At 42.9% G+C, this 128,648-nt stretch overlaps 1 protein-coding gene across 3 annotated transcripts; it reads left to right on the top strand.

The window, feature by feature from the left end:
* The first annotated feature begins 13,155 nt into the window (after positions 1 to 13,155).
* Positions 13,156 to 98,410, top strand: MTDH (metadherin). 3 transcript variants are annotated; one of them, XM_030937559.1, is made up of 13 exons: positions 13,156 to 13,896; positions 30,087 to 30,188; positions 53,402 to 53,486; positions 54,203 to 54,379; positions 55,794 to 55,859; positions 57,716 to 57,952; positions 62,884 to 62,973; positions 67,092 to 67,190; positions 74,933 to 75,057; positions 81,341 to 81,448; positions 86,611 to 86,751; positions 91,603 to 91,759; positions 92,709 to 98,410. In XM_030937559.1, exons 1-13 carry the CDS (start codon positions 13,516 to 13,518, stop codon positions 92,777 to 92,779), a joined length of 1,839 nt encoding a protein of 612 aa, XP_030793419.1. In that variant the 5' UTR covers positions 13,156 to 13,515; the 3' UTR covers positions 92,780 to 98,410. The 3 variants fall into 3 exon arrangements, with proteins under 3 accessions (XP_030793419.1, XP_010383930.1, XP_010383933.1); XM_010385628.2 differs by lacking the exon at positions 62,884 to 62,973; XM_010385631.2 differs by lacking the exons at positions 62,884 to 62,973; positions 67,092 to 67,190.
* The last annotated feature ends 30,238 nt before the right edge of the window (positions 98,411 to 128,648 follow it).

The following is a 128,648-nucleotide window of genomic DNA, read 5'->3' on the forward strand; positions in this document are numbered from 1 at the left end:
TTGAAATAAAGAGCAGTAGTACTTAGAAGTTTTATGTCATTGTGATGCCCAACATGACCATAATTTCTTTTTCTTTTTCTTTTTTTCTTTTTTTAACAGAGTCTTGCTCTGTCACCCAGGTTGGAGTGCAATGGTGCAATCTCGGCTCACTGCAACTTCACCTTCTGGGTTCAAACAATTCTTTTTTTTTTTTTTTTTTTTTTTTTTTTTTTTTTTTTTTTTTGATACAGAGTCTTACTCTGTCGCCCAGGTTGGAGTGCAGTGGTGCAATCTCGGCTCACTGCAACTTCACCTTCTGGGTTCAAACAGTTCTTCTGCCTTAGCCTCCTGAGTAGCTGGGACAACAGGTGCCCACCACCATGTCCGGCTAAACTTTTGTATTTTTAGTAGAGACAGGGTTTCACCACGTTGGTCAGACTGGTCTCAAACTCCTGACCTCAAGTGATCTGCCCGCCTTGGCCTCCCTAAGTGCTGAGATTACAGGCGTGAGCCACCATGCCAATGACCATAATTTCTATTTCTACTATAGCTACCACAAATAAAAGAAGTAGTATTATTAAGAGAGGCGGGCACAGTGGTTCACGCCTGTAATCTCACCACTTTGGGAGGCTGAGGTGGGAGGATTGGTTGAACTCAGGAGTTTGAGACCAGCCTGGAAAACATAGGGAGACCCTGTCTCTACAAAAATAAAACAATTAGTCGGGTGTCGTGCCACGCACCTGTGGTCCCAGCTATGTGGGAGGCTGAGACAGGAGGATCACTTGGACCTGGGAGGTCGAGGCTGCTGTGAGCCATGATTGCACCACTGCACTCCAGCCTGGGTGACAGAGGGAGGCCCTCTCTCAAAACAAAATAAAATAATAAAAAAGAAAAATAAAAAACAAGAAATACGTATTTCCAGCCCTTATAATTTTCTTTGTTGCTGTTGCTTTGAGATAGGATTTCACTCTATCGCTCTATCAGGCTGAAGTGCAGTGGTGCCATCACAGCTCACTGTAGCCTCAACCTCCACAGGCTCAAGTGATCCTCCCATATCAGCCTCCCACGTAGCAGGGACTACAGGCATGCACCACCTTATCCAGTAAATTTTTTTGTATTTTGTAGAGACAGGGTTTCGCCCTATTGTCCAGGCTGGTCTTGAACTCCTGAGCTCAAGCCATCTGCCCACCTCAGCTTCCCAAAGTGCTGGGATCACAGGTGTGAGCCACCTTGCCTGGCCTAGTGCTTATAATTCTCTTTGGGCTACCAAAGTAGGGTAAGAGTGGTAAGAATACAAGGTCCCTGAATGTTGCTGGAGGGGAGAGAAATCACGTCTTAGAGAACATTCAGGGAACATCTGGGAGAAGCTATGAGAACATTCAGCTTTACCAATCATGAATAAGTCCTAAATTAATGACAGTAATCTCATTTCAAAGTGAGGATCAGTAGCAATGAACTAACTTTTCTCAGTTTCTCTATTTTCACTAATGGGACAGTGATCACCAGGTCACTTAGTCACAGAGCATTACACACCCATGATTCTTCCCTCCCCTTTATCCCACTTCTTACTGTCACTACTTATTGCCATTCATTGTCAGCCTTTCTCTTCATTACCACCAGCACTGCATGAATTTAGGTACTTGGGGTACCTCACATCTTAGACCACTGAGATAGCCTTCTTTGCACCCACTTTCCAATGCCACATTCACTGATTCTTTCATTCAATACATATTTACATGAATAGGCACTGCAGTAAGTGCTATGAGTACCATGTTATACAAGTCAGACACCCTTCCTGCCCCAGTGGAGCATATGATCTAGCAAGGGATGCTGGCAAACTAGTTTTATTACACACTTGTGCTCAAAGACTATAGAATAGTCCTGAATCTTATCCTATGTTATTAACTGAAGTGTATCCTCCCATCCACAAATTCATACTTTGAAGTCCTAACCCCACAATGTGACCGTATTTAGAGATACAGAGTCTTTAAGCTTAAATGAGTTCATAAGGGTGGGTCACTAATCTGACACCACTGATGTCCTCACAGGAAGAGGAAGAGACCCCAGGGACCTCTCTGTCTCTCTTTCTCTCCAACTACACACAGGGGAAAGGCCATGTGAGGACACAGCAAGAAGGCAGCCATCTGCAAGCCAAGGAGACAGGCTAGGAGAAACTAATCCTGGAGGCATCTTGATCTTGGACTTCCAGCCTCCAGAACTGTGAGAAAATCAGTGTCTGCTGTTTAAGCCACCCAATCTGTGGTATTGCAGGTTATGGCAGCCCAAGTTAATACATCCTGTTACTCTTGTTCACACCAGACTTAGGCACTATTCTCTATTACCATCCCTCAGCTTCTGTTAAGTAAAATTCTCCAAAGGCTTTTTCTTTTTCTTTCTTCTTCCCCTTCTCCTCCTTCTCCTCCTTCTTCCTCTTCTTCTTCTTTTTTTTTTTTTTTTTTTTTGAGACATGGTCTGGCTCTGTCACCCAGGCCGGAGTGCAGTGGCACAATCTTGGCTCACTGTTGCCTTGACCTCCCAGACTAAAGCAATTCTACCACCTAAGCTTCTCAAGTAAGCTGGGACCACAGGTGCATGCCACTACCATGCCCAACTAAATTTTTTATTTGTTGTAGAGGCGGGGTTTTGCGCATGTTGCCTAGGCTGGTCTTGAACTCCTGGGCTCAAGTGATCCTCCCACCTCAGCCTCCCAAATGTTCTGGGATTCCAGGCATGAGCCACTGTATCAACTTTTTTTTTTTTTTTTTTTTTTTTAGACAAGGCCTCACTCCACAGCCTAGGCTGGAGTGCAGTGGTGCGATCTCGGCTCACTGTAGCCTTGATTTCCCAGGGGCTCAGGTGATCCTCCCACCTCTACCTCCCCAGTAGCTAGGACTACAGGTGCACACCACCACGCCTGGCTAATTTCTTGTATTTTTTGTAAAGACAGAGTCTCCCTATGTTGCCCAGGCTGGTCTCGAACTCCTGGGTTCAAGTGATCTGCCCTCCTTGGCCTCCCAAAGTGTTGGGATTACAGGTGTGAGCCACCGCATCCAGTCAAGAGGCAGTGTTCTCATTTTAGTTGTAGACAAAGTACACACTCCCTGCACTTTGGGAAGCTGAGGAAGGAGAATTGCTGGAGGCCAGGTGTTTGAGACCAGCCTGGGAAACATAGCAAGACTTCGTTTCTACAAAAAAATGTTAAAAACTAGCCAATCGTCGTGGTGCACACCTATAGTCCCAGCTACTCAGGAGGCTACACCAGAAGGATCACTGGAGCCCAGGAGGTCAAGACTGCAGTGAGGTGTGATGGGCACCATTGCACTCCAGCCTAGGTAAGACCCAGAGTGAGATCCTGTCTCTAAAAAAATAGAAAAAGGTGGGAAATGTGAGGTATAAAGGCCGTGGTCCACAGCAATTCTGAAATGCAACACAGCAAATATTGGAAGTTCTTTGATTAGATTTCGATGTGTGGAAATAATTTGCTGTGGATCTTGGCTCCACCCTCTATGCTCCTGGTTCTGCCTTCTAAGTTTCCCTTCCTTTTTCATAAAAGGTGAAAAGTTTGATGCTCAGTGGTTTTCTTATGCTGCTTCCTGCTAATAGAATTGTGGAAGTCCAATGACTTCATCTGCTACTCTTTCTGTCCCCTTCAGTCCAAACTGGCAGTGTTTTTGGTGATACAATTTTCTTAAAAATTCTGTAGTCCTTCTATGAATTTCACTGGCGTTCACTCCATTGGATAAAAGCCACATCCAAAAATCTCACCTAGGTAAGATCTTTTTCAACCTTGGGCTCCTGTTGATTTTGCTGAGGGACAATGTCCTTAAACTTCCTAGAAGACCTATGGTTTCACTGAAAAGTTCCTTGAGTAACACTCTTAGTCTCTTTCAAGGGCCTTTTACGTAACTGAATACTGATTCGTTCAGTTTTCTGAGATTTTAACAAAAGGCTACATAGTCACACCTCCAACATTTCCTCTGCCGTTTATTTTTCTTTTTTTTTTTCCTTTTTTTTTTTTTCAGGGTCTCGCTCTGTTGCCCAGGCTGGAGAGCAGTGGTGAAATCATAGCTCATCATAGTAATCTCAAACTCCTGAGACTGAAATCAAGAGATCCTCCTGCCTTAGCCTCTCAAGTAACTGGTATTACAGATGCTCACTACCACACCCAGCTAATTTTTATTTTTTGTAGAGATGGAGTCTTGCTGTGTTGCCCAGGTTAGTCTAAAAACTTCTGGGCTCAAGCAATCCTCCCACCTCAGTCTCCCAAATTGCTGGGATTACAGGCATGAGTCACCACGCCCAGCCTCTCTGCCATTTTTCTTAACAGTGCTTGGAAGCCAATTCTTGTTCCAGCATATTCTTCCCTCTGAAGAGACTGAGAATTTTCAAAATCATCAAGTCCTAACTCCTTTTGTTTCATAGTTCTCTCCATTTATTTCTCTCCTCTCACATTTTACTATAAATATTAAGAAGAAATACAGTGGGGCCTTCAACACTTTGCTTTGAAATATCCATTCCTACATAACCAAACCCATGACTTACACGTTCTGCATTCCACATAATTGCAGGAAACATTAGACTACATTTTCCACCATTATATAACGAAGATATATCCCTTCCTCCAGTTTCTAAAAACGTGCTCCTCATTTCCTCTTGAACTTGGGAGTATTTTTAAAGTCCATAAAGTCCTTTAGAGTCTTTTTTTTTTTTTTTTTTTTTTTTTTTTTGAGATGGAGTCTCGCTCTATGCCCAGGCTGGAGTGCAGTGGCACGATCTCGGCTCACTGCAAGCTCTGCCTCCCGGGTTCACGCCATTCTCCTGCCTCAGCCTCCCAAGTAGCTGGGACTACAAGCGGCCCTTTAAAGTCTTTAAAGTTTCTACTAACAGTATATTCAAGCAATTTGGATTTTACCATGCTCCTCAAAATTATTCCAGCTTCTTACTATTCCTTGGTTTCAAAGCTACTTCCACGTATTTTGGTATTTTTTATAGCAGCATGGCACTCCCAGGTACCACAATACCAAAATTGGTTCTCTCTCACTAGGTAACAATGTTATCACAAATTTAGCAGCTTAAAACAAATACACATTTACTATCTCATAGTTTTTGTGGGTCAGGAATATGGGAACAGCTGTGCCTGCTCCTTTGTTTTCAGGTCTCTCAAAACGAGTTAGCCAGGACTGGGGAGTCATTTGATGACCAACCAGGGAGTGATCTGTTTCCAGACGCATGAGGTTGCCAGCGGGGTTCAGTTCTTTCTGGGTCAGTAGGCTGAGGGTCTTGCTTCCTTGCTGGCTGCTGGTAGGAGGTCACCCTCAGTTCTTGCTACATGGGCCTCTTCTGATGGATATTTACTTCACCAAAGCCAGCAAGGGAAAGAAAATAGTCTACTAACAAGATAGGAGCACCAATTTTATGTAACATAATGATGCAAGTGACATCCCATCTCATTTTGCTATATTTTATTGGTTATAGCAAACCACAGGTTCCTCCCATATGCATGGGGACAAGATTACACAAAGATATAAATACTAGGAGGTAGAGGTAACTGGCAGAAATTCAAGAGTCTTTCTGCCACAAAATACTAACTGATGGTCGGGCGTGGTGGCTCACCCCTGTAATCCCAGCATTTTGGGAGGCTGAGGTGGGCAGATCACCTGAGGTCAGCAGTTCACGACCAGCCTGACCAACATGGTGAAACCCCATCTCTACTAAACATACAAAATTAACCGGCCATGGTGGCACATGCCTGTAATCCCAGCTACTCGGGAGGCTGAGGCAGGAGAATCACTTGAACCCAGGAGGCGGAGGTTACAGTGAGCTGAGATCACACCATTGCACTCCAGCCTGGGCAACAAGAGCTAAACTCCATCTCAAAAAAAAAAAAAAAAAAAAACTAATCGACGCATTCAATTAGAGAAACAGCCTTGCGCCATGTGTAAATAGCTATTAGTCTTTTTTATTCATGTTAACATTAATCATTAATATAAACTATTCTTTCAAATATATTTTGAGCACCTACCAGGTGCTAGGCATTACGCTAAGTATAGGATATGGTAAGAAGGTGAGCAAAAACAGACACAGTTCCTGTTCTCATGAAAATTCTAGTCAGAAGGAGAGAGAAAATAATTACATGAATAAATGTGAAATTATGATTTTGACAAATACTATGAAAGTTTATGGTACTATGAAAATCTGTAAGATGAGGAAATGACCTGATGTAGTGGTTGGGCACAGCTTCTGGGAGAAAGTGACATTTCATTTGAGATATAAAAAAAATGAGCGAGAACTAACTAGAAAACGCAAGGAAATAAATACCATGCATTCAGAAAATCATGTAGGTACTGCAAGGGGCAGTACCTATAGAGAGTATCAAATTATTGAGGGATTGAAAGCTAGAGCAAGGAAACCAAGAGGTACCCCCAACTCTGATCACCACTTTGGGGTCTGCACCCATATATCCATCTGCTTATTTGTACTTCTCAAAATCAATGTGTAGAAAACCAATCTTGGCTTGAAAAGTTAGTTCTTTCCCAACATTCCCTACTTCAGTGAATGGCACCACCATTTGCAAAACTGGAAGTGAGAAACCTAGGAGTCATTCTTGAGAGTTCCGTCTTCTTCACTCCCTCACCAAATACTATGCGCTTTACTACTAGTTACGCGACAGGTCTCTCATAATCCAGACATACCATGTTCTCTCCTGTCCCCAGGCCTTTGCTTTTGCTGGTCCCGTGCTTGGAAATTCCTCTCCATCTTCACCCCCTTCTCTTCTTAGCAATATCCTAATTCATCCTTCAAGACGTAACCCAAACAAATTGCATTTAGTGTTCTACTACATCTATGCGTAAATAATAACCTCTCTCCTCGGTGATATAAAACACTTTTCAAATACCTCATCACCCCTGTTATAGGTTGGTTGTCTGGGAAGCAGACTTTCAGGCAGATCAGCAAGCAGGAAAACATTAGGAAGTGCTTCTGGAAACAATGCCAGTGGAAGGAGAAGGAAGTAGGATTGGGCAGAGGGAGAGCTGAGTTGAGATGTACCAAGAGTCCTCAGCCAAACAGTGCTCTGGGCTGGAATGGTCCTTGGGATCTTTCCAAATTGAGTCAAGAAGGCCAGGACTTTAAATCCTCCTTCCCAGGATGATCAGTCCATTGGATGTGGGTTATCCCTGGAAGGAGGCATGACTTTGGCTGAAGAAGTTTTCTTCAGTAATCTCCCCAAAAGTATGACAGCTTAGGGATGGCTTCTAGATGTTTCCTAGAGTTGGAGAATAAGTCCTTCATTCCCGAAAAGGGATCCAGGAGATGCACTGCAGCATCCACTACAATCCCCAGGCTCAAATCAATTTACTAGAAACACACTCCCTTGTATTAAGGAAGGCTCCATTGTCCTCACTAGGTATTTTTTTCGGGGTGTGTGTGTTTTTTTCTTTTGTTTTGTTGTTTTTTTGTTTTTCTGTTTTTGAGACTAGCTCTCGCTGTGTTGCCTGGGCTATTCACAGCGGCTATTCATAGGTGCGATCATAGCACACTATGACCTTGAACTCTTGGACTCAACCATTCCTCCTGCCTCAACTTCCCAAAGAAGCCTAATTAGTTTTTGAGATTTTTGCTTCCTTAAAGCAAAGAGTTGGGATTTAATAGAAATCTGGTAAAGGAATTACAGAATAAATGACCCAAGGAGACTGATTAACTAAAAACACAGGACCTTATTTGAAAAAAAAAACAGAGTAAACCTGGCACAGGGGCTCACACCCGTAATCCCAGTACTTTGGGAGGCCAAGGCAGGTGGATCTCTTGAGACCAGGAGTTGGAGACCAGCCTAGCCAACATGGTGAAACCCTGTCTCCACTAAAAATACAAAAATTAGCCAGGTGTGGTGGCTCATGCCTGTAATCCCAGCTACTAAGGAGGCTGAAGCAGGAGAATTGCTTGAACCCAGAAATGGAGGCTGCAGTGAACTGAGATTGTGCCATTGCACTCCAGGCTGGGCAAGAGTGAGACTCCATCGAGAGGGGGAGAGAGAGAGAGAGAGAGAGAGGGGGGGGGGGGAGGGAGGGAGGGAGGGAGAGAGAGGAGAGAGAGAGAGAGAGAGAGAGAGAGGAAGGAAAAAGAAAAGAAAGAAAGAAAGAAAAGAAAGAAGAAAGAAAGAAAGAAAGAAGAAGAAGAAAGAAAGAAAGAAAGAAAGAAAGAGAAAGAAAAAGAAAGAAAGAAAGAGAAAGAAAGAAAGAAAGAAAAGAAAGAAAGAAAGAAAGAAGAAAGAAAGAAAGAAAGAAAGAAAGAAAGAAAGAAAGAAAAAACAGTACAAAACAGAGTGCAAATATCCTTTTTTTTTTTTTTTCTCCCCAGACCAGGTCTCACTCTGTCTCCCAGGCTGGAGTGCAGTGGCAAGATCTCAGCTCACTGCACCCTCAACTTCCCTGGGCTCAGGTGATCCTCCCACCTCAGCCTCTCAAGTAGCTGGGACAACAGGAGTGTGCCACCATGCCCAGCTAATTTTTCTATTTTTTATAGAGACGGAGTTTTGCCATGTTCAGGCTGGTCTTGAACTCCTCTGCTCAAGCAATCTGCCTGCCTCAGCCTCCCAAAGTGCTGGGATTACAGGCTTGAGCCACCACACCCAGTTGTCATTTAATTTTTGTCACTTAAATTTAATTACAAAGTATTTTAGGCATACAAAAGTATTTTGTCATGGCAGCCCTAGCAAACTAACATGCACACTAATCCCAATAATTGACTGCACAGTATACTGAAAAAGAAGAGTGATCAAGCGTCAAGAGCAGTGGGAGGTCTGAGCTCCTGTTTGGGCTCTGTCACTCAGTACTCAGACTCCAGGGCATAACACTTGACCCTTTGAAGCTCCCTTTTCCTCATCTATAAAATGAAGGGCATTAGGTAGCACTTCATGTCCCTTAAAATTTTCAAACTGAAAGTATTTAATTCACAAATTGTGAGCTATGGCTCAGGCAATTATAGCACCACTACTCCATATCAGGAAGTAATCATGGATATTCACCGAGATTTAGTTACAAACATATTCATGACAGAACTGCAATTAATGGCAAAAAACAAAAAATCCTGTCAATAACCTAACTATACAATAAAGTATGTTAAATCAGAGACAGACAATATCTTGCCATTATAAATGATACTTTAAGTGAACATTGTACAAACCCATTAAAAAATGTTTTTGTGGCCGGGCACAGTGGCTCACGCCTGTAATCCCAGCACTCTGGGAGGCCCAGGCGGGCAGATCACCTGAAGTCAGAAGTTCAAGACCAGCCTGGTCATGGTGAAACCCCGTCTCTACTAAAAATACAAAAAAATCAGCCGGGTATGGTGGTGCGCATCTGTAATCCCAGCTACTCGGGAGGCTGAGGCAGGAGACTCGCTTGAACCTGGGAGGCGGAGGTTGCAGTGAGCCAAGATTGTGCCATTGTGCTCCAGCCTGGGCAACAAGAGCGAAACTCCATTTCAAAAAAAAAAGTTTTTGTTAATGACCATCAAGGATATAGTGTTGAGAAACCTTGTTCTTTAAAATCATAGTTTGGCAAAAACTTTGAAATCTCAGCAGTGAAAATGGAACATCTCACTCTTGTAGGATCTGAGCTCTATGAGTCATTTTATGTTTTAATTTTTGGGGGTACATAGTAGACGTATATATTATAGGGTACATGAGACATTTTGATACAGGCATACAATTCACAATAGTCACATCAAGGTAAACGGAGTATCCATCACTTCAGCATTTATCCTTTGTGTTACAACCCAGTTATATTTTTATTTTTAAATGTACAATAAATTATTGCTGACTATAGACACGCTGCTGTGCTATCAAATACTAAATCTTCACTCTAACTATATGTGACTTTTTAAAATCTTTTTTGAACTGCTTTATTCAAGTATAATAGACACGAATTAAACAATACTTTATATATTTGATAAATTTTGAAATATATACCTGTAAAACCATTACCACAATCAAAATAACGCATATATCCATCACACCCAATGGTTTCCTGGTACCCCTTGGTAATCCCTCCCTCTCTCCCATTTCTCCTTCTTCCCACCACCCTCCACTCCCATACCCAAGAAATCACTGATTTGCTTTGTCACTACAGATTAGTTTGCATTTTCAAGTTTTATGCCAATGGAATCATACACCATGTACTCTTTTTTATCTGGCTTCTTTCACTCAGCATAATCCATGTTGTTACATGTATTCATAGTTCATTCCTTTTTATTTCTGAGTGGTATTCCACTGTATGGGTCACTCCCAGAAAAAGCAGTCCTTATTTCCAACCAGGTGCAGAGCTTCAGGTAAAGGGTTTCAGACACAACAGCTTAACTTTGTCATTTGCAAGGAATTAGAATTCTCACTCTATTTAGGCCAGACTTGATATTAACTTCTTTACATACTGCACCACTTTGATTTGAGGGGTTTTGTTTTGTTTTGTTTCTGAGACAGAATCTCCTTCTGTCGCCCAGGCTAGAGTGCAGTGGCACAATCTCAGCTCACTGCAGCCCCCGCCTTTCGGGTTCAAGTGATTTTCATGCCTCAGCCATCTGAGTAGCTGGGATTACAGGCGTGTGCCACCACCCCCAGCATTTTTCGCATTTTTACAAGAGACAGAGTTTTGCCATGTTGCCCAGACTGGTCTCGAACTCCTGGCCTCAGGTGATCCACCTACCTTGGCCTTCCAAAGTGCTGGGATTACAGGTGTGAGCCACTGTGCTTGGCCTGCTTTGAGTCTTTCAAGGCATTGCTTCATTTAAATTTTACCTAAACTCCAACCTATTGCAAATGAATAAACCTAACATTTTGGGACTACAGGTATGTTCCTGGTGGGCTTTATCACTTCCAATAAATACTCATGGCTACCTTAAGCGCAAAAAAGTGTAAGTATATGACCTTATTTTTCCTTTTAAAATATATATTTTTGTTTGTTTTCTATTGTTAAGATTAAAGGACAGAAAAAAAGGTGATTGATTTTACTGAATCAATACTTGGTAGGCTGCCAAAGGGACTGGCGAACCCCACTACTATTATTGTTTTATATTTATTTATACACACACACACACGCACATATATATATATATATATATATATATTTTTTTTTTTTTTGGAGACAGATTCTCCCTGTCACCCAGGCTGGAGTGCAGTGGCGCGATCTTGGCTCACTGCAACCTCCACCTCCCAGGTTCAAGCGATTCTCCTGCCTCAGCCTCCCAAGTAGCTGGGATTACAGGCAGGTGTGACCACGCCTGCCTAATTTTTGTATTTTTTTATAGGGACAGGGTTTTGCTATGTTGGCCAGGCTGGTCTCAAACTCTGAGCTCAAGCAATCCACCGCACCTGCCATTATTGTAATAGTCTAATTCGAAAATTCACAGGTGGACCGGGAGTGGTCGCTCAAGCCTGTAATCCCAGCATTTTGGGAGGCCGACGCGCGCGGATCACAAGGTCAGGGCGACTGCAGCCTGGGCGACAGAGCGAGACTCCGTCTCAAAAAAAAAAAAAAAAAAAAAAAATTCACAGATGTTCATCTAGAATGGGCAGAATTGTCAGTGGAACTTCCTAGGAACATCATGACCCTTCACATCTCTAGAACCAAAACACATGTAGAATTATAAATCTTATTTCACAAATATAAATGGAATTTGGAAACTTTTACAGTTAAAGCAGATCCCAGTAACATTTTCTAAGTTTTTGGCCTCCTAATTTAATTTAGTCTTTAATTATAAGTCTTGGCAGGTGTAGTATACTTTTATTATTTATTATTTACAAAACTCCCACACATGAATCACAATATGCATTACAACACTGTTGCAAAATAGGTCAAAACACATTTTTGGTATTTGGTGGTTATTAATACTACCCGTTGTACTCCTTGAGAAAGCCTGTACTTAGTTCACTTAAGACAGTTGCTTACACGCTAATTATCATTTACCGATGAAATACAGAGTTTCCTTATAGCAAAATACAATCTTAAAACTCTAAGGCAGCCTTCAAACATTCTCCTCATAATTAAAATCTGAAAGCCGGGCATGTTGGCTCACGCCTGTAATCCCAGCATTTTGGGAGGCCGAGGAGGGCAGATCACCAGGTCAGGAGATCGACACCATCCTGGCTAACACGGTGGAACCCCGTCGCTACTAAAAATACAAAAAATTAGCCTGGCGTGGTGGTGGGCGCCTGTAGTCCCAGCTACTCGGGAGGCTGAGGCAGGAGGATGGCGTGAACCGGGGAGGCGGACCTTGCAGTAAGCGAACTTAGTGCCATTGCACTCCAGCCTGGGCGACAAAGCGAGACTCCGTCTCAAAACAAAAAAAGGCAGTTCGTTTCCTTCCATAGCTGCATCCCAGAGATGGCCAACATAGCATATAAAAATGGAATTTTTGGAAATTCCTTTTGCAGTCTTGTAGAAAAGCTTAAAACGTAACGGGAAAGCTCCCTCCATAAGTAAATACAATCTAATGTGCTTCCTCTTATGTGTTATTAAAACTCCAAATTAGTAGGAAAAAGAATAGTGCCGCCCACGGGCGTTCCAACTTTTGAATTCTGGGGACTGACAACACTGAGAGCAAGCGTGAATGAGCCGAACGACGCAAACGTGCCCTCGCCAGGCTGGCAACTGGCAGGCACGCAGTGTATTAGTTGCCCTGGGGAGAAACACTCTAGAGAGAAATACCCAATTTGTGAATTAAACCTAGGTCCCGGAAGAAGTGTTCGGCGTCAGACTCCGCTGAGCTCATTCTGGAAGGATCTAGCTGACTGGCGCCCCCACGGAGAAAAAGCGATTCCACCTCAACAACACTCCAGAAAAAGGCATGAAGAGCCCTACACCTGCCAGGGGGACGTTGACCTAGACTCGGTGACCCGGTTCCTAGCGCCGCAGCCCTCCCCCCCGGCCCCTTCTTGCACGAAGCCCCTCCCCTGTACTTATTCGTTGCGCCACGTCTCCTAACTCAGCGCCACCAGCCCCCCGCGGAGGCGTCCGCCAATTAACCCCTCCCAGCCTCTGATCGACAGTCACGGGTCCTCAACGCCGCGTCTTAACCAGGCCCGAACCCACCACCACCGCCAACCTTCCCGGCCGCGCCTTTGCCCCACCCGACCCCGCCCGCCCCCACGTGACGCCCACGCCCCGCCCACTGGCGCCACGTGACCCACGGTAGGCCCCGCGCGCGGCGTGGATCGCGGCCCAAGCCGCCATTGTTCCGCCGAGGGAGGACAGCGGGGCCTGGCGCTGGCGCCTAGACGCCGCTTAGCGGCCGCCACTGGAGACACTCCCTCCCGCCTCCCGGGTCTCCTGGCGGCGGTGGAGTGAGGCTGACAGCGGGGAACCTGGGAGACCCCTCCGCCCTCCCCGCTGTGGCAGCGGCCGATCCCCGGCTCCGGCGCGAGGGACGGCCGCGATGCGCTCGGCCTGAGGCTACCCGGCCTGGCCCTTCCTCGCTTCCCTTGACTATTTCACGGCGTCTCCGCGCCCCGGCGTCATCCTGCGAGTCCCTCTGACGGGAGGGAAGATGGCTGCACGGAGCTGGCAGGACGAGCTGGCCCAGCAGGCCGAGGAGGGCTCGGCCCGGCTGCGGGAAATGCTTTCGGTCGGCCTAGGCTTTCTGCGCACCGAGCTGGGCCTCGACCTGGGGCTGGAGCCGAAACGGTACCCTGGCTGGGTGATCCTGGTGGGCACCGGCGCGCTCGGGCTGCTGCTGCTGTTTCTGCTGGGCTACGGCTGGGCCGCGGCTTGCGCCGGCGCCCGCAAAAAGCGGAGGAGCCCGCCCCGCAAGCGGGAGGAGGCGGCGGCCGCGCCGGCTGCGGCCCCCGACGACCTGGCCTTGCTGAAGAATCTCCGGAGCGAGGAACAGAAGAAGAAGAACCGGAAGAAACTGTCCGAGAAGCCCAAAGTGAGTATGGGATGAGCGGCGGTAGAGAACGGGCGAAGGGCGGGCGTGGAGACCCTCGAGCTGGGGGGAGGCCGCGCCCCAGCCGGGAAGGGAAAAGAGTGCTTAGTCCAAAGCCGAGAGGCGGCTCTCCCAAGTGGAGCAGGCGGTGATAGGTGGTCATGTTATTTGGGGAATGGGGGAAACTCAGGAAGTATAGGATGGGTGGGGAAGCCCAGTTTCGAGGAAAGAAGTTAGGAGGTCTGAGGGGTCCGTTCAGATAGGCGCCCAGAGGTCAAGCCATCTTTGGGAACCTTGACTGCTAGAATAGCACAGCATCCTTCCCTGAGGCCTGCAGAGTAGGCTGCATGTGGAGCGTCATGGGACCTTAAGGTGGTGTTGGGAAGTTGTGGAAAGCCTGCGCTCGGAAGACAGATGTCTGTCTCAAGTCACATTGAGACAGTAGCCAGTGGAGGAAGTACGGTGACCTAGAAATTCTGGGGCTTACACAGGATTAAAGGTGTCCAGGTCTAGACGCGCTTCCATTTTAGTTGGGACTGTTAAAGGGAAATGGTTGCCCACTCTTGTTCTGGCACATGTGGCCAACAGAGGCCGGAACGGGAGCAAGGCAAGAAGGGGTCGGTTACCTAATACGCTTTGAGGTGTATGGTTCTATGAGAAAGAGCTAAGGCGAGTTCAACTAACGAGTCTGTTGCACACTCTGGTTTGGTAGATTTGTGAAACAGAGTAAAGGGAGATGACAGGGCAGAATAGTGAAAGCCGAGAGAGGAATTCAGGCACCGATTTGCTGGGCCACGTGTGGAAGTCACAGAGGGCATCACATCTGTCTTAGGCCTTCGTGTTTTACGTTTACATTCTTTATTGCCATTCCCATGGTTCTCCCATTATATCTTTAATAGTTTTATGTATTTTTAAAAATATTTTACATTTGAGCAAATTGAAACTATGGAGGGTATGCAGTTAGAAACAGCACCTAACCTATTTTTAATCCACCGAATTAAGCTCTTCGCCTTTTCAGTACAATTCAGTAAGCCAGTACGAAGGCCCTACTATGTGAAATTTGCACTCTAGTGTTTGGAGGGCAGTGCAGGGTATACACAGAGTCAATCTGGGAGACATATTCATAGCTAATTAGAATTTTGCATAGACTGATAGGTGTTAAAGAGGTTTGAACTGAGTGTTAATGAGGTTTGGAGGGTAGGAGACATTTCACTGGAGGGCTTTAGGAAAGTTGTTGGAGGAAATGGGGTTTGAGTTCAAACTAACAAGAGTTTTGTTGGTAACAAACTCTAATCTCTAGGTTACAGATGTGACAGGTCACAGTTAGTGCATTATGAGGCCTGAATAGGCCTTCACATTTTGCCTGCTGATTAAGAAGATGCAAGATACGTATGAAACCTGGAAAAGGCACAACTTTGTCATTGTAAATACTACCATACGTTAGGAGAGGAGAAAATAGAACTGGTTTGGAACATAAATAATTTAAACATTTGTGGAGACTATCAAAAATTACCAATTATCAAAGTAATGTTACCGTGAAAATAGAGAACCTTGCTCCAAGGTAAGGAAAGAAGGTGATCTTGAAAGAAACACATTCAGCACAAACCCATGTGGATGAAGCGCATTGTGAAAATTTCAAAACCCTATTTGGGACATCTAGAATTTCAGATAAACTTGAGAGAGACGGGTGCTCCAAGAACCCATCCGAAGTGCATTATAACACTCAAATGACTCATCTGAAGGAATACAGACTCCAGTGAATGCTTATACAGTACTGTGAAGAATGCTCGGTAGACTTAGGACTTACCCCTTCCTTTTCATTCGAGTTAAGGAAGTGGGGAGTAAATAAGTAAACCTAGCGTTAGCTTTGAGGAGTGGAGAATGGGAAGACTGTGTGGCTGAATGTTAATTGGGTGAGAAAATATCCTTATCTACCAAATACTGAAGATGTATTCGAGAAGTTTAACCAACATTTACAAAATTGGGACTTCAAGCTTTTGTGACTGAAACCCACAGTAAGAAATACGTTTTACATTACATAACACACATAAAACTGTTCTGTTTTTCTTTAATGTTCATGACCCACTGAATTCATTTCACATTTGACTGTGAGGCATGACCCACACAGTTAGAAAAACGGCAGGTTTACAGGCTGCCATTTATTTAGGACTCATTAGATACCTTTAACTGAGCTAAGTATTGAAGAAAAGCAAGATACTGCTTACAAATTGAAGGTGGTAAAAAGGAATACAATATTGGCATATCTCTCTATGACGGGGATACAAATGTAAAAGCTCGGTTTCTCCCCAGGGAGCTTTTTGTTTCAGTTGTGGAAAAATATATACTTAAAAAATTAATGATACAACTGGATGTGAACCCAGGTGGGCGTGAAAGGCCTCATCACAGAAGCTGACTTTGAAAGTGGGTAGGAGTGCCCAGGAATTCAAGAACGACCTGGGCAATATAGTGAGACCTCATCTCTACAAAAAATTTAAAAAATTATCCCAGTGCGGTGGTGCACACATGTAGTCCCAGCTATTCTGGAGGCTGAGGTTGGAGGATTGCTTGAGCCAGGAGGTGGAGGCTGCAGTGAGCCAATTCGAGGCCCTGTCTAAAAAGGAGGGGAAGGGAGGGCAGTAAGAGCAAGATAGTGTGAGAGGCCTGAGAAACAACAAAAGCTCAGGATTGAAAGAAGACAACTGTGTCAGCCTGACAGGAATGGGAAACTCTAAAATTGAGTAAGGCATTTTACCTTGCTCTGTTCAGTGTATCTTGTTTACAAATTGAAAATCTTAGTTGAGTTAAAACACTGCAGGGTTCTTCAAAGTGTTATCCTTGGCTACTTGCATTGAGAGTCACCTTGAATGCTTGTGGAAATGCTTGGGCCAGGCGCAGTGGCTTATGCTTGTAATCCCAGCACTTTGGGAGGCACTGGTGGGAGGATCGCTTGAGCCCAGGAGTTTGATGCTGTAGTGAGCTATGATCAGGTGACTGCACTCCATCCTGGGGAACACAGCAAGACTCTGTCTTTTAAAAGAAAAAAAAAAAAGCTTGTAGATTCCTGATCTCTGATCTTTTCATTCCATTATTTTTAGCTTTTTCTTAAATCATTCCAAATTTTGCGGCTCCTGTTTTCAAATTTTTCATTTGTAGAGTAAATAGTGGCTAAATCTGTATTTACCTCAACCTGTTTATAAGCAATTTCTGAAATTATTTTATCAATTTGTTTTTTATGCCCTAATAAAATCATGCCATAGATCTTTTAGGGTATGAATTACAGTTTGTTTCCTAATTGACGGTGGGGGAGGGGGGCACTTTTTACTGGGCTCAGTTCTTGGCATTTTTTCTTTCCCTCCCTACCCCATTCTTGGCATTTTTGGAAATAATTATATGTATTTTTCATGACATCTACCTCAGAGTCTGTATTGGGCACTCAATAAGTACTTTTTCACTTGATTTTTAATCTGAGTAATGACTTAGATTGAAGTGAAGTCTGTGAAAACTGGTCTGTAACAATTGGCTTTGAATTCCGGAAGCACATAATTAGGATTAATATCAAAGAAAATTGTCTCTTTTTTTTTTTTTTGAGACGGTCTTGCTCTATTGCCTATGCTGGAGTGCAGTGGTGGTTATAGCTCTCATAGCTCACTGCAGCCTCAAACTCCTGGCCTCAAGCCATCCTCCTGCCTTGGCCTCCCAAAATGTTGGGATTACAGGCATGAACAACCAGCTCAAAAATTTATTTTAGGGAACAAGTTATTTGCATATTAGTGTAGGAATGTTCATAAAGATTTGCTATAGTGTAATTTTCATATCTCTAAGCTCAATGAATAAAATAATAATTCCTTTTGTTTGCTACCAGATAGCCTTGCACAATGCTTGGGACTCAAAAAAAAAAATAATTGTTGAATGCATAATATAGTAAGATGTCCAACAAAAGTATTTGTACATCGTACTCCTATTTTTCATGACTGGTAAATACCTATGTGAGCCCCTTTTTCTCTTTATAGTGGAAAATGGCTGTTTGCCTCATCTGGCTATAATTTTGTGAGGTGAAGGACTGCCTATATGATGACCCCATAAGATTATAATATTGCATTTTTACTATACCTTTTCTGTGTTTAGATACACAAACACCATTGTGTTACAGTTGCAACAGTATTCAGTACAGCAACATGCTGTACAGGTTTATAGCCTAGGTTTGTGTCAGTTTACTGTGTGATGTTTGCACAAAGATGCATTTATCAGAATGTATTCTCCTCATTAAGCAATGTATGACTGTGTTCTAATAGTATGCAGTGGTTTTTGTAGTCAGTACTTCTGTTCTAGTTTCACTGCCACTGCCCTACTTTAGGACTTTATTACCTTTTGCTTGGACTATTCTAACATCTGGTTTTCCTGCTTCCAGTTTCTTTTTTGCCGATCTTTTCTACCCACTCATGCGAGTTGAGTCTTTTGAAGCCTAACCCTGATCATATGACTTTGATGTTCACATTGTTTCAGTAGTTTCCCCATCACCTGTTGAACAAAATCCAAAATTCATGACATGGCACTCAAGTCTCTTCATGATCTAACCCTACCTTAGGCTTGTCTCTCACCATTACTCCTAAGACAAGAAATCTCTTTGGCTAGATTTCTGTGTCTCTTTATTATTATTTTCATTTTTGTTGTTGTTTTTTATTTTTATTTTTTTTTGAGACGGAGTCTCGCTCTGTCGCCCAGGCTGGAGTGCAGTGGCCGGATCTCAGTTCACTGCAAGCTCCGCCTCCCGGGTTTACGCGGTTCTCCTGCCTCAGCCTCCCAAGTACCTGGGACTGCAGGCGCCCGCCAGCTCGCCCGGCTAGTTTTTTTGTATTTTTTAGTAGACACGGGGTTTCACGGTGTTAGCCAGGATGGTCTCGATCTCCTGACCTTGTGATCCGCCCGTCTCGGCCTTCCAAAGTGCTGGGATTACAGGCTTGAGCCACCGCGCCCGGCTGTTGTTTTTATTGTTGTTGTTTTTGGGGACAAGAGTCTTCACTTTGTCCCAGGCTGGAGTGCAGTGGTGTGAACACAGCTCACTGCAGCCTCCACTTCCCAGGCTCCAGCAATCCTCCCGCCTCACCCCCTCAAGTAGTTGGGATTACAGATGCACGATACCACACCTGGTTATTTTTTTATTTTTTGTAGAGATGAAGTTTCACCATGTTGCCCAGGCATGGTCTCAAACTCCTGAGCTCAGGCAGTCCACCTGCCTTAGCCTCCCAAAGTACTGAGATTACAGGCGTGAGCCACTGCCCCTGGACATTGTTTTTATCTATTAAAAGGCCCTTCTTTCTGTCTACCAATTTCTTTTTTTTTTCTTCTTCTTTTTTTTGAGATGCAGTCTCACTGTGTCACCCAGGCTGGAGTGCAGTGGTGCGATCTCAGCTCACTGCAAACTCTGCCTCCCAGGTTCACACCATTCTCCTGCCTCAGCCTCCCGAGTAGCTGGGACTACAGGTGCCCGCCACCACACACCCGGCTAATATTTTGTATTTTTAGTGTAGATGGGGTTTCACCATGTTAGCCAGAATGGTCTCGATTTCCTGACCTCGTGATCTACCCAGCTCGGCCTCCCAAAGTGCTGGGATAACAGGCGTGAGCCACTGCGCCCGGCCAATTTCTTTTCTTATTTTTGTTTTTAAATTTCTTTTCAAGACAGGGTCTGGCTGTGTCAACCAGGCTGGAGTACAGTGGCGTAATCTTGGCTCACTGCAGCCTCAACCTCCCAGGCTCAAGTGACTCTCCCACTTCAGCCTCCTGAGTAGCTGGGACTAGACGCACACTACCGTGCCCAGCTAATTTTTGTATTTTTTGTAGAGATGGGGTTTTGCCATGTTGCCTAGACTGGTCTTGAACTGCTGAGCTCAAGTACTCCGCCCCGCCTGCCTAGGCCTCCCAAAGTGCTGGGATTGCAAGCGTTAGCCACTGTGCCCAGCCTCTCTCTACCAATTTCCACCTGTTCTTCAAGGCCCAGCTGTAGTGCTGGTTCAACTGTAAAGCCTTCCCTAGCTCCTCAGCTAGAGTTGTATATTGTAACACCTAGCATAATGTTTCGTGTTTAGTAGAAACTATGGAATTGCCTTTTTAAAAAATTTTTTTATTTATTTATTTTTTGAGCTGGGGTCTCACTCTGTCACCCAGGCTGGAGTGCAGTGGTGTGATCTTGGCTCACTGCAACCTCTGCCTTGCAGGCTCAAGTGATCCTTCCACCTCAGCCTCCCGATTAGCTGGGACCACAGGCACGCACCACCACACCTGGCTATGCCATATTTTTTGGATTAGTATGGTCTAATATCACCATTTCATGTGGTTCTGTCTAATAATCATTCTGCAAGTATCTGAGTGTCTGCCCATTACCCATATTAGGAGCACAAAACGCATTACTAGTGGTCACACACGTAAAAGGTATATTGTAAATAGTACTGGAACAGATCAGCGTAGTTGATTTTCTTTATCTGCAGAAATTCTATAAAGTTCCCACTGAATTAGCAAGTACTAAACTAGTGCTTCTAGGGAAAATGCAAAGTTAGGTCCAAGCCTCTGGTCACAATATTTTCACCAATACCATATATGATACATAGTCTTGTTTTATATGTGTTTCTGTTTAAAGACATTTAATTTAGCTGATTCACATAATTGAACTCACGGCCAACAGCACTAGAACTCATGCCTGAACAAAGCTTATCTAATGCATTATTTTCTTTGTAAGGTATATCACAGCCTTCTTATGCTTAAGAATGCTAGGCAGCACTTCAGCACTATAGTTGGGGACCATTTTAAACAGCAGAATCACTAACAAAAAGCACCAAAAAAATGCAAAATATGTGGCACTAAATAATCCTCAGAAAGGATCCTTATTTACAGTGATGAGAGCTGAAATAAGAAGGTGGAATCTTGACCTCAGCTGGGAATGTGCCTGCAGAGTGACTTTGCAGCTCTGTGCATGTGCATGTCCACAGATGACCGTGAAAGTACCTCAAGTATTGATTTTGGAGTTACAAATAAATTTTAGTGAAAAGGTAAATTCACTAATACAGAATCCATTAATAATAGGGAGCAACTGTATATTAGTCTCTATCTATATCTACACTGTTCTGTCATCTCCAGAACCTCATGTCTACATGTATGCTTGATTTCTCTGATTGGGAGTCTGATATGTATCTCAAACTTTTTAAAAATTGTCTCAAACTTTTAACATCTCCAAAACAGAACCTGTTATTTCCTGCCTTCTTCCAGTCTTCCCCATTTCTGTAAGTGGTAAATTACTCTACCATCCATTCAGTTATTCATGCCAAAAATAGAAGAATCATCCTTGATTCTAATCTTTTTCTCACCTCCTCATATCTTCCTCACCTTATATCTAACCCATCAGCAAAGTACCATCAATTTTATCTCCAAAATATATATTCAATCTGACTACTTTTTCTAGTGTCACCTTAGCTCCCCTAACCTGCAGCAGTAGCCTTCCTTTTACTGCATCCAGTCCTTTCTCAATGCACTAGTAATGAGGTTTTTCAAAGCAAATCACCATGCTGCTTAAAACGAGCACTTAGTAGCTTTTGCGTTTAAAATCCAAACTTCTTTCCATGGCCTGTATGGCCCAGCACCTGCTTTTCTTTTTAAGCTGAATTTGAGTGAGTTTCCTGTCATTTGCTATTCGGTTCTTCAAACTCTTTCACAACCCAGCGTCTTTACATGAGCTATTATTAACACTTTTGGAACAATCTTTCCCTCAGCCTTTAGTTTTCACCTTAAAAGTCACCTTCCACGAAAATCTTTTCCTGATCACCCTATTTGAAATTTAGACATCCCTTTCTATTTTCTGTCTCAGCCCCTTAGATGTTTCCTTCATAGTGGTTATCACAGTCTGTACATTATTTGTTTACTTACCCATTTACTTTTTTTGGGTTCTCTCCCCCCCCAGATTGTAAACCAGTAGCAAACTGCTTGGCATATAAGTGCCTTTGGTAATTATCTGTTGAACTGAAAGCTGAATGAAGTGGCTAAAATAACGTCTCACAGTTAATTGGATAATCTGTCATTGAATTAAATAAATTTGTCTCAATATATTCCCAATAGAATTGTGTTTTTTTATTCTTAGGTAATGGTTTTGCTGGTAATATTAAAAACAAATCATATCACTTACCACCTATAGAGTTTTCTTTTTTCCTTTAAGTCACTCTTTGCCAGTTTTAATTCTTAATAGGATAATCAACCAGACGCGGTGGCTTACACCTGTAATCCCGGCACTTTGGGAGGCCGAGGCGGACGGATCACCAGGCAGGAGATTGAGACCATCCTGGCCAACATGGTGAAACCCCATCTCTACTAAAATCTACTAAAAGTACAAAACTTAGCCAGGCGTGGTGGTGTGCACCTATAGTCCCAGCTACTCAGGAGGCTGAGGCAGGGGAAACACTTGGACCCGGGAGGCGGAGATTGCAGTGAGCCGAGATCGTGCCACTGTACTCTAGCCTGGCGACAGAGTGAGACTCCGTCTCAAAAAAGAAAAAAAGAATAATCATTTGCTCAAAAAATTCCAAATGATAGGTAAAACAAATATTCATGATTTTACAGAAGAGAAATCTTGAGATTCAGAAAAATTAACTGACTTATTCAAGGTCACAGAGCAAAGGAGTTTCAAAGGCAAAACAGTATCCTAATTTCTAGTCTAAGAACTTTGTTATTTCCACTATACCTCTCTGGTTTCGATGGCATGTTCCAGGATATTAAATTGCGTTCAGAGAACAAATTAAATTTTTCCAGTGAGTTATAGCTTTATTGCTTTTAAAGTTTCGAGTCAGAAGTTTCTGCTGAAAATTATTGTGACCTTACAAAAGCTCCAGAATTTTGGCTCCATTTGTTTGGTTATGTGACAGGATTTTTTCATCTTTTCTTTTCATTCTGCCAGAGGCCTAACGGAAAAGACCTTTATACAGTTCTGACAGAAAAGACCTTTAGTAGTTGTGCCCATCTTAGATACCAAGAACAACAATAAACCCTATGAACATTAATTTTAGTTGTGCTTTGGCATTATTGGTTAGTGTACTATTTCGCAAGGCTGTAAAAGCCTTGAGAGTATTTTTAAATCATTATTCAAGCGAAATTCAGAGACATAAGTGAGGAATTGGTGTTATTTCATCAGTTTTAAAATGCACTTTTTTTTCTCTCCAGCTATGCTAGTAGTTTTCAAACCTTTCCATGGAATGACAGGCTTCCCAGAAGGCATCCATCAGAATCTCTTAGATGTCTTTCTTCTGTCTAAGAAAGAATTATACAGATGTGTATTTGCTGTTTCACTTGTAGTCCTTATCATACCCATCAGATGTAAAATATTGAAAACCAATGCTTGTATTTAGTTTTTCAGAAATCATCTTTGGCATGTCTTGGCAATGTGACAGTTATTATCATCTCCCCATCATCTCATAAAGGTAACCCTGAGCATACCTGCTTCAGTCAACAAGGAGACAGTTTGGAATCCTGAGTTGAAATTTTGGCTGTTTAGAAAGCACAAGGATCTTTACCACTAAAGGAAATATCTCCGTATATAGTGAGGTTTTGCAAATTTGAACCATAGGTTATATTTGTAAGATTGTTCTCTCAGTTATTAAGAGTTTGAAATTGGGATTTAACTGTGTCTAAAGCTATGGTTTATGTGTTTGTTTAGTTTATGTAGTTGATATGTGCATAACATTTGGCAGGGGAAAAAGTTTTTACTTTCAAACAAACTGACAAGAAATTGTTCCATCTTGAATTGTGTAAGAACGTTTCACAACTAAAACAAACTTACCAAAACTAGGTCTTGTCCATTAAATGAGATAATGCATGTAATGTGTCTAGGAAGTACTTGGAAATTATTATTGTTAGACTGTCTTATAGTCTAACCTATCAGCTACAATGATGCCTCTTCTGAATTTCCTAATTTCTTGCCTTTTATCTTTTTTTTTTTTAATTATAGTTTAAGTTCTGGGATACATGTGCGGAATGTACAGGTTTCTTACATAGGTATACATGTGCCATGGTGATTTGCTGCACCCATCAACCTGTCATCTAGGTTTTAAGCCCCGCATGCATTAGGTATTTGTCTTAATGGTCTCTTGCCTCTTACCGTTTTTATCATGAGGATAATATATATATACTATGCCTCCTGTATGCTCAGTATCACTTTTAGCCAGTAAAATTGAGATTCTGGCCACGCACAGTTGCTCACACCTGTTATCTCAGCATTTTTGGAGGCCAAGGCAGGCGGATTGCTTGAGCTCAGGAGTTTGACACTAGCCTGGGCAACATGGCAAAACCCTGTCTCTACAAAAAGTTAACTGGGCATGGTAGTGTGCTCCTATAGTCCCAGCTACTTGGGAGGCTGAGGTGGGAAGATGGCTTGAGCATGGGAGGCAGAGGTCGCAGTGAGCCCAGCTGAGATCACATACTACTGCACTCCAGCCTGGGTAACGGAGCCAGACCCTGTCTCCAAAAAAAAAAAAAAAAAAAAATGACTTTCCAGTGTTTGTCCAGGGTGAAACACATTTGGGATCTCTATCCTGGTCTCTCAGCTTGCTTTCAAAACCTATACTCTTGAGAGTGTGAGGGAGAGTATACCTTTTGTTTTGTACTTTACTATGTGTTATTGTATACCTGTCTTCCTTTACTAGGTTCTAAGCTTGAGTGCAGGCATTGAGCCTTACTTGTCTTTGTTTCAAAGTGTTAGGGTTCTACATATCACTCTACTGAGTGAATATTATGTAATTTTCTTAGAAAACAGCAGCTTTTTAAAAAGAAAGATAGCATTACAATGCTGCTTCTAGAGCAAGCCTGGATTATTTTAAGCCTCTGAGATGATATATTTGCTTATTATTTTTAATCCATTAACTTCCCAAAAGAATTTGCATCTGGAGCATTGGACCTGATGGATGCCTGTCCAGGCCCTTTTGACCACCAGGACTTAACATTTATCTGAGCTTGTTAATATAAAAAATGGCCCAAATGCTTGAACGTGGGAATGAAGGACATAGACCATCATAGTTTTGGAGAGAAAAGGATATTAGAACAGAAGATGAGCCAGGTGCAGTGGCTTATATCTGTAATCCTAGCACTTGGGGAGGCCAAAGTGGGAGGATTGCTTGAGCCCAGGAGTTCAAGACCAGCCTGGGCAATATAGCAAGACCTCATCTCTACCAAAAATTTAAGAAAAATTTTAAAAAGGGAAAAGCTGTTTCTGGAGAAGTATGCTTTCCCATGCTCTGTCATTTGGTGTAATTCTAACAAGAAATTTGTAAGATAAAATACGTATTTTTCTCATATTTACAAATGATGAAATTAAGGGTTAAGTCAAGGAAAATGCTTAAAATCAGTGATTAAATATGGAAGCCTTAATCCCAGGTTTGTCAAACTCCAAAGCCCATGGTCTTCTCATATTCCATTTTTTGGGGGAAATTGGTAGACTGCCCTTCTAGTTTCTAAACCTAAGAAGTGTCTAGGTCATTTGAATAATGATCTTTACATGTTGCGGCTAGAAATATAGTTTATATAACTAAGGGTTCTATGTGATTTCATTTTAGAAGTCAGTGTTAAACCTTATATATGTTTACCTCAGATACAGGTTCTTTTGCAAGTTGGAATCAGTTTTAACAAGTGAAGAGTGCTGAAATGAAATCTATTATTAAGCATACTTTTTTTTTTTTTTTTTTTTTTTGAGACGGAGACTTGTTCTGTCGCCAGGCTGGAGTATAGTGGCACGATCTCGGCTCACTGCAACCTCAGCATCCCAGGTTCAAGTGATTCTCCTGCCTCAGCCTCCCGAGTCTGGGACTACAGGCGCGCACCACCACACCCAGCTAATTTTTGTATTTTTAGTAGAGACGGGGTTTCACCATGTTGGCCAGGATGGTCTCGATCTCTTGACCTTGTGATTCGCCTGCCTTGGCCTCCCAAAGTGCTGGGATTACAGGCGTGAGCCACCGCACCCGGCCTGTTAAGCATACTTCTTATTCAGAACTTTAAAACTCCTTGAGGCAGAAACTCTTTTCATACGTCCTTGTTCCTACAGTCCTTAGCCTAATGCCTGGTACTTGAGTACCAGGAATTGAGGCCAGGTGCGGTGGCTCACACCTGTAATCCCAGCACTTTGGGAGGCTGGGACAGGCGGGTCACTTGAGGCCAGGAGTTCTAGACCAACCTGGGCAGCATGGCAGAATCTGCTCTCTACTAGAAATACAAAAATTAGCCAAGCATGATGGCATGTGCCTAATGCTGAGACCTGGGAATCACTTGAACCCAGGAGGTAGAGGCTGCAGTGAGCCAAGGTCATGCCACTACACTCCAGCCTGGGCGACAGAGCAAGACTCTGTCTCAAAAAAAAAAAAAAAAAAAAAAAAAAAATTTATGGAATTGTATAAAATTAATAAATTGAGGATTGACTAGCATGAACAATTTTATTTCCTTGAAATCAAGAATCATGGAATAAGTTCCTTCTCTTCTGCTATGTGGCCCCCTCTTCCATTCCATTTTCCTGTTATATATAGATATCCTCATTCTGGTTTACTACCACCCCTGCCAGTACATACTGGCTCTTTCATGTATGAAACTGTTCTTTCATGCATGCATTTTGAAAAAAGAAAGATCCAGGTGTGGGGGGTCGAAGAAAATTATAACAATAAGATAAACATGGTGATGTCTACAAGGAGTTTATCCATCTAAAAAATGATTCTATCATTTTTCTGTTACTGGTTGATTTTCAACAAGTTTGAAAGACATCTTTAGTCTAACTTAAAACAAGATTGTAAGCTATATATGAAATTAACTTTGATTGGCTCTGGTGGGGAAGACCTTAAAGTTCTTGAGAGAATTTTAAACTGGGGTACAATGAGAGGCCCATGTAATTGCTAATCTATAGAAAGCCACCATATAAAAGTTCCATGATCAGAGAAAACTACTTTTTTTTTCTTTTTTATTTTTTTTCTTTTGTTGAGACAGGGTCTCACTTTGTTGCCCAGGCTAAAGTGCCATGGTTCAGTCACAGCTTACTGCAGCCTTGACCTGCCAGGCTGAAGTGATCCTCCCATCTCAGTGCCCCGAGTAGCTGGGACTACGGGGGCATGCCACCACACCCGGCTAATTTTTTAAATTATTTTTTGTAGAGAAAGAGTCTCTGTGTTACCCAGGCTGGTCTCAAACTTCTGAGCTCTTGCTGATCCTCTTGCCTTGGCCTCCAGAAGTGCCAGAATTATAGCCATGAGCCACTGCACCTGACCAACAGTACTTTTATATAAAACCCATATTGACAATCACAAGGGTAGATACATTGGATTTGATGTTTAGGTTTGTAATTAGTTACTATTCGTGTAAGTAGAGGTATATAATATGCTCCCATTTAGGGATTTGCTAATTTAAATATGATTAGTGATTTTCCAGGGCAAGGCCTTCTCAACCAGCTGTTGGCAAAATAAAAGGACACATTGGTTCTCCTGTATAAAGGAGAACCACCTTAGTGTATTCTTTTTTCCAGCAACCGAAGAATTACATTGACTTTACTTTTGGGATAGGAGGCTTATTGTTTCATGGCATCAGGCATGTGTGGGAAGTTGCTGATGACTTCTGGAATCCCAGTAATGATGAAAGTGATATAAATTCTAAGAGTTTAGTAGAAAATTGGGAGAGCTACACAGGTCAGAGAGAACCGCTGCTGTTAGAGCTATTATGTGGGTTGATGTTGCAAAGAAGGAACTAAAATTGGCACAGATAGGAACGTGTGAGCACCTTTGGCTTGCTGATCATTTCAGAGCCTATGGAAATGGGAACTGAGTGTTCCTGAATCTATGGGAATGCAGTTGGTCACTTTCAGACTTTGTGTTGTTTGAAAGAAAAGAATGTTTCATATTTCATTTGGGAGGCTACATCAATATCGTTTGCAGTTGGTCTCAAATAAATGGCATTGAACTTGTTGGTGAGTTTTTAAGACAGTTTTTGACCGCATAATTTCTAATCTTCCTAGTATTTAGTAAATAAATCCCAATGACTCAGTGTCGTTTAAATGAGTGAAATGGAGGTGGTATATGGCAGTGTGTAAGTGATTATGATGGAGAGTTTCCTGAAGGGATTAGTTAAATGAAGTTTAGCAGATGTAAGTTTTGTGAGTTGCCGGTTGAAGAGATGGGAGACTATGGACTTGAAGCTGCAAGATTGTTCAGTTGGTGTAAGTCTTACATGGAAAAGTGTGGCCACAGGAAAGTCAGAAAAGGCAAGTTTGGCCAGAGAAGATAGTGTGAACTAAAAGTAGCATATAAGAATAAGATGATGATATTAGAAAGTAAAATTAAACCAAGTTTTGTATTCCTAATGTAGATACGGCCCTAAGTCCGCATTTCATTCTGAAGTTTCTTACCTTTGCCCACATATGCATAAATACACAGAAGGGAGATTAGAAGAGGCAACATTAGAAGTGGCAAGACAGCATAGAAGAAAGCAAGCCAAATCAAGAGTGAGAAAACCTGGTTTTAGCATTAGCTGTCTGACTTTAACAAATTGATTCAGACCCAGCAGATTAAATTTGGGTTAATTAGGAATTTAACCAGCTAAAAGACAACTTTTGTTTTGATTTTCTGCCACAGATCTTTGTAAAGCCTACAAATTGGATTTGAGAATATGAATGGTCTCCTTTTTCAACTTTGTAGCCCTGATCATTGTTAACAATTGCATGTTAAGTCATATTATAGAAATTTTGAACACTTTGTATTGTTTTCTTGAGTATAGCTCTGCCGTAATGAGTAGGTAGCTGGTAAAAGTGTGTTCTGCAAGACCTGAAAATAAAGCCATTGAAACGAGTATATTAACTGACTTATGTGTTGAATTTGAGGGGCCTGCACAAGTGAAAAGATGTTGTAGGATCCAGAAAGACAGTTAGAGTAGAGATACCTAGGCCCCATTCTCCCAACTTCTCAGTCTGGTGATGGGGCGCAGAAATTATTATTTAAAAAGTAAAAAAAGAGGCTGGGCACGGTGGCTCACGCTTGTAATCCCAGCACTCTGAGAGGCCGAGGCGGGTGGATCATCTGAGGTCAGGAGTTCAAGACCAGTCTGACCAACGTGGTGAAACCCCATCTCTACTAAAAATACGAAAATTAGCTGGACGTGGTGGCTTGCGCCTGTAATCCCAGCTACTTGGGAGGCTGAGGTAGGAGAATCGCTTGACCCTGGGAGGCAGAGGTTGCAGTGAGCCAAGATTGCACCTTTGCACTCCAGCCTGGGCAACAAGAGCGAAACTCCGTCTCAAAAAAAAAAAGTAAAAAAAGAATGATTCTGGTTAAAAACCAGATTTGGAAATCACAGACTTGAGTCTACTCATGAGCATCTCTAAGTGCTATCTATCATTTTATTTTAGGAATGTTAGGAAAGCTTCTGTATCCTTTTTTAGGCTGTGGAAATGGGTTGGAAAGCTGCTTACTCCCAGAACAGTAGAGCCATGAAATTACAGAATTAGAGGTTCCGTTAGAGATTGCCTAACGTTCATTTGTTTATGTATCATCTATGGCTGCTTTTATGCTACAGTGGAGGAATTATGTAGTTGCAACAAAGACATATGGGCCAAAAAAATAAAAATAAAGAACAAAGACATATGGCCCTTAAAACCTAAAATAGTTTCTGTTTTGTTTTGTTTTTGCTGAGGACTGTTGATGACAATCAGTAAAATATTTTTTTTTCTGAACTTTATTTTGCCGTACAGCCTGATTATGTTTGTAAATAAAATATTTTCTATTTGGCTGTTTACAGAACAAGTTTGCTGACTTTCGAGTAGATCATACCTGTCACTTTATAAGCCTCAGAGACGAGTGAAATATTCCGAGATTACACAGTTAATTGGTGGTCAAATTGCAAACAGTTTCATTCTCCTTTTAACTGTCTCCATTCCATTATTTTTGTTACAGGGACTGATACCTTGGTGAGATAAGAAAATTTGTGGTACAGAATTTTGCTTATGAATGTTACATATATATATGTGAAAACATTAGGAACAATAATCTACCAACTCTTAGATAACATTGGTGTACAAAAACTTTTTAAATTTAGGTACAGAGGTAGGATTTGATTGTAGTATATATGCTTTCCTGCGTATAAATCTTTGCATCAATCTGCTAAACAGTTTGATAATATGATACTTTTTGTTGCCTGTACAGCCAAATGGGCGGACTGTTGAAGTGGCTGAGGGTGAAGCTGTTCGAACACCTCAAAGTGGAACAGCAAAGCAGCCACCAGAGATTGACAAGAAAAATGAAAAGGTAAGTTTGGGAGCATATGAAATTGTATGCAAGGCTCTTAATAGAATGACATAAAAGGGTGATGCTTTTCTGTTTCATAAGATTGTATGTGTACCCCTCATTTAAACAAAACTCTGAAAATCTGAATTAACCATAGTGGATGGGTGGTAAAAGTTTAACTGGGATGTTTTTGTTTTTTTAAAAGAAAGTTGTATCACCAAATATTTTAAACATTGCTGTGGCAATACTAAATATTCATTATGTCAAAAACCATTCACAACTTGAACATTTTGTGTAAGTTTCCAGATACATAACATATGTACCCTTTATTCAAAAACAGAACTGTGGAATTGTGTTACCTTTGTTAATAGGGCACATCTAGCATGAAAACCTTAGCACAATCGTTCAGTGGTGTTTAGTGTTGAAATAGATTTCTGTTGTGTTGGAAACGTAATTGTCTGCTTACTAGACATAGATTAACTTCATTTAACAAAAGAAAATGTGGGCCTGGTGCTATGGCTCATGCCTGTAATCCTAGCACTTTGGTAGGCCGAAGTGGGTAGATTGCTTGAGCCCATGAGTTTGAGACCAGCCTGGGCAACATGGCGAAACTTTGTCATTATAGAAAATACGAAAATTAGCCAGGCACGGTGATACGCACCTGTAGTCCTAGCTACTCAGCAGGCTGCGGTGGGAGGATCGGTTTCAGAGAGCCAAGATTGTGCTAATCCACTCCAGCCTGGGCACCCAAGACCCTGTCTCAAAAAGAAAAAAGATATAGATGTACACTTTCATTTGGATGTGAAATTTTCCAAGTATCATACCACGTAAATGGTACATTCCTGGGATTTTATTAATTTTCCAGTTGCTTGGTGTCAGAACTGACTCATTTTTACTTAATCTAGCTTGGAAGTAGGCAAAATGAATAAGAAATTCTTAACAGTAGTTCCTTCTACTGTGAAAAAAAGACTTTTCATTCAGTTCCCTTTTGTACATTGAATTACCCTCCTTTTCCTTTTTTTTTTTTTTTTTAATGTAGAGACAGGGGTCTCACTGTGTTACCCACACAACATAGTCTTGAACTTCTAAGCTCAAGTGATCCTTCTGCCTCAGCCTCCCAAAGTGCTGGGAATATATGCATGAGGCACCACATCCAGCACCCCTCCCTCCTTTTTAAAAAAATCCCGTCGGCCGGGTGTGGTGGCTCAAGCCTGTAATCCCAGCACTTTGGGAGGCCAAGACAGGCGGATCACGAGGTCAGGAGATCGAGACCATCCTGGCTAACACGGTGAAACCCCATCTCTACTAAAAATACAAAAAACTAGCCGGGCGAGGTGGTGGGCGCCTGTAGTCCCAGCTACTCGGGAGGCTGAGGCAGGAGAATGGCGTAAACCCGGGAGGCGGAGCTTGCAATGAGCTGAGATCCGGCCACTGCACTCCAGCCTGGGAGACAGAGCCAGACTCCGTCTCAAAAAAAAAAAAAAAAAAAAAAAAAAAATCCTGTCTATGCTAGCCCCTTTTCAGGAAAAAAAAAAAAAAAAGAGAGAGACAGTCACCAATAGGTAAGTAGTTTCTAGGAACCACAGTGCAGCAGCTCTAGCTTCTTGGAGTAGTGGTATGAAATGGTTGCTACTGGCTGGGTGCAGTGGCTCACGCCTGTAATCTCAGCACTTTGGGAGCCCGAGGTGGGCGGATCACCTGAGGTCCGGAGTTCGAGACCAGCCTGGCCAACATGATGAAACCCCGTCTCTGCAAAAAATACAAAAATTAGCTGGATGTGGTGGCACATGCGTGTAATCCCAGCTACTCGGGAGGCTGAGGTAGGGGAATGGCTTGAATCCGAGAGACGGAGTTTGCAGTGAGCAGGGATTGCGCCACTGCACACCAGCCAGGGCAACAGAGCGAGACTCTGTCCCAAAAAAACAAAAAAAGAAAAAGACATGGTTGCTACAGTTTCTTAATGCTTCCGATTTCAAAATGTCTTTGAAGAAGTGGTTTAGCCACCAAGACAACTGTAGGCAGAATGGCTTAAAATGAAGGATAGTTTTGGGAAATAATTAAATTTATGTCCAACTTTGTGTTTGGCAGAAAAGTAATGACTTGTGTTAACAAGTAAACATGTAACGTAAGGAGTGTGAGTTTATAGAGTGACTCGCTGATATGCCCAATATAGATTTACACATCTCCGACCTAGTGTCTTCTTTTTTCTGGTCTTTCTCTCTATTAGTGAATAATGTATACTTACTCCTGCTTCTACTCCCTGAATTACCCTGAAAATTTTGTAGTTGCAATAATTAAGAAACTACCATTAACTTCTTAGTGATTAATTTATATAAGTTGAATGTGACAGGGTATAAAATCACAGCTTAAAGTTTATAATCATTACTTTGAAATGTCTTGTGGTAGGAAATAATTATAATAGTTGACATTTACTTAAGTATAATCTGGCAGGCACCATGCAAGGTGAGGTATGTTTGTATGTATAAATATATTTACATATCTAGTAGGGACAGCTTATTGAGTACTTACTAGATACACTTTTAAGACTTTATAGTCGGGGCCGGGCGCGGTGGCTCAATCCTGTAATCCCAGCACTTTGAGAGGCCGAGACGGGCGGATCACAAAGTCAGGAGATCGAGACCATCCTGGCTAATACAGTGAAACCCTGTCTCTACTTAAAAATACAGAAAACTAGCCGGGCGACGAGGCGGGCGCCTGTAGTCCCAGCTACTCGGGAGGCTGAGGCAGGAGAATGGCATAAACCCAGGAGGCGGAGCTTGCAGTGAGCTGAGATCCGGCCACTGCACTCCAGCCTGGGTGGCAGAGCAAGACTCCGTCTCAAAAAAAAAAAAAAAAAAAAAAAAAGACTTTATAGTCATTAAAAAATAATTTATAGATATTTCCTTATTTTCACAAGGGCTCTGAGGTGATGGTATTATGTCCATCTTACAAATGAGAAACCTGAGGCTTAGGTTACCTGAGCTATTGAAAGTATAGTCAGTTCTAACCCAGATCTATCTGACTTCAATTCAAAGTCTTTACTTTTTACTGCCTTATATTATTTCTAATGCTCTCAGAAACTCTGCCAGGCAGATAGTTATAGCCCCATTTTACAGATAAGGGCTCAAGTGCCTAGAGAAATTTTGTGTTTTAATTAATTTGATACAGTTGGCCGGGCACAATGGCTCAAGCCTGTAATCCCAGCATTTTGGGAGGCTGAGGCAGGCGAATCACCTGAGGTCAGGAGTTTGAGACCAGCTTGGTCAACATGGTGAAGCCCCGTCTCTGCTGAAAATACAAAAATTAGCCAGGCATGGTGGCATGTGTCTGTAGTCCCAGCTACTTGGGAGGCTGAGGCAGAAGAATCACTTGAACACAGGAGGGGGAGGTTGTAGGGAGGTGAGATCGTGCCATTGCACTCCAGCCTGAGCGAGAGGGTAAGATTCCATCTCAAAAAAAAAAATGGATGCAGTTTCTGGACTAGGATCTGAACCCAGCTTATTCTGATTCCAAAAAGTTCTTTTTGTCATTTAACAGTGCCGCCTTTCAGTTGCTGTTGCTTTTTCGGTACAAAGTTTCTACCTTTGGTTTCTTGCCTGTGCTACTTAATTTTTCAAATAATAATAAATGCTACAGCTCATGGCTGGTGTTCTGTTTTTGCCATCCAATTTTACACTTTGAATTTGTGCTTTTTAACTTGGTTAGGTCTAGGTAACTCTCAATTTTTTATGGTATTGCACTATGTGTGTATTGCACTTTGTGTTTTAAATAGGTGGTGTTTTTTAGACTTACTTTCTTTCTTTCTCTTTCTTTCTTTTCTTTCCTTTCCTTTCCTTTCTTTTCCTGCCTTTCTTCCTTTCCTTTCTTTTTTTTTTTCTTTCCTTTCTTTGTTCTATCACTCTTGTTGCCCAGGCTGGAGTGCAATGGCACAATCTCAGCTCACTGCAACCTCTGCCTCCCAGCTCAAGCAATTCTCCTGCCTCAGCCTCCTGAGCAGCTGGGATTACAGGCACACACCACCACACCCAGCTATTTTTTGTATTTTTAGTAGACACGAGGTTTCGCCACGTTGACCAGGCTGGTCACGAACTCCTGACCTCAGGTGATCCACCCACCTCGGCCTCCCAAAGTGCTGGGATCACAGGCGTGAGCCATCACACCCTGGCCTACCTTTCCTTATAAAGAAATACATCTTAGATCTTATGCACCTTAATAAATATTATCATATTTTTGTTTTTGCTCTCTAAGCCATATCTTGGGCACTTTGAGAAGTACAATTTTTGTCTGTAGAGTAGTTGTACTCTTAAGCTGTGATATTGATTACCTTGCCATATCACTTGAGTAAGCCTTGTGGATAAAAGTTTGCCTAGAAACTGTATATGACAAGATCTTAGATCTATAAAGCAAGTTAAACTGTCATAGTTTTCTGGTTCTTTATTTGGGTTTGAAGGTCAGTGTTTCATTAGAACTAGTCTCTAGTAGAGTACACATAGGACCATTAGCCAGACTGAATGCATTGTGCTAATAGATGCTAAAGGTAATAAAAATGTAAGATATGGCCGGGCTCGGTGGCTCAAGCCTGTAATCCCAGCACTTTGGGAGGCCGAGACGGGGGGATCACGAGGTCAGGAGATCGAGACCATCCTGGCTAACACGGTGAAACCCCGTCTCTACTAAAAAATACAAAAAACTAGCCGGGCGAGGTGGCGGCGCCTGTAGTCCCAGCTACTCGGGAGGCTGAGGCAGGAGAATGGCGTGAACCCGGGAGGCGGAGCTTGCAGTGAGCTGAGATCTGGCCACTGCACTCTAGCCCGGGCGGCAGAGCGAGACTCCGTCTCAAAAAAAAAAAAAAGTGTAAGATATACTTACCCTCAGATTACAGTCTAGTTAAGGAAAGGCAAGCAAAGAGAAGATATCTAGTAACATAAGGCATTAAGTGCTGGGTATTCAGGGGAGAAAGGTTATCCTCCTTGGGTAGCCAGAGAAGATTGACTTAATTAATCTCTGTAAGTATAGGAATGGTATTTCAGTAAGTAGGCATGGGGAGACAAGTTTTAGAAAGGAAGAGAAACAAATGAACACAACCTGACATTATTTAGATTAAACAAATGGACATATTCAGACATAAGGGGAAGCCTTAGACAAGTTTGACTGGTCAAGATAGGGTAAGCATATGATAAAAACTTAGATATATTCAACTGGCAGCAACACTGATGATTAATGAATCAGTTTTGCATCTCTGATTGTAAAGGTCTTAATGTAGAAATATAAAGATTGCTAGTGAGAGAAACAATGGAAACAAAATGTGTGAACTTCCGTCACCACCAAATTGTTAGGATGAAGTCAGTGATATCCACTGAACCCTGATATCATTTATTACAAGTATTAATAAGGTCTTACATTTTTATGATGCTATACAATATACAAAATATTTGTACAAAACGTTTTCACATCTCTTAATCCTGATGAACGACTCTGAGGACATTATCATTTCTTTTACATAGCTCAATAAAGAGTTTTGTGAATTGTCCAGGATCACATAGCTGATAAGTAACGCTCCTTCAATTTCTCTAAGGCAGCAGTTTTTGAAGCATGGTCAATGAACCCCTAGAAAGGGACCCTAGGGACCCTTTCATTAGGTCTCTGAAGGCAAAACTATTTTCATAATAATTAAGACATTATTTGCCTTTTTAACTATGTTGATGTTTGCACTGATGGTGCAAAAGCGATAATGGGTAAAACTGCTGGCTCCTTATCATGAACCAATACAGTGGCATCAAACTTCCACTTATTGTATTCTTGTTTTGGTTTGTTTTTGAAACAGTCTCACTCTGTCGCCCAGGTTGGAATGCAGTGGCACGATCTCACTCACTGCAGCCTCCGCCTCCCAGGTTTAAGCAATTCTCCTACCACAGTTTCCTGAGTAGCTGTAATTACAGGTGCCCGCCACTATCCCCCGGCTAATTCTTGTATTTTTAGTAGTGACGGGGTTTCACCATGTTGGTCTTGAACCCCTGACCTCAGGTGATCCATCTGCCTCTGCCTCCCAAAGTGCTGGGATTATAGATATGAGCCACCACGCCCTGCCATTTTGTTTTGTTTGAAGAGACTCACTCTGTTACCTAGCCTGGAGTGCAGTGGCACAGTCATGCTCACTGCAGCCTTAACCTCCCAGGCTTAAGCAATCCTTCTGTGTCATCTTCCCAAGTAGCTGGGACTGCAGATGCACACTACCATGTGCCCAGCTAATTTTTTGTAGAGACAGCTTGCCTCCCAGGTTCAAGCAATTCTCCTGACTCAGCCTCCCGAGTAGCTGGAATTACAGGCGCCCACCATCACGCCCAGCTAATTTTTGTATTTTTAGTAGAGATGGGATTTCACCATGTTGGCCAGGCTGGTCTCGAACTCCTGACCTCAAATGGTCTGCCCGCTTCAGCCTCCAAAGTGCTAGGATTACAGGCATGAGCCACCGCGCCCGGCCGTAGATCTTCCAAAATGTTAAAACATTCCATTAAACAACATATTTTTTAAAATTACATTTGTTAATATACCAACTAACGTCACCAGAAATTTCTTACGTACTGGTAAGTTGTCAAGCTCATGGTAGCAGACACAAATTTTCCAAATTTCATTATTTTTTTTTCTTTAATATAGAGACAGGGTCTCGCTATGTCACCCAGGCTGGTCTTGAACTTATGGGCTCAAGCAATCCTTTTGCCTTGGCCTACCAAAGTGATGGAATTACAGGTGTGAGCTACTGCACCAGCAAATTTTCCAAATTTCTAATTTTCACTTGCCAACAAAGTCATGTTATCATTTGCAACAAATACTATCAGCTTCCTTTAAGTGACAAGATAGCCTTGTTCATTTTTGAGAAAATGTCTGCAAATACGCAAGTCTGAATAATCACGGCTTGTCTATCAGTCATTCTTTCAAGCCAAAAAGGAGTAATATGAGTAAGTGGCTAATTTGGCACACAAGCCATTGCATAAGTGTTTTTCCTCAAGACAATCATCAATCTTCATTTTGCAGCATACTTTATGCATATATTTCATTTCATCACACAGAATAATTAAAAAGCCTGTGTTTAAGAATTGAGATTTAATGAAGTTAATAATAATTTTTGCTGCTTCATTAAGGACACTGAAATGAAACTAGCTTTTTTTTTTTTTTTAACTGTTGAGTAGATGGCAGTAAAGAATACAATGATATGCCTGTGATCCCAGCACTCTGGGAGGCCAAGGCAGGTGGATTGCTTTGAGCTCAGGAGTTCAAGAGTAGCCTGGGCAACATAGTGACAGAGTGAGACTCCATCTCAAAAAAATAAAATAAAAATAAAAATAAATGCCTGAAACTGGATAATTTATAAAGAAAGAGGGTTCAATTGTCTCGCGTTTCCACAGGCTGTACAGGAAGCATAGCAGCATCTGCTTCTCAGGAGGCCTCTAGGAGCAACCCATGGCAGAAGGCAAAGCATGAGCTCTCTCTGTTGCCCAGGCTGGAGTGCAGTGGCACGATCTCAGCTCACTGCAACCTCCACCGCCTGGGTTCAAGCGATTCTCCTGCCTCAGCCTCATGAGTAGCTGGGATTACAGGTGCCCACCACCACGCCTGGCTAATTTTTTTGTATTTCTAGTAGAGACAGGGTTTCACCATGTTGGCCAGGCTAGTCTTAAGCTCCTGACTTCAGGTGATCCTCGTGTCTTGGCCTCCCAAAGTGCTGAGATTACAGGCGTGAGCCATAGCGCCCAGTGGGGGATAACATTTCAATATGAGATTTGGGTGGGGACACAGATCCAAATCATATTGTGCCTCAGTCAAAATAATGTGTCACAGTAAATTGAATACAAACACAGATACGTGAATCCAACTGTCTTAAGGTAGACATTAAAGATATTTGCAAAATGTAAAATCTGCCACACTTCTCGCAAAAATGTTTTGTTTTGAAAAAGATATAGGTATCATTACATAACGTATAATTTATGATTATTTTGTTATAAATTAATGTATCTAAACAATTTATTAAATTTATATGATAAATATAACCCACATAAACAAAGGCTCTTGGCCAGGCACAGTGGCTCAGACCTCTAATCCCAACACTTTAGGAGGCGAAGGTGGGAGGTCAAGACTAGCTTGGCCAACATGGAGAAACCCCGTCTCTACTAAAAATACAAAAATTACCTGGGCCTGGTGGTACGTACCTGTAGTCCTAACTACTTGGGAGGCTGAGGCATGAGAATCACTTGAACCCAGGAGGCGGAGGTTGCAGTGAGCCGATATCATGCCTCTGCCCTCCATCCTGGGTGGTAGAGCAAGACCCCATCTCAAATAATAATAATAATAATAATGGCTCTTTGACATTCTTAATACATTTTAAGAATCTGAAAGAGTATCATGTGACCCAGAGGTATGAGAATTGCTCTGGGAGAGATCAGTGTCTAGAAAGTAAAATACAAAATAATTTTGAGGCAACGTGCGTTTAAACAAGTATAAGCTAGAACAGCTCTTAGCAAAACAGAATTATCTGCATGCCCAGAGAGTTTATATACATGTGTATTTTCCTTCCATAATGCATCTTAGAAACTATAGGTTAAAACCATAGGTTGGCAAACCATGGCCAAATCTAGTGCTCTGCCTGTTTTTGTAAATAAAGTTTTATGGGAACACAGCCACACTTATTTATTTATCATTAGCAGTTTTTTACTATAGCAGTGGAGTTGGATAATTTCAACAGAGCGGCCTTATGATCTGCAAAGCCTAAAATATTTACTGTCCGGCTCTTTTTTTCCCCCTTCCTGAACCTATTAAACTCCCATTGTAGTCCTTTGGAGTCTTTAAATGTTTTATCTGAGTGCTTTGATATGTTCTCTGAGCCTTGGACTATTAACCTTTTGGGTTCTCTTGTGCCACAGAATTTATACCTTCATCATTTCTTGGGTTCCCACCCAAGGCATTAGTTTTCAAGGTTCCCTTTAAGGTAAACAAAACTGTTTTTCTGTAAAAGAGAATACCATACCAGGAAAACCATATTTATCCCTCTAGACTTTTCTGTCTAAACTGCAAATAGCGGAACAGAGACCAGAACCAGGATTTCTGCCCCAGTCAGTCATTTTCCCACTATACCATGGCTTTACCTCACACAGGAAGTGGCAAGAGGGGATTGAAAAACAGTGAAATGGCAAATTTGGTTTTCAACATGCTTAGATTGAGGCAAGAGTGGGATCCTCATACTGGAATTAATTTATTAGTTTGTCGGGAATATAAGAACCGTATCTGGGGAAAAGTTCAAAGCTAGATAAAAGGAGTTCTTAAGAGAGGTTCCTTGTAAATGTCTTAAGATTGTGAGTTTAGTCATGCTGCTTGTGCTGTGTACCATGTCTTATGAGCCCACACCAGACATATTTAAATAATTTAATGACTTGGATGATGGATCATGTATACAAAGATAATAGCTCAGAGGTTTTAATTGAGTGGAGGGACCGAGTAAGAGTTAGGTAGACAGGGCTATATGTAATTAGTCTAATTTTAGGCTCTTTCATTGGTTACTCATAAATTAACTGAGTATCTTCTCTGTGCAAGGTACTACTGTAGGCATTAGAAATACAACAGTTGATAAAACAAGAGCCACTACTCTCGTGAAACTTAGTCGGGAAAACAACTAAAAATATAAGCATGTATTCTCTACTATCTGGTGGTAAGTGCTATGAAAGAAAACAATTAGGTCAGGCATGGTGGCTCACATCTGTAATCCCAGCACTTCAGGAGGCCAAGGAGGGAGGATCTCTTGAGGCCAGAAGTTCAAGACAGAGCCTGGGCAACATAGTGAGACCCCAGCTGTACAAATTTTTTTTTTTTTTTTTTTTTTTTTTGAGACGGAGTCTCGCTCTGTCGCCCAGGCTGGAGTGCAGTGGCCGGATCTCAGCTCACTGCAAGCTCCGCCTCCCAGGTTCACGCCATTCTCCTGCCTCAGCCTCCCGAGTAGCTGGGACTACAGGCGCCCGCCAGGTCGCCCGGCTAGTTTTTTGTATTTTTAGTAGAGACGGGGTTTCACCATGTTAGCCAGGATGGTCTTGATCTCCTGACCTCGTGATCTGCCCGTCTCGGCCTCCCAAAGTGCTGGGATTATAGGCTTGAGCCACCGCGCCCGGCCCAAAAATTTTTTTAAATTTAGGCCGGGCACATTGGTTCACACCTGTAATCCCAGCACTTTACGAGGCCAAGGTGGGTGGATCACCTGAGGTCAGGAGTTCGAGACCAGCCTGGCCAACATGCTGAAACTCCGTCTTTACTAAAAATACAGAAAATTAGTGGGGCGTGGTGACTGGCACCTGTAATCCCAGCTACTTGGGAGGCTGAGGCAGGAGAATCATTTCAACCCAGGAGGCGGAGGTTGCAGTGAGCTGAGATCGTGCCATTGCACTCCAGCCTCGGCAACAAGAGCAAAACTCTGTCTCAGGGTGGGGGGAGAAATTGGCCAGGTGCAGTGGCTCACACCTGTAATGCCAGCACTCTGGGAGGCCATGGCAGGCAGATAGCTTGAACTCAGGAGTTCAAGACCAGCTTGGGCAACGTGGCAAAACCCCAGATCTACAAAAAAAATAGCCAGGCATGGTGGTGCATACCTATATTACCAGCTACTTGGGAGGCTGAGGTGGGAGCATTGCTTGAGCTGAAGAGATGGAGGTTGCAGTGAACCAAGATCACACCATGGCACTCCAGCCTAGTCGACAGAGTGAAACCCTATCTCAAAAATCAGTTAATTTAAAAAAATTTTTAATTAGCGAGGCATGGTGGCATGCTCCTGTAGTCCCAGCTACTCAGGAGGCTGAGGTGGGAGGATCACTTGAGCCCCAGAGTTTGGGACTGTAGCAAGCTGTAATCAAGTCACTGCACTCCAGCCTGAAAAACAGAGACCCTGTCTCTGAAAAGAACAAAAATGAGAAAAAAATAAACAGGTTAAGGAGATAGAGATAAAGTGCAAGTTGTGGGCACTTGCCTGCACCTGCAGTTCTCCTACTTCTTCCATTTAGGAAAATAGCAGTAGTGCCAAGTGGAATAACCCTGAATCTCCTTTAAGTTAAACCTCACCAAAGGGGGGAATCAATTACAGACTTTTCTACTTTTAAGGAGATTTGTGACAGTTTTCACACTCTCATCCTGATATTGTATGACAAGGTTATTAAGATGGAGAACTGCTGGTATAGGCAAAATAGCGAAATACAACTAGTATGCTTCTTGGATAATCCATGTTTTCCCATTTAACCATGCCCAATTTGTATATATATTTGGGACAAGTGAGAAAAATAATGCCAAAATGTGAAGCAATATAAAATAGGAACTTGCCATATTTGGCCAGAAAGTGGATGAAATTGACTCTAAAGCAATTTTAATTTCATCAAGTACATTTTTAAAAACATTGTTACAATTACAAAAATGAAAGAATATTGACACAATGGAAGCAGAAAAAACAAAAATCTCAGAAGTAGAACACTTTTTTCCTTGAGTTAATTAAAAACCTTATACACCAGTCAGTAGTCTGCAGACCAAAACATCATAGTAAAAAATATTCAACATTCTTTTTTTTTTTTTTTTTTTTTTTTTTTGTGAGACGGAGTCTCGCTCTGCCGCCCATGCTGGAGTGCAGTGGCCGGGTCTCAGCTCACTGCAAGCTCCGCCTCCTGGGTTTACGCCATTCTCCTGCCTCAGCCTCCCAAGCAGCTGGGACTACAGGCGCCCGCCACGTCGCCCGGCTAGTTTTTTGTATTTTTTAGTAGAGACGGGGTTTCACCATGTTAGCCAGGATGGTCTCGATCTCCTGACCTCGTGATCCGCCCGTCTCGGCCTCCCAAAGTGCTGGGATTACAGGCTTGAGCCACCGCGCCCAGCCTTTTTTTTTTTTTTTAAAGACGGAGTCTTGCTCTGTCACCCAGGCTGAAGTGCAGTGGCATGACCAAGGTTCACTGCAACCTTGCCCACCCGGCCTCAAGTGATTCTCCAACCTCAGCTTCCCAAGTAGCTGGGACTACAGGCATGCACCACCACACCCGACTAATTTTTTATTTTTTGTAGAGATGGGATCTCACCGTGTTGCCCAGGCTGGTCTTGAACTCCTGGGCTCAAGTGATCCACCCGCCTCCGCCCTCCCAAATTGTTGAGATTACAGTTGTGAGCTGTTGTGCCCAGCCAGCATTCCCTTTTATTCATGCTTTTGTTCTTTTATCACTTCTGGCGTTACCACCAAAATCTTTAGATGTTTATAGGGCTATAAATATTAAAGATGTCAGTTCACCAAATTTTTAGGGACCAGTACTTCCAGAATAGAGAATTAATAAATTGAATAAGAATTATATTCAGGGCTGGGCACAGTGGCTCATGCCTATAATCCCAGCACTTTGGGAGGCTGAGGCAGGTGGATCACATGAGGTCAGGAGTTTGCAACCAGCCTGACCAACATGGCGAAACCCAGTCTCTACTGAAAATACAAATATTAGCTGAGTGTGGTGGCGTGCACCTGTAGTCTCAGGTACTCGGGAGGCTGAGGCACAAGAATCGCTTGAACCCAGGAGGTGGAGGTTGCAGTGAGCCTAGATTGTGCCACTGCACTGCAGCCTGGGTGACAGAGCCAGACACTGTCTCAAAAAAAAAAAAAAAAATTGCATTCAGGGCCAGGCAAAGGTGGCTCATGCCTGTAATACCAGCACTTGGGAGGCTGAGGTGGGCAAATTGCTTGAGCTCAGGATTTTGAAACCAGCCTGGACAACATGGGAAAACCCTGTCTCTTCAAAAAGTACAAAAATTAGCCTGTTGTATTAGCATATGCCTGTAGTCCCAGCTCCTTGGCAGGTTGAGGTGGGAGGATGGCTTAAGCCCAGGAGGTAGAGGTTGCAATGAGCCAAGATCATGCCACTGCACTCCAGCCTAGGTAACAGAGCCACAGCCTGTCTACAAAAAAAACAGAATTACATTTAGAACCTGGCTACATATCTTGTATAAATGGCTAATTGCAATTGCAAACAGGTTATCTTTTTTTTTTTAAGAGACAGAGTCTCACTCTGTTGCCCAGGCTAAGTGAAGTGGTGCAATCATGGCTTACAGCATCCTCGATCTTATGGGCTCAGGTGATCCTCCCACCTCAGCCCCCCAAGTAGCTGGGACTACAGGCGTGCACCATCATGCCTGGTTAATTTTTGTATTTTTTGTAAAGACAGGGTCTCACTGTATTGCCCAGGCTGTTCTTGAACTCCTGGATGCATGTGTTCCTCCCACCTGTCTCCCAAAGTGCTGGGATTACTGGCTTGAGCCACTGCACCTGGCCACAGAAAGTGTTTTTATTTATTTATTTATTTTTACTTTTATGGTTTGTCTCTGGCATGCAGAAAGTATCTTAGTGATAAGGATGGTGTCACTTAAAATTTGTACAATATCCCCCTTGTGATAGTTTTGATACTACGCAAATAATAAATTATATTTCTTAAATTGGTCTTTTTGGCATGAATTGTATGCTATGCCTTTCTTTGTACTTTGCAATTCTCCGTCAGAATCTGCTAAGGGGGCAGTTAGCCGTTTGAATAGATCTACTCTTACTGTCAGCATGTACTTTTTGCCACTCTAATAAGTGATATCACTTATTGTTTGGGTATTGGCTAATATTAGAAATACTCAGCTGGGTGTGGTGGCTCACATCCCAGCACTTTGGGGGAGGCCAAGGTGGGTGGATTGCTTGAGCCTAGGAGTTCGAGACCAGCCTGGGCAACATGGTGAAACCTTGTCTCTACAAAAAATACAAAAATTGGCCAGGTGCAGTGACTCACGCCTGTAATCCCAGCGCTTTGGGAGGCCAAGGTGGACAGATCACAAAGTCAGGAGATCGAGACCATCCTGGCTAATATGGTGAAACCCTGTCTCTACTAAAAAATACAAAAAATTAGCTGGGCTTGGTGGCACGTGCCTGTAGTCCCAGCTACTCAGGAGGCTGAGACAGGAGTATCACTTGAACCTGTGAGGTGGAGGTTGCAGTGAGCTGAAATTGTGCCATTGCACTCCAACCTGGGCGACAGAGTGAGACTCTGTCTCAAAAAAGAAAAGAAAATATAAAAATTAGCCAGGTGTGATGGCACATGCCTGTAGTCCCAGCTATATGGGAAGCTGATATAGGAGGATCACTTGAGCCCAGGAGGTCGAGGCTGCAGTGAGCCTTGATCACACCGCTGCACTCCAGCCCGGGCGACAATGAAAGCCTGTCTCAAAAAAAAAAAAAAAAAGAAAGAAAGTGGACACTGTTATTTCTAGTAAGAACTCTATCAGCCACATCACCGTTAAGTTATGATGATTTAATCGGATGTTGTAGAAGTTGGTCCAAATAGCGAAATCATCAAGAAGGGGTTTTGAAATAAAAGTATATTTCTACTTTTGGTACTTAAAATAAAAACTTTGGCTAATTATACCATGCCTTGAAATTTAAGCTAATGATATTCTGAAACTATTTTAATTTAGCAAGCTATCTAAGCATTCAGAATGTAAAAACTGGCATTTCTAGTTTTTTAAGAGATGTTTATGCATTCTTCTATATGACAAAATTTTACTGAATTTAATTGTAAATGACTGGATGCATTTCTTGGGGGTTTCTTATTTAAATAGAGAGAGAAGTACTATGGGGAAACACTTGTTCCTTCTGATGTGGTAATTAGCGAAAAACAATATTACAACCAACCGAAATGCATTCATTCCTTAGCATATACTGTTTGATGCTGCATAAAAACGTTGCTAATGATATTAAATAAATTAGTACCAGAGCAAATTACTCAGCCTGGTAGGGATAATGTACAGATGTTTCTAACAGTAAAGCTTGGGAGAACTTGCTAGATTCTCTTTCAGTAATGAAATACATGAAGAACCACTTTTGTGAGCAACTAAAGAGATATCCGCATAGATATATTCTCAACAGTAAATCACTTATTTAACTTTTTTAAATGTTTGTGGAAAAACTAAACAGAAACCACTGATGGAGGGATAGCTTTGACTGGAATTAAACAGAGGGATGGCTTTGACTCGAATTAAACAAAAAATAAATGGGGAGTTAGGAAGAGATACCACCATGTGTGAAATTTATTTACTACGTTATTTCTAGGAAACTATAACGACAAAAGAGATTAATGCCAGATTGCAAATCGGAAGACCTTCAAATTACAGTAAGGCTTAAGGTGATAATCATCTTTTATGATGCAAAGATTTTACAAAGAGGATTCATTGACTCTATTGTAGCAAAATACTTTGATAAAGCTGAGCAACTTTTAAAAATGAGTCATACATTTTTCTCCTTTCTTCCTCTTTCTTTCTGTCTCTTTTCTTTCCTTTCTGTCTTTGACACAGGTTTTCACTCTGTTGCCCAGGCTAGAGTGCAGTGGCGCAGTCATGGCTCACTGCAGCCTGGAACTTCTGGGCTCAAGAGATCCTTCCCCTTTAGCCTCCTGTGTAGCTCCCCTACACCATTTTTTTTCTTTTTCTTTCTTTCTTTTTTTTTGGAGAGACAGAATTGCTTAGTCACCCAGGCTGGTCTCAAACTCCTGGCCTCAAACAATCCTCCCACCTTGGCCTCCCAATATTTTGGGATTACAGGCATGAGCAACCTTGACTGGCCTATTTTTCTTTTACGAAAAATGAAGTGTTCCAAGTCTGTTGAATCTTTTTTATAAAGACAAATGGTTGTCTGCTTACCAGATACTTCTGCAAAGAATTTATACTGAATCTGCCCCTTCACGGTTAGGGAAAGCTTGCTTAACAAGATATCAGAAAATAGCCAGTTGTTGGAAGAAGCTCATGCAATGAAGAGTGTATGCTGACAAATTTACATCATTGCGTGATTTTGTTATTAAAGAGCATTTGTATGTTAGATGTGAAAATCCTCATATCTGCCCAGCTTGGAAGCAATTTTCTAACAAAAATAGCCAACAGCCCAGATTCTAGAGCACGAGTACATGGGATCCAGTTCCAGTTCTGACACTTGACTAATGATGTGATTTGGGGGTTGGTTAGGAATCACTTGTGCCTCCCTTTTCTCATCTACAAAATGGAGAGAATAACATTTACTTGGGTTACTTTGAGAATTTAAATGGAACTATGTAAGTGATAACTATAAACCAGATGTAAAATTTTGTCTTTTTAGTGAATTCACTTGTTAAAAATACAAAAAAAAAAAATTATCTCACCCTTGATAATAACAAGAACAAATGATAATAATAATAATAAAGTAGAAAAGTACGAAAAAATGTAGAACTTTCTGATTCAAGTAGAAACAATGTATTCATGTTAAAGATTAAAATTTATGCCGGGCGCGGTGGCTCAAGCCTGTAATCCCAGCACTTTGGGAGGCCGAGACGGGCGGATCACGAGGTCACAAGATCAAGACCATCCTGGCTAACACGGTGAAACCCCGTGTCTACTAAAAAATACAAAAACAATTAGCCGAGCAAGGTGGCGGGCACCTGTAGTCCCAGCTACTCGGGAGGCTGAGGCAGGAGAATGGCGTGAACCTGGGAGGCGGAGCTTGCAGTGAGCTGAGATCCGGCCACTGCACTCCAGCCTGGGCTACAGAGCGAGACTCCGTCTCAAAAAAAAAAAAAAAAAAGATTAAAATTTACTGGCTGAATTTTCGCAAATATGAAAATGAATGGATTTAGAAGATATTCAAAAGAATAAAGCATGTTCATTCATATTGCTATTACTAAAAATAGTTACGTTTTACAACTGTATATACTATCAGTGTAGTAGAATGTGTATAAAATTTATAAATAAACATTTTGGGGTATACGCTCAATTTTTTCCCATCGAAGTATAAGAATAACAAGCTTATTTAACCCACTGTTACAGGAGTGATAGCAGACCCCTTTATCTGGCATATTTAGGTATTTAAGCGAGTTACCATATATTCCATATATTGATTAGCAATTGGGTATTGGCACTGCTTATTTGACTATTTTGAGTAACTCCTGATAAGATCTTAGAATTTTTGGAACTTATGCATCATAATTTCCTAAGGAATTGTCATTCTATTATTTAGTATATATCTTTAGCAGTTTTAGAAAGTTGTAATGGTGGATCTAATGATTATTTATCAAAGCTTTTTCATCATCTAGATTTGTTTGTTTGAGACAAGGTCTTGCACTGTGGCCCAGGCTGGAGTGCAGCGGTGCAACCCTGGCTCACTGCAACCTCGACCTCCTGGGCTCAAGTGATCCTCCCACCTCAGTCTTCCAAGTAGCTAGGACTACAGGTGTGTACCACCATGCCCAGTTAATTTTTTATTTTTTGTAGAGACAGAGTTTTGCCATGTTGCCCAGGCTGGTCTCAAACTCCTGTCCTCAAGCAGTCGGCCCACCTCAGCCCCTCCAAAGTGCTGGGATTACAAGCACATACCATCGCACCCAGCTCATCATCTAGATTTAAAAGAATGAAGCCATTTGCTGTTCCAGGTGCAAATATTGTTTGTAGTCCCAATGGATATGTATTCATTGTCATTTAATTCATTCCTCCTTTAGGAGTGTTAGGATGTGTGTATGTATACATGCACGTACATGTGCATACATGCATATACATGTACTTAACATATAACATAGACAAATATTTTTATCCAGTGGGACTATGTTATAGCCCACTTTGTTGTTAATATCTGTATTACGCATATGAGATGGAAAAAAGACATAATATGAAATTTTAATGAAAGCTAATAGGAAAATTTACATACAGATTTTTTGAGATGACTCCTGATACGTTGAGTGATGTCTGTTTTGAATAATTTCGGAGGTTTTGGGTTAAAGGTCGTTTGCTTCATGCAGCATCTGAGCCCCTACTAATTTCAGATGCTAGGCAGGCTTCCTCAGAAGCGTATTTCTATCAGTGCCGATCATGCAGCGTTCAAATAAAGGAGAGATTCTGTTGAGAATATATCTCTTGTTCTCTTGCTTTTAAGAAGCTTGTATTATTATTGGAAAACTGGGAACACTTGAACACATGGAAAGGTATAGCCGTATTGGAAATGTCCCAAGGAAGTTTGTGACAAATGGCCAAATCTTTGTCAGTTTTAAATGTTTTGAGATGCAAGATTATATGTACTTAGGGGAAAGGAAAAGGGGGACAGTGGTAGAGATAAAGCAAATGGAGTGGAACTTGAGCTGGATCACAAAAAAAAAAATGAGTACAGGCCATTTCAGGCATTGAACATCAGTAGGGGAGCAGATGATTCAGGTGCAAAGAAAATCATCCCAGCACTCTGTCTTTGTAGCAGCTTTGTTCTGAGAAAAAATCCACAGTCAATCCAGCTTGGTCAAAACCAGGAATATTCAAAAAGATACCAGTCTTAGAATCAAATGCTCATATGTATGAATAAAGGAATACAAGGTTGAGATCAATTTGTGGAAGACATCATATGTCATATAAGGAAGTTAGACGTTATAAAAGGTAGGAAATATCTATAGTGTGCGTTTTTTTTTTTAAGAATGAAAACTAATTGGATTGATAAGATATATTGGGAAGGAAACTCTTGAAGATAAGAATTTTTTTTTTTTTTTTTTTTTGAGACAGAATTTCAGTCTTGTTGCCCAGTTGGGAGTGCAATGGTGTGATCTTGGCTCACTGCAACCTCCGCCTCCCAGGTTCAAGTGATTGTTCTGCCGCAGCCTCCCGAGTAGCTGTGATTACAGGCATGCGACACCATGCCCAGATAATTTTTGTAAAATAAAAAAAGGAACTAAGATGTTTGCTTCATTATATGGCCAGGGCAAATAGCAGTATATATCACATATTTATTTTAAAGCTTTTCATACGATATTATTTTATTTAATCTTATCAGGACGGGTGTTATTGTTAATTACTGTTGTTGTTGTTGTTGTTGTTGTTGTTGTTGTTGTTGTTGTTGAAATGGAGTCTTGCCTTGTCGCCCAGGCTGCAGTGCAGTGGCGCCATCTTGGCTCACTGCAACCTCCGCCTCCCAGATTCAAGCGATTCTCCTGCCTCAGCCTCCCGAGTAGCTGGGATTACAGGCACCTGCCACCACGCCCAGCTGATTTTTGTATTTTTAGTAGAGACGAGATTTCACCATGTTGGCCAGGCTGGTCTTGAATTCCTGACCTCCCGTGATCTGCCTGCCTTGGCCTCCCAAAGTGCTGGGATTACAGACGTGAGCCACTGCACCCGGCCTATTGTTAATTACTTTTGGAGGCACTAGTAAAATCAAATAATATTTAAGCCTAATCTACGATAATCTTTTTTCTACAGATTTTTAGTTACAAATCCCCAGATATTTCTGTGTAAACATAATTTCTGTGATTTCTTCAAAGTCTCCCTTCTTTAAAAAAAAAGTATTTATGTATACTACCTTGTAGTTAACAGTCTTTTCACTTTTTGTTTTAATTCTTAAAATAACCTTATGTGAGGTTAGTAGGAATTTTTGTCCATATTTACAGTTGGGGAAAAGGGTTTGGAATGATTTAGCCCAAAGCCACATAGCTAATGTATGATTACATTTGTATTTAGAGTTAAATGTAGAGAAACTAAGAGGTTATTTGTGAGGGTAAACTGGATCAGAACTGGACTTCAGTCCTAGTTTCACCGTTTTACCATGTGATGCTCTTAGACACTCTTTTTTTTTTTTTTTTTTTTGAGATGGAGTCTCTCTCTGTCACCCAGGCTAGAGTGCAGTGGCGCAATCTCAGCTCACTGCAACCTCCACCTCCTGGGTTCAAGTGATTCTCATGCCTCAGCCTCCCTAGTAGCTGAGACTACAGGCACCTGCCACCACATCTGGCTACTTTTTTGTATTTTTAGTAGAGACGGGATTTCACCGTGTTAGCCAGGATGGTCTCGATCTCCTGACCTCATTATCTGCCCGCCTCAGCCTCCCGAAGTGCTGGGGTTACAGGTGTGAGCCACCATGCCCAGCCTCTTAGACACTCTTCTTTGTTTTTTGTTTGTTTGTTTTTTGGGGGTTTTTTGAGACAGGGTCTCACCCTGTTACCCAAGCTAGAATACAGTGACATGATCACAGCTCACTGCAGCCTCAACCTCCCAGGCTTGAGTGATCCTCCCACCTCAGCCTCCCAAGTAGCTGGAACCCAAGTAGCTGGAACCGCTGGCATGCGGGTGCATGCCACCACCCGCACTGATTTTTTTAAGAGATAGAATCTCCCCGTGTGTTGCCCTGGCTGGGCTCATACTCCTGAGCTCAAGTGATCCTCTCACCTCAACATTCCAAATTACTGGGATTACAGGTGTGAGCCACCACACTCAGCAATGTTAAACACTTTTTATGGCCTCAGTTTCTATCTGTAAAATGGGGATACCTACTTCAGTTCCTGTGGACCTGCACTGTCCAGTATGGTAGCCACTTGCCACATGTGGATATTGAGCACTTAAAATGTGACTAGTCTGGCCGGGCACGGTGGCTCACACCTGTAATCCCAGCTCTTTGGGAGGCCGAGGCAGATGGATCACCTGAGGTCGGGAGTTTGAGACCACTCTGACCAACATGGAAAAACCCCGTCTCTACTAAAAATACAAAATTAGCCGGGCATGGTAGCGCATGCCCTGTAATCCCAACTTCTCAGGAAGCTGAGGCAGGAGAATTGCTTGAACCCAGGAGGCAGAGGTTGCAGTGAACTGAGATTGTGCCATTGCACTCCAGCCTGGGCAACAAGAGTGAAACTCCGTCTCAAAAAATAATAATAATAAAAAGCACCTAGTCCAAATTGAGATAGCTGTTAAGTGTAAAATACCAGATTTCGAAGACTTACTTTGTTTTCTTTTACATACTATCTTATTGTGTTGCTTTTTTAATATGAGTTCCGTGTCGAAATGACAGTATTATAGATGCGTTGTGTTAAATATTAAAATTGTCACCTATTTTAACTTACAAATGTGTCTACTAGAAACTTTTAAAAATATGTATGTGGCTTGCATTATGTTTCTGTTGGCCAGCACTGCTGTAGACCAAGGATAGCAAACTCTGACACCCCAAATCCAGCCAGATGCCTGTTTTTGTAAATAGAATTTTATTGGAACATAGTCACACCCATTTGTTTATAAATTGTATATGGCTACTTTCATGCTATATGAGCAGAGTTGTGTGGTTCCTCCAAAACCCTATTACGGCCTGCAAAGCCTAACATATTTACTGTTTGGTCCTTTGCAGAAAAAGTTTGCTGCCTCTGCTCAACTGTAATTGACAGACGTTCAATATATTATCTTTACTTAAGAGTGGCTATGGTAAAGACAAAGACCGAAGGTAGAATCATGGGTGCCAGTGAGAAAAGAGGAGCTGGGAGTAAATGCTAACCATTACAGAGTTTCTTTTTTGGGATTAAATAATAATTTTGAGGCTGGGAGCAGTGGCTCATGCTTATAATCCCAACACTTTGGTAGGCCAAGGCGGATCACTGGAGGTCAGGAGTTCAAGACCAGCCTGGCCGACATGGTGAAAGCCTGTCTCTATTAAAAATACAAAAATTAGCTAGGTGTGGTGGTGGGCACCTGTAATCCCAGCTATTCGGGATGCTGAGGCAGGAGAATTGCTTGAACCTGGGAGCAGAGGTTGCAGTGAGCTGAGATCACGGCACTGCAGTACAGCCTGGGTGCCTGAGCGAGACTCCATCTCAAAAAAAATAAATAATTTTGATAGTTGTGCAACTTCAGATATACTAAAAACCACTGAATTGTGCACCTTTAAAAGGGTGAATATTACGGTATGTGGATGGTATCTCCACATACCTTTTTTTTTTAAGTGGATGTGAGTCTAGTTTGGTACATGTAATAAAGCAGTATATTAAATATACATACTGTAATAAAACAGTATATTAAACATACATGTTAATGATGAGAACATGCAATGAAACGAACAAATGCACATCAATTATGAGGTCAGTAAAAAAATTAGTTTTTAAATATAATCTCTTGTCAAAGACAGTTTTTAATCACTTTCAAGAGATCATGTCACTTGAGAATATATGCAGGTTTTTTATTGGTAGGAAAAACAATTTTCTGTCATTGCTTACTCACTTGCTCAAATTCATTTACTGCCTCTTAAGATAGTGTGCAGTACTTTGGGAGGCCAAGGCGGGCAGAACACAAGGTTAGGAGTTCGAGACCAGCCTGGCCAACATGGTGAAGCCCTGTCTCTACTGAAAATACAAAAATTAGCCAGGTGTGGTGGCGGGCACCTGTAATATCCCAGCTACTCCAGAGACTGAGGCAGGAGAATTGCTTGAACCCGGGAGGCGGAGGTTACGGTAAGCTGAGATCGCGCCACTGCACTCCAACCTGGGTGACAGAGCAAGACTCCGTCTCGGGGAAAAAAAAAAAAAGAGTGTGCGGTAATATATAAACATAGCTGATGTCAATAAATAGCTAAATAAGTGAATACAATGTATAAAAATACTATTGTATAAATGTTAATTCTCTTTTGGAAGCACTTATCTAAATACAGAAATTATGGCTTATTTCGTTTTTAGCAAGCTTTTGAAAGGATAAAACAATATTAGCAGAAGGGAATTGGAAGATCATTCGAAAACAACCATAGCTTGTATGCATATAGGTATTTTATCTATTATTAAACATCTGTATACAAATCCTAGGTATTTTAACGTTGCTTTGAAACTGAAAAAATAGTACCTGCTATGTACAATTGACCCATTAATTTGTTATACATAGAATATAGCAACAATCTGTTTTATGCAATCCAAAAACAATAATCACCACATAATTTTTCATCTGAACATGTTGCAATAGGTTTTAATTTTATTGCTTCGAAAACACCGTATTACAGTACCTTATTTATGATGTAACTTATATTAGCATGATGTGGAAGGGCACAGACTTTGGAGCCAGACAGACCTAGTTCCTATTATGACTTAGTTTACTAACATTGTGATGTGGTACAATTTAGTTAATATTTAACATCTCTGAGTTTTCATTTCCTCATCTCTAAAATGGGGCTAATACCTTGTCCAGCAAGTTTCTTTTAAGGAATACATAAGGAAATGAGTACAGAATACTTAACACATAGTAACCACTCACTCAATGGTAACCTCATATGATTATTATTGCCACTTAATATGTTAAGTTTTTTAAATCAAACATTAAATTTTTTTTAGTTGTCAGCATCATACATTTCATTATGTATTTTACTGACTCCTACTTATCAAAAATATAATGAAATATTAAGTAACATTCTATTTTACTTTCAGTCAAAGAAAAATAAGAAGAAATCAAAGTCAGATGCTAAAGCAGTGCAAAACAGTTCACGCCATGATGGAAAGGAAGTTGATGAAGGTACTTGAGCAAGGGAAAGGACTAGAAAATTTTTTAATCCTTTTTTATCAAAGTGTGTTATATAAAAACTGCATTTGTTTTACTTTATTTTGTATTTAGCTCTTTTTTTATTACTGTAGACCTTATTATATAGAGCTGTGACACTGTTAGGAAACACTTTTGTTAAGGATCCAGTAGTGCTTTTTCTGAAGAGAACTGCCTTGAAATTTAAAAGTCAAGCTCAGTATTTTGAGCAATTAAAAAGTCATTCATCTTGTCTTTGTCTCCTGGAATTATGGTTTGTTTGTTTGTTTTCCCCACATGGTTCTTAAATATACCATTCCTGAAAGACTTTGTACAAAATTCATTAGAAGTCATTTATTCTCATCACCTAATAAACCCATGTATTAGTGATTATATATAATACTCTCCTATCACTTCTACCTAGCAAGATAAAAAAAGATAGACAAGATGACTTATATATGTCACTTTTTCTAAACCATAGATGACAGATTTGATAAAAATTACCAGAATAAATAATAGCAGTTGCCTAAAACAACATAATGAAATTAGAACACATTCTTAGGATGAGTTAATATAATCAACACTCTTGGTTTTAGCTTAACATCTAAATTTATCATGATATTTTATGTGCTCCACCCCATTTTCTCCCCCAAAACTACAACTTTTTTGTCTTCCCCTTACTGAATAACATTTTTTTTCTGGGGCTGTGTCAGGAGCCTGGGAAACTAAAATTAGTCACAGAGAGAAACGACAGCAACGTAAACGTGATAAGGTGCTGACTGATTCTGGTTCATTGGATTCAACTATCCCTGGGATAGAAAATACCATCACAGTTACCACCGAGCAACTTACAACCGCATCATTTCCTGTTGGTTCCAAGAAGAATAAAGGTATATTAGTGGAACATAAGACAGTGGTACATCAAATCAAACTCCTTTTATTCGGATGTACAAAATATCATTATGTCAAAATCTGACTATTTTGAATGCTAACATCATTGTGCTGATATACCCTTCTTCATGAGAGTATTGTGAACCGTGTATCGGTTTACCGAATACCAGCAGTGTTGTTACATGTTGGCTAATGAATGGCCTATTAAATTAAAATTTGCCTTTCTGCCTTGAGTCATATGAGAAAATGATGTTGCCACTTTTCTAGTGTGTATCACTTTGCCCCAGCTCTCTTGCATCTCCGTTCCTTAGAGTGGATAAGACATTTATTAAATGAAATGATTTATCACCATTTTGCATGTTGAGAGCTTTCATTCCAAGATGAATCATGCATGTTCTGGTTAGTGCAGGTTGTGTCTGGATTTCTTATCACCCCAGCTTTTTGAGAATATCATAGATGTTTGATAGAGCTAGACCACAACTTCAAAGATTGAGCTAATGTTCTTTCTCTCAAGTATTGATATTTCAGATGTTCATACTATCCAATACTGGTGGCTTCTTGGTAGCCCACTCTTTACATTACCATCATTTTTACCCTGGAGACACCAGTCTGCAAAGTGATACTGTTCAATTTGCTTGAAAGCATTGGCGTATCTTCCTTGTCTTTTTGTTAATGATCTTCCCACCTCCCCACACCTCAGTTGTTTCCAGGCCATTTTCTTAGCCTTGTTACCTTTTATTTTTTGCTTGATAACTTGGTGGAATTTATTGCCATGGTACAGCAATGACTTCTACTTACCCATTTTCGCTGTTACATGTTAGCTATGCTTTAGTATTTTTGTTGATTCTTTTTCACTGTCTTGTGCATGCCATCCTTGCACAATCCTATGTCATGCTGGTTTTTTTAAACATTGTGATCATTATGCTTTTTAGTGTCAGAGAAATAGTATTTTTGTGTTATAATGTGTATTCTCACCTCTTGCCATATTTCCTAAGTCCTGGTCCCAAATACTGGCAAAGTTCTTCATAAGTTGATGTGTTTGCTTCCAGGATTGTTGAAAAGGCAGCTGGTGTTGTTGAGAGGTGGCAAAGTTGAATCCAATTACAGAGCCCAATACTCCAGTTCCTACTTAAAATAATCTTGATAACTGTTATAGAATAGCAAACTCTGTCTGTACGTAGGCAGTTTTCCAGGTTCTTTATTGGCATTTTAGTTGACTAAGAATATGGTAACCAGAAAACTCAATTCCTTACCAACAGGGAACTTTTGACTTTTTTCCAGTAGAAGAATTTAGCACTTGAAGGAGCAATTTATAATAGATAATAAGTAAAAATTAATTTATGTGTTACTCCTAATTTAATGTGCATAGTGGCCTATTTAGTATTAAATAAATTTTATTTCTATTTTAACCAGGTGATTCTCATCTAAATGTTCAAGTTAGCAACTTTAAATCTGGAAAAGGAGATTCTACACTTCAGGGTGAGAGAAATTACATATAACTTAAATTGAAGGCCCGTCAAAATAGAAATTTATATACATATCTCTTTCCTCACATGAATGACACAGAAGGAAAGAAAAAGGTCTTAAAATGATTTTTAATTAATAAAGTAACATAATCACAGTCCAGAGATTTTGGAAAATAAATAAAAAGAAAAATCACTCCCACTTCTAACAATCTTTGGTATGTTCTAGTCTTTTTTCCCCCATATATAAAAACATTCAGTAGTCACTTATATGCAATTTTGAATCTTGTTTATATCACTACTAAGTCAGCAGAGAAGAAAGATTTTTGTTGGGCTTGGGTTTAATATAGCATATGTCGGATAAAATACTTGATGCTTGTATGTTTAAAAAAAAAAAGCCTTAGTTCCTATAATGTTTTAACTGCTTCCTTGACAGTTCAAATATTTTCACAATGAATGGACTATAGTCTAAAGTTTTTCATTGTTTTATAAATAGAAAATGTTTTATTTACTCATTTATGATAAAGATTGAATTAAGTAGAGTGTTACGCCTGACCTGAAAACAAAAGTGTTGTTGTAAAATAAATTTGGAAATGAAAAAAGCACCTTCTCATTTCAGGCTTTTTTATATTTTTGGAGATGAAGTTTTGCCCTTGTTTCCCAGGCTGGAGTGTAATGGCGTGGTCTTAGCTCACTGCAGTCTCCACCTCCCGGGTGCAAGCGATTCTCCTGCCTCAACCTTCCGAGTAGCTGGGATTGCAGGCACCGCCACCATACCCGGCTAATTTTTGTATTTTTTAGGAGAGACGGAGTTTCACCATGTTGGCCAGGCTGGTCTCAAACTCCTGACCTCAGGTGATCCACACACCTCGACCTCCCAATGTGCTGGGATTACAGGCATCAGGCTTTTTTTTCTTTTTTCTTTTTTTTTGAGACAGAATTTTGCTTGTTGCCCAGGCTGAAGTGCAGTGGCACTATCTCGGCTCACTGCAACCTCCGCCTCCTGGATTCAAACAATTCTGCCTCAGCCTCGTGAGTAGCTGGGATTACAGGCACTTGCCACCACGCCTGGCTAATTTTTGTGTTTTTAGTAGAGGCAGGGTTTCACCACGTTGGCCAGGCTAGTCTCGAACTCCTGACCTCAGGTCATCTGCCTGCCCCCAGCCTCCCAAAGTGCTGGGATTACAGGCATGAGCCACCGTGCCCAGCCTCATTTCAGGCTTTTCAGTGCTTGTTCTTAGCACTGTCAGCTTCCTTCATGCTCGTGGTTCTCAACCCTGGCTACACATTAGTTATCCAGGAAGCTTTAAAAAACAACACGAACACACATATATGTAAAAAGAAACATGTACTTATCTGTACACTTATGTGTTTTCGTGTATGTGTACATACATACACTATACATACATAATGATATGTGGGCTCCACCACAAAGATTCTCATTTTAATTGGTCTGGGCTGAGGCTTCAGAGTCTATTGTTAATTAATTTTTCGGTTAATATTAATGTGCAGCCAGGTTTTAGAATCGTTGCTTGAGACATAATGTAATACACATAAATAATTAAGGAAAGAACATGTAACTAAGGAGATGTCTTCATATTCTTAGTGGGTGAGTATTCAGAATATGTGTCATTTTCCTGTTTGCTCTGGTGTACTTCCTTCGAGCAAGTCATTCTGCTGTTGACAACTTTGTTAGTATATATGTTATGTTCAAGCCTCCTGTTTTTAAATTAAAAGGCAATCCTTGGTGATCAAAGGATAGTAGGGGAAGTGAGTGATAAATGTAAGTCAAGCAATCATAGAAATGTGAAAATATCCCAATTTTAAGAAGTAATGTACCTGTTTTTTAATCTTCATTTTCTTTTCTTTAAGTTTCTTCAGGATTGAATGAAAACCTCACTGTCAATGGAGGAGGCTGGAATGAAAAGTCTGTAAAACTCTCCTCACAGATCAGTGCAGGTGAGGAGAAGTGGAACTCCGTTTCACCTGCTTCTGCAGGAAAGAGGAAAACTGAGCCATCTGCCTGGAGTCAAGACACTGGAGATGCTAATGCAAATGGAAAAGACTGGGGAAGGAGTTGGAGTGACCGTTCAATATTTTCTGGCATTGGTAAGAAGTGTTAGAAAAATTTATTTAAAATTACTAATCTTGTACATTTTTAATTTTTCAGAAATAGGAAAAACTATGAACAGAAAAATAAGTACTGCTCTGCAGAAATAATAGTAATAATTAACTCATCTCACATCCTTTTTGTAGAGGAAGGTGGGAACTAAATAAGTAAATAACATTTATCATTTACTCTTTGCATAGTGCTTTCACATACTTTATCACATTTGATTATCAACATAGCTAACTGGTGTAATTATATATTCTTAGTGATGGGATACATGTAATGTGTAAGTAGACTTTTTGATTAATTTCAACAATTCTGTTGAGTCTAAATAAAAATAGTAAATGGAAGTATAGTTGATAACATCCACTTACAGAGTATTTTACAGTCTGCAAAGTGCCCATTTATAATTAAATTTTCCTCTGGATTTAATATAAAGACCAATAGTTGAGAAGCTTATTTCTGTTGAGAGCCATCAAGTTAAAAGCAAGTTAATTTTCGTGTGTGTGTGTGTCTGTCTGTGTGTGTATTATAGAAAAGAAATCCACATTACACGTGGGAAACTGCAAAATGATAAGGAAAATCCCACAGTTATCACTGTGCCACCTAGTGACAACCACTGTTGTTTACATTTCTTCTCTCTCCCTTTCGCCTGTCCGCAACTGTGTATAGTGTTTTTTGTTGTTGCTGTTTTTTGTTTGTTTGTTTTTTTAATGGAGTCTCGCTCCGTCTCCCAGGCTGGAGTGCAGTCATGCGATCTCAGCTCACTGCAACCTCCACCTCCCGGGTTCAAGCGATTCTACTACCTCAGCCTGCCAGGTAGCTGGGATTACAGACATGCATCACCATACCTAGCTAATTTTTCTATTTTTAGTAGGGACAGGGTTTTGCCATGTTGGCCAGGCTGATCTTGAACTCCTGACCTCAGGTGATCTGCCAGCCTCGGCCTCCCAAAGTGCTGGGATTACAAGCGTGACCCATTGTGCCCAGCCTATAGTTTTACTTTAGTATTTTTGTGTTTGATGTAACTCAAATTGAATGTGCATGTTTATGTCTCCCCTAGTCCCCACGTAACATTGTAACATGAACATTTTCCTTACTTTTTGTAAGTGTATTTAATGGCCCTATAATGTTAGCATAATTTACTTAACTATTCCCATATTATTCAAGAAGTATTTTATTTATTTATTTATTTTTTGAGATGGAGTCTCGCTTTGTCACTGCCCCACTAGAGTGCAATGGCGTGATCTTGGCTCACACCACCCTCTGCCTCCTGGGTTCAAGCAATTCTGCTGCCTCAACCTCCCAAGTAACTGGGATTACAGACGTACGCCACCACACCAAGATAATTTTTTTTGTATTTTTAGTAGAGATGGGGTTTCACCATGTTGCCTAGGCTGGTTTCAAATTCCTGTCCTCAAGTGATCCGCCCACCTCACCTCCTAAAGTGTTAGGATTATAGGCGTGAGCCACCACGCCCAGCCAATTTTCCTTTTTTTAACCCGTTGTAGATAATGTTTTACTGAATATATTTGTTTGGGATTTTTTTGTTGTTGTTTTTAAGATGGAGTCTCGCTCTGTTACCCAGGCTGGAGTGCAGTGGCATGATTTCAGCTCACTACAACCTCTGCCTCCTGAGTTCCAGCATTTGCATTTCTCGTGCCTCAGCCACCCGAGTAGCTGGGATTACAGGCGCACACCACCACACCCAGCTAATTTTTGTATTTTTTTAGTAGAGATGGGGTTTTACCATGTTGGCCAGACTGGTCTCGAACTCTTGACCTCAAGTGATCTTCCTGCCCCAGCCTCCCAAAGTGTTGGGATTATAGGTGTGAGCCACCACACCTGGCCATGTTTGGCAGTTATTTCTTAAGGACAGAGTCTTGTGAGTGATATTGGATTAAAGGGAATATAAATGTTTGTGATGCTCCACTACATAGTGCCTAAGTATTTTCTAAGAGAGTTGTTCTAATTTATACTCAAAGCATCAGTGTAAGTGCCCATTTATCATATACTTACCAAGGTTGGGGATTTTGTTTTTTCCGCCTTTTCTAATTCAATAAGCAAAAAGTACGTAAATTATTTTGGTTAACTTTTTAGAATCACTAATGAGATTGAAAATTTTTCCATAACTTTCTTGGTCATTTATTTTTTTCCTTGTTTTTTTGTTTGAGATGGAGTCTCGCTCTGTCGCCCAGGCTGGAGTGCAGCACAATCTCAGCTCACTGCAACCTCCATCTCTCAGGTTCAAGTGGTTCTCCTGCCTCAGCATCCTGAGTAGCTGGGATTACAGGGGCCTGTCACCACAACCGGCTAATTTTTGTACTTTTGGTAGAGACAGGGTTTCACCATGTTGGCTAGGCTGTTCTCGAACTCCTGACCTCATGATCCACCCATCTTGGCTTCCCGAAGTGCTGGGATGACAGGCATGAGCCACCATGCCCGGCCCTTTCTTGGTCATTTTTATTTCTTTTATGAATTGTCTGTTCGTGTCATTTTCCCATTTGTCTAATGAGCTCTTTGTGTTTTGTTTTGTTTTGTTTTGTTTTTAATTTTTTGAGAAAGGGTCTCACTCTGTTGTCCAGGCTGGAGTGCAGTGGTGTGATTATTGCTCACTGCAGCCTCGACTTCCAGGGCTCAAATGATCTTGCCGCCTTAGCCTCCTTAGTAGCTGGGACCACAGGCATGTGCCACCACACCCGGCTAATTTTGGTATTTTTTGCAGAGACGCAGTTTTGCCGTGTTGCCCTGGCCAGTCTCAAACTCTTGGGCTCAAGTGATCCACCTGCCTCGGCTTCTCAAAGTGCTGGGATTACAGATGTGGGCCACCATGTCTGCCTACTGTTTTATTTTTTAAATCTAGTTATACTTTCTTGTGCATTAAACGTACAATTTTTTCTCTCGTGCTTATTGCAGATATTTTTATCTCTTCCAATTTGAGGGAGCAATAGACACTAGAAACTTTTTAGTATGTAACTAGAAAAATATTTCTTCTTTTTTTTTTTTGGAGATGGAGTTTCGCTCGTTGCCTAGGCTGTAGTGCAATGGCGCAATCCAGACTCACCACAACCTGTGCCTTCCAGGTTCAAGCAATTCTCCTGCCTCAGCCTCCTGAGTAGCTGGGATTACAGGCATGCTCCACCACGCCTGGCTAATTTTGTATTTTTAGTAGAGACGGGGTTCCTCCATGTTGGTCAGGCTGGTCTCAAACTCCTAGCCCCAGGTGATCAACCTGCCTCGGCCTCCCAAAGTGCTGGGATTATAGGCGTGAGCCGCCAACCCCGGCCCCTCTCTTTTAAAGCTAACACCCTTAAAAATCAAACTCTAGATCATTTAATTATATTGTTCTTAAGCTTGCTCTCCCTTCCTCCCCATTATATTGAAAAATTGTGTAAAAGTATCAAAACTTGTTTGAAAGAGACATTCCCTTGCCTGGGTGTGGTGGCTCATGTCTGTAATCCTGGCACTTTGCAGGGCTGAGGCGGGGAGATTACCTGAGCCCAGGAGTCCAAGACCAGCCTGGGCAGCATGGTGAAACCTGTTCTCTACTAAAATACAGAAAATTCGCTGGGCATGGTGGCACGTGCCTGTAATCCCAGCTACTCGGGAGGCTGAGACAGGACAATTGCTTAAACCCGGGAGGCGGAGATTGCAGTGAGCCAAGGTCGTGCCACTGCACTCCAGCCTGGGCAACAGAGCAAGACTCCATCTCAAAAAGAAAAAAATTCCCACTCTCATTTTCAGCAAAGAAGAAAGCATTAATTTCTATGCTGTGAAGCATCCTTTCATATTTGGTAAAATAAATGGTTGAATTTTATGGAGTAGTGTTAGGAACTGTGTGACCTTTTGGGATATTTACAATTTGCATTTTTTTTTTTCTTTTAGATGGAGGCTTGCTCTGTCACCCAGTCTGGAGTGCACGATCTTGGCATGATCTTGGCTCACTGCAACCTCCGCCTCAGTAACTGGGATTACAGGCACGTGCCACCATGCCCAGCTAATTTTTGTATTTTTAATAGAGATGGGGTCTCACCATGTTGGCCAGGCTGGTCTTGAACTCCTGACCTCATAATGGGCCCGCCTCGGCCCCAGAAAATGCTGGGATTACAGGCGTGAGCCACTCCGCCCAGCCTACAGTTTACTTATAAAAACTATGTAGCATTTCATAATTAGGACATAAATTAGATGGTATTTGCTTAATGTTGTTACAGATAATATTAAAAAGCAAATTAAGAGTTCCTGCCTAGATAGACTAGGACCTTCATTGAAATTGAAAGGGAACTATATTAAATTAGGTTTGTAATGGGTCACTGAAAAGAGACAGATGTGACTCATCTCATGGAGGTTTACGTTCTTCAAAATAAGAAAGAAATGTCTTGAAAATATTGAGAAAGTAGCATGGTATAGAGGAATGAACAGGGACTGGTTCAGACAGACCTATTAGGTATAAATCTCTATTCTTCTACGTGATAGCTTTTATGGACATTCAGGCTAGTTATTTAACCTGTATGAACCTCGTACTTATGTGATTGTGAGGATTTGTTGTAATGGAAGTCAAGTACCAAGTTCAGTGCTATTCCAAAGTAGCTGCTTAATTATGATAGATAATAATGCAGCTTGGTACAGTGGAAAAGAGCATAGGCTTTGGGAATTGACTTCAGTTGCATTCGTGGCTCCTCTGTTTTCTAGCTATTAGCAAGTCACTTAATTGCTCCAAAACTGCCTAGCAAAGTTGCTGTAAGGATTAGAAGTGGTTGGTGTAAGGGGCCCAGCTACATAATAAATATTCAGTAAATAGTAGCTATTGCTATAATAAGTGATTCTCATTTCTAAGATTATCTTTAAATATTATCATAGTTTTAAATCTTTACATATCTTTCAAATCTGATTGCAAATTGAAGGTTCCAAGTGATGTTTTTTATTTTAACAGCTGCTTGGTCTAGTGTGGATAGGGGAATGAATACCTCTGAACAGAATTCTGCTTCTTTTGCATCTCTCACACTTAACTCTGCTGTTTCTGGTATGTGAAAACAGTCTTTTGTTCAGCTAACAAAAACATTTGTTTAATTTTAGTGCTTGTTATTTGAAGAGCTAATCAACATCAAGTACTGCCATCAATATAAACAGCAGGTATTATAAAGTGGCAGAGGCCTTTACAACAAGAAGAGAAGACCTAAATTCTTATGTGCAAATGGCTTAATTCCTCTCTCTAGGGGAGTAAGGATTCTGTAGCTTGAGATCACTGACAGTGCATTGGCACACAGACAAATACACACGAAAGGCCTTCCCTTCAGGTTCATACTCTTCTGTTGCTAAGGTAGTCCTACCATACTTTTAGTTACAATTTGACATTTTACTTCTGTTCACCGTTACTCATCATGAGTTTAAAACTAACCCTTTCAGGTATGGATTCCCACATAATAACTCTTAAGTATCTGTTGATTTATAAAATACATGATTACTAATAAACTACTGTCAATGCTGCATTACTTAAATGGATATATGTTTTGTTAATCATATAGAAGCTATATGTATTTAACAAATATTACATAAATATGGGAGGCCAGGTGTGGTGGCTCACATCTATAATCCCAGCACATAGGGAGGCTGAGGTGGGAAGATCACTTGAGCCTAGGAGTTCAAGACCAGCCTGGGCAACTACATCACTACATAATTTTTTTAAAAAACTTAGCCAGGCATGGTGGTTTTGCCTGTGGTCCCAGCTACTCAGGAGGCTGTGGTGGGAGGATTGCATTGGTCTGGGAGGTTGAAGCTACAATGAGCAATGAGTCGTGAGTGCTCCACTGCACTTCAGACTGGGTGACAGACTCTGTCTTAAAACATATATATGTGTGTGTGTGTGTATGTTGTGGGAGACATTGTTTAGTTTGGAATTCGTGGACCCAGTTTACTAATTTTGTAGTTCCACAGTGTCTGGAATCACTAACTTAGAAAGGGGATCAGCAGGCCGGGCGCAGTGGCTCAAGCCTGTAATCCCAGCACTTTGGGAGGCCAAGACGGGCGGATCATGAGGTCAGGAGATCGAGACCATCCTGGCTAATACGGTGAAACCCCATCTCTACTAAAAAATACAAAAAACTAGCCGGGCAACGAGGCGGGCGCCTGTAGTCCCAGCTACTCGGGAGGCTGAGACAGGAGAATGGCATGAACCCGGGAGGCGGAACTTGCAGTGAGCTGAGAGCCGGCCACTGCACTCCAGCCTGGGCGGCAGAGCAAGACTCCCTCTCAAAAAAAAAAAAAAAAAGGGGGGATCAGCAAACTTTTTGTATAAAGGGACAGATGGTAAACATTTTAGGCATTGTGGGCCATGCAGCCTCTGTTGCAGTTACTCAACCCTGCCATTGTAACAGGAAAGCAACCTGAGACAGTAAGCAAATGACTGTCTGGTTATAAAATATTATTCTTTTGATTTTTTTTTTTTTTTTTTTTCCTTTTGAGACAGAGTCTCGCTTTGTCGCCAGGCTGGAATGCAGTGGCGCAATCTCAGCTCACTGCAGCCTCCGGCTCCCTGGTTCAAATGATTCTCCTGCCTCAGCCTCCCAAGTATCTGGTACTATAGGCATGCACCACCATACCCGGCTAATTTTTTGTATTTTTAGTAGAGACAGGGTTTTACCATATTAGCCAGGATGGTCTCCATCTCTTGACCTCATGATCTGCCTGCCTCAGCCTCCCAAAGTGCTGGGATTACAGGCGTGAGCCACCGCACCTGGCCTGATTTTTTTTTTAACCATTTAAAAATGTAAGAACTATTCTTGGCTCATGGGCCATATAAAAACCTGATGGTTGGATTTGGTCTGTGGGTCATAGTTTGCTAAACTCTGATCTCATAGACCATATTTCAGTTCCAGAGGTACAAGTTTATTGCTTCTTCATTTGATGACTCTGTACAGCACACATGCTATTCCCTTCATATATGCAGAGAAAGCAGTGTGGGCTGCTAAAGGAATAGCACCAGTGTTACAGTACTGCTTCTAAGCAGATAATGTATTTATTACATGTGAATTTTATAGGGTTACTCTGTTGGTTAAAGTTTACATTAAAATGTACATATTGGCCGGGCGCGGTGGCTCAAGCCTGTAATCCCAGCACTTTGGGAGGCCGAGACGGGCGGATCACGAGGTCAGGAGATCGAGACCATCCTGGCTAATACGGTGAAACCCTGTCTCTACTTAAAAATACAAAAAACTAGCCGGGCGAGGTGGCGGGCGCCTGTAGTCCCAGCTACTCGGGAGGCTGAGACAGGAGAATGGCGTGAACCCGGGAGGCGGAGCTTGCAGTGAGCTGAGAGCCGGCCACTGCACTCCAGCCTGGGCGGCAGAGCAAGACTCCGTCTCAAAAAAAAAAAAAAAAAAAAAAATGTACATATTAAACATATATAGAGAGAGAGTATATATCAAGCAGATAATATATTAGTGTAATGCTGCTTGTAAGATCATCTGTAACCAAGAAGAAATTTATAAATTAGTAAGGACTCTGGTAGGAGGACGTGATTGTGTGTAACACTTTTATACTAATCAAGTATCTTTTCTTCCTAACCATTTCTTTATATAGTGGCTCTGAATCCAAAATACATATCAGAGTCATCTAAGGACTCCAGTACACAAGTAAATTCCGATTCAAAAGGGGTGTGTGTGTGTGTGTGTACGCATGCGCGTGCACACACGTGCCTGATGGAGAACCACTGCTTTACATTTACATCCTAAAATGAATTTATATCTATAAAGCAAGGGATTTGACCTGGCGTCAGTGGACTCATATGCCCCCAAAACTATACGCAAAATTTTGTGTTAAGCTCTGGACAGTAGACTACCACAGCTTTCATCAGGTTCCTAAAAGACTGTGTGAACCCACTCTCACCCAACCTACTCCCCTCACCTGAGAAAAAACAAAAACAGACAAAACTTATGAAATAATATTTTGTTTTCTTTAAATGCACTTGAACTTAGTCTCTAGACCTCCTGCAACTCTTCTTGTCTCTGGCTTCTCTCTGCCTCACCTCTCTAGATAACCACCTATTTTTTTAATGAAGAAAGCCAAAAGATTCTAGGTAACTCAGACGTTTTCTAGTTCCCTCTTTCAGGGTTCTGAGGATACATAGCCCTGAAACATCCAGGACTAAAATGATCAATGGCAGAGATTTCTATTGTGTTTTATTTTCCATTAAGAAGAAGGAAAAAACAACTTTTTTTTGACTTCTTGAAATTTGTAGGCAGGGCACAGTGGCTCATGCCTGTAATCCCAGCACTTTGGGAGGCTGAAGAGGATCCCTGTAGGCCAGGAGTTCAGGACCAGCCTGGGCAACACAGGGAGACCCTCTCTCTACAAAAAAAAATTAAAAAATAAGCCAGGAAACCAGGCGTGGTGGCTTATGCCTGTAATCCCAGCACTTTGGGAGGCCAAGGCAGGAGGATCACTTAAGCCTAGGAGTTCAAGACCAGCCTGGGCAATGTGGTAAAACCCCATCTCTACAAAAAATACAAAAATTAGCTGGGTATGGTAATGTGTGCCTGTAGTCGCAACTACTTGGGAGGCTGAGGTAGGTGGATTGCTTGAGCCGAGGAGGCAGAGATTGCAGTGAGCCGAGACTGTGCCACTACACTCCAGCCTTGGCAACAAAGCGGGACTCTGTCTCAAAAAAAGAAAAAATTAAAAAAGCCCAGCATGGTGGTACAAGCCTGTGGTTCCAGCTGCCTGGGATGCTGAGGTAGGAGGATCTCTTGAGCCTGCGAGGTTGAAGCTGCAGTGAGCCATGATCATGCCACTGCACTTCAGCCTGAGTGACAGAGTAAGATCCTGTCTCAAAAAAAAAAAAAGAAAAGAAAATTGTAGGTAACGAGTTGACGTATAATACAAAACACAAAATGTAATGGATTGGTGCTAGGGAAAACATAAATTTCTGATCATTGAATTTGATCAAGTGATTATCATAGTTAATCTAAAATTACCCTCAATTCTACTTTTCCTTTTAACTTAACTCTTTTTCTAATGTCTGAATTTTTCCTTTTAGGAGAAATTTTAAAAATAAAGTCTCCATGTCAAAGTATAGAACTATTGTTATGAAACATCATTAGGAAATTCCATTTTTAATTTTATTGCATTCGTTTTTCATTTAAGGGTCTACTGCTGAGCCAGTTTCTCAGTCTACCACTTCTGATTATCAGTGGGATGTTAGCCGTAATCAACCCTATATCGATGATGAATGGTCTGGGTTAAGTATGTCCTTTTAAAAATTATCAGTTATTTTTTTCAGAATTTTCTTTCTAGCACCCTGAATTCATGCTTTATGTTTTAATTTTAATTCTAATTTCTCACCTTTAAAGGTCATAAGAATATAATTTAATACCAAATGTACTACTTGAAACCTGATTATTGAATACCTGTAGAATTAAAACTGAATTTTCATGATTGAGGCAATATTTAAACATAAAGTTTCTTCTAGTTGCTCTGTAGTATTTCTAGTTTTTAAATTTTTTGTTTTAAATGAATGTCTGTTTCTCCTCCTAGGTAGTATAATAGACTGACTTAAATATACAGGAATGGCTTTGTATTTGTGAAGTGTACACACATTTTTGTGCTGGTGGAAAACTACTTTCCTAACCCAGTTGCCAACAGAAGTTTAGTTAAAGGAAAACTCATTTTAGAAAGGAAGAATATGGTTTGTATGTTCAGAAAGTTCATGCCATCTTCATTTAAAAAAAAAAATATATGAGGTTTTTCCCTCACAAACCTAAATCTCAAAATTTACTTTCTCTGAATTTTTATTTCACATCCTTTTTTACTATTTACTGTTTTCTACTATTAGCACTTTTATATGTTCCCTGTGGGGTTTTTCACCATTTTTAAGCATATGTTTTGCTTCTCCAAGTAAAGAACCCTCTGAAAGTGGGGACTAGTACTCTTTTATACACTCAGGACCTAGTGAAAGCCTTTATACATAGGTGCTCAGTAGTAATAAGAATGACAATAAAAATCAGTGTGCCAGGCACTGGTTTTAGTCTTTTGGATTTTATTATCTCATTTAATGCTTAAAACATTTCTGTGTGGTAGGTTTTATTTGTTTCCACACTTTCCAGATGAAAAACCTGTGACAAGGGAAAGTTATCTAGCTTTACCCAGGCCACACAGTTAGTTAAGTGGAGGAAGGTGGTATTCATACCTTGCTAGTCTGGCCCCAGAGTTCATGCTCTTAACCACTCTCTGGTACAGCCTTGGTGATGATAGTAATCATCAAGGTAAGCTTGCGACACAGTGGTTAAAACACAGTTTTTACAGATTAAGGGAGATGAGGGGAGAAAGATCAGGGAGGACCATATTGTGAAGTGCCATGCCTTGAATTGCTGGCTAAAGATTAAGGAGCTGGGGGTTTTCAGTACTAGCTTAGACAGTAGATACAAATTTTAGTCCTGACTCTAAAATGTAGTACCTCATATGGTTTGGGCTTTGTCACTTATCTGGGAGCTGTAAAATCGAGCAAATAACGTGTCATATCTATTTTCATTGGTTGTTATGAGGTTTTAATGAGGTAATGGGTGAACATGAAAGCTCTGTAAATTACAGTCATCTGTCAGTATCCATGGGGGGTTGATTCCAGGACCCCCTTCAGGTTCCAAAATCCCCACATGCTGAAGTCTCCTATGATAAAATGGCATAGTATTTGCATATAATCTACATGTATCTTCCCATATATTTTAAATTATCTCTTGATTACTTGTAGTACCTAGTATGGTGTAAATAGTTGTTATACTGTATTGTTTAGGGAATAATGACAAGAAAAAAAAGTCTGTACATATTCAGTACAGGCACAGTTCATTCGTTTTTTTCCTGAATATTTTTGAACCCACAAATGGAAAACCCATGGATACGCAGGGCTGACTGTGTATGAAGTATTTAAATCCAAGGTTTTACAAGGATGTGAAAGCACTATTTTTGGGAGGAAAAAAACGTATATTTGTGCTTTTGGAAGAATTATCAGCTACATGCAGAATAGAATTGAGGAGTGATTATAACAATGATAGGAGTGACTATAGGAAAAGCAGTAAGGTATCTTGGGCTGCTGTGGGTTGAGGCAGAGGAAAATTGAGTGGACAGGTCTCCAGGCTTTCCTGTTTGGACAGAATAGATCCACTTTTTATTGTATCCATATTAAGATACTTTGAATATGAAAAACATGATTGGCTGCTAAAATAAAAGATTTTTAAAACATGTATTCACAGGATTCTGTAGTTAATCAAAGTAATATGTATCAGAAACACCATCTTCCTCAACTTTGTTTTGCTGTATTGGCAGTCTTTTTAAGTCCAGAGTTTTTCTTCAACGTTTTCTCTGTAAGCTTTGTTTTCTGTGTCACCATCTTTAATTCTGCTCTATTATTGGTGCTCAGTGAATTTAATTATTACTTCTGAATTTCCAAAATGAATGATTTAGTATTTGAGATTACTAATCCACAAAGTATATTATGTTAGATTTACATTTACAGTATGATATAATTAATATATTGACCCTCCAGTTTGAAGACATACATTAATCTGTTACTATCTTGACCATAAAGGAACAGCATTATTGTAACCCATGTAAAAAGTCAGATGTTGGACGGGCGCGGTGGCTCAAGCCTGTAATCCCAGCACTTTGGGAGGCCGAGACGGGCGGATCACAAGGTCAGGAGATCGAGACCATCCTGGCTAACACGGTGAAACCCCGTCTCTACTAAAAATACAAAAACTAGCCGGGCGAGGTGGCGGGCGCCTGTAGTCCCAGCTACTAGGGAGGCTGAGGCAGGAGAATGGCGTAAACCCAGGAGGCGGAGCTTGCAGTGAGCTGTGATCCGGCCACTGCACTCCAGTCCGGGCGACAGAGCGAGACTCCGCCTAAAAAAAAAAAAAAAAAAAAAAAGTCAGATGTTGAATAGAACTTTTTCTTGGCACACAGGAGTGAATGAATTCACTGCAGCATAATGGAGTGGTTGAGAGCATGAGCTTTCAGGACAGACTACCTGGGTTTCAATCTTAACTTCCTTGCCTTTGCCCTTACGCAGGGTACGTGATTATTCTATGCCTCAATTTCCTTATCTGTAAAAATAGTAATTCCTCCCCAACAGTATGGCTGAGAAGATTAAATGAGTTAATACATATAAAGCACTTAGAACACTGCCTCACATATAACAAATATAATAAATAGCCAGTAAGTGCTGCTGTTTCTGCTGTTGGTGTCCTTCTGGTGGCAAAATAAGTCTACCCAATGTGGTTAACTAACCCAATGTGGTTAACATTGGAGAAAGTCTTTCTAACATGATTGTTTTCTTTTATTAAAAAGTTATTAGGCCGGGCGCGGTGGCTCAAGCCTGTAATCCCAGCACTTTGGGAGGCCGAGACGGGCGGATCACGAGGTCAGGAGATCGAGACCATCCTGGTTAACACGGTGAAACCCCGTCTCTACTAAAAAATACAAAAAACTAGCCGGGCGAGGTGGCGGGCGCCTGTAGTCCCAGCTACTCGGGAGGCTGAGGCGGGAGAATGGTGTAAACCCAGGAGGCGGAGCTTGCAGTGAGCTGAGATCCCGCCACTGTACTCCAGCCCGGGCCACAGAGCGAGACTCCGTCTCAAAAAAAAAAAAAAAAAAAAAAAAAAAAGTTATTAAAGTTTACATTTAATTAAGTTCTAACAAGAAACAGCTGACAACCAAATAAAGACCAGCAATGAGATACTTAAACCTAAAACATTATTCTATAAGCGAATTAAATGGAGAGACAAATTCCTTACCCTTTTGAAAAGAAAACCAGTATGGCTCTTTGAAAAGACATTGGCAGACTAATGGGAAACTTTAGAGATGAGAAATTACAATTGAAGCAAACTATACTGTGAATCATTTTTAAGGGAACTATGTCTAAGAAGTTTTTTAGTATATTAGGCCTATGAATCTTAAGAATTAGTTACTCAGGCCGGTGCCATGGCTCACAGCACTTTGGGAAGCCAAGGTGCAAGGATGTCTTGAGCCTATGCATTCAAGACCGGCCTAGGCAACATAGTGAGACCCCATCTCTACAAAAAAAAATTAGCAAAATTTTTTTGCCTGTAGTCCCAGCTACTCAGGAGTCTGAAGTGGGAGGATCACTTGAGCCTGAGAAGTCTAGGCTACAGTGTGCCATGATCTTGCCACTGCACTCCAGCCTGGGCAATAGAGCGAGACCTTGTCAAAAAAATACTTTCACTAAGCATTTTACTTGATTTGTATTTTTCGCCTCCACCTCCCACCACATGTATTAAGAAGATGGGTGAAATGTTGGTATATGGCCCACTCAGTTGCCTAAATTTTTTTCTACTTAGTGGTTTCTTTTCTGGCAAGAAGTCTTAGAGACATGGCTTATGGACAGCAATTTTCAAAATCTGGGTTTCTTATCTGTGAGAGTTAAGCAGAACCAATGATAGCTTTGGTATGTGAACCTCCTAAAAGTATTACTAATGAATGCTTAGTATAAGATGAGTAGTTGGTTCCAGACATCTACTAGATTGAATTGAAGTTTATCTTACATATGAAGTATATCTTACTGAGAGGTTCATCAGAATTGTGAGAAATAAATTTTTAACTATACGTGCCTTATAGATTAGAAACTGGTTTTAATATCATCAGTGATAATAAAAACAATAGCTACCACTTATTGAGTGCTTACTGCATTGCCATGAATTGCTTTACATGTATCTCATATAATCCTCTCAGCAATCTTATGAAGTTGATAATAGAGCCCATTAAGAAACTTAACCAAAATCATCTTGTTATTAAGTGGTAGAACAATATTCAAATGTACATTTGTTTGACGTGAAGGCCCATGCTCTTCGCCTCTGTGTTACTATGTAATACTCCAGATACTTGCTCATGGTGGTGAATTTAGAAATACAGGAAGGAACTTCCTTTTTTGTAACACATTTCACACTTGTAATCACCTGTTCCATGTTTTTCGTCCACTAGACTATAAATTCTTACGTTGTCTCTCCCTGTCTTCCGCTAGCTTAGCTCTTTGTTTCCACAGCCCTCATGGCAGAATCTATCACTCTGTATTTAATTGTTACGCTTACCTATCTTTTTTTTTTTTTTTTTTTTTTTTTTCCTTTTTGTGGAGAACGGGGTCTCGCTGTATTACCCATGCAGGTCTCGAACTCCTGGGCTCAAACTATCCTCCCGCCTCTGCCTCCCTGAGAGCTGGGATTACAGGCGTGAGCCACCACACCCGGCTGTTAAGCTTACCTATCTTCACCCCTGAATAGACAGACTACAAACTGCATGTTTAGAGGGATTCTATTTTACTTATTTTTGTATCTCTAGTACCTATCTAGCTCAAGTTCTAGCACATAGTAAGTGATTAATAAGGATTAGATAGATGTAATTTCACTATTAAAATATATTTATTATTCCAACCTGGGCAATATAGCAACACCCCTTCTCTTTTTTTTTTTTTTTTTTTTTTTTTTTTTTGAGACGGAGTCTTGCTCTGCCGCCCAGGCTGGAGTGCAGTGGCCGGCTCTCAGCTCACTGCAAGCTCCGCCTCCCGGGTTCACGCCATTCTCCTGTCTCAGCCTCCCGAGTAGCTGGGACTACAGGCGCCCGCCTCGTCGCCCGGCTAGTTTTTTGTATTTTTTAGTAGAGACGGGGTTTCACCGTATTAGCCAGGATGGTCTTGATCTCCTGACCTCATGATCCGCCCGTCTCGGCCTCCCAAAGTGCTGGGATTACAGGCTTGAGCCACCGCGCCCGGCCTGCGACACCCCTTCTCTACAAAAAATTTTAAAATTAGCCAGGCATGGTGGCACACGGCTATGGTCCCAGCTGCTCAGGAGCCTGAGGCAGGAGGATCACTTGAGCCCCAGGAAGTTAAGGCTGCAGTGAACTATATGATTATACCACTCCACTCCAGCCTGGGTGACAGAATAAGACCCTGTCTCTTAAACTAAAACAAAATATATATATAATATATATAATGTTTTATTTTCTTCTGTCTCTTCCTCATATAAATTTGAGATCATACTGTGTAGACAGTTTTGTCTATGATTTTTTTTTTCTGTGAGCATTTTCCCAGATTGTTATATATTCTTCCAAAACGTAGGTTTTAAAACCTTCATAAGAATGTATTATACCTTCCTGTTAAACAAAAACAATAATAGAGTTCACCTGGAAAAATAAGAATAGCAAAAAGTGAATAAGAGTACTAAACAAAAGTAATGCAAACAAATTTGTCCTTCTAGATACAAAAATGTATTGCAGAGTTGTGTATAGCACTGTCCCAGGAATAGATCAGTGGAATAGAACAAATTCTAGAAACAGACTGAAATGCGTATGAAAGAATTGAGTAAGGCCAGGCACGGTGGCTCATGCCTGTAATCCCCAGCAGTTTGGGAGGCCGAGGCAGGTGGATCACGAGGTCAGGAATTCGAGACCAGCCTGACCAACATGGTGAAACCCTGTTTCTACTAAAAATACAACAATTAGCAGGGTGTGGTGATGCACACCTGTAATCCCAGCTACTCAGGAGGCTGAGGCAGGAGAATTGCTTGAACCCGGGAGGCAGAGGTTGCAGTGAGCCAAGATTGTGACACTGCACTCCAGCCTGGGTGGCAGAGTGAGACTCCATCTCAAAAAAAAAAAAAAGAATTGAGCATTGCTGGGCGCGGTGGTTCACGCCCATAATCCCAGCACTTTGGGAGGCAAGTCGGACAGATCACGAGGTCAAGAGTTCGAGACCAGCCTGGCCAACATTGTGAAACCCTGTCTCTACTAAGAATACGAAAATTAGCCCGGGTGTGGTGGCACATGCCTGTAATCCCAGCTACTTGGGAGGCTGAGGCAGGAGAATCACTTGAACCTGGGAGGCGGAGGTTCCAGTGAGCCGAGATCATGCCACTGCACTCCAGCCTGGGCGACAGAGCAAGACTCCGTCTTGGGGGAAAAAAGAAAGAAAGAAAGAATTGAGTATTTGATAAAAGTAGCATTAGGTATTAGTGGGAAGTGATTGGATTTTTCAGTTAAGCATTGTTGGGACAACTTGTTAACCACTTGGAAATAAAGCTTAACCTTTGTCATTTTAAACCATTGTAAATGAAACCTGACTATAAGTAGATTTACAGGAACATATATAGGAGTATATAATGTGCAGAGAGAAAAGGGAAGAATTAACTTTGAAAGCTACTTATTTAACCTGGGTAAAAGCAAAGCCTGGTTTTTCCTTTTAGAATAAGTCATTGATAGCTTCCTCAAGGAGTTAAGAATTTAGTGCCTCCTATAGTGAAAGAAAGGGATCTAGAAGTCTAGAATAAAATTTATTTTTGGTAATAAATGATGAGTGAAGCCCTGAAAGTTACTCAAATGCTTTTGAAATGATTGGATAAAAAACACATGGAATGATCTGAAAAATATAAGGAAGTACATGTTTAGTATTAAAAGAAGGAGAGAAAAATAAGAGATTGAATATTGTCATGACTTGGTGAATTTGAAGAACCTAATTTTGAAAAGCTCATAAGGATAGGAGAGGTGTAGTATAAAATGACAGGTAGGGATTATAACTTTGGCACTACTGTTAAGAATTAATTCCAAACCCTAGAAAATAAATCAATTACAAAAGTGTTGTAATAATCAGGGGAGAAAGCAACCAGGTCCTAGACCAAGTTAAAAATGGATAGAGAAAAGAAATTCAGGAGACCAATAACAAAGGAAGCAGAGAGAGTGGAATCAAATGGCTAATAAATTTTCTGGAATTTCTTAGAAATTCCATTTAACCATATGATATGCTTAGCAGAAATTGAATAAAGATTGTTACCATCATGTTACTTTTTTTTTCTGGCTCTTAAAATGTGTTCGGGAGACAGAACAATAACTTAAAATTACAGCTTAGTTGAACATAAGGAATTTTTAGTTTTTGCCTTTTAACTTATGGCAAAAATGATAGACACCTAATTCACACTGTTAAATTTTAGATGGTCTGTCTTCTGCTGATCCCAACTCTGATTGGAATGCACCAGCAGAAGAGTGGGGCAATTGGGTAGACGAAGAAAGAGCTTCACTTCTAAAGTCCCAGGAACCAATTCCTGATGATCAAAAGGTGAGTATAAGAAATTCCTGGGTGTTTATTTGTTAATGGAAGAGACAGGCTGGGCACGGTGGCTCACACTTATAATCGCAGCACTTTGGGAGGTGCTGTGGGAGGATTGCTTGAGCCCGGGAGTTCAAGTCCAGCCTGGGCAACATAGTGAGACCCCATCTCTGTTTATAAAATAAAGCAACCGAAGGAGAATTCTGGGTCACAGAGGCTGACACAATTGAGAGGGTCAGGGAAGTAATAATCAACAGCATCAGAAACAGCAAACCCAAGTTTGGATAGGAATGGAGGAGAGAGAGTGGATAATAGCAACATGTGGTATCAGGAATGGTTTTGCTGGGATTGGGGGGTTGTATTTTAATGATAGGGGAGATTTTGGTATAGGATCAGCAGTTTTTTTTGTTTTTTGTTTTTTGTTTTTTGTTTTTTGTGAGACAGAGTTTCACTCTTGTTACCCAGGCTGGAGTGCAATGGCATGATCTCAGCTCACTGCAACCTCCGCCTCCCGGGTTCAAGCGATTCTCCTGCCTCAGCCTCCTAAGCAGCTGGGATTACAGGCATGTGCCACCACGCCCAGCTAATTTTTGTATTTTTAGTAGAGATGGGGTTTCTCCATGTATGTCAGGCTGGTCTCGAACTCCTGACCTCAGGTGATCCACCTGCCTCGGCCTCCCAAAGTGCTGGGATTACAGGTGTGAGTCACCATGCAACCAGCAGTCTTTTTTCTTTCTTTTTTTCTTTCCTTTTTTTTTTTTTTTTTTTTTTTTTTTTTTTGAGACATTCTCATTCTGCTGCCCAGGCTGGAGTGCAGTGGCGTGATCTCGGCTCACTGCAACCTCTGCCTCCCGTGTTCAAACAGTTTTTCTACCTCAGCCTCCCGAGTAGTTGGGATTACAAATTAGCCTGCCACTATGCCTGGCTGATTTTTGTATATTTAGTAGAGCCACCATGCCAGGCCTTTTTTTTTTTTGAGATGGAGTTTTGCCCTGTCTCCCAGGCTAGAGTGCCGTGGCATGATCTCGGCTCACTGCAACCTCCACCTCCCAGGTTTAAGTGATTCTCCCTCCTCAGCCTCCTGAGTAGCCGGGATTGCAGACGTGCATCACCACGCCCAGCTAATTTTTGTATTTTTAGTAGAGATGGGTTTTTGCCATGTTAGCCAGGCTGGTCTCAAACTCCTGACCTCAAGTGATCCGCCACCTCGGCCTCCCAAAGTACTGGGATTTACAGGCATGAGCCACTGCACCCAGACAGGATTGGTCTTTAAAACAGGATATAGGCCGGGCATGGTGGCTCCCACTTTGGGAGGCCGAGGTGGGCGGATCACAAGGTCAAGAGTACAAGACCAGCCTGGCCAAGATGGTGAAACCCTGTCTCTACTAAAAATACAAAAATTAGCTGGGCATGGTGGCGGGCACCTGTAATCCCATCTATTCATGAGGCTGAGGCAAAGAATTGCTTAAACCCGGGAGGCAGAGGTTGCATTGAGCCAAGGTTGCGCTGCTGCACTCTAGCCTGGATGACAGAGCGAGACTCCATTTCAAAAAAAAAAAACAGATAGAATACTGATGGTAGAAGGAGGGGTAAATAAATGTAGAGGGGAGCAGGTAACAAGCAATATGAAAGTCAACAGCAGAGAAAGGGTTTTAGATTGGACCTACAAAAAGACTTCTTAGTACAATATCTTAATATGTAGTACCTGAATACATAGTAATCATTCAGATGTTTGTTGGACGTTTAACACAATAGAACCCATGAATGGAGTAAAGACTTTATCATACATCATAGGAATTCTTTTTCTGAATATATTCAGAAATTACCTTTTACATTTCTAAGCAAAAGTGAGCCGTCATCAGAATGTTCATCAGTTGGGGAATGGAAAGATGTGATATGTTTATACAATGGCATATTAGAAGTTAAAAATTAGGCCAGGCGCAGTGGCTCATGCCTCTAATCCCTGCACTTTGGGAGGCCAAGGTGGGCAGATCACGAGGTCAGGAGATCGAGACTATCCTGGCTAACACGGTGAAGCCCTGTCTCTACTAAAAACACAAAAAATTAGCCAGGTGTGGTGATGGGTGCCTGTAGTCCCAGCTACTCTGGAGGCTGAGGCAGGAGAAGGGTGTGAACCCGGGAGGCAGAGCTTGCCTCCGAGATTGCGCCACTGCACTCCAGCCTGGGCGACAGAGCCAGACTCCGTCTCAAAAAAAAAAAAAGTTAAAAATGAACTAAAGCTACATTATTAGCATTACGAATGGAATCTCAACATGCTGAATGATGAGCAAGTTATAAAAAGAATATGTCATTTATAAATTTTTTTATGTGGATACAAATAAATTTATAGAAAAATTGATTGGATAGACACAGAAATTGTTCACAATTTTGGTTAACACTGGGAAGAGAGTGTGAAAATGGGATTGGGAAGCAGTATAAAGGAATTTGAAATTTATCAGTAATGTCCTTTTTATTTAAAGATTTAAAATACATTTATCAAAATCTCAACTCTTTCACGGGAGTTAAAAGAGGTAGAGTTGATTTCAGCATCTTCCCATTAACGAAAATAGTATTTTGCCATGGGGAACTACATTTCTTTTATGGTTGGATTATAATGAAGTGGTAAGCTGACTGAAGAAAGTTCTTGTGACCTGAGTATCATTCATGGCATGAATCTGTTCATACGGCATTTTAATCATTACAAGACCTTGAAACAGCTTGTGGTGAAAACTTCTAGGGACATTTCTCCACAACTGGTAGCCAGCCAGCCTAGACTGAAAATCTCTTAGCTAAGTTTGTGCCAGATTTTGTTTTGTTTTTCCATCTGCTTGTAATTTCTGTAAGCTATTTGGTAGTTTGTGAGACCACCAAAATCATCATAGTGACTATAGTGCTGAGCAGAGAAATGGCAGCTACTTAGAATCATCTCTTCCTGTAAAGATAGTCTAGGAATCTAGGTTGTCATTTGTGAGAATAAACAAACAGCATTTTTCCATAGAAAGTTACACTACAGTGCTTACTTCAGCAGCACATACACTAAAATTGAGGCCAGGCGCGGTGGCTCACACCCGTAATCCCAGTACTTTGGGAGGCCAAGGTGGGCAGATCACCCAAGGTCGGGAGTTTGAGACCAGCCTGGCTAACATGGTGAAACCCTGTCTCTACTAAAAATACAAAAAAAAAAAATCAGCTGGACGTGGCGGTGTGCACCTGTAATCCCAGCTACTCGGGAGGCTGAGGCATAAGACTCACTTGAACTGGGAGGCAGAGGTTGCAATGAGCCACTTCACTCCAGCCTGGGCAACAAAGTGAGACTATCTCAAAAAAAAAAAAACAATAAGCCGGGCGCAGTGGCTCAAGCCTGTAATCCCAGCACTTTGGGAGGCTGAGACGGGCGGATCACGAGGTCAGGAGATCGAGACCATCCTGACTAACACGGTGAAAGCCCGTCTCTACTAAAAAATACAAAAAACTAGCCGGGCGAGGTGGTGGGCGCCTGTAGTCCCAGCTACTCGGGAGGCTGAGGCAGGAGAATGGCCTGAACCCGGGAGGCGGAGCTTGCAGTGAGCTGAGATCCGGCCACTGCACTCCAGCCTGGGAGACAGAGCAAGACTCTGTCTCAAAAAATAAAATAAAAAAATAAAAGAATAAGGCCGGGCACGGTGGCTCATGCCTGTAATCCCAGCACTTTAGGAGGCCAAGGTGGGTGGATCACCTGAGGTCAGGAGTTCAAGACCAGCCTGACCAACAAGGTGAAACCCTGTCTCTACTAAAAATAGAAAAATTAGCTGGGTATGGTGGTGCGCACCTGTAATCCCAGCTACTTGGGAGAGTGAGGCAGGGGAATTGCTTGAACCTGGGAGGTGGAGGTTGCAGTGAGCCAAGATGGCACCATTGCACTCCAGCCTGGGCAACAGAGCAAGACTCCATCTCCAAAAAATAGATAGATAGAAAGATAAGATACAAAGAAGATTGGCATGGCCTCTGCATCATTATGAATACTAACATAACAGTGCTAACTTGATAGGTATTTTTTTGTCCTGCAGAATGCTATTTTCAATGACATGACTTCTCAAATTCAGTTTTTTAAATTAAACCTTTTATTTTGAGATAATTGTAGATTCAAATGCAGTTATAAGAAATAATACAGGCCAGGCACGGTGGCTCACGCCTGTAATCCCAGCACTTTGGAAGACCAAGATAGGAGGATCACTTGAGCCCACATGTTTTGAGACTAGCCTGTACAACATAGCAAGACCCTATCTCTAATATTAAAAAAAAAAAAAAAAAAAAAAAAAAACCAGAAAAATCAGCCTATAGTGCCAGCTCCTCAGGTGGCTAAGGCAAGAGGATCAGGAGGTCAAGGCTGTGCAGTGAGCCTTGATTGCACCACTGTACTCCAGCCTGGGCAATGGAGCAAGACGCTGTCTTGAAAAAAAACAAAACAAAACCAGACAGGAATGAAAGAGAGTGATCCCCTGTACCCCTTCTATCCAGTTTTCTCCAGTAGTAACTTGTTAAAAAACCATAATACTGTACAGTCATGCAGTAGCCATCCCCACTGCTCCCCACCTCCACTTATACACAGCGGATACATTCCAAGACTCCCAGTGGATGCCTGAAACCACAGACAGTGTCAAACCCTATGTATACTATGCTTTTTCCTATACATACCTCTGATAAAGTTTAATTTGTAAATTAGTAAAAGATTTTAAATAAAACAGTTATAAAATTTACTGTAATAGAAGTTTTGTGAATGTGGTCTCTCACTTTCTGTCTCTTTCAAAGTACTTTAATATCAGACTGAGGTTGACCACAGGTACCTGAAACTGCAGAAAGCAAAACTGCGAATAACTACCTTTTCACAAGTGGTGTGTTTACATTGATGCAATCAAGATACAGAACATTTATCATTTCAAGAATGTTTTATTAATGGAATTGTATATATTATATATATAGAGAGAGAGAGACACACACACACACGTATGTATATATCCTTTTGCTATGGTTTTTGTTTGTTGGTTTGATTGAGATGGAGTCTTGCTCTGTTACCCAGGCCGGAGTGCAGTGACATGATCTCGGCTCACTGCAACCTCCGCCTCCTGGGTTCAAGCAGTTCTCCCATCTCAGCCTCCCAAGTAGCTGGGCCATGAGGCCCAGCTAATTTTTTTATTTTTAGTAGAGACGGGGTTTTACCATAGTGTTCAGGCTGCTCTTGAACTCCTGACCTCAGGGGATCCACCCGCCCTGGCCTCCCAAAGTGCTGGGATTACAGGCTTCAGCCACTCTTCCTGGCCTTAGTATGTTTTTTTGTTTGTTTATTTTGTTTTCACTCAACATAATTCTCTGGAGATTCATCCAGGTTGTTGTATGTATCAGTAGTTGTACCTTTTTACTGCTGAGTGATATTCCATGGTCTGGATGTACCTCAGTTTCTTTAACCATTTACCTATTGAAGGACATTTGGGTCCTTTCCAGTTTGGGACTATTATGAATAAAGCTGCTAAATATGTAGGCTTTCAGAAGTCTCTGTCCAAGTTTTTGTTTCTCTAGGATGAATGCCCAAGAGTACAATCTCTGGGTATTATGATAGTTGCATATTTTAGTATTTTAAGAAACTGGTTTTTCTGTATCCTCACCTAAATTTGCAGTTGTCACGGTTTTTTATTTTAGCAGTTCTGATAGGTGTATAGTGATAACTCATTGTGGTTTTAATATGCATTTGCCTAATAGCAAATAGAATTGAGCTTTTTTCCATGTGTTTTTTTTTTTTTTGCCATCTGTGTATGGTCTTGGGTGAAATGTCTGTTCGTGTCTTTTGCTTATTTTCTAAGGGTTTTTTTTTTTTTTTAATTTGAGTGTTCCTTATATTGTATGGATACTAGTTCCATGGATGGAACTATATGGCTTGCAAATATATTCCCCCATTGTGTAGCTTGTTATTTCATTCTGTTAACAGGGTCAAATAAATTTTAATGCAAATTGCACTACATTTGAACTTCAAAATAGAATTACCTATTCAGTGAGTTTTTCAAACACTAAAGTTTACACAGCTCTCTATGTTGCAGTGAGTGATGGGTGACATAGACACACTGAGAGAATGAGGTTCCATGTATTTTGTTATTTTTTAAGTAGGTAGTTCTTGATCCGTTTTATTACTTATTACTAGTTTTTATTTAGATTTTGGGAAACGAAGACTGTACCTAATGAATGAAATTATTTCATAATAATTTTTTAAATAATGGAAACATAACCATTTGGTTCTCTTTAATATTTTTGCTTTTAACCTAAGGTCTCAGATGATGATAAAGAAAAGGGAGAGGGAGCTCTTCCAACTGGGAAATCCAAAAAGAAAAAAAAGAAAAAGAAGAAGCAAGGTGAAGATAACTCTCACGCACAGGTAAAATGTCAAAACAGCAAGGATTCATTAAGCGCCTCCTGCTTAAAATGTGAAAAGATGAGGTACAGATGCTGAGAATATATAGAGGTAAAAGACAGTATGAGACATCATGTTTATTTGGAAAGTCATGGAATGTTTTACATATTCAATTCATCTTATTGTAATAAATGTTATTGCTCAAAAAATTCATGTTAAAGGTGTTGCTAAACTCAAAAATAAGTAAAATTCCAAATTATTCATGCATTTTTTAATTATATAATGGTGAAATGGGAAAAGAGATACAGTATTTTACACATACAAAAATTCCTTTTGAGTAACTGGAAAGTAACATTTAGCACACATAGAAAAACCATGTGTAGGCCGGGCGCGGTGGCTCAAGCCTGTAATCCCAGCACTTTGGGAGGCCGAGACGGGCAGATCACGAGGTCAGGAGATCGAGACCATCCTGGCGAACACGGTGAAACCCCGTCTCTACTAAAAAATACAAAAAAACTAGCCGGGTGAGGTGGCAGCACCTGTAGTCCCAGCTACTCGGGAGGCTGAGGCAGGAGAATGGTGGGAACCCGGGGGGCGGAGCTTGCAGTGAGCTGAGATCCGGCCACTGCACTCCAGCCTGGGCGACAGAGCCAGACTCCGTCTCAAAAAAAAAAAAAAAAAAAAGAAAAAAGAAAAACCATGTGTATAACAAGTGGAGTCTTTCACTTGGCTTTTGAGTTTGCTGGTTATTTCACTTAGTAGTATCCTTTCTTTCTTTTTTGGCATCTACCCAACAGACATTTTCTCTTTCCATCACTCATACATTTTCTTTTCTTTCTTTTTCTTTGATCTCTCCTATCTGGGGGGAAAAAAGTAAATTATAATAAAAATGAAGTCGGAGATGAAATTTTAACCTGGGCACAATGACTGACACCTGTAATCCCAGCACATTGGAAGGCCAAGGTGGGAGGTTTGCTTCAGTCCAGGAGTTTGAGACCAGCCTGGGCAACATGGCAAAACCCTGTCTCTACAAAAATTAGCCAGGCATGGTGGCATACGCTTGTAGCCCCAGCTACTCAGGAAGCTGAGGTGAGAGGATCACTTGCGCCTGGGAGGCAGAACTTGCAGTGAGCCAAAATCACACTATTGTACTCTAGCCTGGGTCACAGAGCAAGACCCTGTCTCAAAAAAAAAAGAAATTTTTAATTTCAAATGTATCAGATTATTAGAAACATTAGGGTTTTTTAAAGCACTAATACTGTTACATTATAACTTCTTAAAGTATTTGTATTCTTTACTATAACTGTAATTAATTGTTCAAATGTAGGAGACAGGGAGCCACAATTTCTAGGGATAGACCACATAGTAGTTTTTCCTACTTATTGTTCAATTCGTTTACTTTTTTTTTTTTTTTTTAATTTATTTTTTAGACAGAGTCTGGTTGTGTTGCCCAGGCTGGAGTGCAGTAGTGCGATCTCAGCTCACTGCAGCCTCTGCCTCCCAGGTTCAAGCAATTCTCTTGCCTCAGCTTCCAAGTAGCTAGGATTACAGGCACATGCCACCACGCCTGACTAATTTTTGCATTTTTAGTAGAGACAGGCTTTCGCCATGTTAGTCAGGCTGGTCTCAGGTGATCTGGCCTCAAGTGATCCGCCCAACTCGGCCTCCCAAAGTGCTGGGATTACAGGCATGAACCACCGTGCCCAGCCTTATTTATTTTTGAGACGGAGTCTCACTGTGTAGCCCCAGCTGGAGTGCAGTGGCACAGTATCACCTCACTGTAACCTCCCCCTCCTGGGTTCAAGTGATTCTCCTGCCTCAGCCTTCCAAGTAGCTGGGATTACAGGCATGAGCCACCACACCCAGCTAATTTTTATATTTTTAGTAGAGAGGGGATTTCACCATGTTGACCAGGCTGGTCTGGTCTCAAGTGATCTGGCCTCAAGTAATCTTCCCACCTCAGCCTCCCAAAGTGCTGGGATTACAGGTGTGAGCCACCAAGCCCAGCCACTTACTGTTTTTGGAAGAAGTTTCTACATGGCTTTTTAAAGAAATATGTATTCAGTTATTTTTTTTTTTTTTTTTTTTTTTTTTTTTTTTTTTGAGACGGAGTCTTGCTCTGCCACCCAGACTGGAGTGCAGTGGCCGGCTCTCAGCTCACTGCAAGCTCCGCCTCCCGGGTTCACGCCATTCTCCTGTCTCAGCCTCCCGAGTAGCTGGGACTACAGGCGCCCGCCTCGTCGCCCGGCTAGTTTTTTTGTATTTTTTAGTAGAGACGGGGTTTCACCGTATTAGCCAGGATGGTCTCGATCTCCTGACCTCGTGATCCGCCCGTCTCGGCCTCCCAAAGTGCTGGGATTACAGGCTTGAGCCACCGCGCCCGGCCTCAGTTATTTTTTATTGTGGGAAATACAAGCCCTCATAAATGATACAAGCTTATTATCAACACTTGCTTTTTCAGTAGTAAAAATGGATGGGCATTAAAGTTGTAACATAGCTAAGATCAATGGATATGAACAAACTAAACCTATATAATAGGTATGCTTTTCTTGTTAGCTGGAGCTGGGAGATGAGAAATGTTACATATATCCTTTGTTAGTAGTACTACCTGAAAACCATTTTAGGCAAGTTTTTCTTGAGTTTCTTTCACTTAGAGTATTTACTAATGATAATTTTGTGGATTGTGGATTAGTTGAGTTCCTTTTAAAAGAAATTTTGTAGGATGTATTCTGAAATGTTTAACGTATTGGCAAAGGTCATTAACGTGAATGTTTCTTTGGTATTCTGATTATCCTTTTTAAAATGTTGGCTGTGTTTTTAAAAATATAATGAATGAGTATTCTAGGTTTAGAGTCAGATCTATATTCTGAATCTTGTTCTGTCATTCTTTTTTACCTTGCACAAGTTACATAACTGCATAGGTTGTTTGGAGAATTAGATATCCATGAAGTTCTATGCTAAGTACATAGCACATATATCCTACTAATAAAAGGTTATGGCTGGGTGCGCAGTGGCTCATGCCTATAATCCCGGCACTTTGGGAGGCCGAGGCAAGCAGATCACCTGAGGTCAGGAATTCAATACCAGCCTGACCGACATGGAGAAACCCCGCCTCTACTAAAAATACAGAATTAACCGGGCACGGTTGCATGCGCCTGTAATCCCAGCTACTCGGGGGGCTGAGGCGAGAGGATGGCGTAAACCCGGGAGGCGGAGCTTGCAGTGAGCTGAGATCCGGCCACTGCACTCCAGCCTGGGCGACAGAGCGAGACTCCGTCTCAAAAAAAAAAAAAAAAAAAAAAAGTTTGAAAGTCTAAGAATGGAAATCTTGCTGCCCTGAGGTCCTGTGGTATTTGGCATGTGCCCTCCCGTCTCCTGATTAATCAGAGTGGCATGAGGCCCACGCCACCCAAACCTTTCACTTTCCAAAGGACTAGTCGTCCTCCACCCTGTACCATGGTGTCCTAGCCTGTCTGCATTTGTTAGTGGTGATATTCTTTATGTATAATAAATTTTTATACCCCCAAAAAATGGAAATCTTAAAGCTTATATGAGTTTTCAGGTAGGGCAAATTTTACCTTACAGTTGAGGAAACTGAGGTTTGGGGAAACTAAGTGACTTGTCCCTGAGATGTTCTGTCACCCAGGCTGGAGTGCAGTGGCGAGATCTTGGCTCACTGCAACCTTCACCTCCCAGGTTCAATCTGTTACCATGTATCAGCCTCCCAAGTAGCTGGGATTACAGGCATGTACCACCATTACTGGATAATTTTTGTATTTTTAGTAGAAACAGGGTTTCACCATGTTGGCCAGGCTGGTCTTCAACTCTTGACCTCAAGTGATCCGCCCACCTCAGCCTCCCAAAGTGCTGGGATTACAGGCATGAGCCACCACGCCCAGCCTAATTTTTGTATTTTTAGTAGAGATGGGGTTTCACCATGTTGCCCAGGCTGGAGTGCAGTGGCAAGATCTCGTCTCACTGCAACCTCCGCCTCCCAGGTTCAAGCAGTTCTCATGCCTCAGCCTCCCAAATAGCTGGGATTACAGGCATGCGCCATCACACCCAGCTAATTTTTGTATTTTTAGTAGAGACAGGGTTTCACCAGCCAGGCTGGTCTTACACCTCAGGCGATCCACCTGCCTCAGCCTCCCAAAGTGCTGGGATTACAGGTGTGAGCCACTGCGCCCAGCTGTCCCTGAGATTTTGTAGCTAGATTGTGGCATGGCCAAAATAGGAATTTCCTGTCTGTGCCCTTTCTACTATGTAAGCTTAATTTATCTCTAAAATTAACTTATGTGTAAACATTTTATTCCTTGAAATTGTTAAGTGAAGTGTTTTTTGTGGGTTTTTTCTTTCTTTTTTTTTTTTTTTTTGAACGGAGTTTCCCTCTGTTACCCAGGCTGAATGCAGTGGTGCGATCTCAGCTCACTGCAACCTTCACTTCCTGGGCTCGAGCAATTCTCGTGCCTCCTCCCAAGTATCTGGGATTAAAGGTGTGCACCACCATGCCTAGCTAATTTTTGTGTTTTTGTAGTTTTGGGGGGTTTTTTTGTGTTTTTTTCTGAGACGGAGTCTTGCTCTGTCGCCCGGGCTGGAGTGCAGTGGCCGGATCTCAGCTCACTGCAAGCTCCGCCTCACGGGTTTACGCCATTCTCCTGCCTCAGCCTCCCGAGTAACTGGGACTACAGGCGCCCGCCACCTCGCCCGGCTAGTTTTTTTGTATTTTTTTTAGTAGAGACGGGGTTTCACCGTGTTAGCCAGGATGGTCTCGATCTCCTGACCTCGTGATCCGCCCGTCTCGGCCTCCCAAAGTGCTGGGATTACAGGCTTGAGCCACCGCGCCCGGCCTTTTTGTGTTTTTTTTGAGACAGAGTCACCCAGCCTGGAGTACAGTGGTGTGATCACAGTCCACTACAGCCTCAATCTCTCAGGCTCAAGTAGTCCTCCCTCCTCAGCCTCCTGAGTAGCTGGGACTACATGTGCACACCACCACACGTGACTAATTTTTGTATTTTTGTAGAAATGGTTTCACCATGTTGCCCAGGCTGGTCTTGAATTCCTGAGCTCAAGCAATTCACCCACCTCCACCTCCCAAAGTGCTGGGATTACAGCCATACACTACCATAGATTTTAATTAATGAAGAATGAATGATTTATATAATCTAATAGGTTGTTTTTTTCTGTAGGACACAGAAGAATTAGAAAAAGAGATTAGAGAAGAGCTTCCAGTGAATACCTCTAAAACCCGTCCAAAACAGGAAAAAGCTTTTTCCTTGAAGACCATAAGCACTAGTGATCCAGCCGAAGTACTCGTCAAAAATAGCCAGGTAATTTTTAAGAATAATAAAGTTGCCGGGCGCGGTGGCTTACACCTGTAATCCCAGCACTTTGAGAGGCCAAGGCAGGCAGATCATGAGGTCAGGAGTTAGAGACCAGCCTGGCCAACATAGCGAAACCCTGTCTCTACTAAAAATACAAAAAATTAGCTGGGCGTGGTGGCGGGAGCCTGTAATCCCAGTTACTTGGGAGGCTGAGGCAGGAGAATCGCTTGAACTCAGGAGGTGAAAGTTGCTGTGAGCCAAGATCGTGCCATTGCACTACAGCCTGGGCAACAGTGCAAGACTCCATCTTTAAAAAAAAAAAAAAGTAATAAAGTTTTGGCCGGGCACAGTGGCTCATGCCCGTAATCCCATCACTTTGGGAGGCCGAGGTGGGCAGATCACCTGAGGTCAGGAGTTCGAGACCAGCCTGACCAACATGGTGAAACCCCGTGTCTACTAAAAACACAAAAATTAACCAGGTGTGGTGGCGGGCGCCTGTAACCCCAGCTACTTAGGAGGCTGAGGCAGGAGAATCGCTTGAACCTGAGAGGCAGAGGTTGCAGTGAACCAAGATCATGCCACTGCACTCTGGCCTGGGCAACAGAGCGAGACACTGTCTCAAAAAAAAAGAAAGAAAGAAAGAATAATAAAGTTTTGTTGACTCAAGTATTTTATCATAAATAATGTTTTAAGCACTGTGCTAACCATTTAAAATATAATGACTAATTTAGTCTTCAAAACAATCCCAAGAGAAAGGTAAGATGCATTTTATAAATGAAGCTAGAGAAGTTGAATAACTTGCCCAGGAGAACTCCTTGAACCCAGGAGGCAGAGGTTACAGTGAGCCAAGATTGCACCACTGCACTCCAGCCTAGGCAACAGAGTGAGACGCCATCTCAAAAATATATATATATTAAATTCTACTAGAGTTGCCTGGTTTATTTATGCCTTTTTTTTTTTCTTCTTTTTTTTTTTACCTTTTTGTGGATAACAGAGTCTCTCTATATTGCCTAGGCAGGTTTTGAGCTCCTGGGCTCAAGCTGTCGTCCCTCCTCTGCCTCCCTAAGAGCTGGGGTTACAGGCATGAGCCACTGTGCCCGGCACCTGGTTTATTATTCAGAAAAAATGTATTGAGAACCTACTGCGTACCATACTCTATTTGAAGTGCTGGGATACAGCAGATAACAAAACAGACCAAAAACCACCTGCCCTTGGGAGCTTACATATTTAGTGGAACAGCTCTAGACAAGAAACTTGAGTTACTGCTAGAAAAGTGAATTTGTAACTGTCTTGTACTAAAACAGTTTTAATAATACTCCTTATTTAGATTTGATGCTTTTATTTCCCTGTGCATATTTTGAGATAAAACAATGCAGTCTTGGGAGGTTTATTTGTTTGTTTGTTGTTTTTTTTAACAGAGTCTTGGCCGGGCATGGTGGCTCGAGCCTGTAATCCCAGCACTTTGGGAGGCCGAGACGGGCGGATCACGAGGTCAGGAGATCGAGACCATCCTGACTAACACGGTGAAACCCCGTCTCTACTAAAAAATACAAAAAACTAGCCGGGCGAGGTGGCGGGCGCCTGTAGTCCCAGCTACTCGGGAGGCTGAGGCAGGAGAATGGCGTAAACCCGGGAGGCGGAGCTTGCAGTGAGCTCAGATCCGGCCACTGCACTCCAGCCTGGGCGACAGAGCGAGACTCCGTCTCAAAAAAAAAAAAAAAAAAAAACAGAGTCTTGCTCTGTCACCCAGGCTAGAGTACAGTGGCAAAGTTTTAGCTCACTGCAGCCTCTACCTCCCGGGTTCAAGTGATCCTCCTGCCTCAGCCTCCCGAGTGAGTAGCTGGGACTACAGGTGCACATCACCACACCCAGCTAATTTTTGTATTTTTTATAGAGACAGGGTCTCACCATGTTTCTCAGGCTGGTCTGAAACTCCTGGACTCAAGCAATCCTCCCACCTCAGCCTCCCAAAGTGCTGGGATTACAGGTGTGAGCCACCACACCTGGGCTGCAGTCTCAATATAATAAATGGCAAAGGCCAGGTACAGTGGCTCATACCTGTAATCCCAGCACTTTGGGAGGCTGAGGCAGGCGGATCATGAGATTAGCAGTTTGAGACAGCCTGACGGACACGATAAAACCCTGTCTCTACTGAAAATACAAAAAGTAGCCAGGTGTGGTGGCACACACCTGTAATCCCAGCTACTCAGGAGGCTGAGGCAGGACAATCGCTTGAACCTGGGTGGCAGAGGTTGCAGTGAGCCAAGATCACACCACTGCACTCTAGCCTGGGTGACAAAGTGAGACTCCATCTCATAAATAGATAAGCAACCAGGTGCAGTGGCTCCCGCCTGTAATCCCAACACTTTGGGAGGCCAAGGCAGGAGGATCGCTTGAGTCCAGGAGTTAGAGACCAGCCTGGGCAACATGGCTAGACTCAGTATTTACAGAAAGCACAAAAATTAGCTGGGTGTCATGGTGTGTGCTTGTAATCCCAGCTACTCAGGAGACTGAGTGGGAAGACCACTTGAGCCCAGGAATTTGAGGCTGCAATAAGCTGTGATAATTGCGCCACTGCACTCCAGCCTGGGTGACAAAATGAGGCCTTGTAAAAAACATATATATATGTATGTATAATAAATAGCAAAGGGTCTATATGAATTTTTTTTTTTTTTTTTTGAAACAGAGTCTTGCTCTATTGCCCAGGCTGGATTGCAGTGACACACTCCACAGTCTCAGCGCACTGGCAACCTCTGCCTCCCGGGTTCAGGCGATTTTCCTGCCTCAGCCTCATGAGTAGCTGGGATTACAAGCGCACGCCACCACCCCTGGCTAATTTTTGTATTTTTAGTAGAGACGGATTTTCACCATGTTGGCCAGGCTGGTCTCAAACTCCTGACCTCGAGTGATCTGCCTGCCTCAGCCTCCCAAAGTGCTGGGATTACAGGTGTGAACCAGCGCGCCTGGCCTCTGTTCAACATTTTTATATTAAATCATTTTCAGAAGCCATTTTATGAAGAATATTTGATCCGTTCTGTGACTTAATGTAGATAAGTGAGAATAGAGGGGAAAAGGAGATTAAAAGTAAGTAATAATAAAACTTCTGGATATGAAATAAATACAGGGAACACTGAGAAAGGTAAAGAGACTAGGCAACATAAATACAACTTCAGGGCTGGCCACGGTGGCTCATGCCTTGTAATCCCAGCACTTTGGGAGGTCCAGATGGGTAGATCACTTGAACTCAGAAGTTCGAGACCAGCCTGGGCAGCATGGTGAAACCCCCCTCTCTACCAAAAATACAAAAAAATTGCCGGATGTGGTGGTGTGCACCTGTGGTCCCAGGTACTTGGGGGACTGAGGTGGGAGGATCTTGTGAGCCCAGGAGGTGGGAGGTTGCAGTGAATGAAGATCACGGCACTGCACTCCAGCCTGGGTGACAGAGTGAGATCCTGTCTCACACACACACACAAATACAACTTCAGATACCTGGAATAGGAAGAAAGAATCCTAGTAATTACTTGGGCTCACACCATTTCCTCTTGTATCCTTATCCCATTTTGCTTTCTCGAATCTATGGGGCCTGGAAGAATAGGGTCTAGAGAAGCATTACTTACCCTTCTTTCTATGTTCAGGATAATGATCACAGATAGAGCTAATAGGTGAAATGATCTTCTACTCATCTCTCACATCCTGAAGGCACTCCAGATTACTGATGTTTTTATCATTACCAGGTCCTGATCATTTATTAATGGATATGCCTCAGTGAGGCAAATCAGTTAGTTTACCTCCTTTCTGCTTCCAGGCTGTAGAGAAGTAAGGCTCAAGAATCTAGGCTCTGCCTTAAGCATTCTAATTTCACTACCAGACTGGATAAAACACTGAAAATTTGGACCTGAGTGTTACCAGTTGCTTGAATCAGTAGGACCAGTAACCACAGTGTGCTTGTAGGAAACAGAAGCTGTTGCTGCTGCTATTTGAGAAATTCTTACCTGTTGGGAAGGAGATTAGGGGTTGTCATCTACTGGTAGTTCAGAAGTTAGCTATTTTCCTTCTGTTTTTCACAAAAATTTTTGAAGCATTCTGAGTTGGTGGAAATGGACAACAACCATTGAATCACCAACAAGTATAAAATCAGCCAGTCTCAGTGGTTCACGCCTATAATCCCAGCTACTCCAGAGGTTGAAGTGGGAGGATCGCTTGAACCCAGAGGTCAAGGTTGCAGTGAGCTGTTTGGTGCCTCTGCACTCTAGGCTAGGCCACAGAGCGATACTGTGTCTCAAAAAAGAAAAGTATAAAATCATCTTATCGGCCAGACGCGGTGGCTCAAGCCTGTAATCCCAGCACTGTGGGAGGCCAAGACGGGCGTCAGGAGATCGAGACCATCCTGGCTAACACGGTGACACCCCGTCTCTACTAAAAAAAATACAAAAAAATAGCCGGGCGAGGTGGCAGGCGTCTGTAGTCCCAGCTACTCCGGAGGCTGAGGCAGGAGAATGGCGTGAACCCGGGAGGCGGAGCTTGCAGTGAGCCCAGATCGCGCCACTGCACTCCAGCCTGGGTGACAGAGCAAGACTCCACCTCAAAAAAAAGTTAATGAAAATGAAATTATTCATTTCTATTTGAAATTCGGTAGACATTTTGTAATTTCATTTTTATATCAACATATATTCATAAATGTCGTGGGTGATGATTGATTTGGCCGTATCACTAGAGGGCACGTATGAGTTACATTGCTTATCTGGAAACCATATTAGTATTGAATTGCTTCTAAACAGCCTCTTAGTATTACTGTGATATTTAAACTTTATTTGAAAATTTCACCAAAAAACCTGAGATGATTTTTTCCTAAAATAGCCTATCAAGACTCTTCCACCTGCTACTTCTACCGAGCCATCTGTTATCTTATCAAAAAGTGATTCTGACAAGAGCTCCTCCCAAGTGCCGCCAACTCTACAAGAGACAGATAAATCCAAGTCAAATACCAAGCAAAATAGTGTGCCTCCTTCACAGAGTAAGTAATCCTCATTTTTTATTCCTTTGTACTGTTTACATTTTTCATGTGTTAAGATACTGATCTTAAAAGTCTAATGGATTAATAAGAGTAGCCCTTTCTTACTTTGAAAGTGCTAAATTTTTTGGACGTTTGTGTACTTAAGTTGTGAAGGCCAAGCTGTTAAAATAACTAAAGGAGGCTGGGTGCCGTGGCTCACTCCTGTAATCCCGGCACTTGGGGAGGCCAAGGCAGGTGGATCACTTGAGGTCAGAAGTTCAAGACCAGCCTAGCCAACATGGCGAAACCAAGTCTCTACTAAAAATACAAAAATTAGCTGGGTGTGCTGGCCGCACATCTGTTATCCCAGCTACTGGGGAGGCTGAGGCAGGAGAATCGCTTGAACCCAGGAGGCGGAGGTTGTAGTGAGCCAAGATTGCACCATTGCACTCCAGCCTGGGTGACAGAGCGAGACTCAATAAATAAATAAATGATCAACCTAACTATCTATCTGTCTCTGAAGGAGAAAATACATTGCTGAGAACAGAGAGGGAGAACTTTCGTGCCTGCCTGCTTGTCTATCTGGTCCCTCTCCATTTTTCTCTGCACATGTTCTTGAGGCTACAAATTATTCTATGCTTTTTTTCCTCCTTTACTCTCTTCAGCTACCTTTAGTACCCATTTTACCCATTTTTCTCTTTTATTAGTTAGGTTGAGCGGTATTAAATAACAGTTTTTTTAGGTCAAAACTGGTTGAATATCAGCAGTTCCATATTGTTCAACCTAATAATACCGTTGAAAAGAAAGGAGGGAGGAAGACACAGAATAACTTAAAATATATAATGAAGGCTTGAAAACTTAAACATAAAATTTGAGTATTTTAAAAGATTTCCGTAACTTTTATATTATTGAGATGTAACAATATTTACTATCCTCCTAATTTTTTTTCTTCATTTTCCCCCCTTTTTAGCCAAGTCTGAAACTAGCTGGGAATCTCCCAAACAAATAAAAAAGAAGAAAAAAGCCAGACGAGAAACGTGAAATTTTTTTTCCTGAATTGGACATGTGTTTGCAAACACTGTCTTGAAGATTATGCTGTTTATGCAATAATTTGTGAACATGTACAGAGTTTTATATAAATTTAAACCAATTTTTAAAACAAAACTGCGGACACAACCACCATAAAAATGGAATCATAAGAAAGTTAATTTATGAAATTAAGAGGTCAGCAGAATATACTCAGTGATGGAAGACACTTGGGAAAGTCTTTTTAATTGAACAAGAACGATCTTAATTTAAGAATATTATCTTGGTTTTACAACAGTGCCCTGTTTACAACAGATTGTGCCCTATCTCATCTGCAGCCGAGGAATAAAGGATTCTGATTAGAAAGAGGGTTGCCTACAAATTAGTAAGCAATTCCTTGGATCTTATGCACAGAACTTGTACCATTTGAATCTGTTTTATGCTTAAATCAAAGTGCTTTGATCAAATACATAACCTGCCATATCTTTACATATTTGTTGGTAGCAATTTGTATTAAAGAAATCACAAGTGCAAATAAAAAGTCATTTATCATTTGTTTAACTAAACTGTCATGGTTTAGTTTACAGTTTTTAAAAGTTCTTAAAATACGGAAAATGCAGTTGACACTTGTATGGCTTATGAAGTTATTTTTGATAGTCTTACATTACTTGAATTGTTCAAAGTACAGTATATTTTAAATTAAGAAAAGTGAACTATATGTATTTGTTTTATACATTTAAGGCTTAGACTCATAAATAATGCTATTGTTTATGATTTGAAAACTTTCAGGCAAAATCCAATTTACATTTTTCCTTTCCCTAGCAATTACTTTTTTCCAGCTTTGACTCTTCTTAGTTACTAATACTTTTTTGACTTTAAAAATGAAATCATTCACAAGCTTTTGGTATATGATGGAGAATGAAAAACTAGAGTCAGACAGCTTTAATTGACATTGTCAAGACCTCCAGTTATCAGGAATACATTTTTTTACTGCCTTAACCTGTAGTGTGTAGAATATGCATCAATTTCTTGAAGGGGATTCATGTTTTTATAAGAATTTTCATGTAATTATTGCAATTGTGGTCAAATAAGGAACGTTTCCTGCTTGAAATTATATTGATTTAAATGATGTGTGAGATGTTTCACCATTTTCAGGCACTGTGTAATTCTATTGTAATAAACTGGCAGGTATCTTTGTAACTATAAATAGTGCATGCTCAGCCATGTACACTGTAAATAGCCTTTACCAAACGTGTTTGACAAGGACCATAATTAACATCACTTAGTGAATTGTGATAAAGAAAAACAAGCCATGATTTATTCGACGTGATTGGCTTAATTGTTTTTATGTGGCGCCAAGAATGAACCTGTTTAACAGCTGTAACCAATGGTACTGATCTATCCATCCAATGTTGTTGTTATATTTGATTGTGGTTCAATAGTATTGCGTTGTCAGACTAGGAAAGCTAAACAAACAAAATGGTTTTAGTTTTGCTGAAGACTGGCCTTATTAATGGACAGCTTTCCTAACAAGAGATTATTAACTTTTATCAGGTGTTAACATCTGTTTCAGGAACATGGCAGTATGTTTACATGTCAGAAGTTTTGTTTAATTCTATGGTATTTCTAAATTGACTTGTTTAAATAAATTCAGCAAATGGATAGCATTGTTTTTTATTTGCTTCAATATGGGGGTAGATAATAGCTAAAGAGCCAAGGATGGATTTCTTCAAATGACTTTATTCTGTTAGCTTTACATAGGTGTTGGAGGATTCCGAAGGTGTCAGCACTTTGTAAAGGTACCACAAAGGAGAATTTGATAGGGAATCTAATTTTAGAATGTGCCAAATGGTCTGTGCTCAACAATATAATTGAACTCTCTCAACTCTACCTCACCATTTCTTTATCTTAAAATTCTGTTGGCTATGTCAAACGTTGGACTTTATTTCTTCAGCCTAGTATCTCCCCATTCTACCACCTATGCCAGATGTTAAAGACACCAGATGTTTTGAGGAGAAAAGTGTTGTGGAGATGCAGAGATGCACTGCTAAGTTGAGGTGGATCCAGTATAGAGATACCTCTATTTATTCTTTCTGGCTCAAGAGCTTGGACTTGGGTTTTGTTTTAAGAGATGGCAGCTGACTGAGTGCAGTGGCTCACGTCTGTAGTCCCAGCACTTTGGGAGGCCAAGGCAGGTGGATCACGAGGTCAGGAGTTCAAGACCAGCCTGGCCAAGAGGGTGAAACCCCATCTCTACTAAAAATACAACAAAAATTAGCTGGGCATGGTGATGGGCCCCTGTAATCCCAGCTACTCAGGAGGCTAAGGCAGAGAATCATTTGAACCCAGGAGGCGAAGGTTGCAAAGCCAAGATCGTGCCCCACTGCACTCCAGCCTGGGCAACAGAGCAAGACTCCGTCTCAAAAAAAAAAAGATGGCAGCTATATAAACAGTAAAATTAATTACATTCTCTTTCACATGCATGAGGTGCAAACTCTGTCACAAAGTATTTTAATTACCATTTACCTTGTTTCATAGATCTTTATGTGACATAAAAACAGTTTCTGGGCCAGGCGCGGTGGCTCACGCCTGTAATCCTAACACTTTGGGAGGCCAAGGCAGGTGGATCACCTGAGGTCAGGAGTTTGAGACTAGCCTGGCCAATATGGTGAAACCCCATCTCTAATAAAAATGCAAAAATTAGATGGGCGTGGTAGCGGGCGCCTGTAATCCCACCTACTCGGTAGGCTGAGGCAGAGAATCGTTTGAACCCAGGGCGGTGATGGAGGTTGCAGTGAGCCGAGATCGCGCCACTGCACTCCAGCATGAAAGACAGCGAGACTTGGTCTCAAAAAAAAAAAAAAGTTTCTGGCACCTGAACAGGAACTAGTTTCCATCATCAACTCAGAAAGCACTAAAATCTAGGTGGTGATTCAGGGAGGAGCAGGGGAAGAGAGCCTATTCTACGGCGGCATGAATAAGATGCTTCCAGAACTAGTAGGGAAATAAGTAACCTCTTCAGGCTTTATCAGGACTGGAGGGGAACCTTGCTCATGTTAGCAAGCAAAGTGTCCTAGAGAAGCCACTCAAAAGGCTCCCTAATATAGCCTGTCTCCACATACATACTGAAAATTCTTCCTTACTCTGAGGCAGGGTTTAGTGGTTTAGGGGTTTCTCCAGACTGGAATCCTACCTATCTGTACCCACAATTGAGCAAAACAACAGTTGAGAGAGTCCAAAAAAAAAAAAGTATTAAAATGTGATTGATGTAATTTACCATGTTTACTTTATGCATGCATTTTACTGGGGAGGGGAAGTCAGAATAATTCACCCAAATCTAATGGTCTTATTTCATAGGCTAATCTGGTTTATATTTGCATTAAAGATACTGGAGGGCAATATTTAACTACAGAGTTTAGTTTTTCTTAATTAAAAACAGTCCTCTATTAATATAGTGTGAAATATCTTTCAAAATGTAGAGTTTAGGTTTAAGATGTCTACTAGATATCTTAAGATTTTCCTGTAAACTCATTGCACAAACTGGAATTACTTTCCAAAAGACTTAGGGAATGCAAATATGTTATTTGTAAGATGCATTGAGTATTGTAAATAAAACAAACCATTTTTGATTTGTTTAAATTGCTCGTTACAGTTCTCTTGTGGGAAGGGACTTCGTCAGTCATTTTGCATCTTAAGCTAGTCTAAACTTTCTGTTGTTGTTTTCCTAAAACCATAGGTGCAAGCTTTACCACTGGGAAGTCATATTGAATTAAGCACTTTAGAAAATGTCACTGTTTGTGACACACAATGTTCTCTACAGAAAACTTCTTCTATCTTACGTCATTTTAGCAGTAGATGTAACTGCCTGCCACCAGGTACAATATGTCATTTGCATCAGCCTTTCAGTTAAGGAAATTAAACTAAAACTTGGCATTATGCGTTAGTTTGTATGTATGAGTTTGGCTGTATCCCCAAACAATAATTGCTTGTACAAGATAGAAGTTTGTTTCTCAGCTGGGCATGGTGACTCATGACTGTAATCTAAGCTCTTTGAGAGGCCGACACAGGAGGATTGCTTGAGCCTAGGAGTTTGAAACTAGCCTGAGCAATATAGTGAGACCCCGATCTCGACAAAAAAAAAAAAAGAATTAAACAAAAAAAGATTGTTTCTCTTTCATATAAAAGTTTGGGAAGGCAATCCAGAGCCCATATGACATTATGCAGGGTCAGGGATCCAGGTTCTTTTTATATTGTTCCTCCTCATTCTCAACCTGTGGTGTTTTTTTTTTTTTTTTTTTCTCCTTTTAATGAGATAGGGTCTCACTCTGTTGCCCAGGCTGGAGTGCAGTGGCACAGTTCTAGCTCACTTCAGCCTGGAACTCCTGGACTCAAGCTATGTTCTCCCACTTTGGCCTCAGCCTCCAGAGTACCTGGGACTACAGGTACACACCACCATGCCTGGCTAAAAATTTTTTTTCTTTTTTTTTTGGTAGAGATGAGGTCATTGCTGTGTTGCCCAGACTGGCCTTGAACTCCTGGGCTTAAGTGACCCTCCTGTCTTGGCCTCCCAAAGTGCTAGGATTACAGGTGTGAGCCACCGCACCTGGCCAACATGTGGCTTTCAATTCTTGCTTGAAGACAGCTGCTCTAGCTAGAAACTTCCTGTGAGCCAGCTAGTAGAGGTCATTACCACCCCCCCCCCAAGAACACTTCCTAGAAGTTACACACAATACATAAACTTAAATTTCAAACAGTTGCTTGGTCCCACTAGCCATGAAGCTGAATGGGACATCGTATTCTGTCTGGGTTGTCATGAGCCAAATTGATATTTTGGGATTCTGTTACTAAGGAAGAAGAGAATTGGATAATGGGCACCTCTAACAGTGTCTGTCAGAGTTGACATACATTGTGTATCTCCTGCACCAAAGCATTTTTGAGGTCAAGTGTTCTTCCAGCTGAGCAGAAATTTGGAAGGCTGTTCAGTGCTACTTAGTGTAGCAGCTGATAATGTTCCAACTTCTATATGATGGTTGTTTTTGTTTTTGTTTTTGTTTTTGTTTCTAGAGACAGGGTCTCACTGTTGCCCAGGCTGGTCTCCAATTCCTGGACTCAGGCAGTCCTCCCGCCTCAGCCTCCTAAATGCTGGGATTACAGGCATGACCCACTGTGCCCAGTCTATATATAATAAATTTTAGAAGAAATTTCTGCCACTCAGTGACTGCTTTAAATTCTAGAGACAGCGGCTGAGAGAAGCTTAGTAGCCTGCCTGTGCATACTGTAAGTAGAGATTATGTAACAAGTTGAAAGAGAATCACCCTGGTATATAATCTTTTAAAACATGAAAAAGGCATTACTATTGTTCTGGTCTAAGTACTCTTAACAGGACAATGATTTCTAACCCTAGCATCACGACATGTATATAGTGTGTTGTAAGATGTTTGCCAGCTAATAGTTACAGTACTTAAGTTTGTGAATAAGTTAACTGAGAAAACTTTAAGCAGGTTCAAGGTTATCCCATGATAGTAGCATTCTTATTTGTATATATGTGCTTTCCTTTTTTATTTGTATCAAGGCATTTAAAAGGAATATATGTAACATGTACCTAAGTTTTAAAGCATAATAAAATGAACACATCTGAAAACACCATTCTGCTCAAGAAATAGAACATTACTTAAATAGAGTGTTACAAGGGGATACTGGGAACCAGCTTGACTTGTAACAGGATTAGAGGGGGAAAGGCTTGGGTGAACATGACTGTTCTCAAGTGCCTCCCCTGGCACAGGTCCTTTTTGGTACCATCAGAGGCTTACAGTCCCAGGAAACATCTAGCCTGATCTCAGAAAGGTTTCATGGCAACTTCATTGCCACTCCTCCCTCAAGACATTTCACCGATATGTTGGGAAGTTGTTTTAATAAGTACACACGGGCACGATGACTATGAATGTGAATGGTGCCCCATGCTGTATAGTGCACAACTCTACATGGCAGCCTTTCCCTGAGGAAGGGGGATAGATCACAAGACAGATGGCATCTCTAGACAGCTTTGCCCCACTCCGAAAAGCAGCAAGTGCCCCACAGGCACTTAGAGTGAGGGTTCCTGTGAGGTTTGTTTTGGGGCTGGAGACTCTTGACAGACACTAAAGGAGGTCTTTGGCAAACAGCAAGAGCTATTAGTGACAGGATAGTGAGATTAGCAGTAATTTCTTTTTTTTTTTTTTTTTGAGACAAAGTTTCGCTCTGTTGCTCAGGTGCTCAGGCTGGGGTGCAGTGGCATGATGTCAGTTCACTGCAACGTCTGTCTCCCGGGTTCACGCGATCTTCGTGCCTTAGCCTCCCGAGTAGCTGGGATTACAGGCGCACGCCACCACGCTTGGGTAATTTTTTGTATTTTTAGTAGAGATGGGGTTTCACCATGTTGGCCAGGCTGGTCTCAAACTCCTGACCTCAAGTGATCCACCCACCTCTGCCTCCCAAAGTGCTGGGATTACAGGCATGAGCCACTGGGTCCAGCCCATTTTTTTAACAGACAGAAACTTCCTCTGTGTACCAGGCTGGAGTACAGTGGCACAATCATGGCTCACTGCAGCCTCAAACTCCTGGACTCAAGCAATCCTCCTGCCTCAGCCTCCTGAGTAGCTGGGACTACAAGCATTCACCACCACACCTGGATAATTTTATTTTTTATAGAAACGAGGTCTTGCTTTGTTGCCCAGGCTGGTCCCAAACTTCTGGGCTCAAGCAATCCGCCCACCTTGGCCTCACAAACTGCTGAGATTAACAGGCATAAGCCACTGTGTCCAGCCTGAAATTTTAAAAAATACCTCAAAGATCATGAAAATAAATAATTTAGGCCAGGCGCAGTGGTTCACACCTGCAATCCTAGCACTTTGGGAGACCAAGCCAGGAGGATCACCTGAGGTCAGGAGTTCAAGACCAGCCTGGCCAACATGGTGTAACCCCGTCTCTACTAAAATACAAAGATTAGCCGGGCGTGATGGCAGGTGCCTGTAATCCCAGCTACTTGGGAGGCTGAGACGGGAGAATCGCTTGAACCTGGGAGACAGTGATTGCAGTGAGCCAAGGTGGTGCCGCTGCACTCCAGCCTGGATGGCTGAAAGAACTTCGTCTCAAATAATCTGAGAAAGATCAAAAAGGGAAAAAATAGTGGGCAGTGGTGGGAAGGAGCAGAGGACTAGTCTTAGGAATAAAATATCAGAATAAAATATAAAACAGCTTGCATCAGTAAGTATTCTTTGTTGTAAAACCCAGAAACTGCTCTGGCAAGTTCAAGCTGAAAAGGATTCTAGAAGAACCAGAGATCCAGGCCCTTTTACCATCAAGAATAACACCTAAGACCAAGTGCGGTGATTCACTCGCATAATCCCAGCACTTTTGCAGGCCCAAGCAGGTGGGTCACCTGAGGTCAGGAGTTCAAGATCAGCCTGGCCAACATGGTGAAACTCCGTCTCTACTAAAAATACAAAAATTAGGCCGGGCGCGGTGGCTCAAGCCTGTAATCCCAGCACTTTGGGAGGCCGAGACGGGCGGATCACGAGGTCACAAGATCAAGACCATCCTGGCTAACACGGTGAAACCCCGTCTCTACTAAAAATACAAAAAACTAGCCGGGCGAGGTGGCGGCGCCTGTAGTCCCAGCTACTCGGGAGGCTGAGGCAGGAGAATGGCGTGAACCTGAGAGGCGGAGCTTGCAGTGAGCTGAGATCTGGCCACTGCACTCCAGCCTGGGTGACAGAGCGAGACTCCGTCTCAAAAAAAAAAAAAAAAAAAAATACAAAAGTTAGCCAGGTGTCTGGCATATGCCTGTAATCCCAGCTGCTCAGGAGCTGAGGCAGGAGAATCACTTGAACCCAGGAGGTGGAGGTCACAGTGAGCCGAGATCATGCCATTGCACTCCAGCCTGGGAGACAGTGCGAGACTCCATCTCAAAAAAAAAAGGCCGGGCGCGGTGGCTCACGCCTGTAACCCCAGCATTTTGGGAGGCCGAGGCAGGCGGATCACAAGGTCAGGAGATCGAGACCACAGTGAAACCCCGTCTCTACTAAAAATACAAAAAAAAAAAAATTAGCCAGACGCGGTGGCGGGCGCCTGTAGTCGCAGCTACCTAGGAGGCTGAGGCAGGAGAATGGCGTGAACCCGGGAGGCGGAGCTTGCAGTGAGCCGAGATCGCGCCACTGCACTCCAGCCTGGGCGACAGAGCAAGACTCCGTCTCAAAAAAAATAAATAAATAAAATAAAATAAAATAAAATAAAATAAAATAAAATAAAATAAAATAAAATAAAAAAAATAAAAAAATAAAAAAATAAAAATAAAAGAGAGAGCAAGAATAACACCTAGACATTTTAGAGTCTGCTCTAGCAAAAACAGTCCACCCATCAGCTCCTGAGGATGCTTGGAACTGAATGCCAGCAGCTCCACCCCTCCTGCTGCTGACGATAATGAATAGTTGGATGCCACTCCACCATGCTTGCCAAACTAGATTCTGTCAGGCATACACCCTGTCCTTACTCCTTTCTTAGTGTTCCTCAGAGGCTGGGTCATACCCATGTCTGTGTCAAGCAGCGAGGAAGACTGAGAATGAATTTGGGGAACTCCAAATGGAAAGAATATTCAAGATATATTCATTGAGTTGGACACAGTGGCTCATGCCTGTAATCCCAGCACTTTGGGAGGCCGAAGTGGACTGATTATGAGGTTAAGAGAGCGAGACCATCCTGGCCAACACAGTGAAACCCCATCTCTACTAAAAATACAAAAATTAGCTGGGTGTGGTGGCACACGCCTGTAATCCCAGCTACTCGGGAGGCTGAGGCAGGAAAATCGCTTGAACCTGGGAGGTGGAGGTTGCAGTGAGCCAAGATCACACCACTGCACTCTAGCCTGGCAACAGAGTGAGACTCCATATCAAAAAATAAAAAAATAAAAAAATAAAAATATTTATTGAACAGATAAAACCCAATTAACGTGCACTCTACCAGTGGAATCTAATAAATTCTTAACAAAGGGATAGTCAAATTGGTCAGGAGAACCAGAGTATGGAATCCAGAAATAGATAAGAATTTTGGGCCGGGCGCAGTGGCTCAAGCCTGTAATCCCAGCACTTTGGGAGGACGAGACGGGTGGATCACGAGGTCAGGAGATCGAGACCATCTCTGGCTAACACGGTGAAACCCCGTCTCTACTAAAAATACAAAAAGCTAGCTGGGCGAGGTGGCGGCGCCTGTAGTCCCAGCTACTCGGGAGGCTGAGGCAGGAGAATGGCGTGAAGCCGGGAAGCGGAGCTTGCAGTGAGCTGAGATCTGGCCACTGCACTCCAGCCTGGGTGACAGAGCGAGACTCCGTCTCAAAAAAAAAAAAAAAAAAAGCCGGGCGCGGTGGCTCAAGCCTGTAATCCCAGCACTTTGGGAGGCCGAGACGGGCGGATCACAAGGTCAGGAGATCGAGACCATCCTGGCTAACCCGGTGAAACCCCGTCTCTACTAAAAAATACAAAAAACTAGCCGGGCGAGGTGGTGGGCGCCTATAGTCCCAGCTACTCGGGAGGCTGAGGCAGGAGAATGGCGTAAACCCGGGAGGCGGAGCTTGCAGTGAGCGGAGATCCAGCCACTGCACTCCAGCCTGGGTGACAGAGCAAGACTCCGTCTCAAAAAAAAAAAAAAAAAAAAAGAATTTTATATACAACTTGAGTGTTTTAGTGGAAAAGTAATTGAATTAATTAGTGACTTACTTAATAGATGGTACTGGCACTACTTATTTGGAAGAAAATAAATCTGGGACCCTATCACACATATTAGAAAAAAAACTTTAAAGATAATACAGAAAGCTATACGTATAACCTAGGGATCAGGAAGATAGATATTTTGTTGTAACATTTAAGCTCCGTTAAACTTTAAGGAGACAGAATCTTAACTAAGACTGGAAACCCAGAAGCTATAAAAGAAAAGATGGGGCCAGGCACGATGACTTACGCCTGTAATCCCAGCACTTTGGGAGGCCTTGGCAGGCGAATCACGAGGTCAGGAGTTCAAGACCAGCCTGGCCAACATGGTGAAACTCCACCTCTACTAAAAAGACAAAATATTAGCTGGGCATAGTGGCAGGAGGAGGAGGAGGAGGAAGAGGTGAAGGAGAAAGCAGGAGGAACCTTAAGGAGAAATCTGAAACCACCACAAGGTGGCGACTTGAACATGGGCCATTCTCTCCACCTCCCCATTCCCATTTGAAAAATTACCATTTTTCAAACAAGGAAAATGCAAGCTAGCATTTGAGCACCAATCTGAGTTGCACAGCTGACAAGCGGCAGAAACTATATTGGAAGCCACGTCCCCTGTCCCCTAGTTCAGAGCTCTTCTCACTCTCCCAATCGTTGCATGGCCACGTGCAGATGCCCCTGCATAGGTACCTGTGATACGTACCTGTGATACGTACCTGTGAATATTTGCCCATGTTTTTCTCTCTGAGGATCTCTTTCTCTCTACCTCCTTGTCCCACTATGTCTCTTTATCTCTGTTTATTGCTATCCTTCTGTGTGTCCTTCCCTTTCTGTTATTCTTTTTTTTTTTTTTTTTTTTTTTTTTTTTTTTGAGACGGAGTCTCGCTCTGTCACCCAGACTGGAGCGCAGTGGCCAGATCTCAGCTCACTGCAAGCTCCGCCTCCCGGGTTCACGCCATTCTCCTGCCTCAGCCTCCCGAGTAGCTGGGACTACAGGCGCCGCCACCTCGCCCGGCTAGTTTTTTGTATTTTTAGTAGAGACGGGGTTTCACCGTGTTAGCCAGGATGGTTTCGATCTCCTGACCTCGTGATCCGCCCGTCTCGGCCTCCCAAAGTGCTGGGATTACAGGCTTGAGCCACCGCGCCCGGCCCCCTTTCTGTTATTCTAATCTCTGTCTCCATTTCCCCAGCCCCCAAATTCACGTTCTCTTTTCTCTCCCTCCCTCTTTCCTCTCCTAGTGACTGGACTAAACATGCATCTGAAATATAATACTCAAAGAATGCTTTTAAGTTGTTTACTAAAATAGAAGGATTTTATTTGTTGTATTTAAATAAATTACTTGTGATTTGTGAATAATAATTGCACAGAGCTAGTGTAAGTTTCCATTATATTATGTCATAGATTATATTACACTTCTATCCAAACAACAACTCAGTGAGGTGTTACTATTATTCCCATTTTACAAATGAGGAAGCCACGAGGTTAAGTAGCTTCCCAGGGTTGAGGAAGCTAACACACTACGGAGTATATTGGTTTTTTTGTTTGTTTGTTTGTTTGTTTGTTTGAGATTGTCTCGCTCTGGTACGCAGGCTGGAGTGCAGTGGCATGATCTCAGCTAACTGCAAGCTCTGCCTCCCAGGTTCAAGCGATTCTCATGTCTCAGCCTCCCAAGTAGCTGGGACCAAAGGTGTCTGCCACTGTGCCCGGTTAATTTTTCTATTTTTTGATAGAGATGGGGTTTTGCCATCTTGGCCGGGCTGGTCTCCAACTTCTGACCTCAAGTTATCCACCCACTCAGCCTCCTAATGTGCTGGGGTTACAGGGATGAGCCACCGTGCCCTAGACCTCATTTTGTGTTTAAAAGAAATTAGGGCCAGGCGCGGTGGCTCACGCCTGTAATCCCAGCAGTTTGGGAGGCCAAGGAGGGTGGATCATGAGGTCAGGAGTTCAAGACCAGCCTGACCAAGATGGTGAAACCCCAACTCTACTAAAAATACAAAAACTAGCCGGGCGTGGTGGTGGGCGCCTGTAATCCCAGCTACTCGGGAGGCTGAGGCAGGAGAATTGCTTGAACCTGGGGGCGAAGGTTGCAATGAGCCGAGATCGTGCCACTGCACTCCAGTCTGGGCAACAGAGCGAGACTCTGTCTCAAAAAAAAAAAAAAAAGAAAAGAAAATTAGCCTGGTGTGGTGGTGTGCCCCTGCAGTCTCAGCTACTTGGGAGGCTGAGGTGGGAGGATCACCTGAGTCTGGGATGTCGAGGTTGCAGTGAGCCATGATTGTGCCACTGCACTCCAGCCTGGGCAATAGAGTGAGACCCTGTCTCAAAAAAAAAAAAAAAATTAGAGTTTTTTTGGTTCACAGTTCTGCAGGTTGTACAAGAAGCATGGCACCAGTGTCTGCTTAGCTTCTGGTGAGGGCCTGCGGCTACTTCCACTCATGGGGGAAGGTGAAGGGGAGCCAGCATGTGCAGAGACTGCCTGGCAAAAGAGAAGGCAAGAGAGAGCGGCGGGGGAGGCACCAGGCTCTTTTCCACAGCCAGCTCTCCTGGGAACCTAACAGCGAGAACTCACCCACCCACATCCAGGGTGTTAATCTAGTCAAGAGAGATCCGGAAAACTAAATAAATAAAAGAAAAAAAAATAAGCGAAAAAAAGAGGAATCTGCTCCCAGGAGCCAAACACCTCCCATTAGACCCCACCTCCAACTGGGGATCAAATTTCAACATGAGGTTGTGCAGGGACAAACTACAGCACCATAAGAAAAGGCCCGGCACGGCGGCTTATGCCTGTAATCCCAGCACTTTGGGAGGCGGAGGCGGATGCCATCACCTAAGCCTGGCAGTTGGAGACCAGCCTGGCCAACATAAATACAAAATTTAGCCGGGTGTGGTGGCATGAGCCTGTAATTCCAGCTACCTGGGAGGCTGAGGGAGAATCCCTTGAACCCCAGAGGCGAAGTTGCGGTGAGCCCAGATAGCACCACTGTGCTCCAGCCTGGGCAACAGAGCAAGACTCCGTCTCAAAACAAACAAACAAAAAACTGTGTGTGATTACAAAATAGAAAAATATTATTTTTATTCCTATCTCTAATTGGAAATGAACTTTTTTTTTTTTTGAGATGGAGTATCTCTCTGTCGCCCAGCCTGGAGTGCAGTGGCGTGAGATCTGGACTCACTGCAACCTCCGCCTCCCGGGTTCAAGATATTCTCTGCCTCAGCCTCCTAAGTAGCTGGAATGATTACGGGCGTCTGCTACCACACCTGGCTAATTTTTTCATTTTTGTTTTGTTTTGTTTTTTGAAATGGAGTCTCACTCTGTCCCCCAAGCTGAAGTGCAGTGGCACAATCTCGGCTCACTGCAACCTCCTACTCCTGGGTTCAAGCATTTCCCTGCCTCAGTCTTCCAAGTAGCTGGGATTACAGGTGCCCGCCATACGCCTGTCTAATTTTTGTATTTTCAGTAGAGATGGGGTTTCACCTTCTTGGCCAGGCTGGTCTCGAACTCCTGACTTCGTGATCCACCCGCCTCGGCCTCCCAAAGTGCTGGGATTACAAGTGTGAGCCATCGTGCCCGGCCTGGAAATGAACTTATTTTCTCAGATATCAAGCTTAGGGAAATACGTTTTTTGAAGGATCTTTACAGAAATTCATGATGGTAGCTGGGGCTTTCATGTTACACCAGACCTTTCATGCTGTGAGCGTGGGCCTAGGAAAGATAACTCTAAGTGATGCTGTGTGTCTCAGCTGGCTCTGAAAGCCTCTTTTGCATAAATTTTTACAACATGCAAAGTTCAAAGGAAAGTAGTACAGAATGTTACAAAGCTACATTCCCGGAAAGGGAATTAGAATTTATATCCAACATTTATTACCCAGTTGTTCATTTCTTTGGGGCTATAAAACTTAAAAGGGAAGAATGGCCAAGTGACATTTTTAAAGAGGAAATTGGGATGGTAATGAAGACATTTAAAATCGCTCACTCTGTCCTTATTTCAACCAGTGTCTCAATTGAGATTTATTGAATACTTACTGTAAAAAGCACAAAATTAAAACCCCTCTGAAGGAAAAAGGAAGGTGAATCCAGCAAGGCTTAGATCTGCTGCCAGGAATTTATTCCAAACATAGTACTGTATAAAATAGCCTGTCTTTTGAGTTTACCACTGTATCTCTGGCACCCATAACTAGCCTGATTTAGGTACTCAAAAAATGTTTATTTGGCCGGGTCCCGATGGCTCACACCTGTAATCCCAGCACTTTGGGAGGCCGAGGCAGGCAGATCACTTGAGGTCAGTTCAGCATCAGCCTTACCAACCTGGTGAAACCCCATCTCTACTAAAAATACAAAAATTAGCCAGGTGTGGTGGTGCATGCCTGTAATCCCAGCTACTCAGGAAGCTGAGGCAAGAGAATTGCTTAAACTACCAGGAGGCGGAGGTTGCAGTGAGCTGAGATTGTGCCATTGCATTCCAGCCTAGGCAACAAGAGCAAAACTCCGTCTCAAAAAAAAAAAAAAAAAATTATTTAATGAGAACATAGGCCAGGCATGGTGGCTCATGCCTGTAATCCCAGCATTTTGGGAGGCTAAGGTGGGCAGATCACAAGGTCAGGAATTCCAGACCAGTCTGGCCAACATGGTGAAATCCCATCTCTACTAAAAAAACACAAAAATTAGCTGGGCATGGTGGCACACACCTGCAATCCCAGCTACTTTGGAGGCTAAGGCAGGGGAATCTTTTGAACCCAGGAGGCAGAAGTTGCAGTGAGCTGAGATCGTGCCACTGCACTCCAGCCTGGGCAACAGAGCAAGATTCTGTCTCAAAAAAAAAAAAAAAAAAAAAAAGAAAGTAGAGACAGGGTTTCACTGTGTTGGCCAAGCTAGCCTCGAGTGATCTGCCTTGACCTCAAGTGATCTGCCCACCTTGGTCTCCCAAAGTGCTGGGATTACAAGTGTGAGCCACCGTGCCCAGCCAACACTCTGTTTTATCCAGTGTTATGCTTGCACAGTATTGGGAAACGGTATTATCTCAGCCTTGAAAGATTTAACATGGTCATGAAAGATCAGGCCAGAGAGAGCTTGGAGCCAACTAGAACTAGTGTCTTCATTTTACACGTGAAAAACTGAGGCAAAAGAGGTGAGGCAACTTGCCCAAAGGTACACAGGTAATTAGTGGCAGAGCTACAGCTTTACATAGTATTACCTTCTAAAGCTAGTAAGGAAGACAGCCTTTGGAGGGGAGGACCAGCTCTCCATCAGTGCCAAGTCCATGGGCAACTATTGTAAGTGTGAGAAGAATGATCCTGAGGTTTTGCAGGTTGTGGCATGAAAAGGGAGTTGGGCAATCATGTGGAGCTTGGAGACTTCAGGAAGTCAGGATATGGTTGGTGACTGTATCCCATCACCATTACTTAGCTTTATGGTTGTCTGAAAGCAGGTTGCTGCTTGCTGGGATCACCTTGACAACCAGGAGCTTCCCTTGCAGGTGAAACTTGCCTAAGTACTTGGTAAGGTCTGCAGTGAAATTGAGGGCTCCAGGAAGGTGGTGAGGGGCAAGAGCACCTTCGCTGCCTCCCTCTCCCTTATTTTTTTTTATTTTTATTTTTTTTGAGGCAGAGTCTCGCTCTGTCGCCCAGGCTGAAGTGGCAGGTGTGATCATCTTGACTTACTGCAATCTCCACCTCCCAGGTTCAAGCAATTCTCCTGATTCAGCCTCCCAAGTAGCTGGGATTACAGGCACCCACCACCACGCCTTGCTAGTTTCTTTCTTTCTTTCTTTCTTTTTGAGACAGAGTTTCACTCTTGTTGCCCAGGCTAGAGTGCAATGGCACAATCTTGGCTCACTGCAACCTCTGCCTCCTGGGTTCAAGCGATTCTCCTGCCTCAGCCTCCCGAGTAGCTGGGATTACAGGCATGCGCCACCACACCCAGCTAATTTGTATTTTTAGTAGATGGGGTTTCTCCATGTTGGTCAGGCTGGTCTCAAACTCCCGACCTCAGGTGATCCACCCACCTCAGCCTCCCAAAGTTTTGGGATTACAGGCGTGAGCCACCAGGCTTGGCCTAATTTTTTTTGGTATAGATGGGGTTTCACCATATTGGCCAGGCTGGTTTCAAACTCCTGACCTCAAGTGATCTGCCTGCCTCGGACTCCCAAAGTGATAGGATTATAGGCGTGAGCCACTGCACCCGGTTCTCTCCTCTCTCTCTGGGACTCTGTGGGACTCTCTCTCTTTGGGACTAAATCATCCATGATCATTGTTTGTGTGTGTTATTGTTGTTGTTTTTATTGTCTAAGGGAGGTTTTCTGTCTGTTTTTTTGCATGGGTTCATTTAAATAACAACAAGAAACAAAGAACGCATTTAAATTTTGTTTCCTTCTTGAAATGTGGAATTAGTTTAAGCATATCCCAGGAGAAATATTCACAAGGGTATTTTAATCTAGTCAGTCATTTTAGATTACAAGAAGCAATCCCTCCTTACTTGTGCCAAGTCCCTGGCTACACAGAAGATTTAACACATTCCTGGGATGTGCTTGAAACAAGGCTGAGGGCACTTTGTTTACGGAAATGTTTGGCAGCCTTTCCTGTTTTCCCCATGGGGAAAAATTTGCACTTTTAAAAATGAACTTGGCTGGGGGAGGATCACTTGAGCCCAGCAGTTTGAGGTTACAGTGAGCTGTGATTGCATCTTGCATTTCAGCCTAGGTGACAGAGAGAGAGCTTGTCTCAATTTGAAAACAAAAAAACGTTTTTTAAATAAAGGGCTCCGTGGCTCACACTTGTAATCCCAGCACTTTGGGATGCCGAGGTCGGAGAATTGCTTGAGCTCAGGAGTTCAAGACCAGCCTGGGCAACATGGTGAAATCTGTCTTAACAAAAAATACAAAAATTAGTCTGGCTTGGTGACGTCCCTGTGGCCCCAGCTACTTAGGAGGCTGAGGTGGGAGGAACACTTGAGTCCAGGAGGTTGAGGGTGCAATGAGCCAAGATCACAGCACTGTACTCCAGACTCAATCTCAAAAACAAAAAAGGAACTAGAACTATGTTAACACCCAGAGGTCCTTACTGATATAAATAAAGGATTGAATAAAAACTAAATAAATGGGGGTGAAGAGAGAAATCTCCCATGAAGAAAAATTCCAAATAATTAATGTAGATACTTTGTCCTCAAGGAGGGGAAGCACAACTCCTCCCTCCTTAGGTGTGGGCTCCTCAAAGTCACTTCCTTCAAAGAGCACTGTATAGTAAGGGAGGATCAAAAGAGCATCTTTACAGTGAGGAAACCTGCTTGCCTTCAAAAATAGGTTAGGGCAGGGCATGGTGGCTCATGGTGGCCTATCATCCCAGCACTTTGGGAGGTTGATATGGGTGGATCACTTGAGGCTAGGGGTTCCAGACCAGCCAGGCCAACATGGCAAAACCCTGTCTCCACTAAAAAAAATACAAAAATTAGCTGGGATGGTGGCACAAGCCTGTAATCCTAGCTACTTGCGAAGCTGAGGCAGGAGAAACGCTTGAACCTGGGAGCCAGAGGTTGCAGTGAGCCAAGATCACATCACTACACTCCAACATGGGTGACAGAGTGAGACTCCATCTCAAAAATAAATAAATAAATAAGTAATACAAATACCAAAAAAAAAAAAAAAAAATCAGGCATGGCCGGGCACGGTGGCTCACGCCTGCAATCTCAGCACTATGGGAGGCCTAGACGGGCGGATCATGAGGTCAGGAGATTGAGACCATCCTGGCTAACACAGTGAAACCCTGTCCCTACTAAAAAAATACAAAAAAAAAAAAAAAAATTAGCCAGGCATGGTGGTAGGCGCCTGTAGTCCCAGCTACTCGGGAGGCTGAGGCAGAAGAACGGCGTGAACCTGGGAGGCGGAGCTTGCAGTGAGCTGAGATTGCGTCACTGTACTCCAGCCTGGGCGACAGAGCAAGACTCCGTCTCAAAAAAAAAAAAAAAAAATTAACCAAGCGTGATGGCATGTACCTGTGATCCCAACTACTCCAGAGGCTGAGACAGGAGAATCACTTGAACCCAGGAGGCGGAGGTTGCAGTGAGTCAAGATTGTGCCACTACACTTCAACCTGGGCAACAGAGTGAGACTCCATCTCAAAAACAACAACAACAAACCCAGAATGTAGCCATCAAATATTGTCCTGTCTTTCCCTCAATTCTCTCCTCTGACTGGCTGACATTTTCAATGACTGTCTGACATTTACATGTTGATATAACAAATTGTGATTGATTGATTGATTGATTGATTGATTGATTGATTTTAAGTATGCTTCTCAGGCCAGGCGCAGTGGCTCATGCCTGAAATCTCAGCACCTTGGGAGCCAAGGCAGGTGGATCACTTGAGCCCAGGAATTCGAGACCAGTTTGGACAACATGGTGAAACCCTATCTCTACTAAAAATACAAAAACCAGAGTGGGCGAGGTGGCTCATGCCTGTAATCTCAGCACTTTGGGAGGCCCAGGTGGGCAGATCACTTGAGGCCAGAAGTTCAAGACCAGCTTGGCCAAACCCCATCTCTACTAAAAATATAAAAATTAACTAGGCCCGTGGTGGTGCACACCTGTAATCCAGCTATTCGGGAGGCTGAGGAATGAGAATTGCTTGAACCCAGGAGGCAGAGGTTGCAGTGAGCCTTCTGCCTGGTTGACAGAGCAAAACTCTACCTCAAAAAACAAAAACAAAAACAAAAGCAATTAGCTGGGCGTGGTGGTGTATGCCTGTAGTCCCAGCTACTGGAGAGGCTAAGGCAGGAGGATTGCTTGAGCTCAGGAGTTCAAGTCTGTAGTGAGCTATGATCATGACACTGAATTTGAGCAGGCAGGACAGAGTAAGACCTTGTCTCAAAAAGAAAAGGAAAACAATGTATTTTTTTCAAAGTGAGATTTTTATTTTGATGGCTTCTAGCCTTTTCAAGGACTAAATTACTGAGTTGTAAAATGTAGACTTTTTAAAGGAGAGGAAGAGGATGAAGATGGATGTGCAGGAGCTTGAACTTTGTATCTGCAATGTTTTATTTCTTTATAAAGAATGTGAACCAGGCTGGGCACAGTGGCTCATGCCTGTGATCTCAGCACTTTGGGAGGCTGAGGCGGGTATATCACCTGAGGTCAGAAGTTCCAGACTAGTCTGGCCAACATGGTGAAACCCCACCTCTACTAAAAATACAAAAATTAGCTGGGCATGGTGGCACGTGCCTGTAATCCCAGCTACTTGGGAGCCTGAGGCAGGAGAATCGCTTGAATCTGGGAGGTGGAGGTTGCAGTGAGCCCAGATTGAGTCACTGAATTCCAGCCTGGGTGACAGAGCAAGACTTCATCTCAAAAAAAAAAAAAAAGACTATGCACCAAAAATGGCAAAATCTTACGATGTGATGAAATCTGAGTAATGGAATAAAAAATATTGTTAATTGGGGCCGGGCGCGGTGGCTCAAGCCTGTAATCCCAGCACTTTGGGAGGCCGAGACGGGCGGATCACGAGGTCAGGAGATCGAGAGCATCCTGGCTAATACGGTGAAACCCTGTCTCTACTTAAAAATACAAAAAACTAGCCGGGCGACGAGGCGGGCGCCTGTAGTCCCAGCTACTCGGGAGGCTGAGGCAGGAGAATGGCGTAAACCCGGGAGGCGGAGCTTGCAGTGAGCTGAGATCCGGCCACTGCACTCCAACCTGGGTGGCAGAGCAAGACTCCGTCTCAAAAAAAAAAAAAAAAAAAAAAAAAAAAATTGTTAATTATATTATTCTCAATATTTTTCAGAGGCACCACAGAGAGGGAGCCAGATTATTTGGTGAACTTTTTTTTTTTTTTTTTTGAGACGGAGTCTTGCTCTGCCGCCCAGGCTGGAGTGCGGTGGCCGGCTCTCAGCTCACTGCAAGCTCCGCCTCCCAGGTTGACGCCATTCTCCTGTCTCAGCCTCCCGAGTAGCTGGGACTACAGGCGCCTGCCTCGTCGCCCGGCTGGTTTTTTGTATTTTTTAGTAGAGACGGGGTTTCACCGTATTAGCCAGGATGCTCTCGATCTCCTGACCTCGTGATCCGCCCGTCTCGGCCTCCCAAAGTGCTGGGATTACAGGCTTGAGCCACCGCGCCCGGCTATTTGGTGAACTTGATTAGTAATGCAATCTACCACACAGTCTTTAAGAACATTACTTCTGCTGAATTAGAACTTTCATCTCTCAGCTGACAACCATTCTCATATCAACCATCTCACCTGCTGATACTGCCAATTTCAGCAGCACTGCCCTCTTAAGGACTATTTGTACAAGCCTTTAAATATTTCATTGCATTTTAGCCCTTATTAATTTATAACCATGGATGGAAAATGGAAAATTAAAGTGCTGATATGAGTCATAGTCATAAGAAACATAGGTCTCATAAACTTAAAACACATGAGACGATTCCTTGGACATGCTAGAGGCTGTATCTGTCTCGATCAGAGTTCCCCAGGCAGTCTAAGCTAATGGACTCTGCTTGGTTGTGAAGGAAGCAAATTTAAAAACTTGTCTTAAAAAAATATATGTTAAAAAAAAAAAAAAAAAGGCTGGGCGCACTGGCTCATGCCTGTAATCCCAGCACTTTGGGAGGCCAAGGCAGGCAGATCGCTTGAGGTCAGGAGTTCAAGACCAGCCTGGCCAACATGGTGAAACCCCGTCTCTACTTAAAACACAAAAATTAGCCGGGTGTTGTGGTATGCACCTGTAATCCCAGCTACTCAGGAGGCTCAGGCAGGAGAATCACTTGAACCCGGGAGGCAGAGGTTGCAGTGAGCCTAGGTGGCGCCATTGCACTCCAGCCTGGGGGACAAGAGAAAGACTTCATCTGAAAAAAAAAAAAAAAAAAAAAAAAAAAAAGAGGCCGGGCTCGGTGGCTCACGTCTGTAATCCCAGCACTTTGGGAGGCTGAGGCGGGCGGATCACGAGGTCAGGAGATCGAGACCATCTTGGCTAACACGGTGAAACCCTGTCTCTACTAAAAATACAAAAAATGAGCCGGGCATGGTGGTGGGAGCCTGTAGTCCCACCTACTCAGGAGGCTGAGGCAAGAGAATGGTGTGAACCTGGGAGGCGGAGCTTGCAGTGAGCCGAGATCGCGCCACTGCACCTCCAGCCTGGGCGGCAGAGCCAGACTCCATCTCAAAAAAAAAAAAAAGAAAGAAAGAAAGAAAGAAGAAACTTGTAGTAGCCATGGCGCATGCCTGTTGTTCCAGCTATCCAGGAGCCTGAGGCAGGAGGATCACTTGAGCCCAGGAGGTGGAGGCTGCAGTGAACTGTGATCCCACCACTGCATTCCAGCCTGGGCAACAGAATAAGATCCTGTGTCAAACAAACAAACAAACAAACAACAACAACAAAAAAAAAACAGACCAGGCACAGTGGCTTATGCCTGTAATCCCAGTACTTTGGGAGGCCGAGGCAGGTGGATCATCTGAGGTCGAGAGTTCAAGACCAGCCTGACCAACATGGAGAAACCCCGTCTCTACTAAAAATACAAAATTAGCCGGCCGTGGTGGCATATGCCTGTCATCCCAGCCACTTGGGAGGATGACGCAGGAGAATCACTTGAACCTAGGAGGTGGAGGTTGCGGTGAGCCGAGATTGCGCCATTGCACTCCAGCCTGGGTAACAAGAGCGAAACTACATCTCAAAAAAGAAAAGAAACTTGTAGCACCCTAGGTGCGTGCCTGTTGTTCCAGCTATTCAGGAGCCTGAGGCAGGAGGATCACTTGAGCCCAGGAGGTGAAGGCTGCAGTGAGCCGTGATCACACCACTGCATTCCAGTTTGGGCAACAGAATAAGATCCTGTGTCAAAACAAAACAAAAAAAAACAGGTCAGGAGCAGTGGCTCACGCCTATAATTCCAGACGTCGGGAGGCCGAGGCGGGTGGATCACCTGAGGTCAAGAGTTCAAAAGCATGGCGGGGCGCGGTGGCTCAAGCCTGTAATCCCAGCACTTTGGGAGGCCGAGACGGGCGGATCACGAGGTCAGGAGATCGAGACCATCCTAGCTAACATGGTGAAACCCCGTCTCTACTAAAAATACAAAAAACTAGCCGGGCGACGTGGCGGGCGCCTGTAGTCCCAGCTACTTGGGAGGCTGAGGCAGGAGAATGGCGTGAACCCGGGAGGCGGAGCTTGCAGTGAGCTGAGATCCGGCCACTGCACTCCAGCCTGGGCGGCAGAGCGAGACTCCGTCTCAAAAAAAAAAAAAAAAAAAAAGTTCAAAAGCAGCCTGGCAAGTATGATGAAACCCTATCTCTACTAAAAATACAAAAATTAGTCAGGCATGGTGGCGCGTGCCCGTAGTCCCAGTTACTCCTGGAGGCTGAGGCAGGAGAATCACTTGAACCTGGGAGATGGATGTTGCAGTGAGCCGAGATCGCGCTACTGCACTCCAGCTTGGGCAACAGAGCCAGACTCCGTCTCAAAAAAAAAAAAAAAAAAAAAAAAAAAAAAAAAAAAGTTCAGATGTCATTAGAAAGATTTTTTTTTTTTTTTTTTTTTTTTTTTTTTGAGACGGAGTCTTGCTCTGCCGCCCAGGCTGGAGTGCAGTGGCCGGCTCTCAGCTCACTGCAAGCTCCGCCTCCCGGGTTCACGCCATTCTCCTGTCTCAGCCTCCCGAGTAGCTGGGACTACAGGCGCCCGCCTCGTCGCCCGGCTAGTTTTTTGTATTTTTTAGTAGAGACGGGGTTTCACCGTATTAGCCAGGATGGTCTCGATCTCCTGACCTCGTGATCCGCCCGTCTCGGCCTCCCAAAGTGCTGGGATTACAGGCTTGAGCCACCGCGCCCGGCCGGCATTAGAAAGATTTTTAAGCTCTCTGGGAACAGAAACTCTACAGTGTCAACTTGCGGACATTCTGGTTTCATATTTATTTCTAGGGACACATTATGTAGCGGCTACCCATATTTAGCTGACTTTTTGGTTTTTTAAAGACAGGGTCAAGGCTGGAGTGCAGTGGCGCATTTGCGGCTCACTGCAGCCTTGACCTCCCAGGCTCAAGCAATTCTCTTGCCTCAGCCTCCTGAGTAGCTGGGCCTCCAGGAGCGCGACACTATACTGGCTAACTTTTTTTTAATTTGTATTTTTTGTAGAAATGGGGGTCTTACTATATTGTCCAGGCAGGGCTCCAACTCCTGAGCTTAAGCAATCTGCCCGCCTGGGCCTCCAAAAGTGCTGGGATTACAGGTTCAAGCCACCACGCAGGCTGGGCATATTGTTTTCTGAGCCGCAACGCAGGCTTTAACACCCACAATAACACAGTGTGCTGTTGTCTTCCATCTTCTGGGCCGACTAAGGAGGCCTGTGGAACACGCTGACGGTTCAGTGGTCAAGCTTGCTTCCCCTCGGCGTGCTCTGCCGAGGAGACTTGGGCTGCCTCGGGAGCTGCAGTGTCTTGGGCTGCTAGAAGCTGGGTGACTTGAGGATCTTCTTTTTCACTGTGGCTGTGGATGCCTTTCAGCACTGCCTTCTTCGCCTTCAAGTCCTTTGCCTTACCCTGGGCTTTGGGAGGGGCAGGACCTTCCTTCTCCACCTTTGACACAATCTTCAGAAAAGCCTGAAGAGGTCTCCGTTGGTGAGACAGGACACAGTGACGCTGGGCTGGGTGAAAGGCAGAACTCTCTGTTACTTCTCCAAAGGAGAGAAGGCTGCCACACAGGGCCACACGGGAGTTGCACCAGGAAGAGTAACAGCAAGCTGGAAGTGTTGAGGTGTTTTTTGTAATGCAAAGGAGGTTTTAGGGCTTCCTGGAGTTTGGGTATTTTGACAATTCTGTGACCAAACAAGAAAGGGCCATTCCTGAGCTGAAAAGTACCCGGGGTCTCTGGCCCTGAATCTGTGCATATTGTAACCCAGGCGTGTTACTGCCTGATAAGGGAAATAGTTGGCAAACTGCCTGTGACGGGGAATTACGAATTTTTAGCCATGGCTTCAAAACTCGGTCAAGATGACACTTGTAAAATATTTTATCACGGCAAACAATTCCCCGTATTGTATTGCCTCTTTTTGGAATATCTAGAATGGTTGTTTTCCTGACTGGACTGTGACTAATACAGATATATTCGATTGCATTCCAAATTTTATTTTATTTTAATTTAATTTAATTTTATTTTATTTTATTTTATTTTATTTTATTTTATTTTATTTTTGAGGCGGAGTCTCGCTCTGTCGCGGGGACTGGAGTGCAGTGGCCGGATCTCAGCTCACTGCAAGCTCCGCCTCCTGCGTTTACGCCATTCTCCTGCCTCAGTCTCCCGAGTAGCTGGGACTACAGGCGCCCGCCACCTCGCCCGGCTCGTTTTTGTATTTTTAGTAGAGACGGGGTTTAACTGTGTTAGCCAGGATGGTCTCGATCTCCTGACCTCGTGATCCGCCCGTCTCGGCTTCCCAAAGTGCTGGGATTACAGGCGTGAGCCACCGCGCCCAGCCCGCATTCCAAATTTTAAACATTGATGCCATAAAGTGATACCCTACCTTGTTTTAACCTGATTGACTCTCTCTTAACTGAGAGAGCCGGACAGACTCCATTTTGGTTTCTTCGCTTGCAGCCCCTTGTCACCTTCCCTTAAGGACATAACTGTTGCAAGCTGACTCCAAGCACATCCAGGAATGTGCTTATTTAAGATACTGAGGCAAGCTGTACCAGCAGCTCCTGGGAATGCCCTCGGTTGATGGTACCCAGAGCCCCTGCGTTTATCACTTTGTGATAATTTAAGCCCCTGAACTTGGGACTGTTTATTTTCCTGTAACTGTTTCTGTAACAATTCATCTTTTAACTTTTTGCCTGTTCTGCTTCTGTAAAAAAATTTCTTCAGCTAGACTCCCCCTCCCCTATTTAGGACAAGGTATAAAAAATCTAGCCCCTTCTTCGGGACTGAGAGAATTTCGAGCTCTAGCCGTCTCTCGGTCGCCGGCAATAAAGGACTCCTGAGTTAGTCTCAGAGTGTGGCGTTCTCCCTATAACTCGCTTGGTTACAACAATAATATCACCATTAATCAGAATACTGTTTTTTGATTGTTTTTACTGTTAGTTGCACAAATCTACCACTAATGACTGCATCTGCCCATCTTTGTCTCTTATTGTCAGAGACGTTGGAACCACAGTGACTCCATCTTGAATAGGGGCTAGGTAAAATGAGGCTGAGAACTACTGGACTGCATTCCCTGGAGGCTAGGCATTCTAAGTCACTGGATGAGATAGAAGGTCAGGACAAGGTGCAGGTCATAAAGACTTTGCTAATAAAATAGGTTGCAGTAAAGAAGGCAGCCAAATCCAATCAAAACCAAGATGGCGACAAAAGTGACCTCTGGTCATCCTCGCTGCTCCTTATACGCTCATCATAATATATTAGCACGCTAAAAGACACTCCCACAAGCACCATGACAGTTTACAAAGGCCATGGCAATGTCAGGAAGTTAACTTATATTGTCTAAAATGGGGGGGAAGAACCTTCAGTTCCGGGACTTGCCCACCCCTTTCCTGGAAAACTCATGAATAATCCACTCCTTGTTTAGCATATAATCAAGAAATAACTATAAGTATCCTTAGTGGAGCAGTCACACTGCCACTCTGCCTATAGAGTAGCCATTCTTTATTCCTTTATTTCTTTATTTTATTCCTTTTCTTGGCGGGGGGGGGGGGGGTGTGGAAACGGAGTCTCTCGTCGATCTCGGCTCACTGCAGCCTCTGCCTCCTGCGTTCAAGTGATTCTTCTGCCTCAGCCTCCTGAGTAGCTGGGATTACAGGCACATGCCACCACACCTGGCTACTTTATTTTTATTTTTATTTTTTTTTTTGAGACGGAGTCTCGCTCTGTCACCCAAGCTGGAGTGCTGTGGCCGGATCTCAGCTCACTGCAAGCTCCGCCTCCCGGGTTTACGCCAACTCCTGCCTCAGCCTCCCGAGTAGCTGGGACTACAGGCACCGCCACCTCGCCCGGCTAGTTTTTTGTAGTTTTTAGTAGAGACGGGGTTTCACCGTGTTAGCGAGGGTGGTCTCGATCTCCTGACCTCGTGATCCGCCCGTCTCGGCCTCCCAAAGTGCTGGGATTACAGGCTTGAGCCACCGCGCCCGGCCGGCTACTTTTTTTTGTAGAGACTGGGTTTCATCATGTTAGCCAGGCTGTTCTCCAACTCCTGGCCTCAAATGATCCGCCCACTTTGGCCTCCCAAGCGCTGGGATTACAGGCATGAGCCACTGCACCCGGTCCTCCTTTACTTTCTTAATAAACTTGCTTTCACTTTACTTTATGAACTTGCCTTGAATTATTTCTTGTGTGAGATCCAAAAGCCCTCTCTTGGGTTCTAGATTGGGACCCCTTTCTGGGAACATTGTTATTTTGAGTTTCTCGGAGGCAGGGATTTTGTCTTACTGTACTCTGTCTCACAACCCCAGTCCAGAACCAGGCCAAACCCCAAATGTGCTTTAATAAATATGTGATTAATTACATAGATCTCTGCGAACATATCAATCATAATTCTTGACTTCCACCTTGGCTGCAATTCAGGACTGGAGCCAGCTCCACATTCTGACCTTCATAGGCCTGACCCTGTACAAGTGCCAGATTCTTTAATGAATCATCTGGCATACTACTTATTTTCCTCCTCTCACTCCTATGAAACTCACAATTATCATGGCCTCCGGGAAGCAGTTCCCTGTGTTCTGACAAAATGAGAGAGCTTACAAAATTTTCTTTTGTTTACCAGCCTGGGCAATATGGTGAAACCCTGTCTCTATCAAATAACTCACAAAAACATGCCAGGCGTGGTGGCACGTGTTTGTAGTCCCAGATACTCTGGCGGCTGAGGTGAGAGAATTACTTCAGCCCGGTAGGCAGAGGTTGTAGTGGGCTGTGATTGCACTGCTGTACTCCAGCCTGGGCAACAGAGCCAGACCCTGTATCAAATGTGTGTGTCTGTGTGTGTGTGTGTGTATATATATATATTATTTTTTTTTCTGTTTAGTTTTATTTTTAAGTTCTTATTTTTTTTTATACTTTAAGTTCTAGGGTACATGTGCATAACGTGCAGGTTTGTTACATATGTATATTTGTGCCATGTTGGTGTGCTGCACCCATCAACTTGTCAGCACCCATCAATTCATCATTTTATCATGTATAACTCCCCAATGCAATCCCTCCCGCCCCCCTCCCCATGATAGGCCCCGGTGTGTGTTGTTCCCCTTCCCGAGTCCAAGTGATCTCATTGTTCAGTTCCCACCTATGAGTGAGAACATGCGGGTTTGGTTTCTCTTCTTGTGATAGTTTGCTAAGAATGATGGTTTCCAGGTGCATCCATGTCCCTACAAAGGATGCAAACTCATCCTTTTTTATGGCTGCATAGTATTCCATGGTGTATATGTGCCACATTTTCTTAATCCAGTCTGTCACAGATGGACATTTGGGTTGATTCCAAGTCTTTGCTATTGTGAATAGTGCCACAATAAACATATGTGTGCATGTGTCTTTGTAGTAGAATAATTTATAATCCTTTGGGTATATACCCAGTAGTGGGATGGCTGGGTCATATGGTACATCTAGTTCTAGATCCTTGAGGAATTGCCATACTGTTTTCCATAATGGTTGAACTAGTTTACAATCCCACCAACAGTGTAAAAGTGTTCCTATTTCTCCACATCCTCTCCAGCACCTGTTGTTTCCTGACTTTTTAATGATTGCCATTCTAGCTGGTGTGAGATGGTATCTCATTGTGGTTTTGATTTGCATTTCTCTGATGGCGAGTGATGATGAGCATTTTTTCATGTGTCTGTTGGCTGTATGAATGTCTTCTTTTGAGAAATGTCTGTTCATATCCTTTCCCCACTTTTTGATGGGGTTGTTTGTTTTTTTCTTGTATATTTGTTTGAGTTCTTTGTAGATTCTGGATATTAGCCCTTTGTCAGATGAGTAGATTGCAAACATTTTCTCCCATTCTGTAGGTTGCTTGTTCACTCTGATGGTAGTTTCTTTTGCTGTGCAGAAGCTCTTTAGTTTAATTAGATCCCATTTGTCAATTTTGGCTTTTGCTGCCGTTGCTTTTGGTGTTTTAGACATGAAGTCCTTGCCCATGCCTATGTCCTGAATGGTACTACCTAGATTTTCTTCTAGGGTTTTTATGGTATTAGGTCTAACATTTAAGTCTCTAATCCATCTTGAATTAATCTTTGTATAAGGAGTAAGGAAAGGATCCAGTTTCAGCTTTCTACTTATGGCTAGCCAATTTTCCCAGCACCATTTATTAAATAGGGAATCCTTTCCCCATTTCTTGTTTCTCTCAGGTTTGTCAAAGATCAGATGGCTGTAGATGTGTGGTATTATTTCTGAGGACTCTGTTCTGTTCCATTGGTCTATATCTCTGTTTTGGTACCAGTACCATGCTGTTTTGGTTACTGTAGCCTTGTAGTATAGTTTGAAGTCAGGTAGCGTGACGCCTCCAGCTTTGTCCTTTTGACTTAGGATTGTCTTGGCAATGCGGGCTCTTTTTTGGTTCCATATGAACTTTAAAGCCGTTTTTTCCAATTCTGTGAAGAAACTCATTGGTAGCTTGATGGGGATGGCATTGAATCTATAAATAACCTTGGGCAGTATGGCCATTTTCACGATATTGATTCTTCCTATCCATGAACATGGTATGTTCTTCCATTTGTTTGTGTCCTCTTTGATTTCACTGAGCAGTGGTTTGTAGTTCTCCTTGAAGAGGTCCTTGACATCCCTTGTAAGTTGGATTCCTAGGTATTTTATTCTCTTTGAGGCAATTGTGAATGGAAGTTCATTCCTGACTTGGCTCTCTGCTCGTCTGTTACTGGTGTATAAGAATGCTTGTGATTTTTGCACATTAATTTTGTATCCTGAGACTTTGCTGAAGTTGCTTATCAGCTTAAGGAGACGAGAGCCCCTCGGGACTCGGCCCCCCCCCCCCCCCCCCCCGCCTCACCGGGTCAGTGAAAAAACGATCAGAGTAGTGGTATTTCACCGGCGGCCCACAAGGCCGGCGGACCCCGCCCCGCCCCCTCGCGGGGACGCGGTGGGGCGCCGGGGGCCTCCCACTTATTCTACACCTCTCATGTCTCTTCACCGTGCCAGACTAGAGTCAAGCTCAACAGGGTCTTCTTTCCCCGCTGATTCCGCCAAGCCCGTTCCCTTGGCTGTGGTTTCGCTGGATAGTAGGTAGGGACAGTGGGAATCTCGTTCATCCATTCATGCGCGTCACTAATTAGATGACGAGGCATTTGGCTACCTTAAGAGAGTCATAGTTACTCCCGCCGTTTACCCGCGCTTCATTGAATTTCTTCACTTTGACATTCAGAGCACTGGGCAGAAATCACATCGCGTCAACACCCGCCGCGGGCCTTCGCGATATTTTTAAATTCTAACAGAGATATGAAGCCTATCTCCAGGGCCAACTTCATGGGCAGTGTGACCTGAGCAGTGGGACCTGGGCAAAGTGACCTAAACATGTGACCTGAGCAGTGGGACCTGGGCAGTGGGACCTGAGCACTGGGACCTGGATAATCTGGATGTGTGACCTGGATGTGTGACCTGAGCTGTGTGATCTGGGTGGTGTGAGCTGGGCAGTGTGACCTGGGTAGTGGGACCTGAGCAGTGGGACCTGGATAATCTGGATGTGTGACCTGGATGTGTGACCTAAGCTGTGTGATATGGGTGATGTGAGCTGGGCAGCGTGACCTAGGCAGAGTGACCTGAGCAGTGGGGCCTGGGCACTGTGACCTGGATAATCTGAATGTGTGACTGGAGCAGTGGAACCTGAGCAGTGGGACCCTGGACAGTGGAACTTGCTAGAGACTTGTGATTAGAAGGACTGCATGCTTCATTTAATGTCCTACTGTTGCCATCTTGAAATTCTTAATACTTTTTCAAAAATAGGCCTCAAAATTTCCTTTTGCACTGGATCCCACAAATTATGTGGCCAATCCTGCCTCTTTGGTATGTACCTTAAGCCTCCTGTGACATGAATTTATCATCAAGTCATGCGGGTTTTAGTTATGAAACCTCCAGTAGTTTCGTAGCTCCCCACTTTCCTCAGAAAATATACTCCAAACAGGGCCGGGTGCAGTAGCTCACGCCTGTAATCCCAGCACTTTGGGAGGCCAAGGCAGGCAGATCACAAGGTCAAGAGTTCAAGATCAGCCTGATCAACATGGTGAAACCCCATCTCTACTAAAAATTCGAAAATTAGCTGGGCATGGTGGCACGGGCGTGTAATCCCAGCTACTCAGGAGGCTGACACAGAGAATTGCTTGAACCCGGAGGTGGAGGTTGCAGTGAGCTGAGATCATGCCACTGCACTCCAGCCTAGGCAACAGAGCGAGACTCCATCTCAAAAAAAAAAAAAAAGCTTTTTACCTTCTGTTACCTACCCCTACGCACACTGACACCCCTGAAAGTTCCTTACCCTTATCTCTCTCAGCTCTGTCCCTTTTTCTTTCCAATGTGAACCCTCAGTTACTGTGCTCCTTGCTGTTTGTAACCCTGCAGGCCTGCCAGCTGCCCATCCCATGTGCATCCTGTTTCCATCCTGCCCTGGGTAGTCCTCTGCTTCTCTTTACCTGTCCAGTTTCACCTTATCCTGTAAATGTGAACTTAGATGTCACCATTTCTGGGAGGCCCTCTCTGATCTACCCCAAACTAAGATATGGGCCGGGTGCGGTGGCTCACTCCTACAATCCCAGCACTTTGGGAGGCTGAGGTGAACAGATAGCCTGAGCCCAAGAGTTCAAGACAAGCCTGGGAAACATGGCGAAACCCTGGCTCTACAGAAAATACCAAAATTAGTGGGGCATGGTGGCGCACGCCTGTAATCTCAGCTACTCAGGAGGCTGAGGTGGGAGAATTGCTTGAACCTGGGAGGCAGAGGTTGCAGTGAGCCGAGATTGCGCTACTGCACTCCAGCCTGGATGACAGATTAAGACTCTGTCTCAAAAAAAAAAAAAAAGAACCACACACACACACACATTCAACAGCACCATGTGCATAGGTACATGAATTTCTTTTCTAACACGTCTAAGTTTTCCTTTCCAGGAAAACTACCTACATGTAGCTCTGAATTTCTCAGCCTTTAGAGGGATCCTGAGGTCTCTCTTGAGAGACCCTTGCCCAGATTATGGAGGCAGTTCAAATGAAACCTTCCCACCCCCAAAGGACTTTCGGGTCCAATCCAATTCCCGAGGCATGCAGGCATGCATCTCTTCCTTCATCTTTTGTGCTCTATTCACCCTTCGCAAGACCCAACTAAAATGCGAACTCCCCACAATTGTAATTAATCTCTTCCTGCTTTCCTAGTGGTTTGTTTTGTTTTGTTTTGTTACTTTTTTATTTTTTTAGACAGAATTTCACTCTTGTTGCCTATGCTGGAGTGCAATGGCGCGATCTCCGCTCACCGCAACCTCCGCCTCCCGGTTCAAGTGATTCTCCTGCCTCAGCTTCCTGAATAGCTGGGATTACAGGCATGTGGCACCACGCCCAGCTAATTTTCTATTTTTAGTAGAGACAGGGTTTTTCTATGTTGGTCAGGCTGGTCTCAAAGTCCCAACCTCAGGTGATCCACCTGCCTCGGCATTCCAAAGTGCTGGGATTACAGGTGTGAGCCACCTCGCCCAGCCTTTTTTAATGTTTTATTTTTAATGATATACAGCATACATGCTGACTTACATCACAGTGACTTGTGCCACTAGGTTAGATGGTCCACTTTTTTTTTTGAGATGGTCTCACTCTGTCATCCAGGCTGGAGTACAGTGGCGTGATCACAGCTCACTGTAACCTCGACCTCCTGGGCTCAAGTGATCCTCCTGCCTTAGCCTCTTGAGTAGCTGGGACCACAGGCATGCGCCATCATGCCTGGCTAATTTTTAAAATGTTTGTACAGACAGGGTTTGCTTTGTTGCCCAGGCTGGTCTTGAATTCCTGGGCTCAAGCAATCTTCTCATCTTGGCCCCTGAAAGTGCTGGGATTGTAGGTCTGAGCCACTGGGTCCAGCCTCAATGGTCTGCTTTGAGAGCAGGAACAAAACGTTACTAATCTTTCCAGACTTTATGTCTTTATGTTTTGTCCATAGTGGGCACTCAAATTAACATTGGGTAATTTGAATTTCTAACAGAGAGACTGAAACGCAATTGGCCATAGAGAAGAAGAGATTTGAAAGGGTGGCTTTATCTAGGGGAAAGAAAAAACGTTCACCAGCCAGGCACGGTGGCTCACGCCTGTAATCCCAGAACTTTGGGAGACCAAGGCGGGTGGTTCACCTGAGATCAGGGGTTCAAGACCAACCTGGGCAACAGGGTAAACTCCATCTCTACTAAAAATATAAAAATTAGCCAGATGCGGTGGCAGGCACCTGAAATCTCAGCTACTGGGGAGGCTGAGGCACGAGAATCACTTGAACCCAGGAGGTGGAGGCTGCAGTGAACCAAGATCACACCACTGCACTCCAGCCTGGACGACAGAGTGAGACTCAGTCTCAAAAAAAGAAAAAAAAGAAAAAGAAAAAGGAAAAGAAAAAACATTCCCTAACAAATAGCTGGGAAATAGCTGAACTCAGAAGAAAGTTATGGAGAGAGAAAAATTGGAGTATGAGAAGAAGATGAGGGAGGCTGGGCGTGGTGACTTCAGACACTTTGGGAGGATGAGGTGGGAGGATCACTTGAGGCCAGGAGTTTAAGACCAGCCTGGCCAACAGAGCAAAACTCCGTCTCTATTTTATTTTTTGAAACAGAGTATCTCTCTGTTGCCCAGGTTGGAGTGCAGTGGCACGATCTCGGCTCACTGCAACCTCCGTCTCCGAGTTTCCAGCAATTCTCCTGCCTCAGTCTCCCAAGTAGCTGGGATTACAGGCATGCACTACTGTGCCTGGCTAATTTTTTTTGCATTTTTAGTAGAGACGGGTGTCTCCATGTTGGTCAGGCTGGTCTCAAACTCCCCACCTCAGGTGATCCGCCCGCCTCAGCCTCCCAAAATGCTGGGATTACAGGCATGAGCCACTGCGCCTGGCCCCGTTTCTATGAAAAACACAAACAATTAGCTGGGCCGTGGTGGCACACACTTGTAATCCCAGCTACTCAGGAGGCTGAGGCAGGAAAATTGCTTGAACCCGGGAGATGGAGGTTACAGTGAGCCGAGATCGCACCACTGCACTCCAGCCTGGGAGACACAGGGAGACCCTGTCTCAAAGGAAAAAAAAAAAAAAAAAAAAAAAAAAAAAAAGGAGGCTGGGCGCGGTGGCTCAAGCCTGTAATCCCAGCACTTTGGGAGGCCGAGGCGGGTGGATCACGAGGTCAGGAGATCGAGACCATCCTGGCTAACACGGTGAAACCCCGTCTCTACTAAAAATACAAAAAACTAGCCGGGCGCGGTGGCGGGCGCCTGTAGTCCCAGCTACTCAGAGGCTGAGGCGGGAGAATGGCGGGAACCCGGGAGGCGGAGCTTGCAGTGAGCCGAGATCGCGCCACTGCACTCCAGCCTGGGGGACACAGCGAGACTCCGTCACAAAAAAAAAAAAAAAGAAAAAAAAAAAAAAAAGGAAAAAGACAAGCCTGGGTGACAAAGAGGCTGCAAGTCCTAAAGTCCTAAAAGTGAGAAGTGTTTAAAATCTGGTAAGGAAGGCCCCAGTGAAGAATGAGGGGGGCGGTGTGAGTGAACTGTAAGAAACCTTACCAAGGTTATGGGGGCTGTCATCCTTAGTTCTGGCAGAAAAGAAACAGTGTGGTGCCAGGCAGAGTGGCTCATGTCTATAATCCTAAGACCTTGGGGAGCTGAGGCAGGAGGATCACTTGACAGCAGGAGCTTGAGAGCAGCCTAGGCAACATAATGAGACCCTGTCTCTCAAAACAAACAGGCTGGGCATGGTGGCTCATGCCTGTAATCCCAGCACTTTGGGAGCCCAAGGCGGGCAGATCAAGAGGTCGAGATATCGAGACCATCCTGGCCAATATGGTAAAACCCTGTCCCTACTAAAAATACAAAAATTAGCTGGGTGTGGTGGTGCATGCCTGTAATCCCAGCTACTTGGGAGGCTGAGGCAGAATCATTTGAACCCAGGAGGAATCACTTGAACCTGGGAGGCGGAGGTTGTGGTGAGCCGAGATCGCGCGCACCACTGCACGCCAGCCTGGTGACAGAGCAAGACTCCTTCTCAAAACAAACAAACAAACAGAAAACCAGGTGACTTTTCTTTCTTTTTTTTTTTGAGACGGAGTTTCGCTTTTGCTGCCCAGGCTGGAGTGCAATGGCTTGATCTCAGTTCATTGCAACCTCCACCTCCTGGGTTCAAGCGATTCTCCTGCCTCAGCCTCCCGAGTAGCTGGGATTACAGGCATGTGCCACCACGCTAATTTTTTGTATTTTTTTTTTTTTTTTTTTTTTTTTTTTTTGAGGCGGAGTCTCGCTCTGTCGCCCGGACTGGAGTGCAGTGGCCGGATCTCAGCTCACTGCAAGCTCTGCCTCCCGGGTTCACGCCATTCTCCTGCCTCAGCCTCCCGAGTAGCTGGGACTACAGGCGCCCGCCACCTCGCCCGGCTAGTTTTTGTATTTTTAGTAGAGACGGGGTTTCACGGTGTTAGCCAGGATGGTCTCGATCTCCTGACCTCGTGATCCGCCCGTCTCGGCCTCCCAAAGTGCTGGGATTACAGGCTTGAGCCACCGCGCCCGGCTGTATTTTTTTTTTTAGTAGAGATGGGGTTTCTCCATCTTGGTAAGGCTGGTCTCGAACTCCAGACCTCAGGTGATTCGCCTGCCTTGGCCTCCCAAAGTGTTGGGATTACAGGCGTGAGCCACTGCGCCAGGCCTAAAACCAGGTGACTTTTTTTTTTTTTTTGAGACAGAGTCTCTCTCTGTCGCCTGTAGCTGGGACTACAGGCGTGGGCTGCCACGCCCGGCTAATTTTTTTGTATTTTTGGTAGAGACGGGGTTTCACCATGTTGGTCAGGATGGTCTTAATCTTCTAACCTCGTGATCGCCCACCTCTGCCTCCCAAAGTGCTGGGATTACAGGTGTGAGCCACCACACCTGGCCAACCAGGTGACTTTTCTAAGTAACGCTACTATCGCAATCAGTATGTCAGTTAAATATGTGGTTGTTTGAAAATAATGCCACCCACCCCCCCAACAAAAAAATGAAAAGAATAACCCAACTGTGACTAAGTTCCTTGGGAAGCCTCAGTATAACTGCTCAAGGGGTTCACCTTGCCCGCTGCCTAGTCAGAGCCAATTTATCAAAACAGGAGAATTGCAATAAAGAATAATTCATGCAGAACTGGTTGCGTGGAAGGCTGGTTGAAAGTCAGGGTTTGTTTTTGTTTGTTTGTTTGGAGACGGAGTCCTCACCCTGTTCCCCAGGCTGGAGTGCAGTGGTGCGATCTCGGCTCCCTGCAACCTTTGCCTCCTGGGTTCAAGCTATTCTCATGGCTCAGCCTCCCTACTCTCATGTCTCAGTCTCCCAAGTAGCCAGGATTACAGGTGCCCGCCACCACGCCAGGCTAATTTTTGTATTATTAGTAGAGACGGGGTTTCGCCATGCTGGTTAGGTTGGTCTCAAACTCCTGACCTCGGGTGATCCACTCACATCAGCCTCCCAAACTGCTGGGATTACAGGAGTGACCCACCGTGACCGGCCTTGATCAGGGTTTTAAAGAATAATTTGGTGGGTAGGGAGGGGTGGCCAGTGAATCTGGAGGGCTGATTGGTTGGCTCCAGGATGAAATCAGAGGGAGTGGAAGATGTTCTCTTATGCTGAGTCAGTTCCTGGGTTGGGGGCACAGAACTGATTGGCAGGTCTAGGTGGGGCAATCCGGTTGTTAGAAATACAAAAACCTGAAAAGACATCTCAAAAGGCGGATCTTAGGTTCTCAACACTGATGTTACCTTTAAGAATAATTGTTGAAGTTGCGAATCTTACAACCTCCAGTATAGTGGCTGGTAATATTTAGAATTCCAATCCCTCTCATTCTAACTCGGTAGCTGGTGGCCTTTTATTCATTTCACAAGGACAGTTTAGCTTTTGGGAGGGGCTATTATTTAAACTATAAACTAAATTCCTTCCTAAGTCTAGTTCGGCCTATGCCCAGGAATGGACAAGGACAGTTCAGAGATTAGAGGCAAGATAGAGTTGGTTAGATCTGATGTCTTTCACTTGTC

This window comes from Rhinopithecus roxellana, chromosome 9, assembly GCF_007565055.1.
Source record: "Rhinopithecus roxellana isolate Shanxi Qingling chromosome 9, ASM756505v1, whole genome shotgun sequence".
Taxonomy (NCBI): domain Eukaryota; kingdom Metazoa; phylum Chordata; class Mammalia; order Primates; family Cercopithecidae; genus Rhinopithecus; species Rhinopithecus roxellana.

Coding starts and splice junctions, on each gene's coding strand:
- MTDH (XM_030937559.1), top strand. CDS start 13,516: ATGGCTGCACGGAGCTGGCAGGACGAGCTGGCCCAGCAGGCCGAGGAG. Junction 54,380..55,793: donor TGGTTCCAAGAAGAATAAAG/GTATATTAGTGG, acceptor TATTTTAACCAG/GTGATTCTCATCTAAATGTT. Junction 67,191..74,932: donor TGATGAATGGTCTGGGTTAA/GTATGTCCTTTT, acceptor GTTAAATTTTAG/ATGGTCTGTCTTCTGCTGAT.